Source organism: Cupressus sempervirens, chromosome 9 (genome assembly GCF_028749045.1).
Source record: "Cupressus sempervirens isolate cs-2001-9-10 chromosome 9, ASM2874904v1, whole genome shotgun sequence".
NCBI lineage: Eukaryota > Viridiplantae > Streptophyta > Pinopsida > Cupressales > Cupressaceae > Cupressus > Cupressus sempervirens.
In genome coordinates this window covers 676,921,778-677,065,956 of record NC_143126.1, presented here as the reverse complement: position 1 = coordinate 677,065,956, position 144,179 = coordinate 676,921,778, and the positions used below count along the sequence as shown (strand labels likewise).

General features: G+C 36.1%; 1 protein-coding gene across 3 annotated transcripts; it reads left to right on the top strand.

Annotated features, from left to right (window-relative positions):
* Positions 1-63,077: 63,077 nt before the first annotated feature.
* Positions 63,078-126,394, top strand: LOC149540540 (membrane-anchored ubiquitin-fold protein 3-like). Of its 3 annotated transcripts, none has more exons than XM_089801633.1 (5): positions 63,078-63,503; positions 63,838-63,939; positions 65,008-65,159; positions 111,509-111,673; positions 125,928-126,394. In XM_089801633.1, exons 3-5 carry the CDS (start codon positions 65,012-65,014, stop codon positions 125,969-125,971), a joined length of 357 nt encoding a protein of 118 aa, XP_089657759.1. In that variant the 5' UTR covers positions 63,078-63,503; positions 63,838-63,939; positions 65,008-65,011; the 3' UTR covers positions 125,972-126,394. The 3 variants fall into 3 exon arrangements, with proteins under 3 accessions (XP_089657759.1, XP_089657758.1, XP_089657757.1); XM_089801632.1 differs by lacking the exon at positions 125,928-126,394 and adding an exon at positions 120,469-121,304 and having other exon boundaries at positions 63,212-63,503; XM_089801631.1 differs by lacking the exons at positions 63,078-63,503; positions 125,928-126,394 and adding exons at positions 63,508-63,546; positions 120,469-120,614 and having other exon boundaries at positions 63,840-63,939.
* The last annotated feature ends 17,785 nt before the right edge of the window (positions 126,395-144,179 follow it).

Here is a 144,179-nt window from a genome sequence, read left to right as displayed (position 1 = left end):
GCAATATTCATGGTATTACAGAAGATGATGTTGTCGTCAGACTTCTAGCCTCATCTTTAAAAGGAAAAGCATTACAGTGGTATAGAGGTTTAGCTCATGGTTCCATAACTGATTGGGATGGACTAGGAGCAGGATTATGCAAACATTTTGAGGATAAGAGTGACCATTTGTCACTGTTAGAGCAGCTGACTACAATAAAAAGAGCCCCCCATGAATGTATGACTAATTTTAATTACAGATTCCAAAAGACATGGGATAGAATACCTACTATAGTGAAACCTACCCCTGGTAATGCCTTCTTGCATTACCTTAGAGCTTTTAACAGTGATATTGCCACCACAATCCAAACTATGGGAGGAGATACATTACCTAATGCTTATGAGGCAGCCATAAAAGCTGAGAACATTCTAATACAAGGAGGAAAGTTGGCTCCAAGGCCTCCTATGCCTTTCTTTCCTAATGTTCCCAACCACCAACCAGCAATAGCCCCTCTCCCTACAATTTCTACATCGCAAGCCCTTACTCCAGTTCCCCAAGCTTCCACATCCTCAAACGGAATAGATGAACTCAAGGAAATGCTCCAAGGTCTAGTACTGAACGCAGATAAAAGAGAAAAGACCCTGGATAAAAAATTACAAGAGCGGGGGAGGGAGTTGAAGGACCAAGGGAAGAGACTAGAGGATAGTTTTTCTCTAATACAAAAGATGAGTAACAAGGTGGTGGCCTTAGAAAGACAGCAGGCCCAAGGTGGCAAGCCTCCCCAATTGCAATATCAGGCTCCAAGTGGTGGTAGGCCTCCTAATCAGTGGAATAGCTCTTTTGATCAGAATAGGCAGAATAGTCATGCTTCTGCTTCAAGCTCAAATCAGAACAGAGCTATAGTCCCTCAAAATAACTTGGCCCAAGACCAAGATTTTTGTCCCTCATGTAACTATTCTTATACCTACTGCCTATGTCAGAAAGCAGAATCTTATTTGGCCCTAACTGTCCAGGAGTCCACAGTAAAGCAATCACACAAAGAAGATCATCCCAAGGAGGCCTCATATGTTCAGAGGCAGGGTGATTTCTCTTTTATGAATCACCAGATGGAGGAACATTGTAATGAAAACCAGGACTCCGTTGCTCATAACACAAGAAGCAAGAAGAGAGCTATGGAACATGCTGCTCCTCCTTCTCCTAAGCAGGCCTCAACTTCAAGTGTTATACCTAACACACAAACAGAAAATGAGCAGACAAACACTTCACAACAGCAAAAGCAAGGTCCGAGAAATGAGGACGCAAGTGATCCTTTTGTTGCCCCATCTCAACCTCTTGTAAGTGCAGCCCCCAAATTTTCTACCAAAATCCCTAGTGCCCCATTAAGTGTGGTAGAGAAAATGAAGAAGACCAATGTAAACATTTCCATGTGGGATGTTGTTGCTACCATACCAATGCAGAGGAAGATGCTGCAGCAAGAATTGGAAAGGATTGAGCCCAAGGATCAGTCATCTACCATGGAGAGTGCCACTAGTTTAGTACAACTAGCAGGAGATGTGGAGGCAAATAAAAAGGTTAGACCTCCTCCATTTTATGTTTCTCTGATTATAGGGGGCAAATTAGTCCATAATTGTATGATAGATTTGGGGGCTAGCAGCTCAGTAATGCCTAGGTGTGTTGCTGATGCTTTAGGGATGAAATATGAGCCCATTGTTAGGGATGTGTTACAACTAGATGGGAGTACTGTCAAAACCGTAGGCATCCTTAGAAGTGTAGAAATGGCCCTACATGCATGCCCTGGTTGTACTGTGATTCAAGACATATCTGTTGCTAAGGTTAAGCCCTATTTTGCCATCTGTCTTTCGAGAGACTTCACTGCTCAAATTGGTGGATTCATATCTGCTGATTGGTCTTACATGTCATTTAAGACCAGATATGGGGCCAATGCTTCAATAAGAGCAGAACCTCAAGCCCTTCATCACACTGAACCCTACACTCCCAACTTCATCAATATGAATTGCCCTATCCTAGAGGTGAACAAAAATAACATAGTAAACAAGCATGTCACTTCCATAGCAGGGATTCCTGATTTCTTCTTGGATGAGTGGGAAAATACATGTCAGTTTGAACCTATGTCAAAAACCCTTGAGACAGGCCTTAGTACATATTGCATAATAGAGAAGGAGGTTCAAGTTCCTGACCTTGTTAGGACTAATGATGACATAAATGGAGTATGGAGTATGTACTTTGATGGCTCAAGGAATAGAAATGGATCAGGGGCTAGTGTTATGTTGATCTCTCCTACACAAATAAGATACTACTTCTCTTTTAGGTTCCAATTCAGTTGTACCAATAATGTGGCCAAGTATGAATCCTTGATCCAACGTCTCCTACTTGCCCAAAAGAGGGGAATTCAAGCCTTGAAAGTATATGGGGGTAGTGAGTTGGTAGTGAACCAAGTGAGAAATCAGAATATCACCAAAAATGGCCTGCTCAAGTCTTATAAACATAGAGTCTGGGATTTGCTTGAGGGTTTCAATGCATTTAACATTCAGAGCATTCCTAGGAAAGAAAATAAACATGTTGACAGACTTGCAGCAGTGGGTGCATCTTATGATGTGCCAGGGAATCTTGAGGAAGAAAAGAAACAACAAATAAGGGTAGTGGTGAGGCCTGCTGTTCTTGATAATAATACTCATTGGCAAGTGTTCGAGTCTGATGAGCAAATTGTGAGCTTCTTGCAGAATGAAGCAGAATTTTCAGAGAGAAATCAGCTAAGATTACAAGATCAATATGGTGATCAGATCATTCATCTTAGTTCCAACAAGCTGCCCAAGGGTCTCATTACCTTGGAGGGCGTCTTTAATCCTGATGATCAAACAAGAGGCAAAGGGATGAATCTAGCTGCAGAAAAGGATGACCATGCCCCAGTTACTATTGTTGATGGAAAATCTCTTAACATGGGGAAGGTATGTTCTAAAGCTGAGCAAGAAGATTTCATTCATCTATGTCAAGAATTTAGTGATGTATTTGCTTGGACATATGATGATTTAAAAGGGTTTGACCCTAGTTTGTTTCAGCATACCATAGATTTAGTTGATAGGGTCAAACCAGTAAGGCAAAAACAGAGGCCAGTGAATCCCAAGATTGAACCTTTAATAAGGAAAGAACAATCCAAACTGATTGAGGCTAACATAATTTTTCCCATCAAACACTCATCATGGGTAGCTAACCTTGTCCCTGTCAGGAAGAAGAATGGAGAAATCAGATTGTGTGTGGACTTTAGGGATCTCAATCAAGCTTCCCTTAAAGATCACCATCCTCTCCCTTCTATGGAGAAAATTCTATCCAAGGTCAGTGGGTCAAGGAGATTCTCTTTTCTTGATGGGTTTTCTGGTTATAACCAAGTGCTGGTTAAAGAGTCTGATAGATGCAAGACAGCATTTACTACTAAATGGGGCACCTATGCTTATTGCAAAATGCCATTTGGATTAACAAATGCAGGTGCCACATTCCAAAAGGCAATGGAGGTAGCTTTCAGAAGATTAATTGACAAGTTTGTCTTGGTATACCTTGATGATATAACTGTGTATTCCAAGAATGTGGAGGATCATCTTGATCATTTGAGACAGGTATTTCTAAGATGTAGAGAGTTTGGGGTATCTCTCAACCCAGCCAAATGTGTCTTTGCTACAAACCAAGGAAAACTATTGGGACACATTGTATCTAAGGATGGATTGACCGTTGATCCAGAAAGAACAAAAGCAATACTTGCCCTTCCTCTCCCTAAACACAAGAAAGGGCTACAAAGTTTCCTTGGTAGGATAAATTTTGTAAGAAGGTTTATTCCTAATCTTGCCACCATGGTGAAACCCCTTACAGCCATGCTCAAGAAAGATATGGTCTTCTCATGGACCAAGGAGGGGAAGGAGAGTTTTAAAAAGATCAAGGCAGCCATAGCATCGGCCCCTACCCTCATGAACCCAAAATTTGAGAAAGATTTCATCCTCTACACCTTAGGTGGTGAGTCAAATATCTCTACTGTCTTGACCCAAACAAATGACAAGAATGAGGAGCAGCCCATAGCCTTCTTTAGTGAAGGGCTTAAGGAATATGAAGATAAGTATAGCTTTGTTCAGAAGCAAGCCCTTGTATTCATTAGAGCCTTGAAGAAGTTCAGACACCTCTTATCCCATAATAAGATCCATTTGTTGGTACCCCATGCAAGTGTAAAAGACTTCCTGTTAAAAAAAGATGTCAGTGAGAAGAGAGCTGGATGGATCACTAGGGTAATGGAATATGATGTTGACATTCAGATTAACAAATTGGTAAGAGGAAGAGGATTATGTAAAGAAATGTTATCAGATCATAACTCAGATGAAGAAGTTGCTATGGTGATAGCAGAGCAGCAGGAGGAAAGGTACGCTGACGGTCCAAGGAGCTAGATAAATGACATGAAGAATTTCTTATTAGGAAATGGATACCCTCAGGGATTGGACAGAACTAAAAGAAGACAATATAGACTACAATCCATTCCCTATGTTGTGATTGACGATATCCTATTCAGGAAGGATTTTAATGGGACCCTGTTGAGGTGTGCTGAAGAGAATCAGGCTGAAAGGGTGATTAGAGAACTCCATGATGGCCCTGATGGCGGCCACTTCTCTGCAAGAACAACCACTATGAAGATCATGAGGGCTGGATATTATTGGCCATCTATGTTCCATGATTGTTACAGGTATGTGAGGAAATGTGAGAAATGTGTTTTTTTCTCAGGCAAACAGAGACTTGCAGCCCTTCCTCTTCATCCTATTTAGGTGGATCAGCCCTTCACTCAGTGGGGGTTGGATTTTATAAGCCCCATTAATCCTCCATCTAGTGCAGGTCATAAATGGATCTTGGCTGCTACTAATTATTTCACTAGGTGGACAGAGGCAGTTGCCTTGAAGGATGCCACAGAGCCATCAGTTGTTGAATTCCTTGATGGAATTGTATCTAGATTTGGTGCTCCTTCTACTATCATCTCAGATAATGCCAAGTCTTTTGTTGGAACCCAAATTTGTGCATGGGCCATGAATCACAATATCTACCTGAGCACATCATCGAACTACTATCCTCAGGGTAATGGTTTGGCTGAATCTTCCAACAAGAATCTGATCAGAATTATGAAGAGGACAATAGAAGACAATTAGAGGACCTGGCACAAGAAATTAAGGACTGCTCTGTGGGCTAATAGGATAACACCCAAGAGATCTATTGGGAATTCACCTTTTGTGCTAGTATATGGTAGGGAAGCTAGACTCCCAATCTCATTGGAGTTCCCATCCTTGGAGTTGGCTCATCAGCTGGAACTGGTTGAAGATGATGCCATGTCAGTAAGAATGGTAGAACTAATTGAGTTGGAAGAAAAGAGAAACAAAGCCATGAAAACTCTAGAGATTCACCAGCAACAGATGAAGAGGAATTTTGACAAGAAGGCAAGGGCCAGAATCTTCAAAGAGGGAGATTTAGTTCTCAAGTGGGACTCAGACAGAGAAAAACTAGGAAGGCACTCCAAATTTGACTCATTATGGAGTGGCCCTTATCTGATTTCTAGTTGCAAACAGGCCAACGCATTCCAACTAAGCAGGCCAAGTGGTGAAATTCTACCCATTCCAGTCAATGGGATCTATTTGAAGCCCTGTTTCTAAAGGGTTGTGAATCCATGTACATAGTTAATCCAGTTGCTTCATGCTCGTTTCTATTTTGCAATAAGTGCACGAGCACATGGCTCTCTTCGTGAGTCATTTTTGACATGTCTCACGCTGCTGAGGAGGTCCTGTTTTTTTTGTTTCCAATCATAGAAGCAGAGCTAGAACCTTAAGGGTTTTTAATGTTTTGATTTCCTCTTTAAGGGTTAAGGTTCTTGTAGCTCTCAGCTTTGTGCCTCCTGGTCCTCTTTCCGACTCCATAGCCCAATGGATCATTCTCAGGCACTGGTCATGCATTGAGCAGGCTCATGCCCCCTGCGAGTCGCTAGAAGTGTTACCTCTGGTTTTACCGCCAAGGACTCAAATTCAAATCTGCGGCTTGTTCAACGATTAGCCTAAAAAATTGTTATTTTAATGCCTCGACCCGCCAAAGTTTCTCTTTCGTCTGATGTTAGATGGATCGACGGTCGGCGCGATCTCATCATCGAAAGTTGCACGGGAGATAGTATTAGCGACATCGTGCCCGATTGACACGTGTTTGGTGGGCCCAGAGGGCGGGTCGGGAAATTTTTCCGGCGTCGCAGGCGCTATGGCGCTATCACGTGCCAACCAAAAAGTCTCCATGGCGACATAGCGCCCAGCAGAGATGCTCATGTCGGCGGGAGGGTCACGTTGCCGAAAAAATGTTGCAACGGTCGGGTAAAGTTTGGCGGGCCGGAGAAAATAAACAGTGAGAGCTTCAGACAAAATATTGGGCCCCATTATGTACCTCATCTGACCAGTTGGCGGAGCCCGATGCCACGGCAGCAAATCAAAAGGAAACACGCACAGATAGGGACATGTCATCGGTTGGGCACTATGGCGCTATGGGAATTTAGCCTTGATTTTCCCATAGCGACATGGCGCCTGGTCGACACGTGGTCACCCTTTGAGGCCAAGTCGCAAGATTGCCTAGTGGTGTTCCGCTGGGCCAGTAAGGAACCGTCGCATGTAGCCAAGCTGGAGTCTCTATCAGTACGGTTGGCACAGTCAAGATTTATGATCTCCACCATCGGATTTGATTGCGTCAACAGATGGCGCCATCTCGCTATGGCGGAGATGCGCAGATGTTATCATGGCGACATAGCACCCGTGCGCCACGTGTCCTGGCGGGGCTGCATTTCATGCCGTCAGAAGAAGTTAAGATGGGATGACCGACAAACCAACAGGAGGACGCCACGTATTAGCGGGCCTGGTGAATCAATAGAAATAGAGGGTTACGGGAGGTCAAGTTCTGTGACCGTCAGATTAGAAGAGATCAACGGTAGGCGCCATCTCGCCATGGTGAAGCTACGAGATTTTTATCATGGCGACATAGCACCCATTTACCACGTGTCATTCAGGTGCGGTGTGGATGCTGAGTTGTCACCAGATACGATGGGCCCAGGGTAAAGACAGCACAGAGCAAGACGAGTCTTCGTGATTGTCGGATGAGAAAAGATCAACGGTAGGCGCCATGTCGCCTTAGTGAAGCTGCAAGATTTTTACCATGGCAAAATTGCGCCCGATTGACACGTGTCCTCGCAGGTCCAATTTTCGACATGGCGATTAGCTAACGGCCAGCGGTTAGATGGTAGGGTGACGCAATTAGTTCGATGAAGGTGGTCAACCGCAGAAGGACTCTCCAGGTGGCAAAACAAAGGATTACGGTTGGCCCGCATGGCCTAGTCGGCATATAAGAAATCGGGTCGACTGATAGGCTAGGATGATTCATGAACCAAGATGTAGAGACGACGTATCTTGCGATCTGATCTTCGCGATCATTTCTGACCTACCAGGAATGAATGCAGGACATAAGGACACTCCATCCATCCGGTCGATCCATCTACCATGTCAGGGAATGTTGTGGCGCCATTTCTATCTTCTCCAGGCTCTTCTCAGAAAGAAATTTTTCTCGGTATGCAGGCCAGGATTTCAATCAGATTCCCGATTGGATTCTCAAGATGGGAAGTTAATGCCAGTAGGTAAGAAGTGAATGTAACGCGGAAATCTTCAGTTATGCCTGATCTATAAAGGCAATTTTGTGATCTGTTCTCAAGGTCGATTCTTTCTGATTTTCTCTACTACTGCTTGCAGACTTGCAGTGTAAAATCCCTTTGTCTCTGAGCCATGTAATAGCCTGTATCATCTCTTTCAGCCATCAGTGTGAATGTGCATCACTTTGCCTCCCATTGGTGTATTGTTGAGATCAATGATCTGCATACTGTATCTATCTTTGGCCTATTGGATAATACATAAGTGAAATCTCCTTTTCCTAGTGTCATTCAGTTGGGTTTTTCTGATCTATATGTGATTATTGATCGATATAAGTCTGGATGTGTATGACTTTTGTATGTTATTCTGGTTTTGTAGTATATATACGGGCAGGAATGAGTCTGAACACTCTGTTTTGGTGCATCGCCGCCTTAGATTAGACTAGGTAGATTTTCTTTAACGCTCTCTTTCTCCCTTTCCCTTTTGAGAATAGATAGGTGCGCCCTGACAGTAAGAGGAAGCCGGCCTTCTCCGGAGACTCAACCTCGTAGTTCAAGTCCCACAGCTTGGAGGTTGTTTCCATGTTTCACTAGGTTGTCCTCACGCATAGGCCTTGGACAAGGGTGCAAACCTAAGTGACAACAACTACCTTTTGTAGCTCATCTACACTCACCAATACAAAGTTTGTGCATAACTGTGCCTATAGAGTGGATTGGTGAAGGATCTTGGAGAGATCCTCTGTAGTTAGGGGATTGATGTACTGAGTAGAATTGTCAGGAAAATCCTTAATAATTATTGTGTCTGCAGGTGTGATGGTTACATGAGGAGGGCTCAGAGGTGGCATTTGTGCATCTTGCACACTTTGTTCCTCTTCTTATTATTGTTTAGTTGTTGCCTTATCTTCTCTTTTTTGTGTTTCTTCCTCTTCACCTTTTTCTTTGTCCTCCTTATCTTTCTTATCTTCCTCCTGTTTCTTCTTTTTTTCACCTAATTTTGTTGTTGCTTCCTTATCTTCCTCTCCTTTCTTCTCTTCTGTTTTATTTTCCTCTATCTTTTCCTTAGCACTAGCCTCTACCTTATTTGCTTCCTCTTCCTTGTCATCAATTATCTTGTAAATTGTTTTCCACAATTGTGTGGATTTATTTACTGCATCCTCAATCTTATTTTTTAGGATGCTAAAGGCTCTATATTTAGGTACAAATTTGCCACCATGTTTCTTATTAGCCTTTGTTATTTGACCTCTTGTCAGGTTAGGCTTCACTTGTGCTAAGGTAGATTCTCTGATCTCCTTTTCCATTTTCAAACAATAATGCCATTTGTTTTCAATTATCTCATATAGCTCTCTAGGCATGGTATTGTCTAGTTCTAGAGGTGTACTCTTAAATTCAGCCATCATGGCATATACAGATTCCTCTATTTTATTTTTCTCTTCTCTACTTAGCTTATTGGAATTAATGTTTTTCAAGTCATTCAAATCTACATTCCTAACATTTTCACAAATGTTGTCTATAACATATTTGGGAGGATGGCTTACCACTCTAAATTAGTTGATATCCTCTGATTCTATTCTTTCCTCATCATCTGTGTCAAGATGTGCCACATATTTTCTTCTCTTCTTTGGCACTTCATCAAGTTGTTCAGTGGCCTTCTTCTTCTCTTTTGTTAACTCTTTGGCCTTTTGTGTGGATGCCCTTGTGGTAGCTCTTGTTACTAGTGCTGGCTTGGCTTGTGCAATCTTGGTCACCTTCTTGGGTTTGGGCTGAGCTGGAGGCTGAATTTTAGCCTTTCTTTTCTTTTGCTTGGCTAGTGTAGGTGCTTCCTTGGCTTCTTCTTCCTCGGCACCTTCCTCCTTGTCTTCTCCTAAGCCCTGGGTCAACTCCATTGGGCCTTTCCCTTGCTCTTCTTATTCTTCACTTTCTCTTTCTTCTTCTTCTTCTTCTTCTTCACCACTTGCTTCTCCTTCAATATTTCCTCCAAATTTCTTCTTTATCTTCTTTACTAATTTATCTTTCCTCTTAATAAAGAGGATGTCTTCAATTCAGTTTCAAATTTGGATTTGACAACATCATATGTGCCAAAGTGAGGAGCCTCCTTATTTATCTCTTCTACAAGCAATGTTGTGATTGCTCCCGAGGCTTCATTTATGTCAAGCTCATATCCCAATGTAGCCATCTTACTCTTGGTATTGCTACCTAGATGTAGGTATAATTAATGTCAACCAAAAAGAATATGTCATTGATGTGTTTTCCACTAGGGAAACTAGTATTCTCACCCTTTTCTTTATGGATTTCTTAAAATCCTCAAAATAGCTTGTCATTTGGGCCTCAAAATTGTCATCCATCTGATGAATGAACTCATTGATTTGTGTAATTGTAGTTTTGTTAAAATTTCAATTCACCTTTCCAATAGAAGGAAACTCTTCCATAACATAAAATAATATACACATAAGAACTGAACCAAATTTGCATTGAGCACCTTTTGATCTACTTATTGCTCCTAGGTTTTCATTTATTTGCTGCAACATTAGTTCTAATAGATCATATGTGTGATCTTTCTTTACTAGTTTGTAGGCTACATCAACAACTATACATGGCACACTGTTCAATATGTTGGATTGATAGAATTTATGAGAAATCACTCTCACTACAAAATCTAGAAGAGGATCAGTTATAGTATCGATAGTCATACCCCTTTTATTCCATTTGGCTCCTATATTCCTTTCAATGATCTCTTTGGAATCACTGCGCAGGGTCTTAGGCCAATCTAGGGTTGAGAAACCCGTAACCCTATGCACTATCCTTTTTGTAATCTTTATTGGTCCTGTTTCCAACCACAAACATCCATTGTGAATTCTGCTAAGGACAATCCATATCCATTCATTTTTGAAACCTGTAGGGTAAACTAAGGCATTGGTCAAACCCTTTTTCTTGACTACTTGGAATTCATCCTTCAGAATTTTGTTTTCACACAGTTTGTCATAGGCTTGGAATATCTCAAGATCACCTACTACACCTATCTTATAGTTCTAACACTTTCTCACATCTTCTACCATGACAACTTTTGGTGGAATGATGGACAATGTGCCAATTGGATCATTTTTGTAGGCGACTTCAGGGATTGGCCTAAACTTGGGTTGTTTTACCTCATTACTAACTAACTGAACCTTGTGACCTTCCTTTCCTTTGGGGTTTCTTGAACTAGAAGCCATTATACTGAACTAGGGTTTTAATGTATTAAAAACTTTAACAATGCATAGCTCGGCACTTGATAAATACCTTAGATCATTGAAATGTATGTTGAATCGTTGTTGAGATCGATGCAAATGGCTTCAAGGTTGTTGTATGATCACTTCTACTCTTTTTTCATATTTTCTCTATGTTTGAATGGCATAAAAATGATTAAAATTCATCCTTATACCTTTCAAAACCTAGCATTAAATGCTTAGAGCATACAGCTATAAACTCGGCACTTGAAGGTTTCACCATGACTCGACTCCCATTGTATTTTGTTTACTCAGTTTCCACTATTTTTCTACTTCACTTGGCTTCAACTATCAACTCGGTCACTATTACAAACTCGGCATCCATTGGATCTTTACTCGGCATCTGAGGATAGTTCAGCAGTATTTGCAAAAACTTCAAATTTTGACTTGGCATCTTTGCTTATGCTGACTTCTCTTTTGCAGTACTTCTTTCTCTTGGAACTGATGTATGATATAACTTTGTATATTAGTCCCATACACCTATTCTTTCTTAGTTGGATGAAATGTGATCACTTGACCTTTTGGGTGAAGTGATCCCTCCATTTGATGTGCTGCACTCATCTTTCTTCTTCCAAGTCTTATTCATTTGCCCTCTGATTTTTTCAACACCAACCTTTTCTTTTCCTTTGTTGACTTTTGTCTTGGGTACTTTTGACTTTGTTGGGAAATTCCTACTAATATGACCAATTTTCAAGCAACTGAAACATGTAGTTTGAGTTAACCAATTGTTGTAATTCCCTCTAAAATGTGTCCTTATGAAATTTTTAGGAATGTGTCCATACTCCTGATAGTAGTGACAGCTATACTTGGTATTGCAATCCCAATTGTAGTGATGACTATGGTTATTTCCCTTTGTAGGCTAATTAGGTGTCCACATAGGCTTTGATTTGCATTCAAATGCTCTATGTCCATGCTTTTTGTAGTTATAGCAGTGACCCTCAAATCTTGGTGTCCTTATGGTCTTGGTTCTACATTCATGTGCTTGATGTCCTTGTTTTTTGCACTTGTGACAAAAGCTTGCATTTTTGGGCTTATCATCCTGATGACCATTCTTGCTCCTACATACATTAGAGGTATGTCCCTTTTTACCATAGAAATGAAAAGTAGGTTTAGTATCCTTACCTTTGTTGCTCCTTTCTTCTGCAGTCTTGGATGATTCTCCTTGCTCAGTGCTGGTGTAACCAAGTCTTGAAGTATCATTACTAGTCCTTGGTGATTTTAGTAGTTGCTCAAAGTACTTGATAGCCTCATTGGGATTGTTGAAGCTTTCTGCTATCTCCTTCTCTCTTTTCAATTCATTTTGTAATTGCTCATTGTGCATTCTCAAGGTGGAAATCTCAATGTCCTTTATGTTTAGCTCATGATGAGCATTCATCATCTGACTTAAGGGGTCTGGCTACATGTTTGAGATTCTTTCAAACTCAATTTTCTTCTCCTCCAATCTATTGATAAGATTTCTCTTGTCATCTTCTATCATGACCTTATCTTCAATGGCTCTCTTCTTTTGTTCAGTCACTTCACAAAGCATTATGGCTTGTGATTCTTGTTCAAGTTTGAGCATTATGATTTCTTTAGATTGTGCTCTATTTTTCTCCATCAACTTAGCTATTGTTGTATCAAATTCCTTGGAATCTCCATTGGAAAACACTTGTTTGGTATCAATCTTCTTGTAGTGTATGTCATTTTCAGCTATGGCTATATCCTTCCTTCTTTTTAAGGACTTTCTCAATTCTTCTATGGATTCTTCCAATTTGTGGAGAGCTAGGTGCACATCAATCACCTAATTGTCTATAATCTTCCCAAGTTTGAAGACTTTCAACTTTAGACCTTTTTCTCTAATCTATTAAGCTTCTCCTTGTGAGAACCTATACTCTGATACCAATTGTTGTAATATTCAAATGGGAAGAGTACTTCTGAGGGGGGGTGGGGTGAATCAAAAGTACCACATTTTAACCTTTTCAACTCCTTTAAAACAAATAACTAAAAGTAAATTGCATGCATGCAAACATATTAAATAAACATAAAGTAAACACATGCATCAATACACATAACACCAGATTTGGTAACCCAAAAACCCTCTAGGAATAAGAAGGTAAAACTAGGGTGGAGATGATACCCACAAAAATCACTGCAGCAATAATTGTTTGACCACTTTTGATGGTCTGCCCTGTGAAAGGCCTGCCCTGTTAAAGGCTTTACACTATGTCAATAGTGACCTGGTTAAAGGATTTACAAACACTTTACAAGAAGTGTCACCCTGTTAAAGGATTTAGTCACCTCTTCAAATGATCTACAAAATAGTTGTTAAGCTAACCTATCAACATAGGGTTTTCACTATCTAATACAACTGTAAGAGAGTATTAGAAATCTTTTGACCTGATTGCTTACAATCTTCAATTGTTAATTTCAGGTACTTGATCTACTCACTCTAATGCGATCCTTGCTTGATCTGATATCTGTTTGTATCCCTTGTTCTGCTCTGAGCAACTGGATGTGTAATTGTTGCTCAATTCACTAAGTCTATGTTGCCCCTGCTATTTACTCTATTCTACAATTTGTTATCTGCTTAGCAACTTCCTTGACCTCTCTTCAGCAACATAAAATCATGGGGTCTAAGCCTTCTTATAAAGACTTCATAGACTTAGGGTTAACTATGGATCTATGATCCATATTAAATCTTGAATTCTCATTGATTCCTTGCATTTATCTTATTGGTTGCATGCCTTGTTTATTTTTCTAATTGGTTGCATGCTAATTGCATAGGAAATATACAAGATTCATTCTTATCCTTATTCTCCTTCAAAATCTTTCAATGCCAGCTCCAAAAATGGTTTACATTTGAGTTTGTGAGGGCACAAACTCATATTCTAATTCTGTGTTACGCGACACATACTGGACTACTAGTGCTCAGCACATATACTATCCCGCTTTTCTTGGCATCTATTGCATTCTGTCTTGCTTGACACATGTAGCATTCTGACTTGCTTAGCATCAACTGTGACTTGGCACCTATATACCACTCGGCACTTGAATGATGCTCGGCACCTGTTGGAATTTTGACTCAGTGCATACTGTGGCTCGGCATACATAATGTACTCAGCTTCAATGTAGAAAGTGGTTAAGTGTGTTGACACTCAAATGTCAAAACCATTCTAAGACCAAAAATGACATCATCTCTATTGATCCATTTATCCAAAATTCATCTTAAGGTGGCTTCATTGTTATTCAACTATTTCCATATATCCACCAACCTTGATAGCCCCAAATGAAACATGGGCCAATTAACTCTATCCACTAAAAACAAGATAGTGTCTCTAATCCTATCCTCATACTAGATTCCCAATTCCACCTATAGTTTCCAAAGTTTTTTTTTCTCTCCTTCATCTATTTCCTCTTTAGTAGTGCAAATTCTTGATGCTAAGGTGTATTGGGAATTTGTAATATGGTTCCAATGGGTGGTGGAGGAGCTGGGGAAGAAGCAATCAAAAGCTGGCTAGGTTTTCCTATTTTTTTTTAGCCTTGTTGCTTTTGAAATTTTGAAATGATCTTTTCCATCTCTCGTATTCTTCTTCCTCTTTCATCATATGCCTCAAGGACCTTTTCAAGCTTTGCATTAAGTTTGATAAATTTATTCTTGTCTTTGGCAACCTCTTCCACCCCAAAATTAGTTATTTCTTTATTCATTTGAGCTACCTCCACACTGTCCACTTCTCCCACCCTAAGTACCATCAGGCTCCTAGTGTGTTCAGTGTCTGAGACTTCTTGAGCCCTTGACTTCTCTCTCTTTTGTATAGACCAAATGACCAAGGTTTTGTGATTATTTTTATATTTCATCCATTTATGGGCTTCTTCTACCTCTTCCTCACTTCTAAATTTTGTCTCCTTTTCTTTCCTTACTGCATCAAAAATCATTGCATTAGCAATGTCCCACTCTGGCAGTATTAGTACTCCCATATCTTTTAGTAACTACCTTCCTTGTAAAGGGGTTATTTGACTCAATTCTTGCATTAGGTTAGCCTTAACTTCCTCCTCTATGTCAAAGTCTTGTCTAGTAGGTTTCTTTACCTTCACATTTTTACACTTTGTCTCAAAAATTTCAATATTGCTTTTCTACATAATTTTCAAAAATGCCCTAGACTTTACAAAACTGTCATCATCCAAAAAAATTCTTGTGGCCTACTCTACAACAAGATCAATCTCCTTCCCCTTGAAGTCTTCTATAGTAAGGGCTAGGAGTGGCATTGGAGGCTCTTCAAATGCTCCCTCCTCTACCTTTGATGCAATTATTAAAATATCTACTTGACCTCCCACCTACTTTAGTTGTTCCCTTCAGGAATCTTCATTGTCAATATGGATGGGAGTCCATGAAGGGGAGTACTTCTCAGCTTTGATGAAGATCCTTGTTTCAATTTCTTCCTTTTAGCAATTGGTGTGTGGGCTCTCTGAAAGTTGCCTTTTATACAAAGGAACATGTTGAATATCTACAATCCTAACCACAACATAGCTTATTTTTCTTTGCAAAGTTTATTATCTTGGGCTTGTTATTACCCTATTTTATAGCCTTTTCTTAACCTCTATGGCTTGGTCTAGGTATTCTTGTATCAATATGTCTTTCTTCTCATTAAGGGTTTTCATGAATCCAACAAAAAATTTCATAAGTTTATTTATCTTATCTCGCCAATGTTTAATATTAGGAAGGGGATCATACTTATTATCTAAACCATTGATAAACTCTAAGACCCTACTATATACTTTCCATTTCTCCTTTTTCACTTCCTATTCTTGTAAAGAAAATTCATTTCTTATAATATCCTTAGGGAAAAAAACATGTTCATATAATTTAGCTTTAGTCCTATCTTTGAACATATTATAGAAGCCTTCAGGGTCAATAAAATGAGGATGAGACTAATCCATTTGGTATCTATCAAGAAAATTACCTAGATGTCTCCATCCTCCTTTGGTGAGCACAAAATTGTGGATGATTGTGAAATTTGGAAAAATTGTCTCTCTTGACCTACCCACCAACTCTCTTTCTTCAAATCCTCCTACTTGCCACAAAAAACTCAACAATTCCCACCTATAGAGGCACTTGATATGGGAGTACATGGGGTTTCCCTTGGAAACCATATGCTCTAAAAATAGTAGATACAGAGTAAGCAATAATATGCCCCTAGTTATGACTTATTTTCAAACCCTTGGCATGATCCTTGGGCCTGATCAACTCTAGTACAGACTAGGATATCCTGGGGTTATCTCCAGTCAACAAGATCCTCATCTTTAAAGAAAAATATCTATCAAAATGCACAAAGTTGGCATCTATGACTTCCCTTATCATATCAGCACTCCATAGCTAAACCAATAGCGTCTCCCCATCCTTTTCTATCTCTAATTTCATGTCTTTTGAAAAGATAGAAACTCCCTTATACAAGGACATATACATTAATAAATAATACCAGTAAAATGGCTTGCCCACCTTACCCTTATTGATTCCAGTTAATCCATTGTGTATCGCCTCAGCCAAGTATGATGTGTAATATAAAATAGAGCTTATCTCGTACAGTAAAATTTGAACAATCATAAAAATAATGTGATCCTGTTCATCCATACCAAAAAGTTTGCACATTGACACATAAAGGGTCTGTGCCCTAGGATTGAAATATTTCTTCAGCAAGGGCTCAGGTGTATGAGGTGTGACCAGTGGAAGATACACTATCCTTACAAAATGCTCCTGCAGTGGCCCTCCTCGAAGGTATACCCTCTAAGCATCATACCATGCTTGCAAATCATTAAAATAAATTTTCGCATGCAATGCATGGTTATGGTTTAGCATGAAAACTTCCCTAACAACTTCAATAGTCACCTTGAAGAGGTTATCTCATGCGTAGTTCTTGAAAACCCTTAACACAGGGTCATACCTCTTTGCCAATATGGTCAGCAAGTCATTGTCAAAGAAGACACCAAGGACAATCAACTTTCCAATGTCAAATTCCCATATATTACTCAATGGGGTATCATGTTTTCTCTTTGAGAACCATTTTCTGAACAACTCCAGTCGACCCATTGTTGTCTCAGCATCTCTTAACTAGTTTTCCTTGTCATAGAAACCCTCACCAATCAACACTCTAAGGTTCTTAGGAACCAACTCTTTTTCTTTACCTATTTTATTGGTGGACAGGGGCAATTGTTCAAGGAAATCATCATGCACATTCCTATGTTGATAATCTACCTTTCCAGAGAAATCTCTTTATGGAGGCATTTTTATCAATTCAATAAATTTTACACTAGACTTCTTCAGAGAACATAAGTTTTAGGCACTTACCCACAAATTTATTTCTTCAGAAAAACAATTTGTTTGCAACAATTCACTATGTGGAAAACTCAAAGTCTAAGCTCTAGTTCTCTATACTTCAAATCTCTTTTGCTTTGTAACTGGTTATGGAATGAATCACAAATTGTATGCAAAATTTCTTTGCACAAATTCACTTTGATACACCATTAATGCTCCAACATTCAAATTATGTATGATGTGCCATGAATTTGAAAAATGGTTGTTGATCTAAGTATAATCTGATGGTCTTGATTTAAACTTAATAATTGCATCACCTTTTAACTAGTGGGACGTGTGTCAAAACCTCATATTTTCTTTATGGCTAAAACTCGAGCACTTTCATTATTGAAGAATATGACCATTATTGATCCTTTCACATCTAATGATCATGAGAGATCCTTGCTATCATTACATTCCTTTTAAGAACTGGGCCCATTGAGACACTCATCACAACCTTGCATTCTCACTTTATATAAAAACCTTACATCTTTAGTATGTGGAAATATGACATCCGTTGATCTTGAAACAATAATTGGTTAAGATTTATGCCCACAACTATATACACAATATGGCCCACATGGACACATGGTAGATTCTCGCATTCTCACTTTAGGTAAACTTTGAACACCTTTGTCTTGTGAGAATATGACAACCATCAATCATCTAAAGATTTGATAGCTATGAGAACTCATTATTCTTTATTATACTTAGTATTCACGGTGAATCAAAACATGTCACCTAGAAACCTATGCTGACAACACTCTTTCGCAACTCATAACAAAAATTGGTCCCATAATTTCCATGTGTCAACACCTCACATTTTTGCTTTTGTTAAACATTCTACATTTTAGCTTTGCAAAAATACAACTACCATCAATCTTGATTTGAATCTATGATTGGGTAGATGCTCCTTTTTTAGACTATTTTGAGCATAGTGTGGGTCAAGGGACACTTGTCAATTTGTCACATTCTTGCATCTTAAACATCAAACACTTCCATCTTGCAAGAATGTGACAACCCTTGATCATCATCTGAATCAACAATTAGGGAAAAAAGATCAGTCTAACTTCAAAACCAATCTAGATGTGATAGCTATCATATTTCAGTAGAGCGCATTGTAGTAAGAAGCTATACCCCCCACTAGGACACATGTCAACATGTTGCATTCTCGCGCTTTTTAAATATGGAGCATTTTGCAATTGAAAGGATGTGGCATTTGTTGATCTTGAAGGAGATCAATGACTATAATAAAAAAACACCTAAAGGGTTATGATTAAGAAAAAAAACAAGACTCAGACTAATCACGACATGACCCAAGGTTAAAAATGAGTTATGAGCTAGGTCAAAATGAAATTTTGTGAAATAATTTAGAAATAATCACAAAAAAACCTTAGAACAAGAAATTTAAAAAGGTATTAGGGCCTTTTTCAAATCTCTCATCTTAATTCAAAAGGTGTGGTCAATTAACAAATTTTTAAAGGAAGCTAGGGCACAAGAGACACTAGGGCATAACAATTAGGGATTTTCTAGGGCAAAATTGATTAGGAGAATTGCAACCCTAGTTGCTTATATGGGATAAACTTGATTTTCACAATGAACTTAAAGGATTTGAATCAAGTGAAAAAGTAGGCCAACAAAAGGAAATAATTTATTTATTAGAGAGGATATAATCATTAGAAAAGGAGAGAATAGAACCTAGGAGAGAAGAGGTTCATGAATAAAATAATTAGTAAAAAGAACACCATAAAATTCAAGTACATCAAGAACATAGGAAAGAATATGATCCTAAGATTAGAAGGTTTATGAGACTAATTAAGGTAGTACAAGGTACTGGTGGAAAGAGAAATGTTGATTTTCCAATATATCAATGAAAGATGGGAAGTGAAGAAGTGTTTGGATGGATAAAGAGGCTTAAAAATATTTTGACATAAAGGATGTAGATGAGGACAAGAAATTCAAGTTGGAAAAGGAAAGACTAAGGGGAATAGACCTTACATGGTGTACCAGTATTCGGAATGAGAGGGTATCAAGGGGATTAAACAAAATCTCAACTTAGGAAAGGATGAATACCATGGTGAAAAGACAATTTTTACCATCAGATTTGGAAATCCAAATAAATATGAGAAGAAATAATTTTAAGAAAATGGACATGGATGTTATGTCCTATACTAAATAATTTCACTCCCTGAGCATTAGGGGAGGAGTGGAAGATGAAGAAGAAAAGGTGGCTAGGTACTCAAGTGACTTAAGGTACAATATCCAAGGTGAGATGGGATTAAATATGTCAAGAACCCTTGGAAAATGCTTTCAACTTGTTGTTAGAGAAGAGGAAAAGTTGAAAAGGAAGAATGAAAGGCAAGGTAGAAATAGTAGAGGAGGTTGATCGATGAGAGGCAGATGTAGAAGGATAAACTTTGATTTTTAGAGAAGCAATGACAAGGATAAGGGAAAGGACTTCACAACATACCAAAGAGGAGGACATGGAGGTGGAAGATTTCGAAGAGAAAGAGGAAGTAATGTATTTCTAGGAAGGTGCTTTCATTTTAATGAAGTAGGACATTAATCATTTAGGTGTCCCAAATAGAATGGATCATATCAAGGAAAGGATAGCACAAGAAGAGGACAAGAAAGAGGAAAGAGATACCTTATGGTTTAGGGGCACCTAGTCCAAGTTTCAGTCTAACTTTTCATTTTTGATTTGGGGATGGGCTTGTACAGACTCTAGCCAAGTCAGGATGGTGAGTAACCTAGGAGTTGTTAGATATATGTTTGTGATGTGTTTATAACTTTTGGTTTATGGCTTGGAACATAGGTCTAGGACCTTAAGAAGTGTGAATATGGTGTGGTTTTAATCCACCTTGTCATCTATGGTGTGATTTCAAGCTCTTTTATGGATAAGGACTCATAGGATGTCATGGGGGAGTTAGGAAGTGAAAAGATGTCAAGTTGTGCAACATTTATGAAAGTTGTCAAGTAGGAAAAATGGCTTAAAAATCATGCATATTTGTGACTTAGGGAAAAACTCATGTTTTGACATCATTTTTTACTCAATCTAGACAAGTCAAGAGGTCCCAACATGATGGGGAGAAAAGTTTCTCATGAAACCCAAAAGTTGTCAAGTGTGTGCAACTTTTTGGAAAGTTGCAAAGCACAAGAATGGGCTTTTTGGTTATGCCAACCACATACAACCTTTTTGGGAGTCTATATATCCATATTTCAAACACATCCCAAGGTTTGGGAATTGTAAAAATCCAAATTGAGCATGTGAATGCATGTTTTTCTAGACAGTTTTTTGCATTTACATTACCTATACGGACAAATGGATTGAACCAACCAACCTGGTGTTGGATTTGTATTTTTTATGCTTGTAAATAATTTTCTCTTTAATTTTTTAGATTTAAAGTTCCCATCTACCAGGGTTTTGAAAATCTTTTCTATTTAGGCAGAGTGTTGTTCTAGTTTTGGGTTTTTGAGCAAAAATGGCTCTCCCATGAATTCTTGTTGTGAGTTCTTCATGGTTTCAAGGAACATGGTAGTAGATCCTATGTACATAATATATACTATTTTTGGGGCCTTGAGAATCATGGCAATCAATTTCAAGGTGATGCCCTGAGCAAGTTTGTGCACTTGGTTAGGAAATCATGGATCAAGAAGAGAAGTTTTGGGATTTGAAAATGTTGAGATACTTCAAACCAGTTGGTGCAGAAGGAGGAGGAATGAGTAAGATAAAATCCCACCAAGGGAAAATTTTCTAAGATGATTTTTGGAGGGTGAAATAACATACCATTTTTAGGCCTACCAGCATTGTCTTGAAACCCTTAAAAGTAGGCTAAAAAGTTGCTTTTGGGTGTATGGACACTTTAGGGTTTTGAGACTAACAAAATATTTAAGTTTTTCCAAAAGGGTATCTGAATATCTAGTTTGTTTGCCACCTTCTTTGGAGTAATTTGGAGATAAAGTCCAAAAATCAATTTGGAGGGATAATCCTAGTAGCCCTCTTTTGAGAAATTTTGACTTATAAGTAAGGAACTTAGTTTAAACTTGCTATACTAGTGTCTAGAATGTCAAGAGGAGTCCAAGACCATTGATGAAAGTCATCACACTACATGGATGATGGTTTTGGTCAAGAAACCATAGTTGTAAGGTCAGTAATGAGGTGTGAAGAAGCATTTTTGTAATGAAATAACCCTAACTATTGGTGTAAATAGGTTGGAGAGTGATTGGAGGATAGGATAAAGGTCCTTTAGGGATTAGGGCATCAAGGAACCCTAATAGGCTAGTAGTAAGCCTGAGTTAATCCTTAAAACGTAAGTATTTGAATTCAACCAGACCTAGTATTACATCACCTTAAGAGCATATCCAATCATGGAAGAAGACTTCTTGATGGTGAGGAAAGGACAATTACAACAATAGGAGTAACACAAGGTAACAATCTTTAGAACACAATGTTTATGCCAAGGAAAGGTGTGTAAATTGATTAAAGACTCAAGATCTCATAATAATTTGGTTTCCTATGAGATTCTCAATAAATTAAATATACCAAAATTTCCTCATAGACGTCCCTATTATGCTACTTGGGTCAATCAAACATAAAATATCCTCATTAGAAAGCAAGCATATATACATTTTCCTATTGGAGGATACCATGATCAGGTCATGTGTGATGTAGTACCTATGAATTGTGCATATTTGATCCTAGGTAGGCCTTGGTAACATGAAATAAAAATAATACATGGTAGATTCACCAATAAGTATCTTGTGCATTAAGGACATCAAAAATTTCTATTGAATCCTTTGGTTGGTGAAATCTTGAATGATAGGTCAATGATATGTTTTGGAGATTAGATTTCTATGTGTGGGAAGACTAATAACGAGTGTGGTATAGTTTGGCATGAGAAGATAAAACATAACCATGGAATAGTTATATTAGGGCAGAATAAATGCAACACCTTTAGACTTAGAATATTTTCAATTGGTCACCATTCATTTCCCAAATAGAGAGGATAAAATTAATGGAAATTTTCAAATTTTACAGACAAAACAAAGACAATATGGTGGACAACAAGATAAAGAAATGGAGTAGATGCATTGTCCTAGACAAGGACCCAAAATTTTGGTTTTTTGTAATATTTTTTTTGGAAAAATAAATGTAGGTTATAAAAGGAGTAAAGTTACATTGGGAGACTTCATCTCCAAAATAAGGGACAAGAAGAAAGGAGGACATTTGCAGACCCAAAGCATGGCAAATTCTTGGGGCAAGAATTCTTTCATTCATGGAGAGTATGGTACAGGAGCACCAAGGCCTTCAATTCAAGCCAAGGAAGAGGGAAGCAAGCATGCAAGGACATATGGAGTTCATCAAGTCAATTGGAGTCAATTAGAGCAAATAATGGCCTTTGTGGGCAATAATATGTATTGGTTAATGGTCCTGATAAGGACCCTAGGACTAATTGTTAATGTAAGAGGGGTCAATAGTACCCAGGGGATTTAAAATAGTGTAGAAGACTTAGAATAATGATATAAAATCATTTATTAAGATTTGATGGGTTGGACCCAAATATATTGTAAGTTACAAATTTTAAAAAATTGGATAGTAACGATTACCTTGATTTAGGAGGAGAAGTATATTTTGTGATCATTACACATTTTGAAAATATCTACCATCTTGGATATTGTTGAATAAGTTAAATAAAATCTATTTAGACCTTTTTATGGATGGAAAAGTTATAATGGTGAATGCATACTTGATTGTACGATTGGAAGTTGAGTTTTAGCAATAAAATCAAAGGTTTTGACATGTTTTTTCATTCCTATTTATTCTTCTTGATTTATATCTTCATTTTTATGGTTGGATAATATTAATAAATTAATATTGTAAATATTATTTTTTCTGATCTATTAACACATTAGAATCTAATATATACTAATTGGTGCAAGGAAATCAAGGTTTTCATTAACTAGGTTTGGTAGAACTTTGGATTTTGGGGTCCACTACTTGAATGGATTTCTGATTCTCAAGTAATGGAACAATAATAACATTTAAATTAACTTACTAACACATTTTAGGCAAGAAAAATAAGATTTACATGGGTACCCTATGAGTTTTGTCAAGTAAAGTGAAGGAATTTGGAGGCTAGCCTATAACAATAGAAGACCTCGTTGAAGAATCCAAAGTAATTATGATTGGGGAGGCTTCAAGACATCAAATGCATGCTTTAGTGTCATCCATTTGATCCCAAGAGTGATGGGGTAAGTTGAATGAAGAAACCCTCATTTTAGGGTCTATTTGAGGAGATTTGGGGGTTTTCATAGTAAATGACCTCATAGAATGAAATGGATTGCATAAACCTTTTATTGGGACTAAAAATAAACACTTTCCAAGTTTTTTTGGGCTGGATTTATGTATTTTTCATACTTCCTTTGTACAAGTGGGGGCTTTTAAGCCTAAAAATAAGGCATGATGAAGAGTTGGCCTATACTTTCCAAAACAATCCTATCTAAAAATTTCATATGTTATAGATAATTAAAATGGGTATCTAAATATTTAATTTATTTTTCATATTGTTTGGAAAATTTGGGAGCAAAATGCAAGAGGACAACACTATAGGGCTAATTGGGGCTAATTGGCCTAATAGGAGCAAATTGGGGATTGGTAATAAAATCATTGCTGAGAAACCTAAACTCTATTGTAATACTTCAAACCAAACATATAAAATTGATCCAAGTCATTTGGGGCATTGGGTAAAGGTTTTTTTGAGATTTGACCTCTTGGAGCCATCTAGGTGTCATTAGGCCTATTAGGTGAACCTTGTATTTACCTTTATCAATCCATATAAGTTTGGTTCCCACCACATTCCTCTGCATCACAATCCCATGTCTTTCAATGCTTCATTCTACATCATACATAATCTATTATCAATTATCAATAATCTCAAGTAATATCAATTTATTAGAGGGATATCGTGGAAGCTTCTTTGTGTGTGTGTTGTAGTGCTAGCCACTCTAATATATGTGAAAGTATTAAACTAAATAAAGTATCCTCTAAATTTTGAGACACGATAAATTACCTTAACTAATAATCTTTTTGTGTAATCCCCTTCGACAAATCTTATCACAACACTAATTGAATGTATTGTTGATAATTTGATATTTTGGGCTTTGATAAGAGAGATTCTTATGCACCATTTGTAGATAAATATTGTAAGGTCATGCATTATTTTCCTACAAACTTCCCTTTCTTAATAATCTAGGGTATTTAACTCGAGTGACCAGCAAGTAGACTACTTATGAAATCATGCAGAATCTTGGGTCTATTTTCACCAATGTGAGTTGCTCATCTAGGGAGTCACTCATAATTGTTCTCCAGTCTATCATGTTGCTCCTATTTTTTATCTTCTCAATGAAATGGATCATCCACATCTCTAAATAATTTAAGATGGAAAATCTCATGACTCTTCTCAATAACACAACATAGTAGCCAATGCCTGCTATCATGCAACCTCTGCTCATATAAACCTTGTTAACTCTATCATGAGGGGTTGGAGTTATCAAGTACTTCTTCCAGACTAACACATCAGTAGCCTTCATGTTCTCTTAGTACCACCTTTGGGCACTCTCAAAAGAGATGACATAGTATTCATAAGATATTGGGAGGTCAAAGACCTTCTCAATGTTGTCAAGTTTTATTTCTAGTACATTCTCTCCCATTACACTCTTCACAACCCTTTCATCTGGAATGTAGTGGTTGGAAAGTTTCATAAAAAGATCATAGGATCGAGCTGAAGTAGGGTAGGAAGCAACATTCACTAGCCCAACCATTAATATAGAAGATATCATCTCTAACCTCTCTTGAGGCTTATTGTAGATTCCTAAGAAAATGCTCTAATTGATATTATGAAGCTCAATGTCTTTTATCTCGGCATGTAAGTCGTTAAACTTAGATTTGAAAGGTACTCCCTTGAAATTATATTGCATCAGTTGGGGAGATGCAACCTTTGGTTGAGTATCGAATGTAGAGGAATATTCCATGGTTAGTTGCACAAAAAAATATGTCAATATCCAAGACATAAACTCGTGCTTGAAAAACAACTAAATAAGACCAAGACAAGTTGACTGATCATACATATAGACTAAAAAACTAGCAGAGGCAACAACCCCAGGGATGTGCACCTTATGAAACTTTGTACATATGAAGGTACACAAAATGAAATATTGTATAGAAATCATCGCAGTTGCACAAGTTGAACACATGAAAGACTTAAGGGTTTCAAACCATGGGATGTTGAACAACACAAGGGCCTTGGCAGACCCGCATGTTGTAAATTTGTTTAGCACTCCCCTTGAGATTCGTGACAAGGGCTTAACCACCTCTTGTGTATTATAAGTTGAGTGGTTGTATTAGGCATTGACAAATTGGTCTTTTGGTGTAAGGGCAACCCCACTCTAACAAGTGGTATCAGAGCTTGGTCACAGGTTCGAATCCTCAAACCCTCAGGTAACACCAAGGGGGAGATTGTTAGAAATTTGTTTAGTGCTCCCCTTGGGATTCATGAAAAAGGCTTAACTATCTCCTATGTACTATAAGTTGAGTAGTTGTATCGGGCATTAACAGATTGGTCTTTTGGTGTAATGGCAACCCACTCTAACATCGCAAAGGTGTGCAGGTCTACAAATGTGGAAAATATGAAGGTGACTAAAGATAACACAAAATATTGGAATACATTTTGGGGGAGATGCACAAGCATCACATTTGAGAACTTGTGTAGATGTGATGTTGTGCAACGTGTGAGGAACAAAAAATGATGAAAAGGCATGCCAAGGATGTAAGCGACAAAATCACACACCTACACAAAATCAAAGACCTACTAATGACTAAAAACTTAGAAGATTTAGAGACACAAAGTAGATCAAGGTGTGACATTGTGATGGAAGAGAGTAGCTAATGCCTATATGAGGTCCCCCAAATTGTTTATATAGGCTCCTAGGAAAATAACATCAACCTTGGTGGTCCATCCTTCTTAGTAGGGGTCAAAGTTGTGCACCTATACAAGTGCACAAGGTGCACAACTCTGCCAAAGAGGGAATGGAAAAATACTTCAATTCTAAAGTGTTTTTTTGGAACCTATGAACTTACATAGGTGTGAAGTTGCACAAGTGTATAGAAGAACTTAGAAAAGAAAAAAAATGACACGAGGACCTACACACCTCATGCAGATCTACACAAGTGTGTAGAGTGTGTAGCTACACACATTTGAACAAGACTATGAAAGGCCAAAAGGACAAATTCAAAAACCTACCAAATGAAATCCTTAACTACTCTAACCATAGAGATCCCTAGAAAGAGGCCATAATATGAGAAGTCCAAGGAACCAAGCATACACGATAAAATAAAAAGGAAAGGGGTCCCTATTTGTAAATCTTCAAATGAGGCATGTCTTATGAAGCTACAACAATTTTTAGTTGCTAAACTATATAAATTTATATGCTATCAAGATTACCTTGGATTTGATAATTATATAATCTACTTCATGATTTGAAACTAATATATATTCCTAATTTGCGGTGATAAAAAATTAAAAAACTATTCACATTTTTGTATAAACTTGCAAAGCAGCTTACATGTTTAGTCTTACTAGTAACTATTTTATGGGGATATTTTTATTTGATTTGGCACATAACGTGAACTGCAAATTTATCAATATGCCTAATCTTTGTACATTGCTAAAGAAAACAAATAATGACATGTAGTAATTTTTGTGTATTATATCCATAAGTGTAAAAATATTTTCCACAATAATAGTACAATTCACATAGAAGAAACTATTCACATTTTTATATAACCTTGCAAAACAACTTCTATGTGTAGTCTTACTAGCAACTATTTTATGGGGATATTTTTATTTGATTTGGCAGGTAATTCTAGTTACAAATTTATAAGTATGCCTCCAATTTGTACCATTTCTAAAGAAAACAAACAATCACATGTAGTAAGCTTCGTGTATTATATTCGTAAGTGCAACAATATTTTCCATAATAGTAGTATAATTCACATAGAATCTCATACTCTCTCCCAATTAACATGGGTCATAACAATGCCCAAAAGAACCAAAGAGGACATCGTTCTCCCAATTAGCATGGTTCATAGCAATGCCCAAATGAACCAAAGAGGACATTATTGCAATTATAATCATAATTGTATTGATGAGTCTGTGTAGCTCTCCAATTGTAGTTCAAAAGACTAATGAGTAATTTCCCCCCTTCACAAACATTAATCTTCCACCACAAACATAAATTAGTCATCAACTAAGTTCAAGAGAATGACAAAGTAATTTCCCCCCTTTAGATGCATTAATCTCCCACCACAAACATAATTTTTTTATGAAGTCCTCATAATCAATTACCAATTTCTCTATTTTCTTCATCTTCATAGACTAATTTTTTTTTTTTAAAGGAAAAAAGTATTTTGTAGGCCTCACAAACCTAGGCTCTCTAGTTCAAGAATGTGTCCTCATTTTATTTATACTTTGATAATAATATATCTCTCCCTATGGTTTTTAAGGGAATCCCTCCATTTGAATATTGTATAAATTCAGAGGGAAGGTGATGGAGGTATACTCAATATAAATTTTGTTTCTCATAGTGTTTATGCACACTTAAAAATATAAAAATAATATCCCTCTTCTTAAATAAGACTTTATTTTTAACCACATATCAAGGATTTATCTTAGATGGTGGATTATGAAAAGATCACCAAATGATGTTACTCTTACATTGGATTAGTCATGGAGATAAATTTTACATATCTTTATCACCCCCATAGCTTAAGATTTTATCTTAATTTCTAGAAGTCTCAACACATATAGTGGTCGAAGGTACTTTCAAAAGAAAAGAAAAATCCTTTTTATTGTCAAAAAAAATTATATTATCCATCCCCTCATCATTGGAGATTCTCTTTGAAGTATGTAAGAATTCAACTTTATTGATATGTCCTTGAATGGTAAGAAGTGATGTGTGTATTCTCTCCCCTTCCCCTTATTGGATTCCTATACTCCAATCTTACTTCCTTTTTATTGACTTCATCCCTCAAGAAATGATACTTCATATAAATATGTTTTATCCTTGTGTGTTGCACATAATTCTTTGAAATATCTATATCACTTGAGAAATTACAATAACTGACAATAGTTTCATAAATGTTTATCCTTAATTCCCTAAAAAAAAATTCATCAAAATAACTTGGGTGCAATTTTGAGTAGAAGAAACATTTTTTGATTCATTAGTAGGTTTATAATAATAACCTTCTTTCTTACTTGTCCAAGAGATTAGTTTCTTACCCAAGAACAATGCACCACCACTAGTACACTTCCTATCATCCACATTACCTTACCAATCAACAATTGTATATGCATAAAGTGTGAAATAATTATCCTTACCTGAACATAAACCATAATCAACTAATCCCTTCAAATATATGAATATTCTTTTAATATAAACATGTGATTCCTTTGGATAGACTTTAAATCTTTCCACAACATGAAGAACATTCACTATATCAGGTCTAGTTTGAGTCAAACAAAGCAATATATTGATCATTGATTTGTATCTAGTTTGACATCCACAAGGGGATTCCTCATCTTTAGTCACTTTGCAACTAATAACCAAATGAGTTCCAATTTATTTTGAATCTTACATACCAAATTTCTTAAACAATTCTCTAGTATATTTGGACTATGTCATAAAACTTCCTTTGTATAACTTTTTAACTTACAATCCAAGAAATAATTTCATCTTACCTATCATAGAAATCTCAAATATGAAATCACCATTAATAATTCATATCACCAAATATGATATTACCAAAAAGGCTTTAGCAATCAAAAATATTTTCATCAACTACTTTGAAATGTCAATTATTTTGAGTAGTACCTTCACTAAGTCTAATCTTTGTCAAGTACCTATCCAATCTATGCTCATATGAGGCTCTAGGATCTTTCTTTAATCCATACAATGATTTTTGTAATTTGTAGACCATATCTCTTTCATCTAACTTATCATTCAAGAAGGAAAAATTAACATCCATCTAATATACTTTGAACTTTTTGTAAGATACTTAAGAAAGAAGCAATCTAACAACTTCAATCCTAGAAATAGGAGAAAATATCTCATTAAAATCAATACCCTTCTATTTGGGAATATCCTTTCTATACCAATCTATCTTTTTTCCCAATCACCTTTCCATCTTCATTCAACTTGTTTCTGAATACTTAATTAATTTCAATGATATTCTTGATCCTCATTACAATATTATTTTAGATTTTTAGGCTTTTATTCTTATAATAAACATGTTTCATCTCTAGAAGTTCTTACTCTAGTTTGAATACCTCTATTCTTATCACCAATAATAACATCTTTAGAATGATTAGTATTTGCATATGGAGTCTTTAAAGTAGGCTATGTAGCAGACCCTTTGGTATCAACTTCTTCCTTATTAGCCATAGGTTTGAATTATTCTTCTAAAACATTCAGATCTTGAATGTAATTCTACACTTCCACAATATGATTATTTTCTTAATTTATGTCATATTTGCAAGTTCTCTTTGATCTCTAGGAACATTCTCATGTGCACTAACATTTTCACTTTAAACCATCTTCTTCAATCTATAATTATAATTTTTTTTATGTACTACTCTTGGAGAATTTCCAAGAAATTCCAACATTAAAATCAAGGGGAAAACAACAATGTATGATAAGGAGTATATTGAACCCCCAATTTTACGTGTACATTAGGGAAAGATAAAGAGGGACCTTCAAGCATAACCTTTAAAAGGATCCAAATCAAATTAACACAATCCAAAATGGATATGAGGGGCTTTTAATACAAAATCCAAGTCCTTTCAAATGTGTATACTAAAGGATCTATTTATTTTCTCTTTTATTGTTATGTGTTGACTTAGTTTGATTATGTGTTAAATGAGTTGAATTAATGCAAGTAGATTGACTAATTAAAATCGAAGTAATGTAAAGCACATATGATAGATAAGAACATGAAAGAATTATGTATAATGCATTAAAGTATGAATTATAATATGATAAATAAGGAATCAAACAAACCTTGAGGGGCAGTAGAGGAGACCACTTCAAATCTAAAAATTGATTGTCAAGCTATAACACAGAAAAAATAAATTTAAAAATGTGTGGGATCCAAGATTAGGAGGTTGAAAACTTAAAAATTTTTAAATTTGGAGGCTCTAGGTAAGGGATGACCTAGAGGTGAGGATGACCTATGGTAAGGGATGACCTAGTAAGGGGTAAAGTCAACCTTGACCTTGTCTATACTTAAAACTTGCAAATTCATAACTCCAACAAAAACTAGAAACCCTGGATCTAAGATCTAAATTTGCAAATCTAAAAATTTGTAAACCCACTCCTACACACAAGAAAAATGGATTTTTTTAGGGGAAGGGTCTTTTCTTGTTCAAGCCCTCATTTAGGAATCAACCTTTAAATTAGAAAGTGTATAAAAGTAAGACAAAATATAAATATTCACCTTACTTGCCAAACCTCTATGGATGGATTTAGATCTATTATCCATGAAAGATGTATAGATGCTTGTATGTAGAAGTATGAATGCAATGTAGGATGTCTCCACAAATGAAATAGATCTACAAGTGACAAATCATAGATCCATGGATGTAATTTTTATCTTGAATTTTTTAAGGATGAGTTCTTAAATGCTTGTGTAATATTGATGAATGTAGATCCTTCGTCCTTGATGATGAGCTCTAATATCTCTTATGAATAAAGAAGATAGATCTTGAGAACAAAATGCATGATTAATTGCATGGAATGAGGGCCTCTAGTGAATAATTTCTTTCTAGAATTGAACTACTTAAATGCACCTTAAAAGACTATTTTCAAATTATGACTTGAATGAAAGTATAAATCTTGTTATCAAGTTGATGACATGGGTGGACTTCATGCATATGAATAATGGATCCTCAAATGAAGTGAGAAAGCCTCCTTTTATACTAGTTTTAAGATTAAATACAAAAGGGGTCAACTAAACTCAGGTGAGAGAAGATTTTTAAAAACCCCAAAATAAGATGGGGAACTGAGGAAGAACACCTTGGGTAAGGGATAACCTTGGCCCTTACCTAATGAGATCTATATATTGGGATTCCCTCTAGGATCTTGAGAATGGAGAAAGAATGGGAAAAAATAAATAGAAACTCGTAAAATAGAAATAGTTCAATAATAAATTCATCCATGTTCTAGGATATCACTAAAAGGAGGGCTAAAGGGTCTTAAACAAGTGTACACTTTTTAAGATGCTACATTCAGCCACCACTTTAGCAGGAGTATGAGTAAAACTAAAACTCACAATAAAGTAGATAAAACATAAGATGATCTTTTCAAAAATAAGGAGACAAAGAAACAAGTAATTTCCCAATAGACTTGCATAATTTCCAAGTCCAAAATCACAACAAGAGAGATGTCCCTAAAAAAACTAAAAAAGGTGTGATTAACTCAACCCAATAAGAATGCTCATCTTACTATGAATCACACAAAAAGGGATGTTAAAAAAAGAGATGGCATTGATAGTCTACCAGGTTTGTGTGGTTAGTTTATCAACCCATCAAGGGTTGATGAATCTTTTCCAAATGGGGAATCTGATAAAAGGTGATCTAGGCATAAGGATTTGTGTGTTCTTAGGGGATAGAAAAATGAAAATTTAGGGATCGGGCCTTAATGAATTGTTAGTGATTCAAAATAGGAGCCAAATATGTGGGGTTAATGCCTCAAAGGATTGTTACTAATCCAAAAATGCATAAAATTATCAAACATAGTATGTTTGTGAAAAATATGAGTCGAGTGCATGCCTCATGCTAAACCAATTTCAAATATCTTAATGGGACCAATTTATTTAATGAAGCATACATGCATCCACTAGAGATGTTTCCACTATGAAATTCCCCCATGAAAGGATGTGTCAAGGGAAATGAGCCAATGAAAAAAAAGAGCATGAGAGGGACCTACCAACTTTGGGATTGGTATGACCAAATGATAATATATGAAATTGTTTTGGTGAAAAATGTGTTGTTATGTTGGGATTAATGTCACTAATGTAAACTATGTGAGATAAATTCATTAACCAAACACTTTTCACCAATTAAATATTAAAATACAAGAGAAGGATGGGCTTCCAAACATAACTCTCAACATAAGAGGAACCTACCAACTCTAGGATCAGAATACTCAAATGATAATATATGAAATTGTTTTGGTGAAAAATGTGTTGTAATGTTGTGATTAATGTCAATAATGCAAACTATGTGAGATAAATTAATTAAGCACACACTTTTCACCAATTAAACATTGAAATACAAGAGAAACATGGGCTTCCAACAATAACTCTCAACATAACCCAAGTTAGATTAGAAAAAAACTGAATAGATGAAGGGATACAAATACCACACCCAAATTATATCAATCAAGTATGCAATAAATTCCTCTTTCATGAAATGTAAATTATATTAAATATGTGCAATACAAATGTGAAATTGAACTAATTGATTTAATGAGAAGTGTAAGATAGATCTAGGTGCTAAACATATACAATCAGACCAATTAAAATATGGAAATAAGTCTAAACTAAAATATGAAATGGATGATAAAGTGCTTACCTTGGAATGTGAAAGGGAATATGCATTTTCACTTTGAGAATCATGGATATGAACTTGTGATTTAACTTTTGACTGTGAATCCATGATCACAACATAAAACATAGAAAATATTTTTTTCTCAAACCTCCAAGAACAAGTCAACTTCATAGTAAAGTGTTTAGACACTTTACAGGAAGATGGATATGCTCCCAAGACCTAGTAGTAAAGTTGAACCAACTTCTTAAGGAAGGTCTTTGTGATGTAACCACAATTTGGATATCCTTCTCTTGCACACAATAAAAATTGGTTTTTATTTTTATTTTATGAAGGTTTACCTTGGTCAACTCATGGGTTGAGGAATCAACCTTGAAATTTAGATGTAAAACATGAAATAAATCAAGACAAATGTAAATATTTACCTTTCTTGAAGAATCTATTATCAATAAGGATTTTGCAATGCTCGTGTGTTGTTAATACATTGAATTTCCAATGAAGGATGTATGACATATCCATAAATGCAATGGATTTAAACTACACCATGGAGCAATGGATGTAAAGTTACATCAATTGATAAGGTGATGAATGCCTGAATGTAGATCTCCTTCCTTAATGGAAAACAAAATTCTAGATCTTGAAGAGTAAATGCTCACAAAGGATCCTTGAACCTTTGAAATCCTTGAATGCTTGCTAAAAAATATTCTTTTTTGATTGCTTGAAATCTTGAGATTGTGTCTTGCAATTGCTTAGATATCTAGTGGATTGATATAATACTCATGGATGTTAATGGATATGAAAATCAGGTGCCTAGACCTCCTTTTATACTTGTTTTAGATACAAAAACAAAGCAATTTGACTGGGTCATCCAATTTCCAAATTTTCTACCTTGATACTAAATTGGTCCCAAGACCTAAAGTCAGTAGGGATTAGGTCAACTTGGGTTTCTCTACTCTAGAATAGGTCACCCTAGATCAACCTATTCTAGGATTTGCCTACAAGGAGCTAACCCTTAAGTCTCATAAATAAAAAGTGAGAAGCGAGATAGAATAAAATAAGAGTTGATTGAGCATGAATCCAATTATGTTCCATAAGGTCACTAAAGGAAAAGAGATAAAAGATCTTAAATAATGGGTGATTCTATTTTAAGAAAATACATAAATATTATATCCAAATGAAATTTCCTCATTCCTTAAAGGAATCAGAACTAGAACATAGTGGAAGAAATATACATGAGAGTTACTTAGAAGTTGTCTTTTTGGGTCAGCATTGTAGAGAATAATAATAATTAGGTATTACCACATTAACTACACAAAGGAAAATTTATGAATAATGGCACATATGGACCATAATATGTAATAATATATAAAAGAAGTAAGATATAAATAGAATAACGATTACAATATGTTCGATTTATTTATCATCTTGTACCAATTAAGCAACAAGTGTCAATTAATGAAAAGTAGGCAAAATATATAGCAAGAAATATGTCACAAGGGAAGCACCTTACAAAATGAAAATACATAAAATCAATCACAAAAGATTTTATAATCAAGCATATTGACCGCCCCATACCTTTGTCCACAATGTTTAGGGAAGGTAAGAAACTCATAAGAAGAGCAACATCAATCATAGTAAAAATAAAAATAGCTAGTTCCAAACAATGACCATGGTGTGAAAATAGATTACTATAATCAGTACTAGGAGTGATTGATTATGGTATATAAATTATATGTGGTAAATCTATTGGTAGTGGGCCTGTAGAACCAGAATCAGTATGCAAAGAACATTAACAAAATAAAGTAAGCATTCACAAACCAAAAACTAAATTCACATATATGCTTAGACAAAGAAAGCAAACAAGAAGTGCAAACCTCACAAGAAAGAGCACTCCATGCTTTCTTGATTCTGTAGATGTGTCCTTTTGTTGTGGATGTATGCTCAAGATGCTCAAAAGCTGCTTCAATGGAGGTGGGTAATGGCAAATTGGTAGCTTTGTGAGCTCTCAATTTGGCATTATAAGGGTATGGTTGATGGCTTTGGTTCTCAAAATAGCATGGTAACTTTAGCTCAAAGATTGTTGATGAAATGGCTTGGGATGGGATTCAATTTATAGGCTAAGGGGTAGAGGGATGGAGGGCTTAGATGCAAGGATGGATGAAGGCTTAAGGAGGGCTAAGATGCACTCAAAGGGGAGCACATGGATTGTGCTTGTTTAGCACCAATGGGAAGGTGACACTTGTCACAAGGAGGATGAGTGTGAGAGGGTAGGGTTAAGGGTTGGTTAAGGGCATGATGAGTGGGGTTGAGTATGTAAGAGGGATGTAAGAGGAATGAGTGTGGAAGAGGGAAGAGTGTGGAAGATGGGTGTAAGAGTCATGAGTGGGCTTGTAAGAGTCTTTATGTTTTGTAAGAGCACTCATGACTTAGTGGTTGGGTTTTTTTGAGGGGAGACTTTGGTTTGGATTAGGAAAGTCTTAAACTTGTTTAAGGAATGTGACAACATTAGGGGGTGGATTAGGCTTGGGTTTAGGATTAGATTAGGGATGTTAGAGATGTGCAAGTGGATGGCATTAATGAGGGTGGGTGAGTTAGTGGCTAAGCTTGGTTAGTATGGGTGGATGGGGTGGATTAGGCTAAATGGAGGATTAGAGATAGGTTAGGGGTTTTTGAATTTGAGGATTTCATTTATCAAATAGATTTATTTAATAAATGGGGATTTTTGGAATTAGATAGAAGAATAGGATTTAATTGATAAATAATAGATTATTTGATTTATCAATTAGGACTATAGATGATTAATTAAATTAATCAACTAGGGGATGACAAAGGATTAATTAAATAAGAATTTAATTAATGATACCTTTAGAGATGGCTAAATTAGATTACCAAAGCATTGTAATCAAATTTAGGTGTCTACATTTTGCCCCTCTTTGACATAGTGTTGAGACAACACTATTTCAAAGAAGTTTGAATGAAGACAACATGAGGAAGATGTTTTAGCAACAATGTTGCCCCAGTCTCGGATAAGAAGAGGAGAGACTAGACTTAGATGATAAAAATGTAGAACCAGAATCAGTATGCAAAGAACATTAACAAAATAAAGTAAACATTCACAAACCAAAAACTAAATTCACATATATGCTTAGACAAAGAAAGCAAACAAGAAGTGCAAACCTCACAAGAAAGAGCACTCCATGCTTTCTTGATTCTGTAGATGTGTCCTTTTGTTGTGGATGTATGCTCAAGATGCTCAAAAGCTGCTTCAATGGAGGTGGGTAATGGCAAATTGGTAGCTTTGTGAGCTCTCAATTTGGCATTATAAGGGTATGGTTGATGGCTTTGGTTCTCAAAATAGCATGGTAACTTTAGCTCAAAGATTGTTGATGAAATGGCTTGGGATGGGATTCAATTTATAGGCTAAGGGGTAGAGGGATGGAGGGCTTAGATGCAAGGATGGATGAAGGCTTAAGGAGGGCTAAGATGCACTCAAAGGGGAGCACATGGATTGTGCTTGTTTAGCACCAATGGGAAGGTGACACTTGTCACAAGGAAGATGAGTGTGAGAGGGTAGGGTTAAGGGTTGGTTAAGGGCATGATGAGTGGGGTTGAGTATGTAAGAGGGATGTAAGAGGAATGAGTGTGGAAGAGGGAAGAGTGTGGAAGATGGGTGTAAGAGTCATGAGTGGGCTTGTAAGAGTCTTTATGTTTTGTAAGAGCACTCATGACTTAGTGGTTGGGTTTTTTTGAGGGGAGACTTTGGTTTGGATTAGGAAAGTCTTAAACTTGTTTAAGGAATGTGACAACATTAGGGGGTGGATTAGGCTTGGGTTTAGGATTAGATTAGGGATGTTAGAGATGTGCAAGTGGATGGCATTAATGAGGGTGGGTGAGTTAGTGGCTAAGCTTGGTTAGTATGGGTGGATGGGGTGGATTAGGCTAAATGGAGGATTAGAGATAGGTTAGGGGTTTTTGAATTTGAGGATTTCATTTATCAAATAGATTTATTTAATAAATGGGGATTTTTGGAATTAGATAGAAGAATAGGATTTAATTGATAAATAATAGATTATTTGATTTATCAATTAGGACTATAGATGATTAATTAAATTAATCAACTAGGGGATGACAAAGGATTAATTAAATAAGAATTTAATTAATGATACCTTTAGAGATGGCTAAATTAGATTACCAAAGCAGTGTAATCAAATTTAGATGTCTACAGGGCCAACATCCCTCATAGGGTTTGTGACATAGCTTAACCACCTCTTGTGGTTCTATAAGACTATTGGTTGTATCAAACATTGACAGGTTGCTCTTTTGGTGTAACAACAACCCTAGCCTTCTAACAATTAGTATCAGAGCTTGGTCACATGTTTGAATCTCACAGGCCATGGGGAGTGTCACTAGGAGGGAGATTGTTGGTAGTGGGCCAATGTCCCTCACAACATTCACGACATGGCTTAATCACCTCATGTGGTTCTATCATACTATTGGTTTTATCAGACATTGATTGGTCGATCTTTTAGTGTAACAACAACTATGGCCTTTGTAACAAAATCATTATCAAGATCATTGGTCTCATATAAATCATCAAACCAACTAGTATGCATATCATTGTTAGTTTCATGAACACTATCGAGAATATCTTCAATCTTCATCAAGATTAATTGTAATAGAATCCAAGATACAAATAGTATTATTATGTAACTTATCCATTTTAAATTTGTACAAACTCACTTCATCCATTCATTTGCTCGTGGAATGATCAAAGGGAAGAAATGAAGGAGGTGTATGAGGTGATGAAATCATTTGAGAAGTACAAGACTAACATCTAGCTTGATGCTTGCACTTATACTAATGATATTATAGGTTGTGTTTGGTCTTGCTAGATTTTTGAGGTGGGGTGGGATCAATCAACATTTGGCCCCTTCCTCCTTGTAAATGAGGAACAAAAGGATCCAAGTAACATGAGAGGTAGAAACATTAGTATTTTGAACATATTGTGAAGAAGTTGGTAAAGGAGGAATAGGAAGAAGACCATGACTAGGATCAAGCTAGGTTTAGTAACTTCATAAATATTTTGTGTCCTGAAATCTTGATGAAATGAAAAGCGATAATTAGGATGAGTGGGTAGTGTTTGAGGTATAGAAGGCCAAAATAAATTAAGGTCAACATAGTCATGATGTCTAGAAGAATGATAACAACTATGGTTAAAGTTCTCGATCTCACCATTATGGTGACACTTAAGCCATTTATGAACTAGGGAAGCTATGAATTTCATGGAAGAGAGCCAAGGAAGGCCAAGCTTAACTTGAAATTTATTTGAAGTGGGAATAAAAATAAAATTAGTATCCAAAAATATGTTTATAATAGATTGAAAAGAGATTGTTGGAGAAGGAGATTGTTAAAGAGGAAGATTGTATGTTTCAATCATTGTTTTGTCATTGATGTCAAACCTATTATTTGCTGGTAAGACAACTACTTATATGATTTAAGTACTATCACTTAGTTGATTGATGAGGATGATTTGATCCAAAGATGTAACAATAGCACCTAGAGGAAAGGTTGAGTTATGATTGTGTAAAGAAGTACAAAAATCAGTTAAGACGGTGATAACATAATGTATTGATAATCTACTTAAGGTTACAAAGGTTGGTTGCACTAAGAAAGTTTAGAAGAACAAGTTACACAAATTTTTTCTGCAAAGCTTGACAGAGTGGATAATAGGTGTTGGGCAAATTCAGTGCAAGCCAAGTAGAAAATTAGTTGGAGCCAAGTAAAAGTCTATTCTAGTGTATGTCAAACAGAACAATGGATGTCGAGTAAAGTTTAGTTGATGTCGAGCACCAGTAAACTTTAGTTCATGCTAAGAAATTTTACAAAGGATGCCGAGCAACACAATATGTGTCGAGCATCAAAAGCCAGATAATGCTGAGCTGCTGCATTATTTTAAAAGATCATGAATTTGATGGATCTGAGCCAAGAAGTTTGTTTTCATGGATTATGTGAACCAGGTGGAAGATAAGATTGATGAGCTAGTTGCACAGAATTCAAGGTAAACCATTTTGAGGTGAATTAGAAGAGGATTGAAGGAGAAGTTTTTAGAAGAGATATGGAATGTGGGGTAGATTCATTGTATCCTACCTAATCTTTCCTAACCCTAAATTAGACAATGGAGAATGAGCGACAAAAGATCTTAATTTCCTATTTATGGGAATAGAAGTAAAGGTTATCATGAGTGAGATCCTAAGGAAGACAAGGAGTCAAGGGTTTTGCTTCATCGAGTGACCTAAGAAAAGAGTCTGCATTGGCATGTTAAGAAAGAAGGCTTGAGGGTATGAATGCTTGAAGGGTGAACAAGCTATCAAAGCTGGAATGTGTGAAGGCCAAGCAGAATGGAGGACTAAAACAGGGATCTATAATCTACAAATGGAGTTGTAAGTTGTTATCAGATCAAGCCTTACTGTTACTCTCTAATAATTGTATAAGTCTAGGGTAAATCCTTTGGATTAAGGTTGACCTAATAGTCATTTGTAAATCCTTTAACTGGGTGACATTCCAAGTGAATGGTCTAAAGTCCTCTAACAAGGCTCACTCCTAACAAGGTTATGTTTTTAAAATATAAATCTAATGCTTTCCAAAATTTTAAGTGGTACTTAGCAAGAGTTGAGAAGGAAATAGGTAAAAGTCTGAAGTGTTTGAGATCTAACAAAGGAGGAGAATTTACAACAAATGAGGTTTGAGATGTCCTATAATGATAGAGGATCAAAAGACAAACATCTTCCCCTAGAACCCCTCCACAAAATGGAATAGCTAAAAGGAGGAATAGATTTATAATGGACTGTGCTAGAACACTCATGATGGAGAAAAATGTTGCTTTAAAATACTAGAGAGAAGTTGTAAGTATAGTTGCCTATACCTTGAACTGTGTACAAGTCAAGAAAGGTACTCATTCAACACCTTTTGAACTATGGTATAGATACTCACCCAATGTGAAATATTTTAAGGTATTTGGAAGCAAGTGTTACATTCTTAAAGACTCTACGAATAGTAAACTTGATGCAAAAAGTGAGGAAGGTATATTCCTAAGATATTTCATAGGAAGTCAAGTTTATAAGTATTTAAATACTAACCCTAACAAAGTTGTGGAAAGTGCAAATGTAAATTTTGATGAATATATAGAAGTATATGAGGCTGAACCTATGAAAGAACTAGAAGAATACAAATCATTTGTATACTTTTATGAAGGTATGCCTACTAAAGATGATGCAAATCAAGCTACAAACCAACAGCAAGTTTTAGTGACTGTTGAGTCACATACTATGAATGTCGAGTTGCATTCAGGAACCAAGCTACATTTAGATGTTGAGTTACAAAATAAAGTTGATGCATATTCTAATTCTAAGATTAGTGTACATGAAAGAGATGTTGAGTTACCTAACAGAGATGCACGTAGTGATTTTGAAGTTGAAAGACAAATTGAAGAAACTAGAGCTAAACCATGATTGTCCAAATATGTTAAGAGACATCATCCTGCTACACAAATTATTGGAGATAAAGACGCTAGACCAATGAAAAGAAAAAAATTGAGAAATGGCACATGTTTGTTGAGCATGAAGGAACTCAAATTAGTGAGAGATGCTTTAGAAGATGTAGACTGGAGTAAAGCCATGGAAGAATAGATTGAACAAATTGAGAAAAACAAAACATGGACTCTAGTTCCTAGACCAGAAGACAAAAATGTGATTGACACCAAGTGGGTATTCAGAAACAAGCTAGATGAAAATGGTGAAGTCACAAGAAACAAGGCAAGATTAGTTTGCAAAGGATATGCATAAGAAGAAAGAATTGACTATGGAGAGAAATTTGCTCCTATTGCAAGATTGGAAGGAGTAAGAACTTTACTTGCTTATTCTGCATACAAAGGTTTCAAATTTTATCAAATGAATGTTAAATCTACATTTTTGAACGGCATATTAGAGGAAGAAGTTTACATAGAACAACCAGAAGGATTTTTTTATGTTAATAATAAGAACATGGTATGTAGATTACACAAAGCTCTATATGGTTTGAAACAAGCACCAAGAGCATGGTATGTGAGACTTCATAGTTATCTTGTGAAGATTGGATTTGAAAGGACTGATGATAACAATAATCTCTACATGAAGACAAGAAAGGAAAAGGTATTTTTTTATCCAAAATTTTTATTGATGATATCATATTTGGAGGTCAAGATGCTTTATGTAAGACTTTTGCAAATGAAATAAAGCAAGAATTTGAGATGTCTATGTTTGGAGAGATCAAATTCTTTGTGGGTTTGCAAGTATATGAGATGAAATATGGTATATACATCACTCAGTCAAAATATGTTAAGGAAATATTGAAAACTTTTGGATTGGAGGATTCCAAACCAGTAATTACACCTATGGTGATAGGACACAAGTTGTCAAAGAATGATGATTCAGCTAAGGTGAATCAAACATTGTACAGGTCTATGATTGGAAAATTACAATATGTAGTACATAGCAGACCTGATATTGCATTATCTACAGGGATAGTTGCAAGATTATCTGCTAATCCTAGGGAGAATCTTTTGATGGTTATGAAAACAATAATGAGATGTCTAAAAGGAACATAGGAGTTTGGTCTATACTATAAGAAAATGAAAAATTTGAATTAAGAGCCAATATTGATGTTGATTGGGCTAGAAACATTGATGATAGAAAGAGCACCAGTGGAGAAGCATATTTCTTAGGCAAGAGGCTAGTTACATGGACTAGCAAGAAACAAAATTGCACTTCACAATCTACTGCTAAAGTTGAATATGTTACTACTGTTATAAATTGTACAAACATTGTATGGATCAAATAGTTAATCAAAGGTATGAAGGAAGAGGACCACAAAACCAGTAACACTTTATTGTGATAATACAAGTGTTATCAATATATCAAAGAATGCTATGATGCACACAAAGACAAAGCACATTGCAATCAAGTATCATTACTTGAGAGAGTTAATTCAAGATAAAAAGGTGGAGATGGAATATGTCAACACAAAAGAGCAAATTGATGATATCTTCACAAAAGCATTACCTAAGGATGCTCATGAGTATCTAAGAGGTAAACTAGGGGTGACACCCCTCTCAAAGGCTATCTAAGTAACAAAAGGAGTGCCTTGTATCAAACAAGCTAATTTTCATATGTTACACATTGATGCATTGGATCTTACTTTAGGAGCTACCTAAAGTAATCAAAGAGCTGAAACTTCAAAACAATCACAAGCAAGATGACAAAGGAAGAAACTGAAGAAATTGAAAAAGCTTATATCTGCATGTTAAGATGACAAGTTTTTGGCATTGTTGTCGAAGAGGGAGAGATTAACTGATCCTAAAGGGAGATAGTTGTTGATCAAGAGAACAAAGAAAGAGAAATCCTAATATCTACCTAGTAAGAGGGAGATACAAGAAGTAATTCAAAGGGAGTTATAAGGATGACGCAACAAAGTGAAGTTGTTGATAGAGGAAGAAATTTCAATACAAGGAATTATTTTGGTTTGTCGTTTGGTTGATTAGTTTGGTTTGTCATCAATGCCAAAGAGGGAGATTGTTGATAATAGATTGAAAAGAGATTATTGAAGAAGGAGATTGTTAGAGAGGAAGATTGTATGTTTCAATCATTGTTTTATCACTGATGTCAAACCTGCTATTTGCTGGTAAGACAACTACTTATATGATTTAAGTATTGTCACTTACTTGGTTGATGAAGAGCATTTGATCAAAAGATTGAATAATAGCACCTAGAGGAAAGGTTGAGTTATGATTATGTAAAGAAGTACAAGAATCAGTTAAGACAGTGATAACATGAATGTATTGATAATCTACTTAAGGTTACAAAGGTTGGTTACATTAAGAAAGTTTAGAAGAACAAGTTACACAAATTTTGCGTACAAAGCTTGACTGAGTGGATTGTAGGTGTCGAGAAAAGTCAGTGCAAGCTGAGCAGAAAATTAGTTGGAGCTGAGTAAAAGTCTATTCTAGTGTATGTCAAGTAGAATAGTGGATGCCAAATAAAATTTAGTTGATGCCAAGGACCAGTAAACTTTAGTTCATGCTAAGTAATTTTACAAAGGATGCTGAGAAACATAGTACGTACTAAGCATCAAAAGCCAGATAATGTCGAGCTGCTACATTATTTTAAAAGATCATGAATTTGATGGATCTAAGCCAACAAGTTTGTTTTCTTAGATTATGTGAACTAGGTGGAAGATAAGATTGATGAGCTAGTGGCATAGAATTCAAGATAAACCATTTTGAGGCAAATTCAAAGAGGATTGAAGGAGAAGTTTCTAGAAGAGATATGGAATGTGGGGTAGATTCATTGTATCCTACCTAATCTATCCTAACCCTAAATTGGACGATGGAGAATGAGCGGAAAAAGATCTTTTTTCCTTATATATGAGAATGGTTGGTCAGAAGCAAAGGTTGTCATGTGTGAGAGCCTAAGGAAGACAAGGAGTAAAGGGTTTTTCTTCATCAAGTGACCTAAGAAAAGAGTTTGCATTGGCATGTTAAGCAAGAAGGCTTAAGGGTATGAATGCTTGAAGGGTGAACAAGCTATTAGAGCTAAAATGTGTAAAGGCCAAGCAGAATGGAGGACTAAAACAAAGATTTGTAATCTGCAAATGGAGTTGTAAGTTGTTATCAGATCAAGCCTTATTGTTAATCTCTAATAATTGTATCAGTCTAGGGTAAATCCTTTGGATTAAGGTTGACCTAAAAATCATTTGTAAATCTGTTAACTAGGTGACATTCCAAGTGAATGGTCTAAAGTCCTCTAACAAGGCTCACTCCTAACAGGGTGATTGAAATCATTTAACAAGGTCACATTTAACAATGTGTATTGTAACCTTTAATAGATTTGGCCTTTCACACAGCATCACTTCAGAAGAGTGAAAAAGGGTAGCACATTATTGGTGGTTTTTCCCAAATTGGGTTTCCACATAAATCATTGTGTCAAGTGTGTTGATGAATTTGTTACATTTCATGTTTACATTTTTGCAAGTTGATTTGATAGTAACCTATGAGTTTTAAGTGATTGCATAATCTTATGGATGCATGCATGATGATAAATGTTTTATGGGTTCACTAAGCTATGAAAAGTTTTATTTATACATCTGGACCGTGGATAACTGATTCACCCCCCACCCTTGTAGTTATTCTAAGTATTCCAACAAAATCTACCACAAAGTTCTACAGGGAGAGAAATAAAACCTTGAGTAAAGAAAACCATTACAAGTTTTAATCCAAATAGTAGATGTATCATAAATATTGTTTTACAAGTTTTTTGTTGAAAACACACTCTTAATTATAAGTTGAAAACAATAATGGGTTTAAGTAAAAGTCATCAATCCTTACACTTGATGCCCTTCATGAAAAATGTATAGGTTAGCCAATATTTAATTGTGAAGCTGCAAGAGTTAGTAAATATTGATGTAGTTATTATTAGAGATCTTCTTGGTCACATAATGTCATGTAATATTTCAATTCCACAAGGTATATAAAAATTAAGCAAACATTTCCAAACGAACCTAGCACTAAATAATCTACATTGTAAACTTTCAGTGATGATAACTTTTTGTTAGAGTAATTAGATATTTTCTAATTGACTCTATTTTACTTAAGTTAAACTTTAGGCATCTCATATATAATTATTTTATTAATTATTATCATGCAACCTAGGTTAGATTCCTTTTAGGGTTTTGATCTTCTTTTATAAAGATTAATCTCTCTTCGTATCATTCATTCACTCAATATATTTTTGTTTGATTCAATTACAATGTCTCCTCTATGGAGCTAGGAAATCCAGCCTCCATAGCTTTTTCTCCTCTCTCCTATGGAAAATGTTTGCATTCAAGTGATTCTTGGGAGTTGTGGGGTTGATCTTTCATCAACTTCAACATGGTATCAAAGCTTCAAATCTTCATGCTCATGTTCTATTCTTTAGATTTTTGGCATTGGTTATTAGATCTAAGCTTCATAAGGCTTAGAGATTTTAGAGGTTACCCAAGCTAGTTGAGCTACCTAGGATACCCACGAAACCTAAGCTACCCTATCTTCTCGAGAAAAAAGAATTACCTTGGCTACCTAAGATACCCTAGCTTCCCCATCTCTCTTCTCAGCTCTTGTCTACTCAAATATGCTCTACTCAAATCAACCATAGTCTACTAAAATAAACTTTTCTCTACTCAGATCAGTTATGCTCTACTCAGCTCTGCTTAGATATACTCTTCTCTTCTCGACTCTGCTCTGCTCAGAGCTGCTTGGCTCATCTCAACTCTACTTGGATGAGATCTTCTCTACTCTACTCTGCTATACTCAAATCAACTTTTCTCTACACAAATTGACTCTTCTATGCTCACTCATCTCTAATCGGCTATACTCTACTTGACTCTTCTATACTCAGATCTTCTCAACTTGACCTGACTCTGCTCAGAACAACTCTACTCAAATTAACTCTACCTTGTTCGACTTAGCTCAACTCAGATTGACTCTACGCATACTATCTTTTCTATATTCATCTCTACTCTACTTAGATATGCTTAGCTCAACTCAACTTTTCTTAGATCGATTATGCTCAGATTGGCTCTACTTGACTCTGCTTTGTATCTCCCATGTTACTTTTCCATGTAGTAATATTTTTTTCCACAACAATCGTATGGCTGTCAATTTTTATGGAGTGGCATATTGATGTCGACACTACACCATCCCTCCTACAAGCCCTTTAGGCTTAATTTGGACCTATTTGTGGTGTTTTTTTCATATCTTGCTCATTTGAACTTCATTTTTGGCAAACAAGATATCTTGAGAAAGTGGGTTCTAAGCCCCTCATATTGGTATAAGTTATTTTGTATTTTGATTCTCTTTAATGGAATTTTTTACTGTCAATATCAAGAGTTCTATTTTTCAGTCTAGGAGACATATCTTGAGCATCCAACCTGTGATTTGAGAATTCTTTATATTTTTGGAAAGATATTTTGGATCTCTTTCCAGTGATGCTAGTTATTTTTCTAGATTCTACTCAAAGCACATTCTATTCAATTTTTTGCATTTTTACATTATGGTGGATATCTTGGTTGTTTTACGTATGGGGATTGACTTCATTGCTTTAGATGATTTGTCATGGGTCATACTATCTATTGTATTAGCCTTATGTCTCTTTTGGTCTTTGTAGACATATATTGTATGCATTTGTGTAAATACACTAAGATAAAGTGCCATATTACATCTATATTTTCATTTTAGTTGTTTTGCCTTCTAATTTTAGTAGTCATCCAATGAAACCTATGTAGATTATTGTATTATTGGGATTCACCATATCTTGTGCCTTATTGTGCATGCACTACTTTGATTAAAGTGTCATGAGGGGTTGATGTTTTGCCTTTTTTTGCCATCTTCCTTTGTCCAATTAGTATTCCTTCCATGACATTACCATCATGATGTGACACATTTTTCAATTTTCCCATCACCTCACCCTTGTCTATATTAGTGGGGGTTATTTTGTTGTTTCTTATGCTTCCTTGGTTTGATAGAGTGAGTTATGTATTCAATATTCATTCCTATGTACTAGGCGAATGTAGTGGTTGGGTACCTATCTATTTTGGTGAGATGGAACATTTACCATATAGGCAATTTTCTTTTTTGTTCCTACTTTGGTTGAAACCTTCAATGTTTGATTGATCATCTCTTTAAGCTTTGGTATTTCATGTCATCTATATCTTCAAGTTTAATTGTTTGCCTTTGTGTGCCTCCTAATTCAAGTAGTGTCTTCTAAGAGCTCTAATGCAGATTATAGTCTTCTCTACCTAGTCAGGTTCTATCGCAATGGAGGTTATTCAGATTAGTAATTACTTTTTGATAGAGTTGTGTGGCTTCTACATGATGCAAGAGCATCTTGGGTTGCCTTGTTATCCTGCTCATTTTGTTCATTTTGTAGTTCCTTCATGTGCCTAGCAGTCCTTCATGTGCCTAGTAGTTCCTTCATGTGCCTAGTAGTCCTTCATGTGCCTAGCAATTCCTTCACGTGCCTAGCAATCTAGTTTTCTTCATGTGCCTAGCAATCCAATTTTTTTCATGTGCCTAGAAATCTAGTTTTCTTCATGTGCCTAGCAATCCAATTTTCTTCATGTGCCTAACAATCCAATTTCCTTCATGTGCTGAGTTACAGTAGCAATTCCTTCATGTGTCAAGTTACCTAGTGTATGCTGAGTGATTCTTCATGTGTCGAGTTACTTTGTGTATGCCAAGTGTTTCTTCATGTGTCGAGTTACTCAGTGTATGTCGAGTGTTTCTTCATGTGCCGAGTTACCCAATGTATGCTGAGTATCAGTATTTGGACGTGATTTTATGAGCTAACTTGCGGGATTTATTTTGTTCGCGACATTGATTTTAAGATCTTTTCTTGGGATGAGTCCAGACCATTGTTGGGTCAACCTTCCTCTTATGTAATGTTCTAGAATGATCTATAAGCCATTTTGGCAAGTATAAATAAAGTGTTTAGGCTTAGAGTTAGGCAAGTTTTGGAGAAGGAGATTTGAGAGCAGAACTGAAGGTGCAAATTTGTTGTTGGATCTTTGTATATGAATGTATTGTAATTGGTCGCAACCTAGAAGGCCTTCATGTATGAAGATATTTTGATGAATCAATACAAGTATTCTCTCTTCTTCCTCCTTTGGTTGTTGTTCCTTATGTTTGCTTTCATTGTGTTAACTCTTGCAGGGTGGTTTGGATAGCTGGGTGACCTTTGGCCCTAGTTATTCATTTTGTTGCCTGCGTCAGTTGGTATCAAAGCTTGAGGTTCATCCTTGTGGAGATTGGATTGTGTAGAACCTCGATTTGGATTTGGTTATAGGGTGGTAGATCTACAGATTTAACCTATAACTTGCAGAGGGTTACGATCTTGCAGGAACCTGATTTGTAAAGATGGTTTGTGGTAGAAAAAATGTTGATGATGCTATGTTGGATCAATTGAGAAAAATTGCAGCCATATTAGATGCTATGGAGATAGCTGAGAGGAGAGGAGCACATCTTGATGATGTAAGTGATGATGAAGCAGCAACACCAAACCATAATCCAAAACCTGAAGAAGATCAAGATGAGGAAAGATTGTTGTGAGTGTTGTCTAAGGAAAATTCAAAGCCTGCTATAGAAGTTGTTCTCTATGATGGAAAACTGGATACCAATGTTGTGTTGGATTGAATCTCTAATATGGAGAAGTTCTTTGAGTATGAAAACACTCCTGATAATAGAAAGGTGAAGATTGCAGTCACTAGGCTGAAAGGTCATGCATCACTATGGTGGGAGCACTTGCAAATTGATAGACAAAGGAGAGGAAAGGAGAAGATCAGAAATTGGCCAAAGATGGTGAAAAAGGTAAAGAACAAATTCCTTCCTACTGATTACCAAGTTAGCTTGTTGAGAAAGATGCAAAATTTGAAGCAAAAATACATGATTGTGAAAGAATATATTAAGGAATTATATAGATTAGACATCAAATCTGGACGTGTGGATGATGATGTTGAGAAAATTGGAAGGTACATTAATGGATTAAGATCTGGAATACAAGATGAAATAAGTTTTGTGAAGTTGGAAAGTGTGGAAGAAGCATACCAGTATACCTTGAAGGCTGAGGAGATCTTGACAAAGAAGCATGAACAAAGACAAAGACGTAGAGGTGGTAGATTCCAAAGAGGTAGAGGTATATCTTACGGTGAAGGTGGCAGATCTGAAAGTTTTGTGCAGGATAAAGGCAAATCTGAATGGAAGAATGATGAAAAAGGCAAAACTGAATGGAAAAGTGGTAATTCTTACCGAGGAGGCACTAGTTCTTATTGAGGAAGAGGTAATTCTTATTCTAGAGGTGGATTTTGTGGTAATTATTTTAGATGTGGCAAAGAAGGGCATAAATCTTTTGAATGTAGATCTTTTGAAAGTAGGCAAGGTAACAAAAATGTTGTGATTCAAGAAGATGATGAGGGTTCACCAAGTGGACCTAAGGCTGGAGAAAATTTGATGGTGAGAAGAACCTTATGTAATAAAAGAAGTGATGAGGAACCTATTTTAAGGAGAAGTCTTTTCAAGACAAGATGTAAGATGGCTGGAAAATGTTGCAAAGTGATCACTGACAGTGGAAGTTCTACAAATCTGGCATCAGAGGAGCTGGTTATAAAGTTGCAATTATAGAGGCTGAAACATCTCAAACCCTATCATGTTTCATGGATCAAAGATGAGCATAAGATATTGGTAAGTGAGCAATGCCTTGTGAAGTTCAAAATTGAACATTACTTTGATGAAGTTTTGTGTGATATTATGCCCATGGATTGTTGTCATATTTTGTTGGGTAGACCTTGGCAATATGATAGATATGTTTTACATGATGGAAGATTGAATCAATATACTCTTTGGGTAAATGGGAAGAAACAAACATTGCTGCCTTTGATTGAAAGTCCAGATGAGGTTAATTGTACTATTGTAAAAATTTGCATGGTTAATGGGAAACAATTTGGAAAGGAAATGAAAAGGAATCAAGTCTATTTTGCCATAGTTCCTAGAGGACCAAGTGTTGGTAGTAATGGCCGAGTAGCAGAAGCTAGTAATAATTGAGTGACAGCAAATTGTGATAGCCGAGTACTAGTAGAAATCACTGAATTGTTGAATGAGTATAAAGACATTATTGCTAATGATATTCCTGATGTTTTACTTCTAGTAAGAAGCATAAGTCATTGTATGGATCTAATTCCTGGAGCTAGTTTTCCAAACAAAGCACCATATAGATTAACACCTGCAGAGAATGAAGAACTTAATAGACAAGTGCATGAGTTGTTGCAGAAAGGTTTGATTAGAGAAAACTTGAGTCCATGTGTTGTACCTATTGTATTAGCACCCAAAAAGAATGGAGAATGGAAAATGTGTACTGATTCTAGAGCTATTAACAAAATCACAGTGAAATATAGGTTTCTCATGATGAGGATTGGTGACATAATGGATTGTTTGAGTGGAGCAAAGTATTTTACCAAGATTGATTTGAACAGTCTCTATCATCAGATAAGAATTAGAGAAGGTGATGAATGGAAGATTGCTTTCAAGACAAAAGATGGTTTGTATGAATGGTTGGTTATGCCTTTTGGTTTGACTAATGCACTTAGTACTTTCATGAGGTTGATGAATGAAGTTTTGAAAAGATTCTTGGGTAAGTTTGTGATTGTTTATTTGGATGATATTCTAATATGCAGTAAAACTAAGAAAGAACATCTTGAGCATATTAGACAAGTATTACAAAGGTTGAAAGAGGAAAAATTGTTGATTAATCTGAAAAAGTGTTCTTTTATGCAAGAGGAGATTGTGTATCTATGATTTGTGATTTCATCTGATGGTTTGAAGATGGATCCTAAGAAGGTTAAAGCAATTTTGGAATGGCCTACACCTGAGAATGTGGGTGAGGTAAGATCATTTCATGGTTTGGCTAGTTTTTACAGAAAGTTTATAAAGAATTTCAGTGTTGTTTGTAATGCTATGACTAAAACAGTGAGGGGAGATAAAAAGGAATTCAAGTGGACACATGGAGCTGATAAGAGTTTTGAGACTTTGAAACAAAAGGTTGTTGAATTACCTATATTGGCTTTGTCTAATTTCAACAAAGTATTTCAAGTTGAATGTGATGCAAGTGGTAATGAAATAAGAGCTATATTAAGTCAAGAAGGTAAGCTTATTGCTTTCTTTAGTGAAAAGTTGAATGATGCTAAAAGGAAATATTATGTGTATGATCAAGAGTTTTATGCTATTGTTCAAGCATTGAAAAAGTGGAGACATTATTTGATGCCTAAGGAGTTTGTGTTGTATAATGATCATAAAGCTTTTGAGTACTTGGGAAGTCAACAAAAATTGAATCAGAGACATATGAAGTGAGTTGAGTACTTGTAGAGTTTTACATTTGTCATTAAGCATAAGAGTGGAGTCACTAAAAAAGTTGTTGATGCATTAAGTAGAAGACGCTCTTTGTTGATTGAAATGAAGGTTGAAGTTCTTGGTTTTGATGAGATGAAAGAGTTATATGACACTGATCCTAATTTTTATGAGGTGTGGAGAGAGTGCAGAGCACCAAATCTGATAGACTACATAAGTAAGTATGATGAATATTTCATTCAAGAAGGTATGTTGTTCAAAGGTATTCAATTGTGTATTCCTAGAAATCCTATGAGGTTGAATCTTATTAAGGAAAAGCATAGTGGTGGATTAGTTGGACATTTTGGAATTGATAAGACATTGAGTTTGCTGAAAGAGAAGTACTATTGGCCACAAATGTATAAGGATGTTCAAAAATTTGTAAAGAGTTGTGGAGTTTGTCAAGTTGCAAAAGGAGTGAGTCAAAATACTGGTTTGTATACACCTATTACTATTCCTGAGAAACCTTGGACTGACATTAGTATAGATTTTGTTCTTGGATTGTCTAAGATAGTGAAAGGGTATGATTCCATATTAGTTGTAGTGGACAGATTTTCTAAGATGGCTCATTTCATACAATGTAAGAAGACATCAAATGTTGAGCATGTTGCTGAACTTTTCTTTAAAAAGATTGTAAGATTACATGGATTACCAAGAAGTATTATTTCTGACAGAGACAATAAGCTTGTTGGATACTTTTGGAAGACTTTGTGGAAGAAGATGGGTACTGAATTGAAGTTTAGTTCTACATTCCATCCACAAACAGATGGACAAACAGAGGTGGTGAATAGAAGCTTAGTAAATTTGCTAAGATGGTTGGTTGGGAATAAGCCGAGTAATTGGGAGATGGTATTGGCAGAAGCTAAATTTGCATATAATAATTCTATGAGTAGGAGTACAGGGAAGACACCTTTTGAGATTGTTACTGGAATGCATCCTAGAGGTATATCAAATTTTAGAGATGTTGTTGGTGAAAAAAAGAAAAGCACTGCAGGAGAAGAATTTGCTAATTTTATGGAGTCTTTGCATAGGGAAGTAAAGTTGAGGTTGGAGCAAAGCAATCAGAAGTATAAGGAGAATGCTGATTAGTCTAGAAGTCACCATGATTTTCAAGTTGGTGATGAGGTAATGGTTCATCTAAAGAAAGGAAGATTCCCAGTTGGAACATATAGTAAGTTGAAGATAAAGAAATTTGGACCTTGTAAGATCTTGAAGAAGTTTGACAGTGGTAATGCTTATGAAGTTGAGTTACCTGATGACATGGATATATCTCCTATATTCAATATTGCTGATTTGTATAAGTATCATGAGTCAGAGGATGAAGTTATTGTATTAGATGATTATCCTAAGAAGCAGATTGAAGAAGTTGAACAAATATTGGATCAAAGAGTTGGCAAGAGCACAAGAGGAAAAGATTACTATGAATATTTGGTGAAGTGAAAGAATAGACCTATTGAAGATTCTTCATGGATTTCTCAATTTGAGTTGGATTTAGCTCAGGTTGGGACATCTCAATGATTCAGGAGAATCATTTCTCTCAACCTTGGTTGTTTGATGTAGGAGCATCCTAGGTTACCTTGTTATCTTGCTCATTTTGTTCATTTTGCAGTTCCTTCATGTGCCTAGCAGTCCTTCATGTGCCTAGTAGTTCCTTCATGTGCCTAGCAGTTCCTTCATGTGCCTAGCAATCCAGTTTTCTTCAAACAATCCAATTTTCTTCATGTGCCTAGTAATCCAGTTTTCTTCATGTGCCTAGCAATCTAGTTTTCTTCATGTGCCTAGCAATCCAATTTTTTTCATGTGTTGAGTTACTATAACAATTCCTTCATGTGTCAAGTTACCTAGTGTATGCCGAGTGATTCTTCATGTCCCGAGTTACTCAGTGTATGCTGACTGATTCTTCATGTGTTGAGTTACTCAGTGTATGCCAAGTGTTTCTTCATGTGTCGAGTTACTCAGTGTATGTTGAGTGTTTCTTCATGTGTCGAGTTACCTAGTGTATGTCGAGTGTCAGTATTTGGACGTGATTTTGCGAGCCGACTTGCGAGATTTATTTCGTTTGTGACATTTATGTTAAGATCTTTTATTGGGATGAGTTTAGATCGTTGTTGGGCCGGCCTTCCTCTTATGTGATGTTCTAGAATGATCTATAAGTCGTTTTGGCAAGTATAAATAAAGTGTTTAGGCTTAGAGTTAGGCAAGTTTTGGAGAAGGAGATTTGAGAGCAAAACTGAAGGTGTGAATTTGCTATTGGATCTTTGTAGATGAATGTATTGTAATTGGCCATAACCCAGAAGGCCTTACAGCTGGGCATTTATGAAGATATTTTGATGAATCAATAAAAGTATTGTCTCTTTTTCCTCCTTTGGTTGTTGTTCCTTATGTTTGCTTCCGTTGTGTTAACTCTTATAGGGTGGTTTGGATAGCTGGTTGACCTTTGGCCCTAGTTATTCATTTTGTTGCCTGCATCACTACATGCTTCAGTGATGTTCTACATGATCATCTCTTTTTTTTCTATCTTCTAGGACATTCTCTTGTTTGGAGACTTTTGTAGTCCTTCACTAGTTCTTTCAACATTCTTTCCATCTCTTTTTGGATTAAGTTTTTCCCCATGTGGGTTTCTCTATTTCTTCTCTTTATAGAGATTTGGTTGTGCTTGGATACCTCATCAGGCCTTGTTTTCTAGGGCCCAAATTCACTTTCAGTAGTAGTTTCTAGGTTTTTAGCTACTCCCTAAGTTTATCTTAAGGGGGATTGTTAGAGTAATTAGATATTTTATGACTAACTCTATTTTACTTAAGCTAAACTTTAGGCATCTAATGAATAATGCTTTTATTAATTATTATCATGCAACCTAAGATAGATTCCTTTTAGGTTTTTGACATCCTTTTATAAGGATTGATCTCACTTTGTATCATTCATTCACTCAATACATTTTTGTTTGATTCAATTTCAACGTCTCCTCTATGGATATGCAACTCATATGAAACTAAAGTTTACCAAGATAATTGAGATGGCAGGGGACAAAGGGTGAATCAGTTATCTAATCAATGGGAATTCTAACCTTGATATATTTTTCTCCTCTCTTGTGTGATAGGTGTTTGCATGAAGGACATTCTTGAGAGTTGTGGGGTTGATATTTCATCAACTTCAACACTTGATAAAATGATTTAACATTGTTGTAATCTAGATATATTATATATGTGATTCTACTTGACTTTAGTCCTCTACCAACTAAGATTATCTAATGAAATATGGTAAATATTACTAGGATACTCATGCATTAGCTTTCCCTTTGGATGCATTTTTTGAATTTTATGTACACATACAAATATATTTCTCAAGTGATGATGATACATAACACCAATAGAATCTCTTTTTGAGCAAACACATTAGAGATCACCTATAGAAGACTAAGAGCTGATACTTATAAAGATACTTATATTTAGAAACTACTTCTATATTAGAAGCCAACTATGGAAGATAGGGAATCATTACTTATTCCCTTTTAGTTTGTTTCGATAAGGAATTAAATTTGGATCTACATAATGAAAACCCAACAATTTAATTAATTAAAAATTAGCTCTTTAGACAATAATTTGAATATTTTTCATGTTATGCCTCTATTTTTGAACCATGATATATTTGTATACTTGCCTTGTAGAACTTCTTATCTTAAGGACATTCTAACATCCTATATGAATCTTTCTTTGTCTTATATCTTGCACATGCATTTGTACTTCTATATGAATATTCTCCCTCTATTTACAAACTTGTACACTTGTACTCTTGCATTTGGTAATCCCACATTATTTCTAACTCATGGAATTCACTATCCTTCTTACAATGTGCAAGTTCCTTCTTTTCTCTTAAGTTCCCTTATTCTATATCGTTGTCTTCTCAATTTCTCTTATTTTTTCAAAAATTTAAAATCCCTTAATAATCTTCATATCACATAGGCTTACCATATATTCATCTTGTAGATCCCCTCTTTAAAAATTACATACACTTCAGTCACTTTTTTTTCAAATTTTTTTTTGGTTGAACGTTCAACTTTCGCCTAGCCTTTTTGGTTTAGAACCAATGACAGAGGGTTATCCATTCCACCAAATTCTCTAAGGGCATGACCCTAGCCTCATCCCTTTAGATATCAAGGGCCTTGCACTCAACAAGACTTGATCCTTGGTGGGCTCTTTGTGATCCTTCTAATGTCACTAGTAGACCAAGGGCACTTTGACCAAAATAAAATAAAATAAAATCTATTCAAACATAAAGCTTTACCTACCTCCCTACGTGACCTAAAAATGAATAAATGGTCTCACATAGACATGATTATATATTATAAGGGTGAAAAATAACTTCTTAACCTCTACAATCCCTAAAAGAAAAGGTTTATGGGTGAGTGATATGGATATTAATGTAGGATACATGATTCATACACTTACCAATGTGAATATGGTGCAAACAAGAATTTGTGGCTTGTAAATTTATTAAATACTCCTAATTTTCTATCCTTATTTCTTGAGTATGAGGATGAATTTATGTACTTGCAACAATGTCAGGGATTATTATTTATATAGGTTGTAGGAATATATAGTCATAATTAGCAATTGCATGATCACATGTCTCTATGAAAATATATAATATTTTAAGAAATCCTTCAAACCTATTTGCTAGTTTTCTCTCATCACATTTTGTAGTTGGATCAAATGAGAAAGTCGTTAATATTGTGGCACTGAAATGAATTGTAAACTATTTTGTAATATTTTAGCTTTTCTGCATGTGGGATTTCTAAATTGAAATTGATTACTAATTATATATGTTGTGCTATATTTCCTATTTTTATGATTATATTGCAATCTCATGTGGTCATATTTCTCTCTTACTTCTTGTGACTTTGTTTTGTAATGGATTTGACAATAGTTTCATGGGATTTGCATGAATTTTCTCCTTAATTTTTTTCTTTTTATTATTATTTTAGTTTAGTTTCCTACTACACATACATACATAAATTAAATTTGTTTTTACCTTATCTTAAGGGATATAATATTGAATAGAATATATAGATATGTACGCATGCAAGATTCCTGAACTATAGATAATTATATGTGAAACGCATATCTTTAATGAGATTATATCTAATATATAGCTTTAGATTTGTATTAGCTATAATGCCCTACCTGGGAACCCTTGGAACAAAGGGTAAAATATGTAAGTTTTTTTGAAACATAATATAATCATTGCATTTTAATGTGCATCCCATAACTATAACATAAAGCTTAAACAATATGCTAAGGTAAACAAAATGATTATCGCATGATTGAACATGAGAAAAAGACTAACACAACTTACAAAGATTCTCAAACCACTAAACTTATACTTACAATGAGGAGCATACATTCTCAAGATTACCCTTAGAGGACTCATACAACACCCATAGATCTCAACAAGACAAGATGATAAAAAATCATGCCTAACAAAGAGGGAGACGATAGTACCATCCATCCCAAACAAAATGTTCATTTTTAGCCCAAATATAAATTCCTATAATTGGTTAACCATAAAAGTTCATTCACCTCTCTAACCATAAAATAAAGCATACCATCTTAAACATGCATCAATAAGGCTCACAAGAAATGAGGAACCCTAATGAATCCAACTCAAAACTACTCACAAAGTACCCTTCTCCCAAAACTGCTTACAAATCAACTACGACCAAAGACATTGATGAACAACACAAAGACATTGATTGGCCAAAAAAGTTCCCTCACCTTTCTAACCATAATATAAAGCATACCACCTTAAACATGCATCAATAAGGCTCGCAAGAAATCAGGAACCCTCATGAATCCAACTCAAAACCACTCACAAAGTACCCTTCTCGCAAAACTTCTTATAGATCAACTATGGCCAGAGATGTTGATGAACAAATAAAGACATTGATTAGAAAGTAGAGATGTTGATCTATGATTGGTTAAATTATGAAAAAAGTCTCGGACTAGTGCACCAAAGATGTTGAATGACAAGTGGTGACACCATTTTGTACAAACATCAATCCATGAAGAAGTTGATCTAAAAATCAAAGTATTTTTAAGACAAATAATCTCAGTCTAATGAGGAAGAGATGCTAATGATTAGATGGAGATAACAATATATGATCTTGGGCCAATTTGGCTAAATAAAAAAAATTAGTTCTTAAGCAGACACCAATGTACATATGGTAAACATCTAGCTCCGCACTAAGGAGTACTATATACACAAATATTGAGACCATGACACTTGATCACATCAAAAACATGAATTAAATACACAAAGTAAACTAAGATATGATCAAGAATAGCAAGAGAAAATTTTAATTCATAATTTATAAATTGATGAAATCAAATGAAGTGAGTTCTCAAGCTCCAAGTCTTTGTAGCTAGAGGAAGTTTGTGCTTGTATATTGGTCCCTACTAGTGGTATAATTAGCAATTCCTCTCTACCATGTAGTACCTGTAGATCCACCCCACCAAGCTTGCAGAGATAGTAATCTGACCACAAATAAGAAAAACACACAAGTAAGGAGTGGCTAACACACATGCGAAGAAAATGCATAAACTTATAGGGAGGTACCATGACCAAATATAATACACATAAACACATAATATAATAAAACATGGAGAATACTCAACATGCGAACTAATATCCAAAGTTTATACCCAACAAACTCATAGTACACCAAGGTCACTGTTGGGATTAAAGATAGAGTAACTAAGAGGGGGGGTGAATTAGTTACTAACAAAAATTAATCCACAGATCCCTTAGATGTCTTAAAGATCTAGTTACTACTGATACTCAGTAAATAAATGTTGTAACTTGGTAAATTAAACTATTACTTATCTTTAAGCATTCATGCATGTAATTGAAAATAAAAGTGAACACAAGAGACACCAGATTTAACATGGAAACCCAATATGGGAAAAACCACTACGTAACTAGTCACCAATTTTTCACTCTTCTGAAGTGAGCCCTATTAGGAGCCAACCCTATTAAAGGTTACAATACACACTGTTAGGTGTGACCTTGTTAGAGGATTTAATCACCCTATTAGGAGTGGCCTTGCTAGAGGTCTTTAGAACAATTCAACTGAACTGTCACCTTGTTAGAGGATTTACAAAATGGTTGTTAAACCGACTCTGTTAAGAGATTTGAAATCACTGCTACAATGGTTAGAAAGCAACAATGAATTGACCTGAACAAGATGCAACTGAATTTGCTAGCTACAAGTCTCTATTCAACATCATTAGATCCTCCTTGATCAAATATAGCTTTGCTCCTCCTCAATGATCTCTGATCATCCTTCAAATTCGCTTCCACAATAATTAGTCCTCATATTACATTAATTCCAAACACACTTCCACTTTTCACTTAGAATTTGCAACTTGACCTCTTAATTATACCATTCAGATTGTCAAGTTGGCACATTTACATGTTACATTTACCAATAAACCATACATCAGTCGGCTAAAAATATTACTGTAACCAAATAATCTTTTACTGGCTGACCCTGCTCGGTAAATACTGCTTCCAAAAATTTCCTAAGTTAACTTTCTTGACTCGGTTAACATTGCAATATCCTTAAAATCCTTTGGTTGCCGAGTTTACACGGTAAGAACTGTTTCTGCCACATTTCCTTTGATGACCGAGTGATCTCAATAAGAATTGTTTTTGCCACATTTCCTTTGATGATTGAGTTAGCTTGGTAAGAACTGTTTACTCGGTAGATACTGCAAATTTTCTTTACTAACCTCGTGGGCTTGGTAGATTCTGTCCTTTTGCCTCCTTGACCATCTAAGCTCGGTAAACTCTATCCTTTGCCTTGCTGACCTTCTGAGCTCGGTAGACATTGTCCTCTGCCTTGCTAACCTTCTGAGCTCAGTAGACTCTATCTGATGACTGATATGACATTTGTGTGACATCAAAGACAACACATAATTGAACAATTGTATCCAACAGGTCACTACTCAATACTAATAAATGTTTGTTGTAGAGACTCAAGGGTGTAAGTATTGTGACATGACACATGATGACCCATGAGGCTTTGAGCACCATTATTTTATCAACGAAGATCTATTAAGCCATATCAACATTCATAGATAGCAAGGCAAGGACATACCATATCAACATCCTTATACAATGATGAGGTAGTCAAATTGATTCTTTTCATTATATTTCAATCTCAATTATTTAATTAGTTGTTACTTATTAAGAACTCATCCAAGGGATATCCATGAACCCCCTTGTGTTCCAACTTGACTAGGAGAGCCACTCCACTCTACTGCTCAAACACCAACCAAGTTTATCTCAATAAAATAACAAGGCACAACCAATAATGCACCATGACATAAATCAAGAAAGACCCATTACTCATAAAAACCACAATGAACAAGGTAATTGTGATTGGTCTTAATACCAAGAGCACAAGTCACTTAGACCACAACACTAGAGCATAACTCAACTACATGTTTGAATGCAGTCTACATACCCAATATCGAGATATCACATGCAAGTTCATTCTGAAGATTGGAGTGTGCAAAAACAAGAGTAACAATGAGAAACAATGACCAAGAGAACACATAAGGCTCAAACAAAGTTTCCATTGAAATATAAGAAGCATTCAACCAATCAAAATCTGAGAGTATAAGTTCCTCAAGATCTTATCAAGTAGGAATGAATCCACTACACTCAAGGATGATGTGTCAACATACGCATCATACCACCCAAAGGAAAACCAAATCAAGCATTAAAAGGCCAAGCACTTAAGGTAAGAAGACTACATATAACCACACTCTATTGGCCCCATTACCAATAGGATGGATCCCAAGGAGGTCTAATATATAAACATGGAATACCAACATCCCTAAATATTATACAAGATAATATCTCATCCTAAACTCAAGCAAAGAGCTCCAAAAGACAAAAATACTAAATTCTGGAAAAACCTAACAAAGTACAAAAATCAATGTTTTAAACTTGAAAGGGCAGTTTTAGATCAAAATATTAAAATACTCACAATGTCCTATGATCGTTTTGATTCCATGATCCTTCTCTTTTTTGTAGAGACTACTATAATTTTAATAGTTAAATCATGCCACTCATGGTGAATGATAGGCTCTAGATGACATGCAAAACAATGTGAGAAAGAAAAGATCCAAAAATCAAACTTGGATTTTTGCTACAAAATTAAAACCCATTGGTCTAAATCCACTAAAAAACACACTTTTCAAATAAAATACCAAATCTAGGCTCTCACAGAAAACTAGACATCATAACACTTCTAAAACTCCATTTCTTCAAAATGAAAACATGCATCTTATCAATCAAACCTAACCGAGTGAAATAAATACATGAAATCATCTGGGAATGCTTATTCTCATCCCACTCAACTATTACAACTAGCTTCAAGAAAAATAACTAAGTAGAATTAAAATAATTAGAGGCCCCACCTCTTACAAATGGTGGAAACAAAAAATGAAGAGGGAAAAACCAATACGACACAAGAGTAGACAAAAAATCCTAGCATATTATAGCAATATTTCCACAATTCCAACAAGTTGCTCCATGCTAAAATCCTACACACATATTGCACCCAACAAGCAAATCTTCAATTTGCTCACAAGAGAGCTTGAACAATTTTTGCTCTCCAAGATGCAAAAGTGAGAAATAATAGTTCTAGTTTCTCATCATTAAGTTAGTTTTCACTCAAAACTAAAAAGGTCAAAATAAAACCATTTAAATAAAATAAGTTGAAACTCACCTAAACTCACCACTGATCAATTTATCCAATTCCTGTTAAATGGAATATCTCCATGACATATATTGTCAAAAAAAAGAAGATAACTTTTTAAACATTAAATAATAATATTATTAATTAAATATTCTCCCGCGACAACTATGAGAGCTCTAATGCACAAAAATACAACTAGTTTTTATAATATGCAATATGAATTTGGATTCACCAAATGTGTACTAGAGAGATATAATACAACAAATATGGAATACACTATCAATACATGGACAATATTGGCCTAGAATAAAATGCCAAAAATACTATCTCTTGTGCCACTATTGGGGACACAAACATACCTCAATTCCTACAACTCAGGATGAATGTGCTTGATACTTGTTTAGTGAAACATGCGAAGTTCAAGTGCAACCATACACATCATATAGATAGACGAAGCACATATAACATCAACAAGATGCCTCAATTAATAATAATGAAGAAGAGTAGGACATCTTGTAGATCTTGCAAGCCAATGACTATGACTTCGTCTTTCTTTGTATCAACATTAAGGGAAAAATGCATAGTTGTGGTGCAATGAGGCACCACAATTACATTACCATTGCATTTAAATAATTTAAAAAAAATCATTTAAATAAACCATTATATGACTATTCTGAGCACATGCCAATAATAGTCAACTAAAATATCAACAACATATATGGCATGATAATTGGATTAACACCCATGGCCTTGAATGCAAAGTAAACCAAATAACATCAAGGTATCATCATGAATATACAATCCAAATAGTAAGTAACGACACTATCTAATAGCATAGTATTTCATTTAATGCAACATATGTTTACAGACACATCAAATAGTATTTAACATCAAGTATACTTACTACTCATTTCCCTTGTATTCCAAGATCCGAGGCTTTATTACCTCCTAGTAATGACAAGGTTGGAGTTCCACTACATTAGCAACTTCATGATGTGTGAGAGTATCTAAAATGTAAGGGAATTCAACTTTGGTTTGTGAAACTTACTACAACCATGGGTGCACTTGTGCACTTGTTTGCATTTTTCATTAACACACAATCATGACATGTCAATCAAAACCTCATTCTCATATCTTAATTCCTCTTTAATTCTCTTATGCTAAGTCTCAAGGATTAATCTAACTTAAATAAGAAGATAATTTAATCCTATGAGTTGACCGAGACTTCTCCCCTACTTTTGATGTTTGTCTCCATTTTTGAGACATCTTTCTTTTTATCTTAGTCCGAATAATTGCATTAAATGATAGGTTCTATGATTTTAAGTACAAAATATATTTCTAATGAAACCAAAATATTTATCCCACCTATCCAATTATATCATTTTCACTAAAAAGTTACAAAAAGCATCTTTGAATATATTATATAATTTATATCTCATAATCTATATAATATTTTTTTTAAAAAAATATAATTTTTATACTTGACATTTGACACTACATTTATAATAAAACAACCATAGTAAAATAAGTTAAGGAAATAAAAACTAGCACATAATTTCTCTCTATATTACTAATAATGAAGTTGTTAATCTATTTATACATTAGTTTTATTTTCAAAAATATCTTTAGTAATTTAATTAAATAGATATTGTAAAGAATCAAATAGTGATTAAATCCTCAAAAGTCTATAAAGTAAATATTTTCAACTTCAATATATTCATTAAATAAATTCTATTGTCTATAAATGAATTTAGTTGTTACTCTATTTATATATATATTCATTAAATAAATTCTATTGTCTATAAATGAATTTAGTTGTTACTCTATTTATATAGTAGTTTTATTTTCAAAAAGATCTTTAGTAATTTAATTAAATAGATATTGTAAAGAATCAAATGGTGATTAAATCCTCAAAAGTATGTAAAGCAAATATTTTCAACTTCAAAATATTCATTAAATAAATTCTATTATCTATAAATGAATTTAGCAATAGATATGCTTAAGATTTCCATTCTTATATAAAGGAGTTTATTATATAGACAAGTTGTACTCACTAGATATTATCAATCCTTAACTTTTAAATAAAATTATTATTTTAAAACAAATTTAAAAATCTTTCAAACTAAAATAAAAATTTAAATAATTTTTAAATAAACCTAACCAAACATACACCCCACAATCTTCCATCTAATATTCTAAAGAATTATTCACACACTTGACCAAATCAATCTAATATTCTAATGAATTATTCACACACTCGACCAGATCAATTCCCTTGGAAGAAAAGAGAAAAAGAAGAAGAAAGAATATCTAACCCAAATATGACAACGTATTAATATATGAATCACATTATAATTGTATAAATCATGCCATATGCTTTTATAGTGTATAATTCTCCATACCAAAACACAATAGTTAAATACCACTTGGTAGGCGTGTAAAATAAGTTTAAAAACAATTCCTCTCCCCTTCAAGTTAACTAAATTAGGTAGTGAATAGGAAAGGGAGAGGAATAGGTGACCATCCAGGAGTTCTGAAGAGTCCACGTGGCAAGCATAAGAAGAAGCCGATCAACTGATTTGCCCAACAAAGCGCGTAAAACGTACACAGCCCTCTGGAAATATTTGTTTTTTCCACGCTCGCTGATCTTTCAATCCCTAAAGCTGTATACAGATTTTTAATTTGTCAGCTTTTACGCATAGATTTCCTTCAAATTTCTCATTTGAACTTTACATCGGCCAAAATTTTTCCTCGCACACACCGCACTCGGGTAATTTCGAAGAGAAAGCTGGAGCTCCGATGGAGTTGATGGAGGTAATCTGGACGCATTAGAAAAAGAAACAAAAACAAAACAGGAAAGGCCAAAAACGTTCCATTTTCAAATAATTTGCAATGTTTTTGGTTGAATTGAAGAGATTCATTCACAAACTTCAGAGAATGTCGTTTGCCGGATTAGCAATAAAAAAATTTCGTCACTTTCTATTTCAAAATTTGAATTGATCACATACATACACTGCTTTGAGAAAATACGAGATATACTCACAATTGAATGCACGTTAGTATAGCATTTGATTTTCGCACTACTATTTGTTATTCTGATTTAAATTGCAGTGCACTTTAATTGCACTAATGTAGTCTACAATTGCAGGACCGTACATAGGGTTTCATAATTTGTCATATTGGAGAGCCCTTTTGGTTTGAGGTTGCGAGGCAGGCTCGGATGTTCGAATCGAAATTTTACTCGAGTCAGGTATTACTTTTGTTTCAGTATTTTTGTCTTTTTATTTTAAATTTATGTTTATTTAGTGGAATATTAATTTCATGTTTGTTATTCGGGGCTCGACTAGGGTGCTTGTATAGGGCTATTTTCTCTGCCGCAGTGGGCTAAATTACCTTTAAATTAGAATAAATAAGTTAAATATTCAGTTATGAATTGATCAGTAAAGAACTTGCCATGTTTTACCATATGCATGCTAAACATTACGAGATTGGTCCAAATATACAGGTCTTAAAAAGTCTTAATGTTTTTCTCTACATGCTTCTGCAGTGAGCTATCTGACACATCATCGGTATTTTAAATTCGATAAATTTATCAATATTTTATGGGATTGTTTTTATCATTTCTCTCGTTTTAATATAGGAAGAAAAGATTAGCCGACAGAATCTACAAAATTATTTTGCACAACCTGTGTTGAAGTTTTCATATGATATTTTGAATGAACATAGTCATTATTAGGGAAGCGTGATTAGGGATACATTGATTTTTGTGGGATTTTTAGTTCTGTATAGTATCGAGTATTCTTTTTCCTACTGTATTAGGTTGGGGAAACTTGAAGCATTGAATAGTTGGACAGAATATTTTCAAAAGGTTATAATTTTTAAAATTTTTTTTGCCGCTTTAACAAATTCTCACAGGAGCATAAAATGTTCATAAAGTAATTGAATTCATCAAAATATATGCCTACATAGTAAGTTCTGTTCTCTCTCTCATCATTAGCCTAGAAAGCACGTATTTCTTTTGCTTGAAATAGACATTGTCCGCTACAATTCAATGCTTATAAACAAATTGAATCCCTAAAATATCTAGGTATTTGAGTCCTTTTGGATGACCTATTTATATGAGTAATCATTTCTTGTATGACTTTTCTGTCATTGCATTTGTGATATTTACAAGATCAGTGGGCCTACAGAGCACATAGCAGACCAGCACCTCTAGCTTTCATCTTGTTTCTTCTTTTGTTAATCTGTATGACCCTGAGAAGGATTACAGTTCTACAAAATGTGCATGACAATTTATGGATTTTGAATGTTGACGCAGATTTATGGTAGGGAGAGTTGCAATGGCAGATATGGACTTACTGGAACTCAAGTTCCGTCTTCATGATGGCACAGATATTGGACCTCACAAATATGATTCAACCAGTACCATTTCTACAGTGAAGGAAAGCATAATTGGTCAGTGGCCACAAGGTTAGGGATGAGACTTTTTTCTCACACTATTTCTTCATAACACATTTATTGTTGCAACTTTAATATCTTGCTTCAAAAGGGCTTCATGTCCCCCTGTTTCTACACCTCTACAGACCATTGCACCGTGAGTATTTTAAATTTTTGGGGTAAATTGTGGGAAAGGTTATGCTTTTCCTTCGTTAGGATTTGATATAAGCTTGGGTCTCAATTGTTAAAATTACATATCTTCTTCACACGTGAATGTACAAGATTTTTGTACACCACCACAAACTCGTCACTTGTTAGTGTGTGTGAAATCTTTATTTAGTATTGCATGGAAATTCATTACTTGGGGAGTGTTGTCCACCTTCATTTCTATTCGGGACAAGCCTAATTCGCCTTCAATTTTAAACATGTTCCTGATCACTTGGCAATGTTTGTATTGTTTAGTATGGTGAACCTCAGCACATTTTGGTTCCAGACTTTTATTGTCAGAAGGGAAAAGATCGGATGAAATTCACCACCTATTTTGAACATGTTTGTTACACCACATCCTGATCACTTGGTAACATTGGTCATATTTAGTGTGGTGAACCTCACTACATGGTGGATGCTCACTTTTAGTGTGATAAGGGACAAGCTTGGATGACACTCTTAAGATTCTCAACCTGATTTACACATGATTAAACCCATTTTTGTCTCACTACAGCCTCAACGCTCGGGCTAAGCTTAATTCACCTCCTGTTTTAAACATGTTTGCTACACCACATCCTGATCACTTGGTAACATCAGTCATATATAGTGTGCTGTATCTTACTAGGTGGTTGGTCATATTTATTGTGATACAGAATAAGCTCCAATGACAATTTTAAGATTTTCAATCTGAGCTACACCTGAATAGACCCAGACCGTCTCATCACAATCTTGTCACTTGGCTAATTGGGCCAAGCTTAGGTTACATTCTGTTCTAAACATGCTTGTTACACCACAATTTAACCACTTGTATTCTGATGAACCTCATTAGATGATGGTTGGCCACTTTTAGTAGGATGTAGGATAAGATTGGATGACATTCTTAAGATTCTGAGCATAAGCTTCTCTTATGAACTTTTGTTTACATCACAACCTCATCACACTTCTGTTGGGTTTGTGGGCTCCCTTTCCTAAGTTATTTAACCTCACGACTTTCCAAGTTGGCGTCCATAATCTCAAAATCTTCAGGCTGAAGAAAGTCATTACAAATACAGTTTTACTTTGCTGAGCAGACATAAACCATAAAACAGAATCAACCACTTCATGTTTCTGATTTAATAGAACTTGCAAGTTTTAGAACAAAGTGAAAGGTAACTCTGTTGAGACTGAAAGGGAAATCATATGAAAAAGGGAGCAATTGCAAAGTTCAACTAAATAGGTTTTTGAATCAAATAGCTCAGAATAGATCAGTAATTGAAAATGCTTCTAAAACAGTATCTTACATCTAAAAAATAATAGAAAATGCTTTTAAAACAGTATTTTATATCTCAAAAGACCATAAATGATACTGTAATGTTCTCATTGATAACCATTTTAGTAGATATGTAATTTAACAGTAAAGGGAGTGTTGGTAGTTTTTTATTAGATTATAAAGATATGCCAGTACAAAAGAAGAGAACAACTATTTGAGCCACATTTTAGGTACTATTTATCAAGTAGAGTTTCCTTGTTATTGCATATAAGTGGATGATAGAGTAAAAAATATCAACAGACTTTGAGTTGAGAATTTGCAAGATTATAGGTACAAGCTGCAATGGAAAGTTAAAGCATGAGAAACATTCCCTTTCGATGGGATAGTTGCTGCAGAAACATATCGAGATTTTTAAAGAGAAAATATATTAGACATGCTTCGGGAGCAATTAAGATAAATAAGCGCACAAGACGAGCACATGACTTCTACCAAGGCATGTGTTAAAGTGCCTAATACCTATAATAACATGCATAATAGTTTCACTATATGTTTAAAGTAATCATGTATTACTATTGTACTCCTTGCAGGTCTAGAATTGCTATTGTACTCCTTGCAGGCTTTCTGGACCTCCATGTGTGTGTTGAACCTAAATGGAGTTTGGTTCCCTGATAATTGCAGAGCATGCATTTACACAATATATTTGACCAAATAATAAAGCATTAAGCTTTTATAATATATGTAAAACTTAAATATAAACAAATTAATACCTCATTTTGATATAAAATATGGCTACAGTTCATTTTCTCCATCACCACAAGCTAATTTTTATCTTTGTGATAGAAATGATTCTACTTCCAGTTTGATAATGTCTATTGACTGTTATGTATACTCTTTGACTTCCCACTTGATTTTGCAATTTTCACCACTATGCCTTTTTTGTGATTCAAATTTGATGGCCAATTTCTAGTTGAAGCTCCAAATTATCACAATTTGTTAGCATTTGAAAGGAAATTTGTCCCAACCTAACTTTGATAATCTGGATGGCCATCTTGGTATCATTGTTGACAATTGAAATGTTAGAATTCTTTTGAAAGTAACAATCACAAGAACTCCAAGAAAACAAACCTCTTTAGTCAAGTCAATAGAGTTTCATTTCAGTTTAGTCTTTCTATAATTAATTTTGGCATGTACTTTGTCTAGTTTCAGATATAATAAAAAATCAAATGGAAGCCTTACTTAGTATTTATGATATTGTCTACTATATCCCACTAAATTGTGTTTCTGGATTTATATACATGGAAAGCATTATTACGAGTCTAAGGCAAATAACAGTAGTGTGGAATACTGAGGAAGAAAAAAGCCCATCACTTTATTGAAGTGATATTGTTATATTTAGTTTAATGGTCATGTCAGTAACTTTCTTTTAAGTTAGTCAGTTTTTAATAACTATTTGTTATTTATGTTGTTTAGTTAGTTCTGGTTAGATGAATCAGGAGGGGCCCAAACTCTTACATCAAGCCTAATCAGGGAAGAAAAGTGGACTCACAAAAAGTGAATCCACCAAGCTAAAGATTCACAACCTAATCTGCCCAAAGAACCAACAGAAACCAAAATATACTAGCAAGCACCAAAAACAACAAAAAATCCGCCAAGACAAACTATAGGGAAGGGATCTTATTTTCCTTTTAATATTGATTCAATTCCTTTAGAAGGTTCAAGAAAGTACCCTTTCTCTGATTACCCTGCATTAAGGCTGACATAGGAGGACTCTCCATCACCATTGGAGCCATGGGCTCTTTCTTCTTTGTTTTGGCATGCTTGTGCCCGAGTTCGTACTACAGAATTTGAAAAAGAGCCCAAAGTCTTATCCATCATCCTTGCTAAAATCCACAATTTTTTTCAGCTTCCTCTTGATTGGCAATGGCATACAAAATCTCCCTTGTTTCTTCTTTAGAGGGCACCAATTTGTGGAGTTCTCTAACGTGTTCCTCAAAACTAGCTGAATTGTCAAGTCTAGTGGAAAGATCATCGACAACTTCCCAAACTCTCTGATCCTGGACATCTTTGGATTAGTCCCCTGCCCTAGCATCAGCTTTATCCAATGCTTCTAATCTATTGATCTTCTTTTTAGCTGTGTGTACGTTTGCCAGCAAAAGATTGATAATTTCATTTTGCTGATAATAGAGCACACACAGGTTGTCAACCTTTTAAATGATTATAGCATAGTTAGGCATTTTAACTTTAGGAGAGTGGATAGGGGACTTGGGGCGAGGAGCCTGAGAAGGGGGTGAAGGCTTAGGAATTAGACTTTATGCTTTTGAGGGGTATTATCTAGGGTCCATTCAAACTTAGTAGACCAAGAGGTTGAAGAATCCATAGAGACCTCAAGAACCTCTTTAGGAAACACATTATTTCCCTTTGTAGTATTTTTCATTTTGGCCCTTCTTTTAGGGTTAACCCTTGTTGAAGAACTTGTGAGTGGAGTATGAAGCCTAAAGGATGAGTCACCTCTTGTATCTTTCAGATTGGAGAGCTCAACAAACAATTTGGGATTAATAGAGGAAGAGGGGTTAGGGCCTAAATCAGGGGAGAGGGTAAGGTGAAAGTTATATAATCTAAGAATAAGGCCTTGACATAGTCTCCGGGAGACACATCTCCCCCCTTCAAAATGCGTATTGGAAACGGAGACACATCTTTGGGACCTTTCACGACTCTAGAGTCTTAAAAATTGAGAGAAGAGTTTGACACAAAGTGTTCTCTTGCCATGAGATTCGAAGTCTCCTGCACATTTCCGGAGGAAAAAGCACATTAAAAATAAAATATTTCATTTTTGAGTCTTTGACCATTGCTTTAGACCTAACAACATTTCCTTTAGACTATTTGACTCTATATGGAACAATATTAAATAAGTAAATGATATTACTATTCGACAACAGACTATATGATATATCATGTTTTGATTTAATGGTTTCAAATATTTAATGTTCATACTTGAAACTTTCTATTGAACTTGTTTTCTGATTTCAGAGCTCTATGTTATGATATTTCTTGGAAATTATTAAATTATATTAAAAAACTGGCATCACCAAGCACCCCTATCTCTTGTTTTTGGAAAATTGTCGTACTGGTACTGGCACTGATACTATTGTCAGAGACCTCCAATTCTCCTTATCTCTAGGTGACTATGGACCTTGATGTAGAGGAAGTCTCCTATTAACCTTGGAATTATCAATTGACTGAGAAAAGGGGAAAAAAATCTAGAAAGAAAAACTTTATTTAACCCTATGATGGAAACGATTTGGCATAGGGAACAAATGGAAGTGAAACTGCTTAAACATACCTTACAGGGTGATAAGCTTGATGGGCAACAACACAACATCTTTCCACTCCACTTGTAGATCTTCTCCCTTGAAACCTTTTTGCAGCCAAGAGATCTCCCCAAGATGCAGGAACCTTTTGAAGTCATTCTTATAATGCCCTTCAGAATTCCTTTGGAGAGTTGTCCCTTTTGCAACAAGGCTAGCAGCAGCAGCAATGAACTCCATAGAAACCATGAAGAGAAGCCCACCAATGGTTATAGCCCCTTTATCTCAAGTTTAAGCAAACTTCTTTGATAAATCTAGATTAAAACCCTCCATACTTTCGACATCAGTGGCCACAATACCCTCAGCGAAAATCTGCCATAGAATAGGGTCATTTTTGGAATCTTCACATTGACCATATTCAGTTTGAATGAGGTCTCCCTCCATGACACTCCAAAAATAGGAAAGCCCAGAGGCCCACAAGAAAGTAGAAATGAAATAGAGACCAGAGTATTTTTGTGATTCCAAATAATGTGCTAACAAGAAATCTTTCCCAATGAAGGCATTTCCCATGCATAATAATTACTTTAGTGTAGTGTGGCAACCCATCATTAAATTGACAAGGAACAGAATATTAATCAACAAATGCAAGTTGATCTTGTAGTATGGTGACCCAATCTTCTTCTGGAGTATCATGCAAGGAAGACCATGTTTGGATGGAGGCGATGAAGTGCTCAATAGTAGCCAATTCACTGAGTTGTTCCCCCTTGAGAGCGTGTTGAATCGTAACATTAGCCACACCAAACAATATATTGTGGCTTTTGGTGATGGTGTCATTGATAACCCACCTAGGAGTTGCTTTCCCAATTAACATTATGATGACATTCATTGCATCCCTACAACGATGTTGTCTAGCTAGTATGGTAACACTATTGTTTTAGTTCTCAATTGTTTTTGTCATGGAAAGATCTATTTGTAATTGCTTATTTAAAGATTATTCTTTTCCCCTTTTTAATATTGAATATCAATTGATTATCATTTCACTTTTAACTATACCATTTTGACATCCTTAACATTAAATGCAAAATCATACAAAAGTACTTGTCTTTATTTTAATGTCCCTAAAATCTATTACAAATATGCATCCATATAAGGTCACCTACCTATGATTTTTTTTAGTGACATAGTGAAATTTGGCAAATATTTTAATGGTCAAGCATGTCCTAGCAACTAGTGCTTAGTTCTATACTTGAAATGAACCAAAAAATACAATAAACTATAATTTTTTGCAGAGTTAGGGCAGCACAATAGGTTGGAAAATAAAGGTATTTTTGAGTTGATTTTTTTCATGATTTAAACCTTTAAGAACTGTTAGACTTCATTGAAAATAGGAGGTGATTAAATGATGCTGTTCTGGGGAAAAATGGTTTAGATAGAGGATTTTTAAAAAGTTGCGAAATATTGGGATTCTTTTGAGGACTCAGGCTATCGTGTTTAGTTGTTCTATTTGTGCTTAGCATTTGAGGATGCCATTGAGTGGGTTAAAGGCCATGAACCTAAACGAGGATGTCGGGCAGTGGCCTCAAGCGGAGGGATGAGGATGTTGACAGTGGCCTTGAAGAGGTGAGAGGTAGGGCTGGCTAGGGTAAGGGGCCTCGAAGAGGTGATCCATAGGAAAACTGGCAGAAATCAACGAGAATAGCATGATGAAAGTGAGTTGGTTGACATGATGGGAGATATACAAGCAATCCAAAACCCTTGAGATCGTGTAAAGTTGAGGATTGGTTGTGTCTAGAGATGTTATTTATGATGAGAGACCACTAGGTCAAGAATCATGGGCTAGGATGTTCAAGTTTTACTAATGAACTAATTTAGAGGATAATTTTGCTATGGATTGGTGGTTATGAGGTAAGCCATGATCTAGTCACACTTGTTACTTAGAAAGTTTAAATCTTTAAGATCTAGTATATTCTCTTAACAATCTAGAGAAGTATTTTGAGTTTGAGTTAGTAAAGACCTTAAGAGTGTGAAGGATGTAACCATTAATTTGAAGTTTCAAGGGACATTGTGCCTTATGGTGGGATTGTGTGTAGAAAGGCTAGGTTAATAAAAGTTGGAAGTCTCTAAATTGTATTGGATGATTGTGAAGTTGAAAGGTAAGTGTTTTTCCTATCAACTATAATTTGGAGTTGTTCAAGGAGTTCTAGCACTTGAAATAGAAATAACTATTTGTGAGGTAAAATTATGAGGATTTATATTGCCCTAACTTTTGTGTAGATCATGTTGAAGATGATGAAGAGAAGTTGTCTCGGTGTGTGAATAGTTTGCATACAACAACAATTCAAGATGATATGTTTTTGTTGTTGATGCGTTCCATTAAGGATGCGTACCAAATTGTGCTAAGGGTAGAAGAAAAAATTTCTAGAAGGAAACTAGGAGTACAAGGCAAGGCAAGGGTCGAAAGGCAAGAAAAAATAGTAAATAAGGTTATGTGCAGGGGAGGTCTCAACATCTAGTTCTAGTTCACTATGTTCCAAAGAAGAGTAGATTTTTACGTAGAAGGAAGGAAAAGGTAGAGGGTTTCAAGGAAAGACATTCAATGGAACCTATTATATATGTGGAGAAGTAGGCCACAAGGCACTTGAATATGTAGAATTTTTGAAAGAATAAGGATCCACTATGAAAACAATGCATATTGCTCAAGGTAGTGAAGCAATGAGGTCTCTACTAAGGGCCGAGAGAACTCTATGTTAAGCTTGCTAAAGAAGGCAAAGAACTATGGTTAAGAAGAGTATCAGTAGTTGTTGTTACATTGAACTTAGAGTATTTTTGTGTAAAAAGGGAGGAGAATGGGGGATGAGTACTCTCATTCTATTGATAAAATCATTATCAAATGTAGTTTTCCATTGTCGTGCATTACTGACTTGATTAGATCATTTTAGTGGAGCACATTACTTGTAAAAAAATGATTTCCAAGAGTGATAATCATCAAATCAACATCTGTGAAGTAGATGAATGGAATTAACTTTGAAATTAAGGATAGATTGCATGAGTGGTTGGTTGTTCTATTTAGGTTGATTGATGTGCTAAGCCCTTATATAAGTTTGATGACTAGGTTTTAAAACCATTCTTGGGCCTGTTTGTTATTATTTATATGATGTAATGTCTCATCTTGGGTCCATTATGATATTTATTTTGGTTATCAAAAGATGTTTACTATTTAGATTTACAATCGAACGATACAATTGTTACCCAAGTTGGCTAGACACCATCTATGGACTTCCTCAAAGTTATCAATTCCAAGCCCGCTTCACTAACGGGATGTTGACCCCTACCCTCTATTGGGATAAGATCCACTAGATTGGATTTATACATGCCCCTCCTCGGTAACATTAAATCCTTTTGTTCACAAGCAATGTCAAAGATATTATTATTTTAATTATAATTATATTGTTAGAAAAATTCAAATATATAATCATTGTGAAAATCTCAAATTCCAATAGTAGCCCAATAATAAGTTAATCTTAAAGTAATCCCTTGATTGATATTGTGAATAATATTAGGAGATACTTAAGTATTTATTCTTTACAATCTAGTTAAACGTTTATTCATTTATAAATATACATGTTTTTGATCATAAATCTTTTAGCATGCCCTAACTCAAGGGCATCTACTCATGTTATATATATAATATTATGTGGTGGGGTCATGCCTTCCTTACTCCACACAATTTGCAAATGCACATGCACATCATTTTGGGCAATGCGGTTCATAGCAGTCGTAGACTGATCATACTATCCACTTGGGGCATCCTTTGTCCAGCTAAAAGTGGCTCACGGGATGAATTGGAAATGGTATTACTTCCCTTTAAGTATATTTGTTCATATAATTTATCTTATCCCTTCCATTCCTTATGACTACCCTTATGTCTTCTTACATGGCATATGGGAAGTGTTGGGAATTATGCACATTGTGTGGAGTCTGCAATTTATATGTTCAAACATTGGTCTCACCGATTAGGATGTATTTATGTGAAAGGTAGTAATGTGTCTTACCAGGGTATCGTTCCCTTAAATATAATAGCATAATTTCATATGATCTTCTTGATTTGTTGTTTTCCCTTATCACTTTGTACACCTCGAATTAAAATATTGTATAATGTATTTTTTTTCAAATGCTTTATGATCTCTCGTCCTTAACTATTAATATGCGTTTCATGACTTCTGTAATGGTCATGATACTTGGGGTATCTGATCGAGATTTATTTAGTAAACTAATAGTAGTGTATTATTATTAATTACATCCTTTAGTTATAGTCTATAATTTATCTAATGTCTTTAATTTGATATATAACATTCATTTACTAATAATTATTTATTTAGTTATTAGTTAATCAACTAAATCCACATATTGAATTACTTAAGTCATTTCATTCTCTCTCTCTCTATATATTTTAATCAACTTCTTAGTTAAATAGGGGCATAGTGTAATATCCCCATTTTTTGCTAGCATTAGAGTTTCAAAGATTAGCCTATTATTGTGATCCTCGTAGGCTAATTATTGTAGATAGAGGGTCTTTTGAAACAGTGGCTTGGCTTGGGAGGGTCTTATCTTTTCCACAATTCAGTAAGCTACAAGTTGGTCTTCGTTTGGCTTAGATTGGACTTCATTTGGGCTTAGTTTTGTGTATTTACTATTTGTGGTAAGTTGGTGTTGATTGAGATGTACCCTTTCTATTTTTTGAAACTGCATTTGGTCACATGGAGAAATAATAGGTATGACTCCTATTTCAGACGACATATTTAAATGATGATTATTTTGGGACAATATATTTTTAGTCGCCAAATTATTATTAAATAATTAATGGCTTATTATAAAATTATAATTCTACTTTATAATTTTACTTAAGTTGAAGGTTGAGTTATCATTTGAAAGAGTCATTTATTAATTAGTTAAGCCAAGTCAAGAAAGAGAATCTAATGGAAGCTTATAATTGATGTTGTGTGGTGAAGCTTCTTGAGTGAAGTTACATTTTGGCAACAAAAGGGAATCTAGAGGTTATAAATACAAGCCCATTTGTTGAGAACAGTATGCTTGGATATTTTATTTGCTTTTGATGCCTTTGTGGCTTTTACTGAGTTTTCTGAATTGGGCGCCCTTGCTGAAGTATAAGGGACTGAAGCTGAAAGTTGTTCTAAAGATTGTATTGCAAATTGCTGCTGTTGTAGAGCAATCTGCCTTCACTCCTTACTGTTTTACTGTGTCTAAAGGAGGAGTTTGTCTGTGGTAATTATCTGATTTTAAGTGAGTTTGTTTGCTGGAGATTGCCTGAAGATTGTGAAGAGATTCATTCTGTGGGGTGATTTGAAAAAAGATTATTTGCTGGAGTTTTTATTGGACCTGCTGTGAGGAGTTCTGATTCTATTTGATAAATCTGAAGCTATAATCTGGTTGTACGATCTGTCACCATTGTGCGTGGGAAACCCCTTGAGAAGCCACATCTAGCTCGTGAATCGTTTGCAATACTGATCTGGGCATATAGGGTGCAATTTGGAATGTTGGAGGGGTAATACTGTGCAAAGAATTGGTGGAATTAAATCCACAAGTCCCACTTTTGGTCTGCGATCTGGAAAAATAATTGCTGTTGTTCATTTAAGGCAGCGCTGGGCATTGATAGTGGCCTGTGATCACTCCAACTAGGCCGGCACCATTTCTTTTTGGCCTGCGAACCACATTCAAGCTTGCACGTGAATGACACCAGTCCTGCATTTGGATTTAGAGGTGGGCGGCTGAGCCTGGATATCAACGTCTGCATATTTGGGAGGAGCTGTCTTAAATCTGAGATTGCCAAGTGTATCTCCAGCTAGCATACTACAAACATTGGCCAATGTGGGTGTGGAAGGGCTGTGATCAGATTGAAGAGAGGTTGCTGATTGGTTCAAGGTGGAATTCATAACATTAAGTCAAGTTATTCAATTACATAAATCAGGTTCCAATTTGTTATTCCAGTGTTGATACTTGTGCTTCAGATAAAGCATTAAAATTTGTGAATGTAATAAGTGCTGAATGTTTTGAGAAATAAGTGAAGTTGTTTGAAATTTAAAATTCAATGAGCTGGTTTTTCATTAGACATTTAGTTGGCTCTTCCTTATGAAGATTATTTACAATTACGAATCTGTTTCATTTGGCAACTACAAAGCTTGAAATCACAACCGTTTATTATCTTGTTGGAGAGCTGTCTTGCAAATTGTTTGACAAAATGTCAAACCTCAGATTAGCTTAGGAAGTTGTGTGCTTAAGATATATGTTTGAAGCTATAGCCAGTAACAGGGTTATTACACGTTGATTAACTTATAATATTAGATTTCATTATTAGAGGGGCATATTACATTCAAATGACCTTTTGGTGTTTGATGAGACAAAAGAGGAACATATTGTACACTAGTAATAATTGAATAAGAATAAACTGGTGGTGAACTTGAAGGAATGCATTTTCATAGAGGAGTTGATTTACTTAGGACTAATGATATATCAAGATGGATTGAGAATGGACTTAGACAAGGTTTGAGTAATTGTCAAATTGTTAGTCTTGTAAAATGCAATATTGGTTAGAAGTTTTCATGGTTTGGTAAGTTTCTACAAGAAGTTCATCATGAAAATTAGTAGAATGTGTAGGCCTTACACTTGGAGCATTTGATCATGGAAGAGCTGATATTAGTACTTTCAGACTTTGTGAAAGTTTTTCAAGTTGATTGTGAAGTCAAGAGTAAATATATTCATGTTCTATTGATTCAAGAGGGGCAGGCTTGTTGATTATTTTAGTGAGAAACCAAATGAAGCTAAGCAAAAGTGTTTAGTTTATGATTAGGAATTTCTTGTTATTGGTCATGCTTTATGTAGATGGAGGCTTTATCTATTGCTAAAATAATTTTGTCTATACACTGATCCTTAAGCATGGAGGTTTGTTAGACCCTTCTATATCGGTGTTTGCATCTTTGATTGCTTTTATACAACACACTACTCCCGCTTTGTTAGGAGTTAAGGACAAGCTCATTCTTTTTGTTAGGCGTCCTCATTTGCCAAGGACCAAGAAAACTATAGTGGTGTCTTCTATTCCTACGACAATGCCTAGCACTAACAATGAAAAGCGCCCATGTTGCCAAAGTCTAAACCCTGCCTTGAATTTGAGCATCCTATCCTTGTATATTTTACTCATTGTACTCTATATCACAAGTGTAAGCATTTGTGCCACATTCTCATCCTTTTCCTTTAGTGCATATTTCTCAACATTTGAGGGCTCCTTCTCTTACATAGACCTCTCTTAAAGTAAAAAGAAGGAAGTTACCTATGGCTATGACTATAGTTTTTGCTTTCATGGCATTGCTTGATTTATCGATTGCGTCTTCTCTTTTGTCGATAGTGGTACAAGTGGTTCCCCTTGTAAGATTGATGCTATGGGGTCTCTTAGACTTCCACCATTGTGGTCTATCTAAGTTAGAACCAGCTCACATGTGACTATAAGCATCCTCGGTAGGTGATGGCCTATGAGTGCAAGGCTGCCTTGAAGATTGAGGGTGAGCCTTCGATGTACACCTCTTCTCCTGCATCCTTGCCTGTTTCGATTCTTGTTACTTTTGTTGTTCCTATATCTATCTTCACTCCATTTTTTGTGTTGGTCCCAATTACTTCAAGGATTGTTGATTAGCCTCGCCCTATGTAGGTGCAAGTGTTCATCCCTCCATCTGTTGAGCTTCCTCTCATCATCACACTTCCAGATATCCCTCTATTTCATGGCCTATAGACATAGTCCATTACTTGGGGTCCTCAAACCTTGTACGATTGATGTAAAGCCCTCATCTTAGGTGCCTAAGCATAAGTTCAAGTAGGGCCCTATTCCTGAGTTTTGTTGTAGGAAATCAATTCCTATGACCTCTTTCTCTGCATTTGTTCTTGTTGTTGAGGAGGCTATTCCTTCTTTAAGGCTTGTCAGTGCCCCTCTTGCGAAATTTGAAGATGTGGCCCTTGCTTCACAACCTCTAGTTGAGTCACTCTGCTTCTCTAGGGAGTGTATGCTTGACTCTTTGGAAGAGATCCTGACATTGTCAAGTACCTTCATAGGATTGTTGACTCTTGCCTTAGAGGAGGTGTTGGGTGAGCATGTCAAGGCAACATCATCCTTTGCTCTTGTTACTAGAGAAGCACCTAGTACTACATTAGTGGTCATTCCTCGTCAGGCATTCCCTCTCTTCCCTTAAGGTCTAGACTCTAGATTGCAAGGACGAGGACTTGTGGATGACTACTATAGCAATGCTTCTTGCATCTTTAGATTAGCACATATTGATGGGTGTGCACTTATATAAGGAGGAATGACATTAACTTTTTGAAAGATAAAATTAAATGGTGCCTTGGACAAAGAGAAATGAGTATCTGAAGTTTATAGGGGAAAAAATAAATACGCAAGGTTACTTTTGAAAATAACCAGGGTGCACCCATGTGAGGCAAAATGGAAAGATTCTTGTTGAAGTATACACCTAATAGAGAAAGATTGGTCTTGACTTCTGAAAATCAAATTCTTATCAAGAGCTATGCACCTATTAACGACTGCAAGTGATTAAATTTAGAAGAATTAAGTGATGGGAACACAACCCAAAACAGAATGGACACAACAGAAAAGGGAAATTGTATTAACTGAGAAAATAAGCTAGTACAAACAGTACAGAGAAAATAAACTTCAAGACATGCCCTTAGGGCTTACAATAGCATAAATCTGGAGATAATTTCTCCTTTCAGTACCTCCTCTCAAACTCCACTCCAACCTGCCTTTTACAATGCCAGGAATCTCCTTAAATAGACCCCGGAGGGTTAAGAACTAGGAATACATTCTAGAAGGTGCTAGTAGACATCCACCGACCAAATAGAAGGTTCCAGAAGTTGCGTTAGAAGTCGGCGCAAATCTAGAAGAATCTAGAAACGGTAACCGAACTTCCGGGAGGCATAACTTTTAAACCGTAGCTCCGATTGACGAACCGTTTACATTTCTGGAAAGCTCTCGAAGCGCTCTATAGCCCTATGGACAAGCTTCGCTCGTCCCCCATTTTTCGGCCCCTTTCGAGGTCATTTAATGCTCCTAACCTGACTTTGAAGCATTCTTAGGAGGTCTCCAAAACTCGAAAAACTGCAATAACTTTCAAACCGTGGGGCCTTTTGACCTGATTCTTTTTCTGGAATGCTCTAAATCACAATTACATTCATCTGGCCAATTCACACCTTCTAGTTTACCAGAATGATGGCCCAATTACATGCTCCTATTTTTGTGGGATTTTCTAGCATACTGATAGTGGAATTGTGAGAGTTGGAACCTTTATTTGGCCCAAATGGGTATCCAAAAATGAAAACACATTAAACAGAAATTAAGTCTAAGTACATTTTTTTGGGTGACACAGGATTGCCCTTATACCTCTGGATGCTCCTGCATCATTAAGACAATGCATATAGGGGCATGCTTTAAGATGAGCTGTTCTTTTAGTTTTCTAATGAATGCTTGTTGAGGTGTACATTGGCAAAGAGAAACTCAATTTCAAAAGCGAAATCTGATTGATAGGTATGCATGTTGAAGGTGCAAGAGAAACATTGAGAGTTGTGTGTTTGCTAATGAAGATTAAGGGGTAAAACTAAAGGCTGGTTATCTTGGGATGCATATTGAAGCATAGATTTTATAACTATTTTAATATTTTGACATGTGAGAAAATGTACAGTAAGGAATTTTATTTTAAGAAATTTTTGCTAGTAGTTCTAATTAGCATATGTGTTAATAGGAATGAGGTGAAGCAAGTAAAAAAATTGAAGGGGGATTCCCACATACTTAGGTATGCACTTGATAGGATTCAATTTCAAATGACAATCAAAATCTCAAATATATGTCGAGGTGCATGCTTGTGCTTAGGAATTGAGGTTGAATTCTTTACCTAGGTGAGCAAATTTGTGAAGAAGTATTGCTTTTATGATTTAGTAGTACATACCACATTCTAATATAGGAGATTTTCATTTTATTTTCTACATGTGTGATAATAGGAAATTCATGGTGTGATTGAGATTTTCTTATTATATTTTTTGGAATGTGTGTGATAAAGGGAAATCTACATCTGTTTTGTGAGTTCTGAATTGCATTGAGGAGGCGCACCTATATAAGGCAAGGTAAATTATTGTTGTGTTCACCTAGGAGTCTTTGACTATGATTAGATAGCTGATTAGCTTGTGAAAGAGGACTTTATGCTATGAATAGAGGCATCCATTTTTGTGACAGATAAAACAATACTTCTATATGTAGTGGGGTGAGCAACAATACAAGGAATGCAACCAGATTGCCTTTTTATAGTTGATTTAATAGGGAATATTTTTAGTAGATTTAGGTGCTTGATCAAGGAGTTGGTTTCTTTTGATGTATAAGTTCTATATATATTTTTTCTCATGAACAAAAGGTCACCAGAGCAGAATTGAAAACATGGAAAATGAAAAACAGTTTAATGATTATGATCAACTGTTTTAGAAGGTAGATGAAATGAAAGATCTAATGTTGAAAAATGAGCTCCCGGGTAGTCAAAGTTGGGGACACGTCCCTAGCTTGATTTCCCCCGTCCTATATCGAGGACATTTCTGAGGCTTGGGAGCAACTAGGCAATGCCCCCCCACATCCCCGCTTTTCAAAAAGTGATAGATGTCCCAAAATCTTGGGCACTTCGCCTAAAGTTGAGGGGATGATTGGACGTCTTGGGGATGGCTAGGGACGCCTTGGAAGTCCTTGGGATGGATAGGCGTCCCCAATGGGATAGGCTGCATATGCACTTAAAAGCACATTTTTCTTATATAGAACTCTTATTGTTTTTAATATTAATTTGGGTCCTCCTTCCAAGCTTGCCCTATTATGCTTATTATTGTTTGGTAGTTAATTCATGCTATTTGGGATCCTTTGATTAGTATTTGGCAATATTACATTAAGAATCATGAAAATAAGAATGTTTCTAAAGTCATGCTACATGCTCGGAATCATATAGCAGACTGTTTGCAAGGTTTAGAAAAAGTAAGAAAAGTGCATTATAGACCTAGAACATGCATCTTTATGTCATTTTGTGGCAATACATTAGTGCTAGGTTGGTTTTGTGTTGATTTGGGTCCTTTATTTAAGATCTGGTGAATATTGGAGATTGCATCAAGATGTCCTCTGTAACATGCTTATATCATGATTATAACTGTGTAGAAGATCTGTTCGACTTTGTATTAATATCTTAGTTGCCGATTCGTGACACAAATCTGATTCGGGCACGTGAATTGGATCCGTGGATTCGAGATTTTTTTTTCCAATTATGATTCGTGGAGGATTTGTCATATATATATATATATAATATGCATTATATATACTAAAAAATAAGAGAAATATACATAATTCTAAAACTAAATCATTTCATAGTATGAATCTATGATTCTAGTATGCATCTATGAATCTAGTATACTTGATCAATGATAATTAATCTATTTTCATGATTATAAAGAAAATCAACACATTCACATTGAATTACTGAGAGTGAAAGTTTGTAACATTCAGAATAAAGTTTGTAACATGATTTACTCATAAAAGAGTCGAGAATCAAAACAAAAGTTTTTGATTTAATCATCAAATGGATTTTCAAGAAAATCCGCATTCGAGGGGTACTGATGGGCTGCATCTGTATTAGTAGAGGAACCCAAACCGCTAGTAGTAGAGGGGATTGTGAGCTTATAATCCTCCTCCTCCTCATCTACATCAATCAGAGTGGATCTAGCAAGATCCCGGATGGTCATATCTAAATTAGGAGTCTCGGGTGCTATGTCCCAAAACTTTTCAGGCCCCTTCTTGTACATTGGATCCTTCTGTGACAACAACCGCAAATTGTTGTGAATGAACACAAGGTTTTCTGCTTTTTTTAGAGCCAACCAGCTGCGTTTGACTGAGTGCATAAAGGAGTAAGTACTCCAATTCCACTCAGCTGCAGAAGAGCTGACAACCTAAAGAGAAATTAAAAATTATTAATACAACAATCAAGATAAATAAATTGAATAATAAATTCAAGGAATTGAGAGTGTTAACCTTAAGCTTAATAAATCAACTTTAGGTGATAAATATTACAAACTTACTTGGGATAGGACCTTTATGGCAAGAGGTTGGAGGTACATGAAGGCTTGCCCATGAAGCTACCACCATTTGATGGCATCCATCCTGTTTTGGTTTGATATGGCAATAGGGTGGAAATTTTCACCTGAGATGAAGGCAACGAATTTACTCCTCACAATTGCCCCAATCTCTGGATCTTGGAATATTTCTAGCTAGTGCCCTCTTATACCCATTTGCAACCTCTGCATCTCTAAATGGTGGCACTCTATCTGGAAGGCGAAGTACATCTGCACTATAGTACTTGGGGATAACAAAAGACAATTTAACACTATCAAATATCAATAACACAAACATTGGATAAAATAAGCACAAGCATTTGATAAGAACTACAGTACCTCCGGGATAGAGCATATGCAAGGAGGTGCAAAGGTGTGGTCATCTTGTTCCATTGATGATGAACAATTTTTTCCACCTTCTTGTAAAGGGTGTCCTCAAGATCATTCTCCCTCCTTTGTATGACCTAGGATATGAGATTTGAATAATAATTATAATTAGTGAGTATGTCAATTTAAACTTTTTTTTCTAGACAATTTAACACTATCAAATATCAATAGCACAAACATTGGATAAAATAAGCACAAGCATTTGATAAGAACTATAGTACCTCCGGGATAGAGCATATGCAAGGAGGTGCAAAGATGTGGTCATCTTGTTCCATTGATGATGAACAATTTTTTCCACCTTCTTGTAAAGGGTGTCCTCAGGATCATTCTCCCTCCTTTGTATGACCTAGGATATGAGATTTGAATAATAATTATAATTAGTGAGTATGTCAATTTAAACTTTTTTTTTCTATTAAGATAGTTTAATAAATATTTACATCACGAGTTCAGAGTTCCCAAAAACAACAAAAAAAAAAAAGACTTTTCACACCCTCTTGAATATATACAATTACAAAATTAGGGGGGTGACGGTATCAGTTCTTTTTAACTAGCTATATTTAGACTAACAATCCATTTTCAACTACTAATTACATTACAAGTATCAGCAATTTTATAATCTGATAATTCACTATTGAAATTAACCCCATCCATCCTTGAGGGTGGACACCTCTGCATGCTACTTGATCAACTTCACTCTATCTATTATCTTGACGGGGCACTATATTCCAACCATCATGCTGCACTGGCCCCTGCTCTTGATGATTATGGACTGAACCTCCACCAGATTGTTGGTCAGCTCCCCAACCGGTTTGAACAACACCAACCTGATCCTGCTCTTGATTATACATATAAACCCAACCTGTTTGAGGAAGCTCAGTTTGAGGGACATCTTGCAACTGCCATTCACTAATATATTTGTTCAATTCATCCATTTCTGTTGGAGCCAAGAAGGATTGGAATCCTGAAACATATTTTGCAGCTTGAACTTGATCTTTCTTTATCATTAAGCACCCTTCACAGACTAGCTTCATAAAGTCTGATCTTGTGATTTGAAGAACCAATGATACCCGTGACATAATATTAAAATGGGTGAGTTTAAAATTAAACTCAGTAAGCTTCCTCCTCTCGGCTTGAAAGATTTCTTTATCCCTGTCCTTCCATAGAGTCCATAACACCTCAATAGTCAGAACAAACCAAAAACTATTGAATTTAGAATCAAATCTATCCACATATCCAGAAAGGATCTCTAATAAGGAAAAACTATTAATACAGTTCCACAGACATGGAGACCCCAAAAAAATAGACCATATCTTACGTGCATATAAACATTCAAAAAACAAATGCTCAAAAGACTCATGAACATTACAAATATTACAACACACAGGAGCAAGACCAATTGATGAAAGGACTTTCCCAACAACTAACTTTTTAAATAAGAGCAACCACTTGAAACAAAGTTTTTTGGGCTTTGCTTTCCTTTTCCACATATATTCAAAGAAAAAAGACCAATTAGAAAAAGGGTTAATTTGCCCCCAACACTGAGACACCCTAGCTATGAGAGAGGAGTCATTTTTCATACAGAGATAAACATTTTTGATAGTACTTTCTGACAACAGATTACCATCAATCCATTTAATCTTCTTTAAGAATCCATTAGCATCTAACAATTCTTTTGGATTGTAAATAAGCATTGCTTTCTTAATAAGGGTATATGTCCTTTTCTGCGAGTTAGGAATGTTAAATCTGCATTTGATATCCTCCCACTCCCTTAGCTGCCCACCATCCATAATGTCTTGTATCAAAGAGATCCCCTTTAAGTTCCAAGCCTTGGCCGAACAACTTTATGTTAAAGCCAAAGGTTTACCATTATAAGAAAGCCCCCACCAAATAGATCTATCTTTGACCAGATAGTGTGGGGGACCTCCTGTTGCTCCCCTCATCGGAATATACTGCCTCACTTGAATCCAAGCCTTCCAAAAAACCTGAAAAATCTTGGATCCAAATATCTTCATATTAAAATCACCAAATACAATGTCCATAAGTGGAATACCTTTCCATAGTTTCCCTTTCCTAATGACAGACCTGAGAATGTTATTCCTAATAAGAATCTTCCATGGCTCAGTCCCCCATAAGGCTTTTACCATCCACTTAGATGCAAGAGCATACCCCTGAGTTTTAATGTCTTTTAATCCCAATCCACCCTGATTCTTCTCTTGGCAACACCAAGCCCATTTGACACAATGCCTTTTCCTGTTCCCTTTCCCATCTGACCATAAAAAATCTCTAAGAATCTTGTCAATCATATTTACTTGAGAACTTAAAAACAACCAAGCCGAAGCATAATATAAGTGATGAGCTGCCAGAACCTTTTGCACCGCCTGGAATTTACCTGCTATAGAAAGTGAATGTGTTTGCCATTTAACATGTTTTCTACTAATCTTACTGTAGATCCATTCCCACATGCTATTCAAATTAGGCTCAACTGAAAATGGAATCCCCAAATACCTTACTACCTCATTTTGCCCTGCCCAGTTCCAGCCCTTGCTTACTGACCAATCTGGTGAGTCCTGTTGCCATCCCAAAATTGTGGATTTAGATGGAGCTATTTTGGAACTAGAAGCCTTATAAAAGAAATCCAACCTCCTAATGGCATTGTCAAAATTTTCCTCAGTTAGACCTAAGAATAGAGATGTATCATCAGCATACTAAACATTGATCAACTCATCCATATTTGGAAGAGAGATCCCTTTTACAGGAGGTCCTAATACTGAAGCTCTTAAAACATAGAACATAGCATCTGCAACAATAACAAATAGTAAAGGAGCAATCGGGCAACCCTGTCTAATAGACCTTTGCAACCTGATAGGTTCTGAAAGATTGCCATTAACATCTATAACAGTAGACGCCTCATTAAATAGAATGCTGATCCAATCACAGTACTTTGGAAAACCAAAAGCCTTTAGCATACCAATAATAAAACACCATTCTATTCTATCATATGCCTTTTCAAAATCTAACAAGATCATAGCCACCTCTTGCCCATTCTCTTTTGCCCAGTGCATTGCTTCCCAACTTGTAATGAGATTTTCCAGTATGTATCTGCCTTGTATGAACCCAATTTGAGTTTGTGAAATGAATCTACTAACCAATGGAGCAATTCTCCTGGCAAGGGCTTTGGCTAATATTTTATGTGAAAGGTTTAATAAAGTAATCAGCCTCCAATTTTTAACCAGTGTTTTATCTCCAGTTTTTGGAAGAAGCTTAATGACTCCTTTATTAATATCTTTTCCCAGAGATCCTTTAGCAAATGCCTCCTCATATACTCTTAAAAGCTCAACACTTATCCAATTTTTGTTCTTTTTATAAAATTCTGCCGGAAGGCCATCTATTCCAAGAGATTTTCCATTAGATAAGGAATCAATAGCAGCATCAATTTCTTCTATCGAAAGCCCTTTATTGAGAGAATCTTGTTCTACTGCAGACACTTTCACTGGAATAAGCCTAAGGCACTCATCCATACTTGAATGCTCCTCATACCCCATCTCCGAAGAAAACAAATCTTTATAAAACTGATAAAATGCCTTTTGAATATCTTCTGGCTCCTTAGATTTTCTACCATCTACTTGAATCTCATCAATCAACTCCCTTCTATGCTTAGCTTTAATAATGTTAAAGAAATACCTTGACCCCTTATCTCCTTCATTTATCCAATTCATCTTGGCTCTGATTTTCTGACCTTGAATTTTATACCTCTAAATAATATTTAGGTTATGCTTGATCTTCACAAGTTGCGCTTCTAACATTTCATCATTCCCTCTAATTTGAAGATCTTTTTCAGTGTTATTAAGCTTATTCTGCCAGAAGGTTTCTTCTCTATTCCTATCAATGGCCTGCTTCTTCCCAATAACTTGACAAAGATTTTTCCAAGTTTTAGCCTTTAGATTCCACAACTCTATGGCATTGAAAAGGGGGTTGCTCATACTAGTAAGATCCGAGACCATCTGAATAGCCTCAAGATTATCTGTGTCATCCAAAAGGGAAATATTCAATTTTAAAGTATTTTCATTCCTCTTCCTCTCCTCCTTACTCCTATCACCTACAAAGAGACAACAAGTGTAAATTGGAGAATGATTAGAAAGTGAAGTAGGAAAAACTTGTACAGGGGCATGATACTGATCCTATTTGAAGGACACTGAACTCACTTCCCCATAGACTTTATCAAGTCTACAATACACCCTTTGTTTACCTCTCTAATTATTACACCAAGTGAACGAGATATTAGGGAATTTCCCATGCATATTTTCCATAGGATCAGTGAAATTAAATTTTCTTTTAAATTTATGCCAAAAAAATAGTTCAATTTCTTTCCATGAGTGTGCCAAACCTCCTGATTTATCAGCTCTATGTTCTACCATATTGAAATCCCCAACAAACACCCAATGAATTTTAGGGAGATTAGAACATCACCAATCCCATAATTCAGCTCTTTCTCTATAGTTATTAGAAGCATACACATTACATATACCATAAACTATCTCATCTCTTTTCAATGACACCCATATAATTCTCTGGCAAGGTGAGCAACCATGTTCTACAATATGGCTTTCCCACTTAGGGTTGACCAGAATAGCCACCCCTCCTTTTCCCCTTTCATGATTGGAATGAAAACCAACTGCTTTGTCCCATAAGAACTTCAAAATAGAATTAGCTTGAAACCCTACAACTCTAATCTCTTGTAGACAAATAATATCTTTAGTATCCAATCTATTACACCATCTCCTAACTAAATATTTTCTATCAGGCATTTTTAACCCCCAAACGTTCCAACTATGAATGTGAAGCATCATCATGATTTAGGGGGAGATTTGGAGTTCTTACACAACTTGTTAAAACAATCTGGCAAGTTCTTTCTACCTCTTCCCCCATTAGGAAGGGCAATCCTTTCTGCAATCTTTCTTTTCTTTCTTTTCACTACCTCAGTGAATTGATTATCCTGTTCTGAGTTGACCAAAACAAGAGGTCCAGGTGAGGCATCTAACACTTCCGATTGGGGGAGCAACATCTTGTTATCCACTCACATTTTACAAGCTCTTTCCTTAATGGTAGCAAGGGCCAGTTGTTGGGCATTCAAGGCTGGAACTAAAGCCTTATCAGAAGGGGCCTCTAAAGCAACATTTCTTGGCAGGGAGGTAGCTAAGGGAGTTGGAATCACCTCTAAAGAAAAACTTTTAGCAGGGACTACTTCAAACTCTTCTTCAAACAGAGGATTCGAAAGGGAAATAAATTTATTAGATGTCGGGGTATCCACATGATCTGAAGCCCTCGACTGAACATTTAGATTATCATTAACATCCACATCACCATTAACATTCTTATTATTAGCAGAAACTATTAAAGAGTTCTTCTCACCCACCACTGGATTCAAATCATTCTTCATATTATTATTAGGCCTATTTTTATTAACCACATTAAATTTTTCCTTTTGCAAATTCATTAGGGCCGGACAATCTTTCTTCGTATGACCGTTGCATCTACAATGAAAGCAAGCACTAAGATTTGCTAGCAAGGAGATATCCCAACAGAAGGATTCCCCATCAAAGTCTAAGGAAATTTTGTCTGGAAAATCCACCTCTGGGCCAAAGCAACTAAAACCCTAGCATTCAAGTGCGACAGTATAACTCGGGATTGTTCAATTTGCAACACAGACCCTAAAGGCTTAAGAATTTGTGGAATAAAAGACTAGAATTCAACATTAAGGTTTTTAATCTCCACCCAATTTGGAGGGGCACGAGCAACCGTTTTTTCAATATTACATTTTGGAGACCAAGGATATGCCTTGAACATCGACCTACCAACATTCCAAAATTTCTTCTCTAAAATTCTTTCTTGCATATTATGGTTCTTTAAAAACACAACAAACATTCCTTTTTGAATCATACGACAATATGTCACATAAATTCCAAGTTTCTTTCCCCACACTGTAGCAAGCCAGTCATCAAAAAAATTTCTGCCTGACATAAATTCCTTATCAAGACATACAAAGAAAATAGCAATGCTTTTAAGCCTAGATTGTTCACCTTTTATTGCAGAAATCATGTCCTCAGTGGGGGACAAAGAAATAACTTTTGGGCCGAGAGAAGGAACCTTACCATCTTCTCCTCCGCTATCACCAATGATGGCATCTCCACCTTGGGCAAATCCACATCCAATGGCTATGACCCGTCCTCCATTTCCACTGGCACCACCACACTCTATCTCCACTGGAATCCTCCTAAAAATTCCATCAAACTCTGCAGAGGTCGAGAAAATAGGACTACTATCGGCCAGGATTTGTTTATACAACGGCTTCTCCCCTGTCTTATTGGCATTAATACCTCTATCCTTAGTACAAATTCCCTCAGAAACATGTTAGGAGCCATTTCCCATAATAATATCCCCTTCCTTTCCATCATGACTCGGCTCTCCCATAACACGAGTGAACCAGGCCGAGGGCAAAGAAACCAAAAACAAACTAGGGCACAATAAAGACACACAATTGCATCCCTTAAAACAATTAAAACAAATGCACGTAAGAGATAAAAGGACACTTGACACGACCAATACAAAACTAAAATCATGAAATGACATCTATTCACACAAAGCATGAAATCAGGCGCAGACGTCATCACACATTCACACAAGTTGCAGAGCCATCTTTTTCCTATAAATTACCAATTTTGTTATCAAAATAAAATAAAATAAAATTGTATGTCAATTTAAACTTTAGAATCTAGATATCTCTCAAATAAAAAATTGTTGTAAAAGAGTGTAGAACTTACCATTTTATTTTTTTCCAGCATAGTGTCCATGGAATCATAAATATCCCTAAGGCATGGCTCATCATTGTCTGCATAGCGAAGCATTGCCATTATTGGATCGGTGACTTCCAACACATAAGTCACAAGACCCCACCAATCCTCATCTAGTATCATTCTTCTCACATTTAAGGCTCTTGCTGTATTGGAATTCTTCCAAACACTCCATTGAGGGCTAATGACCATATGTTTCAATGCTTCTTTTACCTTCACAAGTCGTCTCAAGATGATTGTGTGAGAGGCAAAGTGGGTTTCAGCAATACATTTAAAAATTAAAACATGTTAATGTAAACAACAAAAATAATTATGGAATCCAATAATATTCAATTATATATTAAATGTACAAATTTTCCTTCAATAATTCCAAGTTCGAGAAACTCCTAAAAATTGCTTGTGATGTGTGGTGATTTGTCACAAACATTAGAATCTCTTTAGCTTCCTCATATATCTTTTTCACCCAATCTATTTCGGTGCCAATTGCTTTCATCACCAAATTGAGAGAGTGGACAGTGCATGGTGTCCAAAAGATATGATCATATCTAGACTCTACAATTATCCCTGGAGCCTTGCAAAATTTTGCATTGTCCGTGACCACTTGGACAACATTATCAGGACCCATTAACTCTATGACATCAATGAGAATGCGTGAAATAAATTCTAAATTTTCCACTTGCCCTTCACAATCAACTACCTTCAAGAACATTGCTCCCTTAGGGCATGCAGGAATAACATTGATCAATGGACGGTTTCTACAATCTTTCCACCCATCCGAAATAATAGACAAACCCAATTGAACCCAAAAATTTCTTATTGGTTGAAGTTTAGCCTCTACAACTTTCCTCTCATCATGTAATATAGTAGTGTGCAACTTCTCATAACTAGGCAGTTTGTAACAACGGGGTGCTTTACTTATTGCTTCTGCCATCTTCCTAAAATAAGGTGATCTCACAAAATTAAATGAAACACTATTTGCAATTAAACAACGTCCAATTTTGTGATCAACCATGTCTCTCTTTTCATTTTGGAATGCCCTATCTAGTGGGCCTCTCTTGTGGGTGAGTGGAGATGGGTCTTCATCTTCATCATTTGTAGTTGGCATAGGCAAAAAAAGATGTGTTCTTGTGCTTGTTTGATTGGATGATGGTGTTGGTGTATTTGTTCTTGTGGAAGCACCATGTTTTGCTTTTGCAACTGCTCTATCAGCATCATCTTGCTCTTTTGCAAACGCTGCTATTTGTGTAGCTAGTAATCCCTTCTTATCACTACCTTGACACATGTTAATTCCTCCAATCGCAGGGCCCAAAAAATGTAGTTTCACTCAGGAATAGGAGCTTCTATGTTGTATATTGCAATAATTACATTTCCATATTTATGCCCGACCTATAGGACATTGTGTGACTCTTGTTGTGTGTCTCCATAAAGGAGACCGCTTATCAATTTTGAAGCTTGGTGATGCAGCCCCACCCCCACCCACTGAGCCTTGACTACTCATTGTTCTATTCTTGCAATCTAGAAAAAACAATGAAAGAAAACCATGCTTCACATTTACACAAAAACTTGAAAATTTGGAAAATAAAAAATAAATCAATAATCTATGAAAGAACTCAAGAATATGGTTGAAATGCATACCTTAAACACTTCTTGCAAGGTATTTGGAGCTCCACAATCGATCTCCTTCGAATTCAAGCACTTTACTTCAAACTAGCAAGTATGAGAGAGCAAAATAAAGAGTAAATGAACTTGCATTATGATTTAGAGGGTCATTTTTAGGGTTTAGGCAAAAAAAAAAAAAAAAAAAATTGAATTGGCCCACTTTTTACAACTTTTCTTGCCTCCTTTGGTGCGGGTTCACGCGGATCCGTGGTGGATCCATAGGTAGGATTCTGTGGATCCACAGGCAGGATTATAGATCCTGCTCGGATCCTCATGGATCCACGCACAGCTCCGGATCCAGATCGGACCCAAATCCAAATCCGGGATCCGATATGCGAATTTGGTAACTAAGATTAATATCAATCCACTTACAATGAACTATGTAATAACCCTATTCGGTTATGCTTCTAGCAATACCATTTATTCATACATTTGACATTTCAACAAACACTTGGCAGACAACCCAATTATCACTAAATATATGGTATTTAAAATTCCAAACATGGTATCGGAAAATGCAACAATTGTTCACAAATTCAATTAACCTTAGCCTTATACATTACTCAAATAAATATCAAGCACTAGTATATAAATTTGCCATGTGAATTTGCACATTTAAATCTGAAACAACAAATGGCTCACAAAAAATTCTGAATTTATTCATTAACTTAGTATTCTTCAGATGATTCCTGCATGCAATCACATAAAGATTTTATCACCGGCAAAACCACAAATGTCCAGCCTTGAGAAATCCAAATAAGAAATTCCCAGAAATCAGAGATAAATTACCAAACTCTCCAAGATAGAATTGCCCTCTCAACCATAGTCAATACAGTAAAGGAAGACACCAAATCATTCCAACCAACAATTGCTCCTCAGCCATAGGAAATACAATACGAGAAGACACCATGAAAATCTCATAATTCACAAGAAACCAATCTCCATTATACTTCAGCAATGAAGCAAAAACCTCAGATGAAACCCTTATAGCTTAGCAAGGGATTTGAAAATCAGAACCTCAAAAAAAACCACAAAGGCAACAAAAGAAAATTAATATTGAAGCATGCTTTTTTCAACAAATGGGCTTGTATTTATAACCTCCAAATTCCCTTTTGTTGCCAAAATGTAACTTCACTCAAGAAACTTCACCACACAACATTAATTAAAAGCTTCCTCTAGATTCCCTCACTTGACTTGGCTTAACTAATTAATAAATGACACTTTCCAATAATAACTCAACTCTTAAGTGAAATTATAAAGTTATAACTTTATAATAAGCCATTTAATAATTAATAATAATTTGGCCACTAAAATATAATAACTCCCAAAATACTCATCATTTAAATATGTCGTCTGAAATAGGAGTCATACTTATTATTTCTCTATGTGACCAAATGTACTTTCCAAAAATAGAAAGACTCCATCTTGATCAACACCAACTTACCACAAATAGTAAGTACACAAAACTAAGCCCAAACGAAGTCCGATCTAAGCCAAACGAAGACCAACCTGTAGCTTACTGAAATGTGGAGAAGATAAGACCCTCCCAAGCCAAGCCACTGCTACAGAAGACCCTCTATCCACAATAATTAGCCTACGAAGATCACAATAATAGGCTAATCCCTGAAACTTTGATGCCGACAAAATTGGGGACATTACAAACTAGAGGTGTAGTTTTAAGGGTGTAACAGTGTAACCCCAATTTAGATCATTAGTGAATGTGGTCTAGAGTGAGAAGAGCATAGGGAGACAGATACTTGATCCACTATATGTAGAATTCCTTTATAGAGTCAGTGTCAAACATACAATAGTCAACTCCAACACAATTTTCAAGGTTTTTCACGTACAAGCACTAATGTGCAAATGATTACCTTCGAAAGCAATTGTAATGCTATGGCTACAATGTGTACATTGATAATCTATATTAGACGTAATTTTTTAAATGATAGCAATGTGCTTCAATTTGGATGTTGGATTATTGTTCTTGTTGTTACTGAAAATGAATTTGGAATTATGTATTTAAGTGTATTAATTTTGTATGTTTATTTTCTAATATTACATGTATATTGACAATGAATTATGAACTATGAATGCATTCTGAGTATTGAGTTTGACTATTGAAGTGTTGCATTCTAAGGCTCTATTATGTTTAAATGCCATGCTTTATCCATGTTTTCATATGAATGTAATGCATATATGCAAATTTCCCTTTATATTTTAAAATTTCTCTATATTTATATAGCCATTCCCTTTGTTGTCCTCTTGCCATCCCCAAACTTGGTAAAAAAATATTTTTCGTACCAGATTTTTGGCCCTTCGTCCTGTTGGCAATACTACTCCCAAGTTAGAATCAAAGTTCCAGTGACACTCGAGAGGATTGCTTCACTAAGTTCAAATCTTTATGGTCATAGTTAAATGAATATGGAATAGATAAAGCACATGATTAACTTGTTCTTTCTATACTCTCCAAACTAGGTCCTAAAATGGGTGCTTGGAACTGCACAAGTATGCCTCCTCTTGATAACATCATTATGGACTTGACTAATGAGCATAGAAATGGGCACATTGAAGTCTTTAAAACCACAAACACTCATTAGTGGTATTGGAAACCTTGAGACCTCAAAAGCCTACATTAGAAAAGAAGGGAAACCTAAGAAAGAGAAACTAAAGTGGGCCTATTGCAATAAACTTAGGCATGGGGAGCATACTTTTATGAAGAAGTAGGATTTACCTCACACATCTTTTTGAGAAAAACAGCAAATGGGTCACTGAATCTCCATCTTCATCAAACCAAGAATCTACTAAGAGAACTAAATTACCATGTTGGTTATGTTTCTACATCACCAAAAGGAAAAGCTCTTTGTGCTACTATAGGTATTGGATCAGGGAGATGGTTTGTTGGTTTTGGAGCTTCACATCTTATGGATTCTTCATAGTTTATGTTCTCTTCTTTTGAGTCTTCAGTGATGCCACCCATTTTGATGGGTAACAACTCACACATGGACATAATTGGGAAGGGGACCCACTAATAATGTTTATGACACTTCCAATGATGGATCATGCATTACTCATTTGTCCAATACTCTTCTTTCTATGTAGCAAATTACTCATGGAGCAAGGAAGACTTTGGAATTTACACTTGATTCAATTATCATTAGAGATTTGCAAAGTATAGATATTATTGCTATTGGGATTGTTGATCATGCATCTCAGCTGTATATGTTTTCAATTTTTCCTTTGATGATGGCTTTGACCCTTTGGCTGTTGATCACACTTCTACTTTAGACTATAATTTTGAGGAAAATTTTGGTTACATGAATCTAGTTATTCTCACTTATGATCCAGCTCTTGAGCCATGTATTTTATCTCCTCCATATATTGTTACATTTACATAGGTTAGCATCGCTTCTTTGAGATCCTTTGGCTGTTGATCACACTTCTATTGCAGACTAAGTTACCAGATTAACATCTTGAAGGTTTGAACTGGGTTCGGGTGCGATGTGGTCCTGTATGCATCCTCCAAATGTGGTTAGGATGCACATCCTAGATGCATCTGGAGCGCACCAGGTGCATCCACAGCCTAGTGACATTTTTTGACTGATTGTTTTTGCTCGAAACATACCTACACATGGTGCATCTAGTGCAAGTGGTATCACTTTGGGTTCAAATGAACTCGAACTTGCAGCAGCTGAAAATGCAGTAGATGATGCTTTTTTTTGATAATCCTTTTGATGATTAATGAACTACGTTCAAGAAGAAGACAATTACCAATTTTTATTGTCAATTTGTAATTGTAATGAATTTCATTTGAATCGTGAACCTAGACATATACGCTATGGCTTATTTGAATATTATTGAACTCTCAATTGGCATGTAATATTTATCTTTGGCATTTGGTGTTGATCAATGATGACATTTAATACTATTAAATGATTTAGTTTTACAATTCTGTACATTTCTTTATTTTTTTGGTAGACACACAAATACACAAGTGTACCCAAACTGCCCAAAAAGTTTTTGCACGTACCCACATACTGGGTACCTGTACCTGCTGGCCACTTAGAATGCAGACAATAATTGTGAAGAAATCTTTGGCTACTTGAATCTATGTGTCCTCACATATGATCTAGTTCTTGAGCCATGTATATCATCGTCTCCATTTGTTGTTACATTTACATAGTTTAGCATTGCTTCTTCAAGGGCTTTTAGTGATTTAGTGCAACAAGCTATTCATTGTCTTCCAAATATAACTACTTTGGGTGAGTACTTGATAGACATTTTAGGCTTGTTTTGTGAACCCTATCTTGTAGACTTAGATGGCAGTATTGAGGATATTTGTATTCTCTTTGATGTTAGTTCATATGGAGTTGCATCATCTTCTTTAGATGTTGTGATGGCATCTTAAGTCGCTTGCATTCCTTCTCGTGTGGAAGCTTTTGAGAAGCTTTTGGAGGGATCATCATATTTCTGGATTTTGCACCTTTTAAATCAAGATTAGCATACTTGAGCAAAGTTCAAAGACTTCATTCGTCTCGAGTCTTCTTCCCTTGTATTCCTTTTAGGAATGGGAAAAAAATTTGCATGCTGCTGTGATTTTTTTTCTTCCCAAGGGAATGAATCCTATTTTATAGGCTTGGATCATCTTCAACATACTTTATTGGGCTTCTACCACCACTACAAGAGATTTTACATTGGTGGGGGGTTGCATGATCTCTCTTCTTCTCATTTTTTATAGAGGCTTTTTTGTAATTTCTCTCTTTTGAGGCTGGAGCGAAGGCCAAGCTTTTTCCCACCGGGTTTTCTCCCTTTCTCCACTTTATAAGAGATTGCCTCACACTTGGGTATTTGCCAGGACCTAGTTTTGTTACCCACCTAAGGTGTGCTTGAAGGGGTTGTTTGTATATGTTATCTATTGGAGTACTAGTTGTAATGATTCCTTTATTACAACTGACCTATATATCATAAATAGTGCCAGTTAGGGTTATTGAATTAGTGAATCATTCTTGTTAACTTAATTTAAACATAATAATCCATATTTACTATTTATTTTTTATTATGAAAAGTAAAACAAGAATTTGAGCTAATAATCACAATTTAATTTAATCCAATTGTCTAGAGATCTTTGTTATATGAAATTCCTTTGCTTTCCCCATTGCTAAGGTTATTCTTAAGATGGTAGAATTATTGTGCGAAGGTCGCGTGAAACAGACTACTACTGATGTCCCTCAAGGCCCAGCCCTAGTATTGAGATAACTTGTCATATGCCGAAAATTACTGTGTCTCCCCCTATGGAGATAATTGGCATTGGCAGATAAAAATGAGACAATTGGCATTACCTAACCATTTCCCGATTAGAAAGATATATGATGCTTAGATGGTTGTCATTGATGGCAATCATAGTATACTTGCCACTAATTTGTGAAAGCTAAGTTGACCAACCATCAAGTTCATTGGTAACAATACATATTAATTAGCAAATGAAGGACATCTGTCATGATTGGTGATTATATGACAGCGTGTGGACGATTTGCACACTGGTCAAGGAAGAGGTACATTGGATAGTGTGAATCCACAAAGTGAAGGCTAAGAAAAGATGCAAGGATCAACTTGGGACAGGCAATGTGTTTTGACCAACTTGAGTGATGGATAAGTAAAACAGTGATGCAGGCTGATCCATTCGAATATAATCATTGGGTTATGTGAAATGCATAAGATGAAAGAGAGGGAAATAGAAATTCAAATGTAGGGTTAAGACAGGTAAGCATATAGGATCTATAATGGACAAATTGAGAGAGTAGGAGAAGTTGGTGGTTGATATTGAAGACACCTGCGAAACAGAACGATTGGTGTAAGCTAAGCAAAAGAGAGTGATCCGGAAGCTGCAATCAAAATATAGAAAAGAGAAGTGTACAATGTAGTAGATCAGATCAAAGAGAATATGGGATCTGACAAGCAAGAGAATTCCATATCCAGATCAAAGATTTAGTTGTTTTTTAACAGCTACAATTGGTAAATCCCAGTCCGGGTGGATCCTAACAGGTCAGACTCTTAAAAGAGTTATATATATCCTTTAGCAAAGGTAAATCTTAGTAGATTTGTTTGTACTTCTAGCAAGGTACAAAGTCACTCCTAACAGGGTGAACCCTTAGAAAGGGTAGTTGTATTGTCTTAACTGGGCCAACTCATTTACTGCAGTGTAGTGAAGATTTGTGGGTACCAACCCCACTGCGGTTTTTACCTTCTAACAAGGGTTTCCGCGTGACTAAAATCATTGTCATGAGTCATATGTGTGAGGTGATTCTATCTTATTATGCTTTACTTGCTTATACCGATTATATGTTTTGTCATTTGAAAGTTGGCAATTTAGTTTTATAGTAGTAGTTACAGTTTGGAATCATTTGATTTTGATTCAACCCCCTGCCCTCTCAGTACCTTTAAATCCTAACTAGTGGTATCAGAGCTCTGGTGCTCTTGATACTAAGTCTAATAGCTTGAGGGAAATATCCATACTAATGGAGAGGTATAGGTATGAGAAAGAGCTTGAGGAGCAAGCTTACATGATTCATGAGGTACAAGAGAAGTCGAGAAAATCCTCTGCAATAAGAAGAGATCTCACTATGAAGCTTAATGAAAGTCAAGACTACATTGAGCAGATGGAGCAACTGTCAGGAGGTGTTATGTCAGAGGAATCTGAGAAAGCTATTGAAGAGTTGATGGAGAAAAATGAAAAGATGAAAGAAAAAGTCAAAAACCTGAAAAGAGAACTGGAAAGTCGATCAGTCAGAATGTATGAAGAGCTAGAAGGAAAAAGAGTTGCTGAAGATGCTAGGAAAATTGTTGAAGATGGCATGAGGAATGTTGAGAATGCACTACATGAAAGGATGAACAACTCTTTAGAATATCACAGGAGAATGTCATCATGTATGAATACCTTTATGCCAAGACTGTGGAGGATCAAGAGATTGCAACTGAAAATCTAAGGTGGAAGGAAGAAAATGAGAAATTGAAGAAAGAACTACAAACAGTGAAAGATGCAAATGAAAAGCTGAAGCAGTACAGCAAAAGCATGCAAAAGTTTCATGAGCAATTAAAGAATCAAAGAAAGCCCAATTACACAACTGGTCTTGGATACAAAGGTCAGAAAGAAAACATGTTCAATGAAGCATTGCAAGACAAATCCAAAAAGCATCACAACCACAATCAAATCAGCTATGAGGTCTAACAAACCCACTTGCTTTAATTATGAAAAGATTGGTTATACTGCAAATGTATCTAGAAGCAAACTTGTCAATAAGTCAAATTTATTTCAGGGTTGTTGTTGTAATTGTCATAAGTATGGACATGTTGCCTATGAGTGTAGATCTTAGCCTAAAGACAGTAATAATAAATTTCATGGTTATTGTTACAAATGTAACTAGTATGGACATGAATGCAGATCTAAGACTTCTAAGTCACCATTTCAACTAGTGAACGTTGATAGAAGGGAACACCAGTCCAATTCCATCTGCCTTGTGTGTGGAAAATTGAGACATCTAATACAAAATTCTAAGTTTAGAGCATGAGGAAATAATTCTGGAGATTATTAGCCAGTGCTATATTTTCAGTGCAATGAGAATGGACACATTGCAAAAGACCATAGGTTTGGTAACCAGTCACAACAAGGGAAAATGAAGAGCCTTGCGAGTCTTGATATCATCAGAAATGAAATGAAAAAGACTTGGATAAAATTGGAAGATAAACTGGAATAGGTTAAGTCATTTGCAGAAACTTTACTATCATTTGGTGAAGTAAATTCTTCTACAAACTGAATAGAACACTTGCTTAGGGAGCACACAAAAACAAATTTATCTAGTGGTCCCCATAATTAAGGAAGGAATGACGAGATTGCGAGGTATAATGCAAATATGTGTTTCTTCAAAGGAATTTGGAAAATCAGACCAGGCACGTGTTGAAGAATGAAAAGATTCCTAAGTTACATTTTGTATTAACTGGTTATATCCATTGGAAGAGAGCTAACTGATAAGTATTCGTTAACTGGTGACAAGACACTATTCTAACTGTTAGCAAAGGTATTATTGTTAACCATTAGAGATCAAATGCCCATCTTTCGATGATAAATAGCAGTGAATTGATTCATTTCATACCTTTACTTACATCTGTGCATTCGAAAGGAATTTTGAGCACTATCACACAACTGATCAAGAGAGTTTTTAAGATTTGAGCAAGAGAATTATGATTGTGATTATCATGAGCCCTAATTGGACCATTCATGAGGTAACAATTTTGATTATTGATTGTTGTCTGAGAAAGAATGGCAAGGACTGATGAGATGATTGCTTTGATCAACAACAAGGAATCAAGACCAGTGTACACACCTTAGGTGAATAGGAAGTTCAAAGTAGACATTGCTAGAGTGTTATCCATGATACCACCTGGTGTTCTACAAATGGAAGATATTCAGGCTTTATCCACTATAAGATTGAGCAATTGGGAGCTAAAACAATCAAGAATGATGACGAGAACCTGTGCTCAAATGGTGTATTGAAAGACAAGCACAATAAGCTACAGGCAAAAGGTTAACCTACGTTGTAGACATTCCCACTAAGTTTCATCCAAATTGGATAAGGATTTTACTAAGTCGAATACATGACCAGATGTGGTTAGACAAACCACATAGGTTGTCAAAAATGATTATTCACAGAGTGACATGATTTCATTCTCAAGGAAATGAGTGCACAATAAGAAAGATCCTAACACACTTGGTTACCGATGTAACCAAATCTAGGTATGATGGACGAGCCACGACAATTGAGAATATTGAAGACTTTGAAGTACATTTTGCTTCAAAAGTGATTGGGTACAGAGTGTATCAATCCAACAGAACCAATAGTGCACTAATAGGTGAAGTATATGCCACTTATAAAATTGTAAAGAACAATTAAGTTTATTATCTGTGCGAGATGGTAAGAACCCAACTTCTAGAGAACATGAAGAGAATAAAGGACAACAAACAATCGGCAAAGTATGGAGCATTATTGGTATGTAGTTTCTTTTATATTCAAAACTATTTCCTTGGAAAAGGAAAGGTTGAATGGTGATCACACAAATAAGTGAATTCATTAGAGAGCAAGGTGAAAACTTCAATAATGTCATGCATGAATTCTTTACAAAATTTTAGACTAACTTATAAAATCATGTAAGAATTCCTGCTAGTATCATAGAAAAATATAAAGATGATATTTGTTTTCTAGCAGACACAGATACATGTATTGTCAATCTTTATGTTGACATGCTATTGTCCAAACCCATGGACAAAAGTGAAGATATTTGGTACTATTGAAGAAATTTTTGCAGGAACAGTTAAGGAGATGAAGGCACGAGTCTCAACCAGAAAAAGTTCTACCAGTCAAGCCTAGCACCCAATGAAGGAGTTGGTACAGTGAAAATGGTGAGAGGATCCATGTGCCAACATCCCCTCCACCTACCAAAGAGTAAAAAGGAAGGCTATTCAGTCAACTACTAAGGGAGAAAAGGTCGAGTTAGAGAGGAAGGGGAGACAACCAACAAAGGAAGCTGCTAGGAAGAAGCTTGACAAGAAACAAGAGGTTGGAGAAGTAGAAAATACTGAGTTAGATCAACATGTCTCAGAATTGAAGAAAAAAGGTGTGTACAGTAAAGCATCCACAATTGATGATTTTCTTAAAGGTATGGTAGAATTAGGAGACTTAGCAGGAGCCGAGAGAAGAAACAATTTGGCAAATGAAGAAGACAAGAAGAAAATTGAAGAAGTAATTGTTCTATATATGCACAAGTTCAAGAGAACACCCCTAGAAATACACACACTACTTCCTGATGAGTTGCAACAACTTGTTAATGCAAGTTGGACTTCTGCATTACAAATAGACAATGACATAATTGAAGAAGCCTTAATGGAAGCTCAGCTAGAGCTATGCTCAGAAGATGCCAAGAAACTATATGAAGATCATAAGAAGAAATTTGAAGTAAAGAAAAGAGCAACCAAGATTCTAGTAGAAGACACTCAGTCATTACATGATGAGTGAGTGAAAATGTGGAGAAATATTCTAAAGTGTAAGAACCCCAACCGGTTATAACTTCGTGAAACACCAAATCCTTCTCAAATTCAGTTGTTTACATTTCGTCAACACTTTGCAAGGAAGAGATATATTGCATATCTAAATTCTGATTGCTTTCTAAATGCCAAACTTTAATAAATATGTTTGAAAAGAACACACCAAACATCTAACAATGAAGATGCAATTGTTTTTGTGTAATACTGATTACAAATAGGAAAATATGCATCTACATCAATAAGACATTAGGGCAACAAATTCTGATAAAACTCTGATATAAATCAGATTACAACAGAGTTTACAAACCCTACCAATGCCCTAAATATCTACTTTCAAACAATGCAAAATGTAGTAGATAAAAACTTGGAATTGCTCCCAAAATATGAATTTTCTTGTAGCAAATTGCTATAGCAAATAACTGTAGTGACAACACTATAGCAGCGTCACTGTAGCAGCAACATTGTAGCAGAGTTCCTATAGCAATATCCAACTTATTCCTTCTCCACAAATCTGGCCCAAGGCCACAAATTCGGCACAATGAAAAGACTGATTTGTCTTCAACAATCACAACCCTTTGGAAGATATTTCACCACCTCAGTTATGCAAATCAATGGGAGTGTTCGTTCCCAATGATCAGTGTAACAACTGCATAAATCCTTGGCTCCAGAAGCTATTCGGAAGAGTAGATAACACATTCGATGCCCAACAATGAAGCTGCCCTCCCTATTTATTTTGTTCCTCCAATAGATGGACCTCCTTCTAGAAGAAATAAAATAATAATAAATTCCTCCTAGAAGATTCTCTTAATTTATTTATTTAACTTTAATCACTTTTAAAAATTAATTAAATATAAAGTCACCTTCTAGTTTTAATTTATTTAATGACTTTATAAGAAATTAATTGAATCAATTTCTCCTTATTTCTCCTCTTAGCCTTCGGAGAATGTAAAGGCTAAGAACTCCACTGAGATGCTAAAAAGATGGGGACATTGCAGTCCGCCCCTCTTGAATTTGCTTGTCCCCAAGCAATCTCAACTCTGGATGCTGCAAAATTTTTTCACTCTCCCAAATGGCATCCTCTACTAGCAGGTCCTTCCACTTCACTAGGTACTTCTTGATAGTAGGTATCCTCACATTGCTCTCTCTGAACTCAATGATAGCCTCTGGTACTAAAACCAATTTCCCCTCATCGTCCAGGGGTGGAAGCACTGTAGAAGGAACAATCTGGTGTCCTAATGCCTTTTTGAGACATGACACATGAAAAATATTATGGACTTTGCTCTCTTTTTGCAAATCCAACTCTTAAGCCACCTCTCTAACTCTCCTAATCACCCTAAAAGGCCCATAATAATGTGGCTTAAATTTTTCGGCACCACTCTTCTTGAGAGTGGACTGGTGGTAAGGCTGCAACATCAAATATACCATATCACCTACCTCAAAAGTCCGCTCAGTTCTCTTCTGATCAGCATATTGCTTCTGTTGATTTTGTGCCTTGGTGATATTATCCTTAAGAGCCTTAACAATATCTTGGCTCTCCTCTAATAAGTCTCCAGCACTGGGCACTCTACTATCTGATAGCAACAATTCCATGAAACTAGGTGCCTCATATCCATATAATGCCATGAATGGTGACATCTGGATAGACATGTGATAAGTGGAATCATAACAACATTCACATAGATATATCCACTTAACCCAAGCCTTCTGTTGCCCTGCTGTGTAATTCATGAGGTATCCCTCCACCCATTTGTTCACAAACTTTGTCTGACCATCTGTTTGAGGGTGGTAGCTAGTACTCGGAGTGAGCTCTGTCCCGCACAATTTGAAAAACTCCTGCCAGAAGTGACTCATAAACCTGCTATCCCTATCGCTGACAATGCTCCGAGGTAAACCATGCAACCTAAATACCTCTTTGAAGAATAAAACTACCACCTGTGTAGCAGTGTATGTAGTATGGATTGGGAAGAAGTGGGCAAACTTTGTAAGCCAATCAACAACAACATATATACAGTGTCTACCTTGGGCTCTCGATAGTCCTGTGATGAAGTCCATGGATAAACACTCCCACTTCTTGTCAGGAATCAAAAGTGGCCTAAATAAGCCGGTTGGGTAAGAGTGCTCCTTTTTATTCTGTTGGCAAGTAGGATACTCTCTAACATATTGCAACACCTCATCTTTGAGCCCTTTCTACGAAAAATGCTCACGAATTTGCCGGTAGATTTTGTAAAAACCTAGATGTCCTGCCATAGGTGAGTCATGATAAACTCTCATCACCATCCTCTTCATCTCTGACCCTGGCACCAAATTAATGCGCCCTTTGTAAATGATGATCTCATTCACAAGGGTGAAATTACTATTCTGGATCGATCAATCTATGAATCCCGATGCCCATGTATCCTTTGCATACTCTGCAAGGATCAAATGTCTCCAATCCTTTGATATATCAGTCATCAAGCTCAAGTGGGGTCTTCGTGGCAAGGCATTTACTACTACATTTTGTGTCCCCTTGAAATAGGTAATATCAAAATCATATACCTGTAATTTACTTACTCATTTCTATTGCTTGTCATTAAGATCTCGCTGCCCCAGGAAATGTTTCAGGCTATTGTGGTTGGTTTCTATGCTGAATTTGCTATCCACTAAATACTGCCTAAATTTGGGCAAAGCATGCATTATGACCAACATTTCCTTATCATAAATGATGAAGCTCCTCGCAAGCCCCCTGAGCTTCCTACTCTCATAAGCAATTGGGTGCTTGTAATGCATAAGCACTGCCCCAACACCTTCGCCAGATGCATCACAATGCAACTCAAAGGGTTTGCTAAAATCTGGTAATGCTAGCACTGGACAATAAGTCATCAAATCCTTGAATTTATCAAAACACTCTTGTGCCTCAAGAGTCCATAAGAAAGCCTTCTTTCTCATCAAGTCTGTCAAGGGTGCTGCATGCCTAGAATATCCACTAACAAACCTCCTGTAGAACCCACACAACCCCAAAAATCCTCTCAACTATGTTAGGTTCACTGGAGTAGGTCACTCAATAATAGCACGAATCTTTTTAGGATCCATGCGTACTCCTTGAGCATTGATAATGTGACCCAGATATCCCAAATCACATTTGGACTCCTTTGCATACAAGGACTCCCTACTTAGAATGCTCAACACGGTGTCTAAGTGCCTTACATGCTCATCCCATGTCCTACTATACACTAGGATGTCATCAAAGAAGACGAACACAAATTTTCTCAAATGATGCTGAAAAACCTTGTTCATTGTGGACTGAAAAGTAGCTAGAGCATTAGTTAGCTCAAATGGCATAACTACTAACTCAAAATGGCCACAATGACATCTAAATGTCGTCTTCTCTATATCCTACTCTCTGACTCGGATTTGATGATAGCCTGTTCCCAAATCAATTTTGGAGAAGAAACATGCTGCATGTAGCTCATCTAATAACTCATCAAGTTGTGGGATGGGGTACTTATTTTTTATAGTCTTCTTGTTTAGGACCTTGTAATCTATGCACATCCTAAGAGTTCCATCCTTCTTCTTCACCAAAACCACAGAAGAAGCGAAAGGCGACTTACTTGGTCTAATGTGCCCCATAGAAAGTAGTTCCTTGATGGTTTTCTCGATCTCATCCTTCAATCTCTTTGGATGCCTGTAGGGTGTGATCATGATGGGTTTAACACCTTCCTCTAACTCAATAATATGCTCAATAACTCTATCTGGAGGTCTCTTTGGTAGTAGTTCACTAAAACCCTTGTAGTGCTTGATTCTCAATTCCTGTATGTCCGGGTGATATTCTGATTTTTGCTGCCCCTGTGATGGCATTAAAGTGTAATGGGCTGCCCACTCAACCTAGTCATGTCTCAGCAAGCTCTCCATGTGTTTGCAAGACATCATCCTAAACCCACTGTCACGAATGGCCTTAAGTATATGGGTCTTCCCTTCTGATTGAAATCTCATCTTCATATCTCTCAAATTGAGAGTGAACTCCCCTATATCATGTAGCCAGGTCATGCCAAGAACTAAATCTTTATCACCCATGTTAACAACATAAAAATCTGCTTTGAAATCAAAGTTGTTGATCTTTAGGGGCAGACCTGTAATCTTCCTGTCACATTTGAAGATGTAGCCATTAGCTACCTTCACTCTCAGACCCTCAAACTGCTCTGTTTGTGTCCTACGCCTCTCAATCAATCTGGAATCAATAAAATTGTGAGTAGCACCTGTATCAAGCAAAATAATAACTCGCTGACCAGCCAATACCCCTCTCATCCTGAATGATCCCTCTTGTTGTACACCAGTGAGACGAGCCTTTGTAAGTCTACCCTCAGTCTTCTCATCACCTATATCATTTGTGCCTTTCTTTTCTTCAATTGATTCCTCATTTTCAGATTGCTGGTCTGAATTTTTAGAATTAGAATCCTCATAATAAGCCCACATAACCTTGTTTTCTTTCCCCTTTGGGCTCAAAGGACAGTCATGGTTCATATCATAGGGTCCTTTACAATAAAGATAAAGTTTTCTCTTCCTTAAATCATTCAATGTCTCTCTATCGAAAGGAGCAAATGATTTATCTTTATTTTCAGCCTTTGTTTCATTCCTCTTAGGTTTCTTGAAGAATGGTTTGTCTTTGCTAGATGATGCACCCTTTTGATTGAAATTTATTTATTGGGGCTGCTTGTTCCATACTTCTAGCCTTCTTAATCGCTTCTTGCAAATTGAATAGATCAAAGGCTTTTACCCAACCCTTCAGTGGTTCGGATAATCCCTCAGTGAACAAAACAACCAATCTTCTATCTTATATCTGGCACCATAACGGATAGCCTCTGAAAGTCACTGATGAAATACTTTAATCCGCTTGTCTGTTTCAACTGGGCCAACTCCCTGAAGTAGACTTCTGGATCCTTCTTATCAAACCTCTCTACCAACCTGTCCACGAAGTCTTGAGATGAAGTCACTTGGTTATGTTGAAGGGTAAACATCCCATTGTACCACCAATCATGTGCAGTTCCATCTAAATGTAGTGTGACATATTTTATTGCCTCCACTTCTGTCATAGGTCTCAGTGCTAAGAAGGTATCAAGCTTGCGAATCCAAGTTCGTACTGTCATTCTGCTACTCCCATCAAATGTAGTCAAGGAAAGCTTCCTTGTAGCATGCTTTAATTCATTATCCTCGCCACGAGGTCTCCTATTTTGTCTGGTTGCACGGTAGTGTTCTCTTCTTTGGTTCACAAACCTCTCAAAAGTCATTCTCTTCCGTACCTGCGGTGCCAATAATTCCCATTCATCATTAGCAACCATAAAGATATCTACAAATTTCCCATTCTCAGCTTCCTCTGCTAGCTCCTGTACTAGTTCATCTCTAACAAAGGTAGGATGTGTGGGCCTGTTTGCTATTCTGGAAAGAGTTCTATGAGCTCTAGGTGATCCCACTGCACTCCTGTTATCCCTATGTTCTTGATTTTGTTAATCGTGTGGGTTTATGCGCTCAACTATGGTGGTGAGTGCATGCAAAGCCTGAGCCATCCGCTCTTGTCTTGTAAACATTGCTCTGAAAAATTCCCTTGTTTCCCGATCCGCATTCCTATGGTCTCTTGGTGGGCTACGCTCTTGGCTATCACCCATGGTGTTTGGTTGCTTGTCAAAATCTTGTTCCTTGTCAAACAAAGGTCGCCTGTGAGTGTAAAATCTATGATAGCCAACCTCAGGTGGCTATATGTGATTGATAAACCCTCAGGATGGTAGCTCTGATACCAATGTAATAACCCCAACTAGTTATAACTTTGTGAAACACCAAATCCTTCTCAAATTCAGTTGTTTGGCATTTCGTCAAACACTTTGCAAGCAAGAGATATATTACATATCTAAATTTTGATTGCTTTCTAAATGCCAAACTTTAATAAATATGTTTGCAAAGAACACACCAAACATCTAACAATGAAGATGCAATTGTTTTTGTATAATATTGATTACAAATAGAAAAATATGCATCTATGTCAATAAGACATTAGGGCAACAAATTCTGATAAAAATATGATATAAATTAGATTACAACAGATTTTACAAACCCTACCAATGCCCTAAATATTTGCTTTCAAACAATGCAAAATTTAGTAGATAAAAACTTGGAATTGCTCCCAAAATATGAATTTTCCTGTAGCAAATCATTGTAGCAATTTATTGTAGCGACGACACTATAGCAGTGGTACTATAGCAAAGTTGCTGTAGCAACAATACTGTAGCAATATCCAACTTAATCTTTCTCCACAAATCTGGCCCTAGGCCACAATTTCGGTACAATGAAAAAAAAAGACTAATTTGTCTACATCGATGATATTTTTTCAGTTGAAAAAATAATTGGTAGTATGGTACAAGACATTCCACAACGGGTAGAGGAGCTAGATGCACAATAGGTGAAGACACCAACTGGTGAAGCCATAAATGTTGACCTAACTAGTGAACGTGAATTATTCTTAGGACAGGAAGAGACAGGTATACCAGGGAAGAAAGATGAAATGTTGTAATAAGTTTAGCAAAAAGTGCAACATATAAGTTTAGCAAAAAGAGCAACAAGAAAAGAGTGAAGAAGAATATCAAGTAAGAAGAAAGCTTAGCCTTGAGCCAAGTATGGTAAAGAAAAGGAGCGGTCAAACTTCTAATCGAGGAAGAAGTTGAAGATCTATATGAAGAGATCATTCCTACACTTATGGATGCCAATAAGTTAAAACCCAAAGACTTGATGAAGTATTGAGAAAAATTAAAGAGGAAGCTATCAGAGACAAGAAGAAGAAGAAGAAACAAGTGCTAAGACAGGCTAGGAATATCTTGGCAGATTTAGTACTTGAAGCTAAATACAAGGAAGATCCACTAATTGATGAACTGGACACTTTAGTCAAGGCTATCTATGATTAGGGCACAAATCTGCAATCTATAGCTATGGGCATGGTTGAGGAGAACTTGAAGAAGATGATAGACAAAATAGAAAGAAAGACTACTGAAATCAGAGGTCAGCTAACAGATTTAGTAAAAGAGGTAAAAGGAACATGGATAGTAGTAGGGAACATCTTTACTAGAATATCAAACTATTTAGAGACTGTGAAAGACTTGGAGCAGCATAAAAGTGATGCATAGAAGGAATTGGAGAGCCTGTGCAACCAACTTGGTCCATTATCAAGTTTAATTACCTTATTCAGCGAGGAGGCGAAGAAGACTCTGAACAAGATAAGACAACTATAGAAAGAATAGGATAGCAGAATGATAAACATACAAGTGTAGAGTTAATTGACAAATTGGATGACATTGAAACTAAGATGCAAGAATAGGTTATTGCATTGGGTTATTTGGAGAAGACTTGGTAGACATCCCTAGAGTCAACACAAGCTAGTTACAAGGTTATCTTTGATAGAGTGTAAATTGACAGTTACATGCTATTAAAGATTACACCTTTGACATTGTTGTTAGAGGAGGAGAAGAGTAGAAAAAACCAAGGGAGAAGAGTATGGAAAAGTTTAGAAGATAAGTTGGGAGAAGAGTAAGGAAATGACAATGGAATGAGAAGTCTAAAGAAAAAGGAGGTATAAGAGATCACAGGTTGTAAGAAGGAGACTTGATCTAAGGGGGAGTAGATCAGAAGTTACTCAATGATCTCAAGGGCATTTGTTACAGGATTCGATAAAGGGTATTGCAATCAATGTCAAAGGGGGAGATTGTTGAGATAATTGGCATTGGAAGATAAAAAGGAGACAATTGGCATTACCTAACCATTTTCCAATTGGAAAGATATACGATTCTCAGATGGTTGTCATTAATGGCAATCATAGTATACTTACCATTGATCGATGAGAACTGAGTTGGCCAACCAAGAGGCTCCTTGGTAACAATACAGGTTAATAAGAAAATGGAGGACACTTGTCATGATTAGTGATTATCTGACAGAATGTGGACAATTTGCACATTGGTCAAGGAAGAGGCACATTGGATAGTGTGAATCCACATAGTGAAGGCTAATAAAAGATGTAAGGGTTACCTTGGGGTAGGTAATACGTTTTGACTAGTCCGAGTGGTGGACAGGTAAAATAGTGATGCAGGCTGACCTAGTCAAATTTAATCATTGAGATATGTGAAATATATGAGATGAAAGACATGGAAATAGAAATTCAAATGAAGGGTTAGGACAAGTAAGCATATAGGATTTGTAATGGACGGATTGAGAGAGTAGGAGAAGTTGGTGGTTCATATTGAAGATATCAACAAAAGAGAATGACCAATGTAAGCTAAGCAAAAGAGAGTGATCCAACAATTGCGATCAAAATATAGAAAAAGAAATGTACAATGCAACAAATCAGATAAGAGAGAATGGGGGATTTGACAGGCAAGAGAGTGCCATATCCAAATTAAAGATTTAGTTATATCCTAACAACTACAACCGGTAAATCCCTAGATCGGGTGGACCCTAAAAGGTTCTAAGTTGTAAATCCTCTAATGGGGTAGACTCTTAAAAGAGTTATGTAAATCCTTTAGCAAAGTTAGAAAGTCACTCCTAACATGGTGAACCCTCCGAAAGGGTAGTATGCTCTTAACTAGACAAATTCATCTAATGTAGTATAGTGAAGATTTGTGGGTACCATCCGCACCGCGGTTTTTACCTTCTAGCAAGGGTTTTCGCTGATCAAAATTATTATGTCATGAGTCATATGTGTGAGGTGATTCTATCTTATTATGCTTTACTTGCTTATACCAGTTATATGTTAAGTCATTTGAAAGTTGGCAATTCAGTTTTATAGATTAGCAGTTAAAGTTCGGAATCATTTGATTGTATTGATTCAACCCCCCTCCGCCACCCCCGCCCCTCAATACCTCTACATTCTAACACCCCTTGCCACAAACTCCCTACCCTAAGATACCTTAGAAATGGGTAGGCGATGGGATTTCATGCCTATATAATTTCAATTTTTTAAATATATATATGCACAAATTTAGAATTTTATGAAATATATGCATTCATCACACACACACCTACATACTAGGAATCTATTAATTAAGTCTTAACAAATCAATTTCAATATTCATATCGAATAACAAGGTGTACATACCGTTGCTGATGTGGTATGGAGTGGCGGTATGTACATTTTTTTCCTTCCTCCTTTTATTATTAAATTTCCGTATATTTAATCCTCCTTCAATCTCTTTACTTAATATCTGTTATCCTCTATGATGATTTTCAACTTCCCAAGTGCCTACCTTATTTTAATCTTCTCTTTTCTTGATGCCATGGAGAGTGCAATCCATATGTATTAAATACCCTTCCTTCCAAAAGGGTGTGATAGGTATTTCATGCCCCTAACATGAATACATCTATCATTATGCATTTGGAAGTGTTTTTTTAATGTTGTAATTCTTTTATACCGCTCACCTTTAATAATGTTATCATTATCGTTTATAATTCTTTGTTTCATTTAAATTGTAAAATTGGTGTCCTTTAATTGCAAAATTTAATAGTAATAATAATATATTTAATATTATTGATTAATAGATTGCATTAGTATTGATATTGATTATGTCTTATATACTATTCACTAATAATTCATTCTTTAACCAATAAATTACTATTGTTAGTTTCTTAATAATAATTGTTCTTGTGATCAACTTATTATAAAAGTATTTCGGTATGTATAGTAATTACATGGGCATCCATAATAATTAAACAAATATTAACAGTTTCTATATACATCAATTACAGGTTCGTGACAGTAGTTAAGTAGGAGTCTTGGCTCATGCCATTTTTGGTCAGGCTATTTTTAGTAAGTCTTTAATAATTGGACATGCCTATTTTGGCTCCACTAAATTTAGATGACTATTAGCCTATATATGTACTTCATATTGTAAGTTAATTCATTTATTCAGCATTTAGCCACTGTATTCTATTTTTTTTGTTTACTTGCAGCAAGAGTGTGCATGAGCTTGACTCACATCGCTCAAACCAGCACAAGCATTGACCAATGATCTTGCAGACTCTTATCTTGGAACCTTGTACCTGATTTCCAATTTCCAATTTTTCTATTCCTGTTTTCTTTTCTATGATAATATGCTTTACTTTGTGACACCTTGAATTTTCTTAAGACACCTCAAACACTACATATAGGTATCTGTATAACTGTTTATGTGATTAGTGTTGGGGACCTCTACTGCCCCCAGGTTGTAATTTTTTATATCTGCTACCTTGCAATTATAAGCAGTGAATTTTTTGTTAGATTTATTTTTCCTTGTTGAAAACTGTAGTTTCATATCAACATGTACCAAAATATATGGCTGGGCAAAGATGGCATTCTTTCTGCACAAGATGCTTTAAATTTTTGACCTCTTTATCCTTATGGTTGTTAGTCTTATTTGTGCACAATCCTGACTAGTGAATGTGTTTGTGCATTTCAGACAAGGGAAATGCTCCAAAAAAGATAGATGATATAATGCTCATCACAGCGGGGAAAGTTTTGGAAAACAATAAGACTCTGACAGAATCATGGATACCTATGGGTGAGCTTCCAGTTGGGGTCATCACAATGCTTGTTATAGTACGCTCTCCAAACAAAAGTTCAGGTGGTTTATAACTTCCTTTAAGAGTTGCGAAAATCTCCATGGAATATTATTCTTTGTAAAGAAACTATAGACATTAGCTTCCTCTCTATAAATTGTAAAAATTTCGATGGAATTTAGTTGCAACTTTTATCAATATAGGAACCTTGTTGGTTCTAACTCCTGCCAGATCACTAGTTTGCTATGCAAATTATATATTGAAGTGATTTTTGAAATAAATAAGCATTTTCTTGAATTTTTGAAAAAAGTGCTGCAGGCAAGATAAAAATTTGCATTGAAGTAAATTTGAAACAATTGTTTAGTGCATTGAACTATGATAAGTTCTTACTGATTTAAATGTATAAACAATGCATAGGGAAAAACTTTTTAATTCTGAAAACTAAAATGCAACTAGGAAAGAAACCTGGAAACAAACTGCAGCACAGATATTGAGCCCAAGGTTTTTTAAAATTCTCTAAACAATGCCTGAATTTTTCCAGCAGCCAACTCCAATCTGAAATTGAATGCCAAGATGAGATCGTTCTTCCCTAGACCCAGCCGTCTAGCATACACCCTCATGGGTTTGCAGCTGAGTGCGGCTGCCTCAAACTCTCTTCACAACAATCACCAAAGGTGTGATTTAATCACTGGTAACCACCTAGGGCATAATGTTGCAATCACCCTCAGAAAAAACCTTCAAATTACATATAGTCTTGTGGTGGGAAGTAGACCTCTAATTTTTTCAACATTTTTTAAGAAGTAAAAAATCCTCCTTAAAAAAACTCAAACCTTGTATTGAAGCGATTCTTCACCTGTAAGCTCAAATTGAACTTCTGAATGAAGCCTGCATTGTAGCAATTCTCAGTGCTTATTTCAACATTCCAAATGCTTGTAAGAACTCTGAAGAATTCACAATTCTCTAAGTCTGTAATATTGAAACACTTGTTTCTTCTCTTTGTCCAAATCAACAAAAGAAAATGCACAATAAATTGTATTCATTTTCACCAAAGAAGCCTTTTATAATTCTCGATTGAAGATTGGTCCAGTAGCTTCAAACTCACAGTTCACATTACTTAAATCATAACTTAGCTTTTAAAAATATTTGCTTTTGTTGCAATTTAAATATAACATTTTATTATATTCCCCTCCTTTTGATGCACACATTAAAATACAAAGTTTACTTTTTAAAATACTTATATCTCCCTTTTAAATAACACTTTATCACTTATATCTCCCTTTTAAATAATACTTATTATAATGTATACTTTGAAAACATTTAAAACTCCCTTTTAAAATAAATTCCACTTAATTTATCAATGATATGCACTTAACAATTAATTATTATTAAAATATAACTGTAATAATAATTATAATGTTATAACTCCATCATTAATCATTATTTCTCAATTCTGATTGAGCCTAAGAGTAATCCATTGCATCCACTGTGCATCCAACTACCTTCCTAAAAATAGTAAGGGTCTATCTCTATCGACCCCTGACCTGCTGTAATAAGCAAATCCCTGAATACCTGATCAACAAAGATGCCAAGGGGTCATCATTGCAATTGTGGCCAGACCAGATGCCTTACCAAATATGGAAATGCTAGATAGATGACTTACTATAAATAGCAAGTCACTCAAACTGAGCCAATTGATGGAGGATTCAATCATTGTACATACCAAGAGCCTAGGTGCCCGAACAATGACTCATTATAAATAGTAAGTCTCTGAATAACTTCTCTAGACAACAATACTAAATATAAACACTACCACCAACTTGTTCAGGTACCATTCTAAAGATAGAAACCCCAACTTTCCCAAAATAGACACTTAATATAAACAGAAAGTGTGCCAATCTGACTCAAATGAAGACCAATCCTGAACATCCCAAACCACTGGAGTGAGAATTGGCCTCTGACTTCACCAACTGGACCATATGAAGAACTCCATTAGCCTATGAGGGTCAAGAAATAGGCTTATCCTCTAAAAGCTAATGTTCATGGAAAAGGGGACATTCAGTTTGCCCTTCCTGAAATTGCTTGTCCCCGAGCAATATCAGAAACAAAAAAAACACCAATCCACCCAGATTGCAAGAGTAGAACTATGTAATGTCCCTATGATCATCAACTAGCTCCTGTAGCATCATCACCAATCTAACAGACAAAACTTGACAAATTGAAATGAATGTGATTATAAATGTTGTAGGAATGAACATCTCATAGGGAAGCAACTCAAAAGATAAATGAAGCTCGCTTCCCAAAATCGTGCAAGGTGAGATGTCATGCACACTGTCCAACACATGCGCAACTCAATTGTGCATCTAAAAGAGATCATGCACATGGAGTCAAAAGTAAAACCATATGTACTTGGTACCATGTACACATTCCAGAACTCCTCTACAAGCCTTATCTAAAATCTTGATGCACTAGAATGATCCCAAACACTCAATGATAGCCTGCCAAGAAGAGCATCCTCTGACTTCTATTGCTCAACTTTGAACTTCAACAAGACGCAACCAAATTGTAGTGCTAGTTATGTCTGCACTAGGGACCCAAAACACATTGAATACATATCCATCTGTACTAATGAGATAAGAACATCGAAAGGCATCTGTAACACTACCATTATCTCCATCCTCTGCAAGGCCCCCTTAGATGTGCCAACTCTGTAAGTAATCCAACTCTTAGCCACCGATCCCAACTATTGTAGGTGACAAGTACTCATTCCACAAAGGATGGTACAACCTTGGAGAAAATCCACATCGATGCATCATCAGATTCTTTGTGTGTGGATTAGAAAAGTAGTGACAAGTACTCCCTATCCTATCACAATAAAAAGATCCCACTTCGATCAAGTGTCGACTTTCATAACACTGTATATAACCTCTATCACTTGACTTGCCCCAACAACAACTATAGTGGATGTAACCACACGAGAACTGGGTGGAACACGTGGCTCTCTGATGCTCTCTATAGATGCACTCATCCCAACTATATCATCTACACCTATAACTATGATAAGTGTAACCACATCCTCAACCTGCTCACAACTATAACTCGTTGATATAAGGCCATCACCGGCTGCCTATGTAGGAAATTGAACTGTACCTTAAGTTGGTGAAGACAGTGCCACCCTCAACTTCATAGACAACTCCTCAATCTGTGATTGAGACTCATGAAGGGCCAACTGCACTCTCTCCAATGAATCCATAGTCACTTCCAGCTCATGGGTGAGCTCATCTACCTCCTTTCTCCTCAACGCATCATAGCAAGTGCAAACCGACTCAAGGAGATAGTCTCTTTCAGCCTATAACTGTAAATAATTTTGTTCCATTATTTTGATAGCTTCTTATAGTGTATGAAACTCTGTACGGGAAAAACTACCATCACAATGCTCATCTGATATAGGAGTACCCCAACCAAATATAGCTAACATCTAGTGAGCAACATTGAAATTCTCAATGGTTGTGGCAACCATTCTGTTGCCAATCTTCAGTTGCCCAACCAAATGATGTCTCTAAAATTCATGACTCCCATTCAAGCTCTCTAAATCAAAGTCTTCTCTATGATATGAAGTTGTACTTGTGATGTTCACCTCATGGTCAACAATATCATATGTGCTATCATCAATGCACACATCATCAACTAGGGTACTGCTGCTATGTGCCCCAAAAGATGGCTCTACTGGTAAACTAGAAGCTGCTGATATATTAGTATCTTTACAAACTCCCACTCGCAGTGTAACTACAAGTCCATCCAACTCATGATCCTAAGATTCAATGCCACTAAATGAACCCTTCTAACTTATTTTCTAAGGTCTGATTTGAGAAATTAGACTCATCAAGACATGAATCCTCAATATACAATGTATCATTAGTACCTAACTCTTGAGTACCCATGTGAGAAGTCACCGGTGCCATCTTCAACATGTGTAAACACTGCTGTCTCACACTGATACAAAATTTCCTTACTGCTGTCATGAAAATCAGAACTGTTATGGGACAAAATTTCCATGCAATCCTCATTCTTGGTGCTAATTTCATGAGTACCAATACCCAAGGTCGCCCCTGTGACTCCTGGATTTGCCCTAACTTTCGATCCTTCTTCATGCCCAAGTGGAAGACTGCTGTCTGAAAAATCAGAATTATTATGGGTTAATCTTTGCATCCAATCTTCGTTATTCTGCAAGCTATGAGCTATCCTTTGTTGTGAAGGCATAAGTTTTTGCCGGATTTAATTCAAGATGCTGTTCACGCTTGGCTGCTTGCATTTTTTTGATTTTCTTTTTTACTTGTCACAATCTATTTGATACTCCACATAGAAGTCAAATGAAAGATCATTTCTAATCTTTAGTGGAAGTGCAAGTTATTCTCTATAAGAAACCATAACATTGTCTTCGAAACCCATACTGAAACAAAATATTGTGCTGGTTGCTTCAATATTGAATTTGCGATTGATATAAGGTTTAGTTTCCAACCCAACAGGGTGGTAGGAAGTCGCTTTAATACTTGTATAGGAATCCTGTTGGTTCTAACTTCTGCCAGACTACTAACTTGCTATGCAATAATATATAGAACTGATTTTTGAATTAAATAAGCATTTCCTTGAATTTTTGAAAAAAGTGTTGCCAGGCAAGATAATTGTATTAAAGATTATAGTAATTCCAAAACAATTGTCCAATGCATTGAACAATATAATCAGCATCCATAAGAAGATACACATATACAATAACACCAGATATGTTAACTAGGGAAACACTTGATCAGAGGGAAAACCCCGGTGCGGATGGTACCCACAAAATGATATACTAATACAAAAGTTCCTTGTAAGAGGATGGACTCTGTTAGGAGCCAATAAAATACATTTAGTACATATCAATCTCTGTTAGGAGATTTTGAATCCCTGTTACGAGATTCCAACCCTGTTAGGAGTGGGCCAACCTTGTTAAGAGTTGTAGAAGGTAGAAGGATCCATTGTCCAAATAGCTTCAGGGGCAAGACCACCGAATTTACTGTCCAGCTAATCTCTATATTATTCCTTGCAGAATAATATAAACAAATAATCTCAAACTCTTTTGCCCTCTTGATTGGACCAATCCTCTTCTGATCTCAATACTAGATCTTCAAACTTCACATCTAGTAATCCCTTGGATCGCTTACACGCAAATACCAACTTCGCATATCACTTGTACAATTTGCACTTACACAATCATTACCACATCACCACAAAGGAAATAACCTTCCTTTATACCATATCCTAAAAATAATTCCTTGAGTCGGCCTTGAGGTGTAGGGCATTTTAAAACATTTATGTAATTAAAGATAGTATTTGGGTTGGGTTAGTTAGGAAGCGAGGGGGTGCGTCTGTTGGTCTCCCTAACCAACCGAGCAATATTTAAGAACATTGGAACATGAATGATGTACTGATGGTTCTTGGCAATAAATAAAGAATACTATTTCCTTCGCGAATATCAGGTACGGTTGCCATTTGTAATAATTGCTTAGATTGGTATTGGTAGTATCCATTTCATGTTTGATGGTAATGATTTTCCTTGAGTCAGCCTTGAGGCTTTCCCAATTAATTATAATAGGACCTCATTAGAATATTACACTCACTTTACAATTACACAACACTGTCGGCTCACAATAGATACAACTTCTCACACGTGCGACCTCTGACCTTGCGTACTTGCTAACATCATCACTAGGCTGTCTACTGTTATTGTTTAACTTTTCTCATCACAATTCTATCCCTATTAGGAGATACAGTCCAAACATCAGAAACCACTTATCATATACTCTATTTGCACACTGTCTTCTGTAATTCTTTAATATCCACTTCATCTAAACACAATGTAGAACATATCCTTGATTGTGCTTAACCTCATCATCAATACACAGTCCGTCCGACTTTGTTCTCTGTCTGCTACTCAGCCAGTCTTCACAGAAACAATACTATGTTGACATCAATGACAAACACGGTCATGAATGCAACATGTCAATCATGCTAACAGTCTCTCCAATGCTTAGGATACTCCCCCAAAGGAATGCCATCAGATTCATGCTAACAGAAATATTTATTAAATTCTGAAAACTAAAATTTAACTAAGAGGAAAAACTTGGAAACGGATCACAGCACAGATATTTAGCCCAAGACTTTTTAAAATTCTCTAAACAATGCCTGAATTTTTCCAGCAGCCAACTCCAATCTGAGATTGAGTGCCAAGACAAGATTATTCTACCCTAGACCTAGCTGTCTAGCATCCAATGACCACATGGGTTTGCAGCTGAGTGCGGCTGCCTCAAACTCTCTTCACAACAATCACCAAAGCCATAATTTAATCACTGATAACCGCCCAGGGTATAATGTTGTTATCACCCTCAGAAAATACCTTCAAACTGACTCAAACCCTGTATTGATTCTTCACTTGTAAGCGCAAATTAAACTTCTCAATGAAGTCCACACTGTAGCAAATCTTGGTGTTTATTTCAACACCTCAAAAGCTTGTAAAAACTCTGAAGAACTCACAATTCTTCAAGTCTGAAATATTGAAACCCTTGTTTCTTCTTGTCATCCAAATCAACAAAAGCAAATGCACAATAGCATGAACCCATTTTCACCAAAGAAGCCTTTTATAATTCTCAATTGAAGATTGGGGAGTAGCTTCAAACTTACACCTCGCATAACTTAAGTCATAACTTAGCTTTTCAAAATATTTGCTTTTGTTGCAATTGAAATATAACATTTAATTATATTTCCCTCCTTTTGATGCACACATTATGATTAAAATATAAAGTATACTTTAGTAAACACCTGTATCTCCCTTTTAAATAACACTTTATCACTTATTATAATGTATACTATTAAAACATTTAAAACTCCCTTATAAAATAAAGTCCACTTAACTTAGCAATGATATGCACTTAATAAATAATAATTATTAAAGTGTAACATTAAAGTATAACTTTAATAATAATTATAATGTTATAACTCTGTTGATTGTTGTTTCTCAATTCTAACCGAGCTTGAGAGTCAACCATTATATCCGCTGTGCATTTAACTGTGTTACTTAAAATAGTAAGGGTCTATCTCTATATCTATCAATCCCCGACCTGCTATAATTAGCAAATCCCTGAATACCTAATCAACACAGATGCCAAGGGGTCATCAGTATCACTGCAACTGTGGCCAGCCTAGGTGCCCTATCAAATATAGGAACACTAGATAGATGACTTACTATAAATAGAAACTCCCTCAAATTGAGCCAATTGACGGAGTCAATCGCTATGCATACGAAGGGCCCAGGTGCCCTGCCAGATACAGCAATCCCTCAACAATGAATTACTTTAAATAGTAAGTCTCTAAATAACTGGTCCAAGCAACGATACTAAATCTGAACACTGGCAACAACCTCTTCAACTACTTTGCTTTAGATAGAAACCCTAACTTTCCCAAAATAGACACTTATTATAAATAGTAGTCAATCCGACTCAAATGAAGAGCATTTCTGAACTTCCCAGACCACTGGAGTAGGAACTGGCCTTTGACTCTGCCAACTGGCCCCTCTAAACAACTCCATTAGCCTATGAGGGTCAAGAATAGGCTGATCCTTTGAAAGCTGACATTCACAAAAATGGGGACATTGCAATCAAGTTTATGAGGGTTGTACTTTAAAAAAAATGAACTTAATCAGTGTGTTTCTCTGGATTAGAGATTCATAAAATTTAAGTACTTGTTTTTACTTTTTCTTTGTGACAATGTAAAGATTAAATATTTATTTATTTATGAAAAGAAAAAAATCCTTGTCATCGAGCCAGTATATAGACTTGAAGAAGATATGAGACAAAACAAAACCTATCTACCAGGAAAAATTCCATATTTAAATCTCTAGGACCAAAGACGCCTCTTTTAAATAGTGAATTCTAGAAATATCATCGTCTAATAAACAAGTAAGGTGTGCTCGCAAGTCTTGTAGATTTATATTCATAGTAAGAGAAAATAAACAAGCCCAAGGTATTCAAAGCTACTAAAAGACATCAGATTTTTGCTAGTTAAAGGCCAGATGTGTCTCAGAGATGGGAAAGGCTGTAATATAATTTCTCCAACACCCTTATTTTGATGTTCTGCAAGTCATCGATTTACTGGAGAATTTTGTAGAAGGTTTCCACAGTTTTCTTTTGCTTTGCTTTCTAGTCACTCATTTGGCTTTTGAGTTTCTCGCAAAATAGGATGTACCTCCCAGACATGTAACTGAAAAATTGATTGGCTGAGAAACTGTTCTTGTTTAGCATATTTTATCTTGGTAGTTTATCCTCCATGCCAGTGCCTCTCCTTAGGAGGGCTCTTTCCTTTTAACTTACCATTCTTTTTCAATTTTCAATTTTCAAACATCCATTTCCAAGTCCAAACCTCCTGTAGAATTGGAGCTGCCAGAAGTATTGTACCTGCAAAACATTTTACAATATGGGTTGCAGCCTGCAATTTGCCAGAGTACAGTCAAGAATACTACCAGTTTTATTTACAAGCAGAGAGATAAGGTTTGGACGTCCTTCAAATTTACCAGTGAATAAGGAACACATTTTTTATTGATATTATCAGAGAATTGCTGGAGATGCACAGAATTGAGTATTAGAAGTCCATAGCTTATTATCCTAGTGAAATGTACAGCTTATGCAGGAGCATTCTAAGGCCAAATGGTAATCTTGCATCCTCCAAAAAAATGATGAATGTTAGGTCACATGCATTGACAGACTTTGTAGAACTGGCCGCAGAAGGATCTGTTCTGTAACAATGATTATTGCTGTTTAAATTCTTTCTGCAGAAACCTTCCAATTGCTGTGGAAAGATGCTGACAACAGTTCTTTAGGAACTATGGGAGAATTTAGCAAGAGTAACACAATTGCTATGGTAAGACTTTTGCAGAGGCTATACAGCTGCTAAAGAGAGACACTCATAGTAGGTAAACAACTGCCACTGAAAGATGTTGCAACAGTACCTTAAAATCTATGGAAAGACATTTGCAGCAGCTAGACAGATTCTACAGAAAGACGTGCAGCAGCTTCAAAAGTGCTATGTAAATCTGATGTTCATAGTTACATGACCTCTATGGATAGATGATCTGGCAGTTGCAGCTGAAAAACCAGACTACATAGTTTTGTGAAGATCTCAGAGGGGAATTGTTCAAAGGCAAAATAACCAATTTTGTTTATTGGCTTAAGCCTATTTTAGGCTTAGCAGAAATGAACTCTTCAAAAAGTGGGGTAGCAAATAAATGTTGTGGACAAAAAAAATACACCTATAGTTTGATTTGCCATGATTGCTTTAATGGAAAGTTTCACAGCATTCACACTCCAAAATTGAAGAAGACACAAAATGAGCAGGATACAGAGGGTTAACATGGAAGGCAGAGAGTCCTACCCAGCACTAAATGCCCTATCATTAGATCCATTTTTCAAATCATTTTTGGTAGGGAAGAACTGAGAAGGATGCAGAAGGGGAGATTAATCAGGCTAGAGGCATACACTTGACCAAAAGGCCATTTGCACAGGTAGCTGTTGGTTGTAACCTGTGATGATGAGCTATAGCTGTGATAATGTCTGTTGTAATATTAACATCTATTTTTCATAACTGAAGGGAAGGAGTTCAGTAATTGTAGAAGTGAGTTGTACTGTCAGTAGTGTCTGGGTTGTGGAAATAATGTTCTGGTGACTAGACTGTAGCACAATAGTTTTTTTTGCTGGCCATTCTATGTGTTGCTGTTTTAATTTCTCTTTTTCAAGACAGATTAAAGTGGAATGATGTATAAGGTAAAACTTCTCTTTGAATCTGTAGGAGAAACCCCCTAATATCTTGATTTTAAACCAATCCTTAAATCTAAAGCAATGCACCTTCTATAAATTTTGTATTAAAACAAATAATTTGTTTTACAAATTAGACCCATCTTTTTGATCTCAGAGGCTTGAATTCAGCTTTATGATGGCCCTGTTTTTTTTGGAAGGCTTTGCCAACGATTGGTGGCACCATGGTCTAGTTGCACAAGGGCATGATCTTGAGCAAACTGTCTGATAATTTAAGTCATAAGTTCCTAGGCACATTTGAGCAGAAGGATGAGGGAAAGTATTTTGAGGAGTTTGCCAGAATCAAGCAACATTCGTCTGTAGATGTGTACGTAGTAGAATTTAGAAAGTTGCAATTATGTTACTTGATATTTTAATAAAGCGGACTCCATTCCTCTTCAGTGGTCCGTATGAGCCACTTAAGGGTCTAGTTAGACCCTTTGCAATATCATTACTTTAGGGAGCTATTATGAGGGCTTTGACACTTGAGCTGTCCATATTAAGGAACAAATTCTTGTCTCAATCTAGGTTGCCCATCACTAGATTGAGCAAGGGCGATTTTCAGGAAGTAGGATTTGGTTCACACAGAACTACTCCTAAACCCATTGTGGTAAAATGATTGACGAGTAGATGAAAAATGAGCTCAGAAGAAAAATTGTGTTCTCATGTAGGGAGCCTTGGGGACCTGGTCACAGATGTCTTGGCAAGAGACAAATGGATTATATTGAGTGATTTTATATAAGGAGATTGAAGTTGAAGATCAAGAACTGCTACAAGCAATCAGAAGGTAGAGTTTTGTTTTTGAGTTTGAGATAGAAGTTATAGGACTTGTTGGCATTTTCAAATACACTTGTATTTCTCTTACAATCACCATGATAACTTCCATTCAGGGCTCATGGGGAGCTTCCAGACAATCAATTACAGTTCTAATTGATGGTGGGTCTCTCCACAAGTTCATTGATGAAGGCTTATGGATAAGAAAGGATTGAGCATTGAAGGTTTGATCAGATTCATTTCTATTGCGTCAACTTGAGTTATACGTTGGTGAGGTGATAGTAACATTGTAATGTCCCCAATTTAGCAGTTCCAGTAGCTTGGCGATGTCAGTTCATCATCACTACCCTGTGAGCTGACACTGTTTTGAGGGTCTCAGTCGACTGACTTACTATTTATAGTAAATCAGTTTTGGCTATTTTTGGGAGAGAATCTCATTAATATTTTAATTACTATTTTGAAGAGGAAATGGAGCATTGCCATTTTCTATAAATAAGGTGCTTGCTTGGCTTTGGAGGCAACTGCCATTTTTCAAATAGTCTTTGTTAGAGCTAGAGTTTTGTGTTCAACTATCAATTCAAGGATGAAATCCTAGGATTTGGAGATTAGAAGACGAAACCTCTTTGATTTCTCAAAGGCAATCTCATTTAGACGTTGTATTTGTGTTGAAAGCTTTGTTTTGATTTAAACAAATTTTTTATTTCTGAAACAACAAATAGTGTAATAGCAGATTTGATTTGTATTTAAATGTTGTGTATTTGAGACATTTTGGCATATTTATTAAGCTTCAACATATTTGTATTGTCCATGCAATCAATTGCTACTTATTTTGGGCATTGTTATTATTTCAGTAAAAATAAATTTTTTTATTCTTCATCTACCATATGCTCTCTCCTTACCCACACGGCCTTGATGGTCAGAAAGTGGTAAATATTTAATATTAAAATTTGTTGTGTTGTGAGAAGTTTTAGTGGTTTCTTTATTGAATGGATGTTTTTCTGGACTGCAATAGCGCTAACTGTAATTTGTATTCTGACAAAAAAATTGATTGATTGACTTGTGATCTTTGGCAATTGATCTTCTAAATCTTTGGAATTGTAGACTATGTTGTGAAAAGCAAAGAGTCTGAACTGGTCCATGGTTACTACTTGAAAGACTCTGAGTACGAGGACAGATCTTCTATTATTTAATCTGGCTAATATTTTTTAGTTTCTACAAGATTCTTCCGCAATCTCCAATCAATCCATCTGACCAGGACGATTTGTCTGTTTGAAAGGAGAAGACTGTTCTTTAGTTTCTTCTCTGTGATTGTTTGTAGAATGATCTCACTCTGAGCACCTGTGATGAGCTAGGGGATTTTTACAAGGGATTTGGGTGCTAAAGTATGACCATCCATTATTGTGTCTCTCCACTAGTTATTTCTCCATGATAAGGCTTTCAGATTTTTCCTGTATATTCAAAGAGCTTTTATTGTGAACTAATAACGGTCTTTATCATCTATGTTTTCCATTGTAATCTCTGAAAGATTAGCAGGATATCTATTTGAGGATCAAACCTGTGTAATCAGTAGAATCATGTGGCGGAGCTGAAGTTTAGGCAATAGGACGACCAACGAACAGGTTGTGTGTGCCAAAAAATTTCAAGAAATGGGCAATCAAATACAGGAAATGCCACCGGTCGTCAAAATAATCCCGTGGAAGAGAAACTAGGTGCCAAAAGTGACTTCGCACAGGAATGCAGAGGATTTTAGTCATGGAAAAATGTGATTAAAAACTACAGAAAGCCTTTGCATGGGTGAACAGTGACCTTGAACAAAAGAAATGGCAATCCAAAGAAATGTCAAAAAAAGGCATTATCAGAAGAAAACGAGCCACAAATTTGAGCCACTGTCAAAGTTGATCCACAAGCAGAGATGGATGGAAAACCACAATACACAAAGAATTTCGGAAAAAATGAAGCCTAATGATTTCAAAAAGAAATTCTAAATTTTTTGAAAAAATAAATACCATATTGCACAAGTAATTGGTAAAAATAATGAATAATTAAATCAAACGATCATTTATAATACAAGATCAATGTTTCTAATAAGAAACAATTGATAACTGAAGTAAATCTAGGAACATCTAATATTTACAATATTGACCATTAAATAAGGAATAATAAAGAAATTATTTTATAGTGTTGGCTATTCATTGTTTTGCCATATTTAAGCTAATTACATGTTATGGTTAAGGTTAAAATTTTCAATTGTTCTGATACCAGACAGCTGTGTGCTGTGTCGTTTTAGTTCTTATTATATATTCTCAAGTTGATACCCTGTGTTATGTATTTGACGATTGGGTCTTGTAATTGCTACAACTTTAGGGTAATATTGTGCCTGCTTTTTTATTGTATTGAATTGTTTTATTAAGAATTTAAGATTTGTATTAGGTAGAAAATCCCTTATGATGATCAATTGTGAGAGGTGTATGCTGCTTGCGTGGTTCAGGGAATATGATCAAACTAATCATTTACCAGCTCTGCTTTCTGTAATTATCTTGGACTAGCTTGGGCAGAGCAGCATTGGTTGGGGATGTTGTTGCTGGAATTTGATAAATTTTGTTCAAGATGTCCATGTTAGGGTGGGTTGGCTCTTGCATTTTAACGTTATGCCTTTGTAATCAACTGGCTTCTCCTGTAGTTGTCCCATCAGTCTAGGCTTTATTTTATTTTTCAGAGGTTTATCAAGATTGAGGATGGAAGACTTAGCTATCAGTTGTGATTATCCCACTGGAGTTCAAATCTTAAGCATGCACATTCGTCTAGCTATTATCACTAGATCTGGAACGGACTGGGGGCAGGTCCTAAGTAGGAAAAGAGAACTTCTCTGACATAAAGGAGTTGAGAACGGGCTGCTTCTATACATACAACTGTTGTGAATCGTGATAGACAAAGTGTTGCTCCTTTGTGATAAAAAGTTGGTAAAATAGCATCCAGGACTTAATTTCCTTTGCGGGGGATGTCTTCCATGATCAGTTGCCCAGTCTTTTAGGCTCTTTGAGGATGTATAGAGGCCAATAATGGCCAGATGCTTTTTTGAGCTTCTTTATTTATTGGAATTTCAATGATTGGGGTTTCTTCTTCTGACTGTTCTCTATCTAAATTTTAGTTCTCTTCTATAACAGTGGTTTACATACTGCTTCACTGCAAGCAAATTTCATATTCCTTCCCTGTTGGTAATTAGCTTTCCTTCTTTAATAAATGGTGGTTTTATTTATTTTCTAAGGAGATTGGGAAGACCACTTCTTGGATTCAGTCATGGTGGCTTGTTTCAGCAGGTTTGAGTTCCTTGTGCTATAGGAAAAAGCCCTATGTGATTTGGTTAGTGGATGAAAGCTATGATATAATTCATAACCCTTTTGATAATTTGCATATTATACGAATATCTTAGGAAGCGATTAAAAGGCTTATGCTCTATTTTCTATGTTAAGGATGGAAGTCCTTTTGGCTCCCACATGGGTCATTCTTTGAAAGTGATAATTGTTTTCATGTCTTTCATTCTCTATTGTGATTTAATAACACAGTTGTACGAAGTTTTACTTTGTGATTGGGATATTCTAGAATTTGAGGCTAGTTACTGCAGCAGTTCTGTCATGAGCTTTTAACCGCTTTGTTGTTTTTTTTGTAACAGAGAAGGATCTTCCAAAGAGCAAATGTTTGTGCGTAATTATGTAGATTGGCACAAACCCCACTGATATTGAAGAACATTCGAGTATTCAATGTTCTTTGTGGCACTGCAATTATTATGTAGTTAAGTACTTGGTTTATTTCTATTTTGTCCATTGGACTTAATAGAAACTTAAGAAAAAATTGCATTTTTTTCAATGATTGATGAAATGATGCAGCTGTAAGTAAAATGGTGATTGATTTTTAAAATAGAGGTATATTTCTTCTTTTCGGTAGGTGAGCAGTCAGTAATTCTTTGATCTTCATTTATGTTTGTTATCCTTAAATATCATTATTTTTCAACTTTGGATGACTTTCATGACTACCGATTAAATTCTGGGCATTGCAGACTGCAGTTATAAACATTCTCATCAAGAAGGTGATTGATGGAAACCTAATGTGAAATGAAGAAAACAATATGATTTCTTGTTATTTCCTTTGTTTAAATTCTCTAGAATTTACCATTTGCTCAATTTTCTCTGCTTGAAAATTTCTCATTCCAATTCGTAACTAAATATTCTACTAGGAAATTATGAATAACTGTTAAAAGTACGACAACTTTTCTAGGGCCGGTGAATTAGATGAATGGATCGTCTGGTATCATTGTTTCGTAGATTCAATTTGATAAGAAAGCATGGAAATGAGTTTTATCACTTTCTCCCTTCCCCTTTTTAGATTTATAACACAGAGATCCTGTTTGAGCTGGATTTAGATCATTAAATATGCTGTTCGTATAAGTGAGTTGCACCTGAGTTGTAGACATAAGCCATGCTATATCTATCACTGGCACTCACAAAGGTGCCATGACTGCGCCGATAATTGGAGCAGTGCAGACGGTTATAGTTGGAGTTGGTTGGAAAACTGTGAGGCATATTCTTCCTAATATTTTATAATTTAACATAATAAGAAAGAAACAGAATTTTGTTGATTTAAGCAGAGAACTATTTGTATTGAACTTCATTTACAGAATCATTGAAAGCAGTCTTTCTTCCTCCTAATGGCATACAAATCAACTAACTCTTCTGAAGAGATGAGGCTAGTCAAACTGGCAAGCTTTTTAATCAAAACACAGAGGTTTTACATAAAGGGTTTGGAAAATTTATGTGGCATTTTGTGGTAGCCCAGGTGCCGTTGGTTGTATTGGTATGATGCTCTTCTGCTGCACTCAGTCCCATAGATTGTTTGGTCTTATACACATTATTAAAATCATTCAATAAAATTTCCTAATGGTGGTGTAAGCCTCATTCATAAATAATGGTCAAGCGATATACATAGTTTGAAGGATTTGACTCAAGTTTTGAATGTTCCACAAATTAGAAAATTGAATTTTTTGTTGAAACTCTTGCCAAATGAAACTAAGTCAAAGAGGGATTTTATTTGGACACGATTGAAATCTATTATTCGTTAGTCCTAAAGGGTGGTATAAGCTCCAGCTTTTCATTCTGAAATAGTGGTGAAACGAGAATGTGGTCATTATATGACGGTTTTTGGAGGATTTGACACTACTTTCAAACTGTCTATATATTTTAAAATCGTTATAATATTTGAAATTAAGTTGTTGTGTCATCCTATATGTGAGAAAGTGTTATAGTTTGGCAAAATAAAATTAGTAGGTGTTTGTTTGTTCCCACATTTGTAATGTTCACTCTGATATTCAACTCATCACTAAGTTTGGATTTCTACGGATCTAGTTGTAATTACAGATATTGTTGAGATTTGGACTACGTTGAGACTCGACTAAAGGTATTCCAGACTACATTGTGGATTATTTTAGATTCTAATTTGGATGCGGTTGTAATTACAGATATATTGTTGAGATTTGGACTATTTTGAGATTCAATCAAAGGTATTTTAGACTACATTTTGGATTATTTCAAATGGGGAAAAATCTTAAGCAAAAAGTTGGTGAAAGTGAAGAATTAATTTTTTCTAAATATTGACTTTTTAATACAATTTTGATTTTCATCTATCTTAAATTGGGATAACCTTTAACTATACTCAATCAAACATATGCATGATATTTGTTGATAGAATGAGTGAAAATGGTAAAAGTCCTATTGAAAGTTGGAATCAATGAATCACTAGAGTGAACTAGTGATATTTTCATTCTAAGTAAAGAACTATGTGTATCATTCATAGTGATTGTAAAGTATCACTTCTTTACACAATAAAGATATGTCACTAAAAAGCCTAACAACAATGGAGTGATTAATAGGGGAGAGGGCCCCTAAAATTCATTTGGAATTGGAATGAGCGGGGTATTATATTGCCCTTAAATATTGACGATGGGATGACTTAAAAGACTTTTCTCAGCATGCTAAGCTCTTGTCTGTAATGGGCACCCTTGAATGTCCCAAAAGCTGAACCAACTGCTGAAATTATATTAATTCTAAAAATGCTGCAATCAAGTACAAAGATATGTATTCCAAAGGCCAAACCCTAAGAGAATGACGTCTAGAATGTTACAACAGAGAATGCACGTCCTCTATTGCCAAAAGAAGGGAGTGTGATTCACACATCCAAGCTCTTATCAAATGTAGGTCATCATCATCCGATACAATAATCCGATGCTCAACAATGAGACTTTCAGCCCTATTTATCCTTTTCTTCATCTTTCTGGAAGGAACTAAAACATTAATTAATTGCAAGGGCTAGAAGCTTCCTCCTTCCAATAATTAATGCATACCCTAAAAACTCCTTCCTGTAAATAATTAATTAAATCGAGAGGCTTCCATCCTTTCCAATAATTAATACACACTCTAGACGCATCTCCTTTGTAATACAATAATTAATTAAATTAATTAAATATAAAGCCACTTTTTAATTTTAATTTATTTAATGACTTTATAAGAAATTAATTTAATTTTTTCTTATCCTCCACTTAGACTTTGGAGAACGTGAAGGCCAAAAGATGGGATCATTACAAATCCGCCCTCCTTGAAATTGCTTGTCCTCAAGCAATTAAGTAACATAATGGACTCCAACCTCCACCTGGATCCCAATATGTGATATCCATATGGAAGTTAAACCAACTGCGAACCCGCATCATCAGGACCAACCCTTGTAGCCTAGCATTCAAAACTTGTGCTGATGAAGTCAGAATGTCATCATAAGGCAACTTCATAGAAGATCTATGAAACATCTTCTTCCCTTTATTCATCCACATAATATATATTGGACTAGAATGCATATTATCACCATCATGCATTGAAAAAGATGTAGTTGTAGGTGAATCATATGTACTCATGTTAACTGTATCAACAGTAGGTGTTGCCGCATCGAAATATATGGACATAAGAACAACATTAACTATTGTAATACAAAACTGAAGTGAATTTGTAGTTGATGAAAACTCATAATCATTAACATGTGTGGCTTCATTAGAAAATACATCAATCACTGCATTTATACCATTAAACTCCTCATTGGATGCTTCAACTGACATAGAAGTGGCTGCTGATATGATAGTATCCTCGCATTCTCCTAATTCCACTATTGCTATGTCATCATCCCTTGACAAGGCTTCATATGTGGTCTCTTGACTTTGCATGTATGTCTCTACTGACTCTGCTGAAATGCCCACATCACCAACATCATAGCTGGCTGGCTCTATACGTGTCTCGATCCCACCTGAGAAATTGACTACTTTCTGCTTAAAACTAAACCAATTTGCTGAAATGAATTTTGTCAAATAGTTTGCATGCAACCTCTTAAAACCCCTTATAACTCTGGAAATCAAACGTTTATTTGTTTGTTGTGTTTCATGCATGGAATTGGTATCATACAACATAAACAAGCAAGAAACTACAATAATATGCAAAGTGGAAATGAACTGCTACTAATAAAATGTTATTTTCAGAATTCATAAAACCAAATACATGGCAGATTTATCAACTCACTAATTACTTCAACAATATTGTCATAATACTCCAGCCCATGCTTATGAACTTGCTGCTACAATACTTTGTCCTCCAATCAGTCCACTACCTTCATAATACCATTCCCTCCAAGCGGCATAAGCGTCGGACAAGTAGTGAAGAAGATATGAGCAAAATATCAAATCTGCCTGTAGCCGGAAATGCAACTAAACTGCCTGATAATGAAGCCAATAAGAAAGAATTCCAAAGGCCAAACCCCAAGGGAATGACGTCTAGAATGTTACAAGAGAGGATAGACGTCTTCAAATGCCAAGAACAAAGCTGCAACTCACACACCAATTTCTTCTCATATTCCACCTCTCTAATGAAGCCACAAATGCTTCCTTTTATTCTATTCCCACGGGTCCCCTCAACTCATATGGGCAATGTGGGATAAAAGATGTGTAATATAAAACATATATTAAAATACCCCTTATGTCTCCCTTGGGTACACATCACCATAAAATAAATATTAAAGTAACACTTTAATATTTTATAATTAAATTAGACGTTACTTTAATAAAACTTCAGGCATTAAAATGTATTAGCAATCGGACTCCGAATAATGCGAGTGATAGCTCATCGGAAAGCTCTCATCGAGGAGTATCGAATCCAATCACCAAAATTGACCTGCACTGTGTCCTGCCGACTTACTAAAAATAGTAAGTATGCCTGAAACTGAGTAAATCAACTTCGTTTTGGCCCAAACTGGAAATGACTAGGCCAAAACACTCCAAGATCCCATTAAACCCTTCGTTAGCCCTCGGGACCATGTAGAACAAGGCTAACGCGCACACACTTGGTCAACTGCTAAAATGGGGACATTACAGTCTGCCCCCCTTGAAATTGCTTGTCCTCAAGCAATCTCAGTCCAGCCTGCTGAATAACCTGCTCACTCTCCCATGTAGAATCTTCCTCCGGCAGGTCTTTCCATTTGACCAAATACTCCTTCACTATCCTGTTTCTAAGCTTCCTCTCTCTGGTATCCACAATAGCCTCAGGTACTAACACAAGCTTCCCCTCCTCATCCAAAGGGGGTAAATCTGCAGAAGGCACTACACTCTGACCAATGGCTTTCTTAAGCCTAGACACATGAAACACATTGTGCACTCGATTGCCCTCTGGAAGCTCAAGCTCATAGGCGACTTTGCCCACTTTGCGAATCACCCTGTAGGGACCATAAAATCTAGGTTTCAACTTTTCAGCTCCGCTCTTCTTGAGCGATGACTGTCTATATGGTTGTAGCCTCAAGTAAACCATATCCCCTACCTCGAAGCTACGCTCTATTCGGTGCTGATCAACATACAATTTCTGTTGATTCTGGCCCTGTTGTATATTCTCTTTGAGCACTTTCAGGATGTCTTGACTATCCTGCAATAAGTTTTTGGCTTTGGGCACTCTACTGTCCCCCAAAACTAAATCCATGAAGCTAGGTGCTTCATAACCATAGAGTGCCATGAAAGGAGTCATCTTGATGGACATATGATAAGTGGTGTTATAACAATACTCTCCCATATGCAACCATCTGATCCAAGCCTTTTGTTGTGTAGTTACATAGTTCCTCAAATATCCTTCCGCCCATTTATTCACAATCTCTGTTTGCCCATCTGTTTGCGGATGATAACTAGTGCTAGGTGTAAGATCTGTACCACACAACCTAAACAACTGTTGCCAAAAAACACTCATAAACTTACTATCCCGGTCGCTGACAATGAATCTGGGCAGCCCATGTAACCTGAATATCTCTTTAAAGAAAAGATCTGCCACTTGTGCTGCTGTGTAAGTGGACAAAATAGCAAAGAAGTGAGCAAACTTCGTCAAGCGGTCCACCACCACATAGATGCAATCTCTTCCCTGCACTCGTGGTAAACCAGTGATGAAGTCCATCGAAATACTTTCCCATTTCCTATCAGGAATGGGCAAGGGCTGTAATAAACCTGTAGGAAATGTGTGTTCTCCCTTATTCTGTTGACAAACCATACACTCCCTAACATACCTTTGAACATCATCCTTGAGCCCTTTCCATGAAAACCGCTCTCGGATCTGCCTGTAAGTCTTGAAGACCCCCGGATGTCCTGCTGTGGGTGCATCATGAAATGCCTTCAATATCGCCTCTCTCAAATGTGATGACGAAATCAAATAAACCCTGTCCTGAACTCTGATCAATCCATCTATCACCTCATAGCGATCATCCTGTATGGTACCTGAAATCAATCCAGAAGCCCAAGCATCTCCGACATACTCTGCTATAATCCGATCTCTCCAATCTCCTGAAATCTCTGCCAGAGCACATAAGTGAGGTCTCCGAGATAAGGCATCAGCCACCACATTTTTCTTACCTTTGACAAACTCTATGTCAAAGTCATAAGCCTGCAATTTAGTCACCCATTTTTGTTGCCGGTCATTAAGATCACGCTGGCTCATGAAGTATTTAATACTGTTGTGATCAGTCTTGATCACAAAACATCCACTACCAAATATGATCGAAATTTGGCCAATGCATGCATTATGGCCAACATCTCCCGGTCATAGACAGAATAACTTTTCTCAACTCCTCGGAGCTTCCTACTCTCGAATGCAATGGGATGCTTCTCTTGCATCAATACTGCTCCAATCCCATCACCTGATGCATCACAATGAAGCTCAAAAGGCTTTGTGAAATCCGGTAGAGCTAGAACTGGACATGAAGACATTACCTGCTTGAAATGCTCAAAACACCTCTGTGCTGCCCCTGTCCACACGAAGGCTCCTTTCCTGGTAAGATCTGTCAAGGGTGTAGCAATCTGTGAGAATCCCTTAACAAACCTTCTATAAAAACCACATAAACCAAAGAATCCCTTAAGCTGTGTAAGGTTTGTGGGAGTAGGCCACTCTACAATAGCTCTAATCTTTTCGGGATCAACCCGAACGCCATCTGCACTAATGATATGCCCCAGGTAAAGGAGCTCAGTCATGCCAAACTCACATTTAGATTCCTTGGCATACAATGACTCTCTCTCCAGAATAGATAACACCTCCTCCAGATGATGTAAGTGCTCCTCCCAGGTCTTACTGAAGACCAAGATGTCATCAAAGAAGATCAAGACAAATCTCCTCAGCTGCTTCCTGAATACCTGGTTCATACAACTTTGAAATGTAGCAGGTGCATTGGTTAGACCAAATGGCATAACCATGAACTCAAAGTGGCCATAGTGACATCAGAAGGCTGTTTTCTCAATGTCCTTTGCTCTCATCCTGATCTGATGGTATCCGGATCGCAAATCAATTTTGGTGAAGAAGCATGCCCCATGCAACTCATCAATCAGCTCATCAATCCTAGGAATGGGATACTTGCTTTTAATTGTTTTCTTATTCAGTGCCCTGTAATCGATGCACATGCGCATTGTCCCATCCTTCTTCTTTACCAATACTACTGTTGAAGCAAAAGGGCTCTTACTGGGCCTGATATGCCCCATCTCCAACAAATCCTTAATCGCCTTCTCTATCTCATCCTTGTGTTTCTTAGGATGACGATAGGGAGTAATCATAACTGGTTTGGCTCCCTCCTCGAGCTCAATAACATGTTCCATCCCTCTGTCAGGAGGAACCCCATGAGGAATATCGCTAAATACTTTAGCGTGTCTATCAAGTATCTTCTGGACATCTAGTGGATGACTCTTTTCTTGTGGCTCTAGTGAAGTTGGCATAATGTGGCACTCTGCCGCCCACTCTATGTCATCATGACGAAAAAGTCTCTGCATTCTCCTCAAAGACACTATTCTGCAACCTCCATCTGAAAGCCCTCTAAGTACCACAGTTCTCCCCTCCTGCTGGAATCTCATCTCCAATTTCGCTAGATTGAGTGTGAACTCAACTAGTGAAGCCATCCATGTCATGCCGAGGATGACATCATAATCTCCCATGTCCACAACATAGAACTCATCTTCGAACTCGTAGCCATCTCCAAACCTGATGCAAAGATTAGATATCTTCTGAGTGCATAATAACTTATCACCGTTAGCCACCATGACTCTAAACCCATCATGCTCCTCTGTCTGTAACCCTCTCCTGGCTACCAACTGTGCATCTATGAAGTTATGTGTAGCCCCAGTGTCAATAAGAGATATCACTTTCTGCCCCTGGATAGTACCCCTGACCTTAAATGTGATTGCCTTTTGGGCCCCTGTCAAGCGTGCCAACGATCTATCATCCTTAGGAATGTTGCTCTCCTCTATAGTGTTACCCTCATCTGAATCGGAGTGCTGATCCTCCCCTTCTGACTCTGACTCTTCTGCTGAAAAATACTCCATTTGATTTGCCTTAGCCTTGAGAGAACATTTATGAGATAAGTCCCAAGGCTCTCTACAATGGAAGCACAGCTTCTTCTTTCGAAGTTCATTCAAGGTTTCATTGTCTAGTCCTTTTGATCCTTCTTTGGGTTTGCTATACTCTTTCTGAAATGATTTTTTGTCTCTGTCCTTGCGGTAGGAAGAATCTGTTGAATGGTTTTTTCCTTTGTATACCGAAGGGGCTAAATCTCGTGCCTTTTTAGTTGCTTCAGCTAACGTGAGTGGATCATGTCCCTTCACCCAACCTCGTAATGGATCAGCAAGACCATCACAAAATAACACCACCAATCTCCTAGGAGAGATATCAGTAACAAGTACAGACAAGCGCTGAAACTCGGCAATGTAAGCATCCACAGAACCTGACTGTTTTAACTGTGCTAGCTCCTTGAAATGTAACTCGGGATCCTTAGTGTCAAATCTCCCAATCAATGTTTCGGTGAATTCCTCATAGGATGTAATCTGATTATGCCCCAAAGTCACCATGCCATGATGCCACCATTCATGTGCAACGCCATCCAAGTGCATAGCCGCATACTTGATAGCCTCCTCCTCAGGCATAGGATTAAGCTGCAAGTATGTATCTACCTTCTGCACCCAAGCTCGGGCAGTCATCTTTCCTGAAGCATCATAATAAGGTAAAGAAAGTTTTCCAACTTTCTTCCTCAGCTCAAAGTTTTGATTCCTCCCTCCTGCTTTAGGCATGTGTCTCATCCTCAAGTCCATATAATCTCTAAGAGAAATATCCGCCTGAAACTCTGGTCCACTAGCCTCCCAGTCCCTCCTGAACTGATCCTGTAACTCGATAATCTGCGGTTCGTTTACTGGATGAACCGGATCTCTGGGTGGAAAAGTGGGTAGAAGAGGTCTCGAGCTCACAGTCCGTGCTGGGCGTGCAACGTGTCTAAAGTTATCAGCCTCATTCCCATTGTTGCCGTGTCCATTATTACCATTAATGTTATTCTCAGGACCATTGTTGTTGCCTTGGCCTTCATGGTTATTGTTTCCCCCGTTGTTATTGTTTCCCTCGTTGTTATTGTTTCTGTTGTTGGCATCACCTGGATTAATATTGACACCCATCTGTCTAGCCATGAGCTGCAACATCATGTCCATTCGCCTATTCTGCTCCTGCTGCATACGCTGCCCCTGCTCTAATGTATCCAGTAACTGTTGGAACAGTACCTCCCCTTGATCTGGACCAGCATTTCTGCCTCCGCCTAATCTTGTATTCCTGTCATCTCGATCACCCATATTATTGTCCTGATCACAGAATATCTCCTCTGTGTCTGTATGGTTGAATTCAATGTCCCCCTGCACGGATGTACTAGACTGTTTGCTTTGCAAGTCTGAAATCCTATTTTGTCTTGCTCTGGTATCGCGAAAATTATAAGACCCCTATCGCATGCTCAGAAATAAATGCTTAGCCTGTGTTTTTTTTACTTACTTTTTCCCTTGATCCGGCTGTTCCAAATTCCCTATAAGACCCCCACAGGATGGCAGGACTTATAGCTCTGATACCACTGTAATGGGCACCCTTGAATGTCCCAAAAGCTGAACCAACTGCTGAAATTATATTAATTCTAAAAATGCTGCAATCAAGTACAAAGATATGTATTCCAAAGGCCAAACCCTAAGAGAATGACGTCTAGAATGTTACAACAGAGAATGCACGTCCTCTATTGCCAAAAGAAGGGAGTGTGATTCACACATCCAAGCTCTTATCAAATGTAGGTCATCATCATCCGATACAATAATCCGATGCTCAACAATGAGACTTTCAGCCCTATTTATCCTTTTCTTCATCTTTCTGGAAGGAACTAAAACATTAATTAATTGCAAGGGCTAGAAGCTTCCTCCTTCCAATAATTAATGCATACCCTAAAAACTCCTTCCTGTAAATAATTAATTAAATCGAGAGGCTTCCATCCTTTCCAATAATTAATACACACTCTAGACGCATCTCCTTTGTAATACAATAATTAATTAAATTAATTAAATATAAAGCCACTTTTTAATTTTAATTTATTTAATGACTTTATAAGAAATTAATTTAATTTTTTCTTATCCTCCACTTAGACTTTGGAGAACGTGAAGGCCAAAAGATGGGATCATTACATTGTCACATATGTTGGAATTAATGTTCTATTGTTAATATGAATATGAATAAAAGTTAACAAATGAGCTTATTGAATAAAAATAATAATTGTTAGTCTATAAGTGAGTAATTTGTAAGGAATTAAGGTGATTTATTTCTTGTAGATAGTTGATTAGAGCATCCTTTCAATAAAAAATTGGAAGGTTTTGTAAGTTGGCGTCTTTCAAAATATTACAAATTTGATCTGTAACAATAGTATAATAGTGAAGTAATCTATGTGTTTGCTCTCTTAATTTCAAAATAATTTATATGTTTTTGGGCTACTAATTTCACTATGGTTTTGGAGCGCCTACTTAATTATTTTCTCTAGCTTGTCTAGAGTAGGGTTACTTTTTAATGAACACATGTTAATGGATCTACTAGTTCTCTAGAAGGATTACAAATCCTTCTTAATGAATGCATGTTAATAGACCTACAAGTTCTCTAAGAGGAACTACAAACCAGTTGTCTTGCTAGTTTAAACATGCCATTCATGCATTCAAATTCTCAAATAGGTAGAATGCAGATTTATTCCAAGAAGTTTGAAGTGCACTTCACATAAGAAATATCATGAAAATGTTGAATGATCTCCAATTCCCAAGATATGTGTATACTCTTGTTATTGTGGAGTACGTTGAACAATCTCAAACTGGAACAAAATTAATCATTTGTGGCAAAAATGGTTCAATAGTACATGTTGATATTTTGTAGCTTCTCTTGGATTATATATATATATATATATAGTGATATAGTGATTATGTTAATGAATAGACATGTCTATGGGACATGTCTATATATATATATATATATATATAGTGATATAGTGATTATGTTAATGAATAGACATGTCTATGGGACATGTCTATTCTTTATTCACTTTCATATAAATATAAGTGGATGTTACATTTGAAAAAATACATACCAAACATTATGACAGTGCAAATACATTTGTAGCGATCAAAGAAAGCCAACATGATATCAGAGCAGAGTCCATTCTAGGATCTCAAAGTGAAGAATTGAACACTTTTGAAAGAAAGAATGTTTCAATTATAAGCTTCAATTAGAGGAAACAAAAGAATGTTTCAATTATAAGCTTCAATTAGAGGAAATCAACAAAACTACACACATATTCATAGTCCATGATTTTGTGACTGACTGCATTGGCTGATGGATCATAATTTCAAAATATACATAAAATTGCAATTAGATAAAAATTCAAGCGCACAAACTCTTTTGCTGGAGTCCACGGTATATTCTTCCACACATACTGAAATGCCATTTTAAAGTTCAGACACAACAGAGCGTGGCCAAACAATATGCCAAAACATAATTGAGTGCTACTGCAAAGTCATCGCAAGTTATGGATTTATGAGATGTCTGCAATCATGGCTTCTTGAATTCTTTTGTGTCGTTAGAAGTCAAGGATGATAGAAGAAAATGATGAAGGCGATGAAACATTGAGATCGAATAATAGAGCATTGGAATTAGTTAAAAACTAACAATTAATAAAGATACGATTTATAATAAATCGCATACTTTTCAACAGGAATTAATAAATCACAGGAACCAATAAAAGTCACCCAATTAATTAAATAACAAGGCACAAGAAATAATAAAAGGGCAGGAGTATTTCGTCATTGGGAACTCCGGTCAACATACCGTCATGTGCCAAGGAAAGCATTTCTTAGAAAAGACTGTCAATGGAATAGGGTTAGGCGGACTACGTTACGCCAACATTGGACATAAATAAGTCGAGGCCTTGAATCATAAGTGTGTTGGCAATTCGGCAAGGGCGATAGTTTGGAGTTGTTATTTATGGCAATAAATATTCTACAATAACTAAGAAGATCATGAAGTTTTGTTTTGAAGAGATTATCTCTAAAAAAATGTCCAAGTATCATAGAGCTTATTTGTCAGCACATACAATTTCGGTTGGTGCAGGTCACGCACACAGTTTTGGCACATATCGTGAGTCATTATAAGTAGCGCACACAAACAAAGTTATTGATGATTTAGTGATTGTACGTACGTAAAAGCAGAACAAGACATAGATAAGGAAATGAATATTTTAAGTTAAGGAATTGTTTTGTTTGGCAAAACAATTACTTAATCAATTAGGGATGACATTGTAGATGTTAACACTAAGTGAGCAAATGTGAGTTTTGTATTTTGGGACACATGTGAAGACATGAAGGTTGATGAAACATAATAATTTGGTATAAAGGAAAGAACTTTAGATGCAAAGTTTTGTGATGCGAATTTGATGTTGAGATCAGTAAGAGGTAGTATATGCGAAGATTGTATAGAAAGCTACAAAGGTCAAATTAGATTTTGAATATATAGCATTGGCAAGAGGTTTTTGTATTGATAACTTTTGTGTACACTACAAAATATTATTGTATATTGCATGTTTGGCCAGTGAGCTCATCTTGCATACATTTTGTAATTGTAATAACAACACCTAATAGGGTTGAGGCTTCTAACAAGGTCTAATCCTCTAAGAAGGACTGAGACATTATACAGATGTAACAGACTCAATATCTTTCACAAGATATTTTTTATTAGTTGATGATTTTGTGGGTACCATACCCACTGAGGGTCTCCCTTGGCCATGGTTTCCCTAGTTAACAAATAATGGTGTTATGAGTTGTGTTACTATTACATTTACTTATTAGTTTATTCACATGTGCATGCTATAAGATTGTTAATGATATCCATAGTTGGGCAAAAAGTTGTGAAATACTAATTCAAGGATAGTGATGAAGTTTCAAGGCTTAGGAAAGAGAATGAGATCCTGAAGCATGGCCTAGAGATTATAAACCTAAAGTTGAGTTTGAAGGATGATAACAAGAAGATTGAATTAGATCTGAGATCCAAGAATGTAGATTTGGAATCCAATATTACCGATGTTACATTTGAACTTGAATATTTTACAATATGTAGAACTTGAGAAGTACAATATTGTTGTCAAAGAAGAGATTACATAGACAGAACATCATCTTGAGAGGTTGTATTCAAGTAGTGAGAAGCTTGATGAGAAGATCATGACACAAAGACCTTATGATAAGACTGGCCTTGGATACTATGAAGCAGGATCATCAAAGAGTTATGAGGTTATAGAGGAAACAAAGCTTATGATCCAACAATGTGAACAAGAAGAAGAAGATCTGAACAAGGTTGAGTTTAATCAATCTAATGAAGATGTACCTAAACAATCTGAAGCACCTAAGGAAGTAAGTAGGCAATTTACTAGAAAATGTCATGCATGCAATAAAGTTGGCCATATGAAGAAGAATTGCACGAATAAGTATACTAACTCCATTTCTAGTTATTGTTATAATTGTTATGCTTATGGACATAAAGCTAGTGAATGTAGAAGACCTAGATTTAATAATAATATGTATAAAGGTACGAACCCTGCAACTGGTAGACATATTGGAGGAATCAATGTTGTAAGGAATGAAATTATGTTTTATAAGTACAACTTTGGACATTGCTAGAGATTGCAGATTAAAAATTAACTAGTCGGGACCTAGATATAGAAACAATGTGATAGCATCATATCGTAACATAAGCGTTTGAAATTTCTGCTCCTGCTTTCACATTCACTCCCATTTCTGCATTGGCTTCTGCTCCTGCTACATCTTTGCAAGCTTCTTCCAAGGGCGATGATGCTTCTGGAGGTGTCCGCCGATCTTCTCCTAACCTTTCATAGGTGGACTTTGTAGGTTTTTGCCTTGTTCCTTTGGAAGGGGGTGGCCCCTCTGTAGCAACTAGGGCTTCTCTTGTGGTTGTTGGGGATGCTTTCCATTCCCCAGGCACTGTGGTTGGTTCTGCCATTTCTTATGTAGATGTGGCAGCCCATGAGGTTGGGCTTGGTGGTGAGGCTGTGCGTCTGGGAGCTCGTGGTGTTGTGCCTGTGGCTGTAACCCCATTATGATCAATCTAGAATCTAATATTATTGATGAGATCTCAACTTAATGTGGAGGACCTTCTTCTCTACAACTGCCATTTTTCATTTTAGGGGTTTTTGGCCCTCTTTGTCAGATTTGCATGCTTGGATTTCAAGATTTTGGGAGCCTCTCATTTCAGATTTAGTTCCAATTTTCTTTGTGGCAAGGGGGTTTTTCATTGTGAAATTCACTACTAATGAGGATTGAAATGCCATCCTTCGGCTTGGTTTCTCTTGGGAGGAGAGGTTTCCCTTGATGGCCAAACTTTGGTATGTGGATTTTGATCCGTTGATTGAATCCTTTAACAAGATTCCTTTGTGGCTTAGGTTGCCTAATCTTCCCCTTCACTTATGGCTAGATTCTGTGCTGGAAGTTGTGGGGGAGGCCCTTGGGGATTTTTTGATGGTCAACATCATGTCTTCCAATGTGTCTCGGACGACGTATGCTTATACCCTTGTGGAGATTGACATCTCCAAGGGGCTCACATAAATGATTATGCTGGCCTCTCCTAATGGCTCTTGGATTCAACTTCTTAATTATGAGGGAATCCCCTTTATATGCAGGAAATGCCATAAGACCGGCCACCTCACTATGCGCTGCTTCTTTGGAAAGATTAGATTGAAGAAGTCTCCTACTTGGTGGACGGGGGTTTCAGATGATCACTACATGGTTCATAAAGCTCCCTCTAATGGGGAGGGGTTGAGATATTCTTCTCGGGGTTCTTTGGTGGAGGACCTTGCTGCAGCTTTTGATGATTTAGATGTTACCCCTACGATAGGGAACAATACTGTTGTCCCTCCCTTGGTTGCTGTAAAGGTTGATTCATTTGTTTCCCTATTTGAAGCGTTGTCTTAGGTCAGAGTTGGCCCTTCTATTGTTGTTGTCTAGATTTTGAGTGGTGGTGGAATTTCTTCTCCTGCTGTGAGGGTTTTGGGGGCGATTAATGGGGTGGATGACTTTGCGTGGAAGAAGCCTACTAGTTTGCTGGAGGGATAGACAACAGTTAAAGGAAAAGAGGTCAGGTCCTCCAATCCACCATTCGATATGTCTTTACACTCTCAAAAGATGGGACATAAATGTAAATCCTGATCTCATGTTGCTCTCTTGTTTTGTCTGAGGATGTCCACTTTTTGTTCAGCTCTCCTGGCCTTTTTGGCTTGTTGTTTTTTAGTTGTTTGACAAGTTCAGGACTTGGAACCTTGGGGTTACAAGACCCCGTTCAAAACTTGTTAAGGTGATAGTGGTGCACTGTGTTATCTGTGAGGCCACCTTCACCTATTTGTATGGTGGGTGACCTGTTTCTCCTTTAGACTATTGTAATTTTTGTTTGGGCTTTATTGAAAATTGCTTGATCTGTAAAGGGTTTCATGCCCCCTTCAAAACTCGTTTTACTTAATCAAAAACAATGTGATAGCATGTCAGATTTGTAACAATATGGGACATACAACAAGATTTTGTAGGATAAACAACATGAGAATGCCAAACAACACAAGGAACAATGCGACAACACCAAATTTTAGAAGGAATATAAACAATGTCTACAAAAATGAGAATAACAGTAACAATCAAAAAGAAAATGTGAAAGAACATGTAGAAAACTTCAATGAGACATTTGTTAAAGCTAAAACACCAACAAGTTCACCAATTTGGGTAGAAAATAAGTCAAGTGAAACAACTAAATATAAGTTGAAGTCAGTAATAATTGCAAACCAACCTTTATCGATCTATGCAATCATTTCATTAAAGAATTATAAGGGAAATGACATCTAAAAATTATTTGAACCCTTGGAGAAAGAATAGAGTTTAACTTAATCTTAGGATCTTAGGTCTAGGTACTTCCTCAATATTATGAACCATGTTATAAATATTATTTTTCAAATTAATTGCGCAAAAGTGGAATTACCTTTAATTCAAAATTTGCTTTCTACATTAAAACGATTGAATGCTTTGCCAAATTCTTCGAACTACTAGAAATTCACTCACAAACCACTTTCAATTGCTCCTTAACTTCTTGCACGATCAAATGGTACTAAAAAATCTTTTTTGACCTCTAAATCCTTTCCAATTAACTTTTGTAATAAATGCACAAGTATGCACAAGTGAAAAATTTGCTTTTGTTAACCAGTAAACTTGTTTCCATTTGTGCACTCACATGTGAACTCATAATCTCACACACTCTTAGGTATAGCTTCCTTACATCCATATCTACCTTATATTAATCATGCAAACCCATGATAGAGTGTTGTATTTGGTGAATTCAACGAAATTTACAAACAAGATTTGTCATTCAAGGATGGATTCTAACATTTAGTTCAAAATAATGTAGTGTGATGAGGGAACAACCCAAGACAAAATGAACACAACAAGAAAAGGAGAATTTTATTTTCATAAATAATATATCATTACATTTAGCACAACAAAAATAGACTCCACTACATGCCCTATGGGCTTACAATATTATCAGAATTTGGAGAAAAACCCTTCTCACAATACCTTCTCCCAAACTCAGTAAAAATTGCCTTTACAATGCTAGAAATGACCTTAAGTAACCCAAATTAGGTCTAGGGTTAGGAATACATTTTAGAATATGCCAATTGACATCCACCACCAAAGTGGAAGGTTCTAGAAGACAAGTCAAAAGTAAGAGAAAACTTAGAAGAATCCAGAAATGGTAGTCCAACTTTTGGGAGGCATAACTTTTTGACCCGAGACTTTGATTAAAGAAACATTTATATTTTCAAAAATATTTCCAAGTGTTCTATAGACCTATAGACAAGTGTCTCTTGTTTTCCATATTTCAGGCATGTACGAGGCTATTTAGTGCCTCAAATATGACTTTGAAGCGTTCTTAGGGGGTCTCTAGGCAAATTAAAATCACAATAACTTTCAAACCATAAAACCTTTTGACTTGATTCTTTTTTTGGAATGCTTTTGCAATTACAATCATCCCGCCAACTTACACCCTTTAACTCATCATAATTATGGTTCAATTACAAAATAACCTATTTTTTTACATTGACACAGATCTTGAGGTGCTAAAAAAAACTAATCCATAAAACCAATAGTGGAACTATGAGAGTTGTAGTCTCTATTTGGCTCAAATAGGTATCCAGAAATACGAACACATTAAACAAAAAATAACACAAAGAATATTTTTAGTTGATACAGGATTTTTGTTACACCACTGGATGCTCCTACATCAAACACCCAAGTTAAATTGAAAAGTGACCCTGTCACTTTATAGCTGGTATAGGAAAACCCAAATGGGAAACCTCTATCTTGGATAACCAAGTCAAATCTTCCAATGGTCATCCCTTCCACTTTCATAGGTACTCCTCATACAACATGTTTTTGGTGCTCTAACCTACACGACTATCCATAATTTCTTCAATATCCTCCTTTGTAGAAGTGGGAATGAGACATGGATCCAATATCAACTCCCCCTCTGCACTATCTCCATGATATTTTGTTAAGTTTTTAGTATTGAAAACAAGGGAAATATGGATCCCATCTGACAACTCCACTTCATATGCATTTCCTCTTCAAAATCTTGCAGGGACCAAATTTCTTCATCTTTAGCTTGTTGTAGGTGCCCACTAGAAATCATTCCTTCCTCAAGTAAACCATAACCATATCCCCAACTTGGAACTCCTTATGTCTCCTCTTTTGATCTGATCTAGCCTTATATCATAGGTTTATCTTAGTAATATGTGCACGTACCTCCTCATGTAGGTTCTTGACATGTTCAACAAAGTCATCTGCCTCAGCACTAGTCCTCTCTCCTGGCTCCATCTTCCTTAACATTAGTGCAATCCTTGGACAAATTCCATACACAATTTGGAATGGTGATCTACTAGTACTCTTATTTAGAAAATTATTGCAAGAAAA

Bases quoted from the DNA above. Each gene is read 5' to 3' on its own strand.
- LOC149540540 (XM_089801632.1), top strand. From the start codon at position 65,012: ATGGTAGGGAGAGTTGCAATGGCAGATATGGACTTACTGGAACTCAAG. The intron at 65,160-111,508 runs GTTAGGGATGAG...TGTGCATTTCAG, and splicing joins AATTGGTCAGTGGCCACAAG to ACAAGGGAAATGCTCCAAAA. The intron at 111,674-120,468 runs GTGGTTTATAAC...TTCTTTCTGCAG, and splicing joins CTCTCCAAACAAAAGTTCAG to AAACCTTCCAATTGCTGTGG.